The following is a 134159-nucleotide window of genomic DNA, read 5'->3' on the forward strand; positions in this document are numbered from 1 at the left end:
TTTTAAACTGAGACCCTTAGCAATGTGCCTCTAAATTAATAAGCGTTTGTGTAATATAATAATGCATAATGAAGATACATGGATAGTATTAACTCACCAGCTGCTGCTGTTGCTGTTTCTGTATGTAACAAACCTGAATTCTGACACTTTTTGTCGCTAATTTACGGTACTCCTACTGAACTCACAAATGCAAGAATTATAGTATAAAATGGCACTAACTGCCAAATCAAACCAGTACCATTTCAAATTTTATGAAACCGATGGAGTAGACCTGCTGCAAGCAGATCATTTAGAATTTATATCGTGCATGTAATGCGTGTTCTTTGTTATGAAACCATATCAGTTCTCAAATGCCACGTTACTGTACTTTATTTTGAATGCAATTCTTGTGAGAAATTTCCCAGCTTGGTAACCATACATTATAGACGTTTATCAATATCTTAGTTTCATGTATCCGTAAGAATGATAGACATTTATATTGCTTCATATTACTTGCCAACTGATACAGGATCGTTCAACAATCTGTTTTAAAGTGACAACAACAGTATGCAAGTGTTTTTTCTCGTTTCCCCCTGTTGGTTATGATGAAAATACTTTTGATATGAATGAATAAAGACTCGAATAAAATCGTTGGCTTGAATGGATGTGGGACTGATTGAGACATTGGGACTCACGTTATAAATTTTATAATCGCTTCGGTAGCATCTGATCACTCGTAAATATGAAAACGTGAATATCTATACGGTTCGAACTATTGGGAACCTTATAGTATTAGCGCCTAAGCCTGCTGAGGTACTTATCACATTTGCCTCCGTATATCTCTATCTGTGAACACTCAAGCTTTGTCAAAGTGTCTAAGTACTTGCACCAAAACACATAAGTATACTTGATTCACCAAACTCAAAAAATAAATAAAGCTCAAACTATGTGCAGGAGCTTAAACGCTACAAATGACCTTCAAATATCTCACATGGAGACACCACATTATAACGATCATGTACCTTGAAAGTATAGAACTTTGTTATGTTAACGTAATAAACATCTGTAATAAAAAATATGTAAAAAATAATTTTGTACTAAAATTCCTTTTCTTTTTATACCCATGGTGTGCTGAACAGAGAATATTTTAAATCGTTACTAGGAAGAGTATGTCCGATTGAAAAAAATGTATCCTTCGACTAGCGTTATGTGAAATGAGATCACGACATCAATTTATCAAACGAAGAAACTCGAATTTAATCGTTATGAGCAACTATCTTGATATTGTTATAGATTTGTATTAAAAAAATAACATAAATGAGTATTTAATAACTAGATTTTTTGTACCAAAGGGTCATCAGTATGACTCCACCTTTTCACTCAGTCACTGATATTTCGTATAATTTACCGTATTTCAAATTCTCTGATTGTACGGACATTTGGTATGGGCATTCCAAGTAGATACACAATCATTAAATGATTCAGGAACAGTTGTATCGACCATGGTATTTCTGTAAAAAGTGACAAAAACAAACAAACATTATGCAAGAATGTGTTTTGCTTTAAGTAAGGAGGAAAGGTTGATATTAAGGGAGAGACTAAGATTGGTATTGAGATTCGACGGAAAGAAAAATGAGATATTTCTCAGATCAACTGAGATATTTCACAAAAGTCTGAGGTAAGGTTTCCCCATGAAGTGGACAATGTTGGCTGTGAATATATTTTCTTTTTCTTCATAATGAAAGCTTGCATTTTACGAATAAAATAAATTGGAATTGGCTCGGAGATTACAGTACAATTTATTATCCACTTTTGTGAAATATTATAGTAGAAGTCTATATTTCTCTCTTTCCCGTAGATCTGTTACTGGTTTTCGTGATGAGAAATATACAGAATAAACAGTATGAAACACCGTTCACGATTTATTAATCAGTAATCAGTTTATTTACTTGTAATAATTATTTTTCGTCATATATATAATTCTATTAACTCCTTATTATTTATATAATAATATAGTATATTTATATTTAGTATGTATAATATATTATCTACATTTATACTCCCTATGAAAGGCATCTCCAAACAGACTTCAGATTTACTTCTTAAAATATCTTATTTATTCATAAAAATACAGGGGGGCGGTAGGGGCTTGTTACATGCCACTATTCGGGAGTTGTCTACTTTGCTGGGAACTAGCTTTTCAGTACAATTGACAATACGGTATTGTCTCTGCGAACAGTAGTCCAACTTTGGATTATACTTGAATCAGTATAAAGTGAGACAAAAAAAAAAAAAAGAGACGGGGGAAAGGGAGACTAGGAAAGTGTAAAATTACTTTCTAGTACAATCTCCAATTTCAGGAACTGTATAATAATGCAAATGCATAATTTATTATCATCCTCTTCCGATCGAAATGTAAATTATAGTACAATTAAATAGACTGCCGTATTTATTTTTAAGTCAATATTAAATATCTACAAGGCATTTTCGAAATAAGGATATTATGCGCGTATCATTCATGACTAAATTTTTGCTTTGTAAAACAAAAATTAAATTTCAGATTTTTGAAATAAAGGAAATAAAATCGAACCAAATCGCGTTACGTGAATGTGTGTTTCTGAAACGGAAATTTGTTTATTACCGTGGGAGTAAATTCTACTGTGATTTCGTGATATTTTAGTCCATTCGCGAACGTTTAGTAAAATCTTCGATCATTCTAACTTTTATAAAGATATAATGTTTGGGTGATACACGTTTGCAAACTCTTACTGAAGTTATTCAATTACAAACTAGAAGAAGCCAATTTCATATGCATGTGTGGGATCTCTGTCAACCATAGTCAAACAATGAGATTGTTTTACAAGATGCAAATTAGTAATTGGTAGCATTTAATTCTTGAAGAACCTTTGAATTATGATAAAAATCCCAAATTTTGTTACCGTAAACCTCTGCAGACGATGTTTCGAACACAACTATACTACCGTGTTGATATTTTACACAATGATTGAGCACAGTTTCAATCGCACGTTGGAAACTGAATCTTTTCCAGAAACCATGTGTTCGCAACATAATTTTGAAGAGTAAGCATAGTTCAAATGCATTTTCATTTTATAATACAGTGTAATATCATAAACAATTCTATTTTTTTTGTTTTTCTTTTTTTTTTTTTTTTTTTTTGTTTTGTAAACATCTCCCATCATACGTGTATAAATCAGACATAAATTTCTCCCATACAGTGATCGGAACAAAAAAAAAAAAAATACTCGGATAAAAGAATAAAATATTATTCAAACGGTGCTGGGATTTTCAAAATATTCGCCTCTTTACCAGACTTCAATAGCAACGTTAAGGCAGGAGATCGGATAAGTTGTTCACCTAGAACTGCATAATACAAAACCATAGTCAGTCTATCAAAGAGAAATTGTAAGTATATCAATCTTTTGTTCTTGACATCAAGTGTTCGTATCACCCTTATCAGAACACGAGTTCCCAGCATTGACAACGATCTCCACAGTATCCAATCTCGATGAAAAAAAAAGAAAATTAAAATAAGGAAGAAAGCTTCAATCATTAATGGTAAACGCAACAATGATGATTCGCTTTCTAAAAATAGGTAGAAATTGGTAACTTTGACTCACTCGTTGAAAAATTATTGCCAATAGGGCAATCATACATGTCTGTCGTTTTTGGGTTAACATTTGCTCATGTATACAAGTAGAACGCGTCTACTTTGGTTTAAATAATCAAGCTCGACTCTTTCTGAAGTATGGGTATTTTTTACAGTATAGTATAGCCAAAAATGATGATTTTTTACATTCATTTTCAAATATAACTTTCGTGTCTTTTTTTATATATATATACATATATATATATATATATATGTATATATATATATTTTTTTTTTTTTCATCTTTTATATTTAAAATTTATGAAAACAAATATATAATATGATATAATACAGATTCTCCGTTATAATTAGCAAGCATTAGATTTCAAGCTACAAATGGTATTATTCTGCTCATATAAACACTAATTCAATCTATTAAATGTAAGCAAATACGGAACTAGAACACAATGAAAATGTTTAATTGAGATGAATGTATTATATCTCACAAGACTGTAGGGAACGTAATTCAAAAAAATAAAAAATTTCGGTAACTCTAATGTACGTTACTTGTTGAAAATATTGATTAATTAAATGTACCAAAAACTCAGCGATTCGTTTAAAAGACTGAGTAAATCACATATAAAATTGCTGTTATACTGGTCAAGTAGCTTCTAAGACTAAGAGATTTCTAAATGCGATTAAATCATCTTCCGTTCCTGAGACAATTGTAATCAATTGCCTCACAATGTGTTTATAATTAAATTCGTTTATATGAGCAGGATCAGAAGAGTTGAAAATAAAATAATATATAATCCTAATATTCTCTTACTGATCTAGGATTCAAAACAAGATTTGAATTCTAATAATAATAGATGAACGTAGAAAATTATTGCTCTAACATCATTAATCAAACATGTAAGTATCAGTGTGATATAACAAAAGTATATATATAACTAAATTAATAATAACTCACAATTTGAATTTCAAATCTTTCGATTAATCATTATCTAATAATTTGCTACGGATTATAAAGCTACCCTTCAACGAATAGAGAATAATTTTGTTGCTTCGAATGGATTAAATACAGCAAGGGAGACTTAATTCTTATTCATTGAAAGTCATTCTGAAGCTCGAAACATTATATGCATTATCACAAATAAATTCACCATACAACTGTCTAGACATACTTTCATGTGCGATTTTTCACAGAATTACCGATAAGTATAATAACACGTCATTGCAATATGAACTCGTTACTTTTTTTTTGATAAAAGGTAATCGGAAGTACAAAAACAGACTAGTACTTTCAACATAGTTATTTAATTTAATTTTTCGTACAATATGTACAAAGTTGAACCCATAAACGAGAGGCATTCTCATCGACTCTCACTCACACTTAAATATTAAAGGTTGGGCATAATAATACTCTCGGTAGTATAATGCCCTAAGTCTTGCTGATCAAACGCTTTCTTTCCTGTAAGAAATACCTGTACTCCCTAATATGCATGAACGAATATATATTTCAGTACATATGTATACCTCATTGTCATCATTTCCTAAAGGAAGTAGAATTATTTTCTTCCAAAGAAATCACAAATTCAAGTATGATTTGTTAAAAATGTGTCAAATTATGGGAAAATCTTAAAGAACTATATATTTGACACATTGCACTGGTATATTTTAAAAATAAATTTTTTTGGTCGTCCGAAATCTCGTTATTCGTCGTCTCTAATAGAGAATAATTGTATTGTTAAAAATGTATTTGTAATAGCGTGTGTAAAGGGATAATAGCAAGATGGTACTATAGTTGTACATTTGTGCGTAAGCAACGAAAGAATGTACAACTCTTCCGGTGTGTATCCACAGTTAAAAAGTTATGCCAGAGTTAACTGAGAAATATATTTTATGAATTTTCACTTTTATTATTGTAATTGTCGTGGGAATAATTACTTGGTAACTAAACTGTGACTTTTCTTGGTCAAACATGGAATTAGTGTGATTCAGTTAATACCTACTATGCATGGAATTTATACGTTTTCACATCGATGACGAATTTCTGATGAACTAATAAATTTCAAACATTATACACGTGAAAGTGATAAAGCAAAGTGTGAAATGTAATCACCTGATACGAACTTGCACATATTCATAAATTAAAACTAATTTTACCTGTAAGAAATGTTCGCTAAATGCTGAAATGCTACAAAACTGATGTGAAATACTTATGATTTCAAATCAACTTCAAAGAATTGAAAATTCCTACTACTTTTATCAATTATCAATTTTTCTGATCATGCATGATAATAGAACCTCTCTATTGATTCGACAATTCATTATTTACTCATTCTAATAAATATAATTCGTTATCACAAAGAATTGTTCAAATTTGCTGTAGTAATTAATTGTTAGAGCCAAAGTTATATAAGAAACTGACAGCAGGAAAGCATGCGTCATAGACCCAAGACATTGCTATCACGTATTTGAATTTGGTAACTGCTTTACGCATCTAAAAGAGAAACAAAATAAAAAATCGTATGATATCAAGTGAACTGGAAACATGAATCATGCGTGCAAAAATTATTTGCTGCTTTTGATTTTTCTCTGTACTTAATTTTGGCGATACTGAGTGACCTAAATTGTCAGAGGACGTATCATTGAATTTTTCAAAATCATTTCATTTAAATATTATTCTAAATCTTTAGAGCACATTGAATTCATCCCGAAGGTTAAAAGCAACTTTGTAGTTTTATCATAATTGTGGTCAGACCCAGAGCTGGTAGTTTTCTGGTTGCAAACTTATTAATAATAATAATAATATATACATATACATGTATATTCCGATATCAGGGAATACAGGAGTTCTTACTGCATATTCATATTCACAAATAATATAAATGTTTACAATATAAAGTATCCATCAGTAGTTAAGTCTTATAATATGGACAAGTAGCCTTGAGTCAATAGACCTAAGATTCTGCGTTATTCATGTTCATCCTTTGAGGTGTATTTTTGGTCATAAGTTAAGTTTTGTTTTATGGAACAAGATTTCCGATGATTTTTCATTTGCGTGTTGTTCCGTCCTGACAAATTGTATTTTAATACAAGTCCTCCCGACAGCCCTGTTGCACCAAATTAATTACTTATTTTCTAAACGTGAACCGTATCAAATAACAATAATCTGTTTAGTCACAAGATTAACACGTACCAACAGACTTGTACTAAATAGAAAAATGGTAATTTTTTTTCTTTATGTACTATACAAATTTATTTGATGCAACATCGCCACAATGATTCATATTGTAATGTTTGCGGGTACTAGTTGGGTTTCAAATACCATTTGTAATGAAAAATTGGTAAATGTTCCGATCTGGTGTAGCAAAAATAAGTTGACGCGCAAACAGTACACTCTGAAACATATTGGGTGAAGTTTTCGACAGATATTGCGCAAACGGCAGTGGGAATAGTATATCTGAAGTAACATGTAAAAGTTCTTCATCATCAATCCAGGCACAATACAAACCACTTACGACCATGAATACGTCCGTGATTTATATTTATGATAATTTCTATGGAGGCAAGATCAAATAAATGAAGATTGTGTCGAAACAACATGCACGAAGTATGTGTTATAATAGTTATTTTTGTAATATGAACATTATTAACTAGCATCGCCCACTGGTACTTTTTGTTTAACATCTCGTACCTTAAATAGTTGAGCCAATTGTTATTGCTAGCTGTTTCTCTTGTGAAAAAAAAATTTTCATCATATTCATAAAGATGTACTGTATGTACGAATATTGTGTTTTGTACGTACATTCGTAAATTAAATGCGACTGTAAATTGTAGCGAATTGATTCTTTCTTAAAATAAAAATAAAATGATGAAAATAAAACGAGAACATTGCAAACCCATCTAGCAGTTTGCAGTCGTGTATTGCGTCATTGAAGCAATGCCGCATAGGTTTGTTTCGGTACATGAAATTTGTAATAACGATAAAAAAAGAGATCAGCAATTATATATGTATTTTTTTTTCAAGAGAAACATCTAGCACATTCACATTTTACTATACACGTAATATATGTAGTCAGAATTCAGATGCGTTCAACCTTTAGTAATACTATGACATTTACTGTGGTAACTTTAGTAAGAAATAATAAATATAATGATTTATTGACGATTTTAGTCAATATAACTGGTAACTGTAGGTGTTCTATGACGAGTGTCTGGTATAGGTACCAAAATTCACAAAGATAAAATAGTTTACTTAAAGCACACTATTGTTCTTTGCAAGGTATAACACAGTGCCTGTACTAGATTCTCGCGAAAAAATACCGAAACTTGTATTGAGTTGTTAGTTATTGGTTACGTTAGGTTCACTGCTATTTCAATCCAATTCATCCGTCATCGAGTGCGATTGACTTGAGAATAGTAATAAGTAGTGACAATAATATTGATGTTATACAAGCATTCCCGATCAGTTATTTCAAAGTTCAGATTACACATCAATGCATCACTTGCAATATCCTGTAGTGCCACGTCGAAAAGATATATAAAGGATCCTGATACCTCAATTATCTAGAACGCATTTTATATTTGGTGAATTAGAACCTCTAAATAAATTTCATGGTGTAAATTTTTACCATCACCAAAATGCTAATTGTTATAGATTCGCCATTTTGTAATAGTTTATTCGGTAAATGAATAATTATTTTAGATCTCACGGTCCTCAGTGCTTGGTAGGATAATTGATTGGCTTTCAAGACTCAGATATATATATAGGCGTAGAGTATGCTGAGGCATTGTGTTTTGAATACGTGTATGTAAATATACTTTGCAACATAGCACTTACAGTTATTACATTCTTTGCGCTTCTGCATTTATTCAAATGCGCTATTTCAATTTTATTCTGTGTAGCAAATCAAGTTGGAAAATATGGATGACCTGATTTCAGCCTTGCGGTTGAAAGTTGATTGAATATTTTTTTACAAAGTACAAAACTCACATGTTCATATGTAGAATATTTATTTTTCAGTCGCGTAATTTGTTTTTAGGTCTTCTCATTCAGTTTTTCTAATTGACTTTAGAGGTTTAAATATAAAAATGTAAAATTCTATTATGAACTTAGCATTATATGTGGTTATGAGGCAACGATTAAAATATTATTTTGACAATTATTCCTTCTTAGCTATTCAAGAATTTCGATCTGGTTGGTCATATGCCGCAATAAGGGTATCCATATTTGCAACATATTGTGATTAGAAAAAAAACGTGAAAAGGAAGAACAAGGCGTATGACTTTCCTTTTTTACACGCACTATGGGTAACTATTATGGGAACACTGTATAAGATTGAAACTATCACCTTCTGATTAAAATCAGAATATGCACAGCTCATAAACAAACTTCCAACAGAACTAGTGGATAAAGTTTGTGGACAAGAAATTCCAAAAATTGAATTTTCCGTTAGATGGATTGACATTTTTCCGATTTCCATGCGTAATTTTTCAAAAAATGCTTTTTGTCACAACAATTACGTTTTCTCCCAATGCAAGATTTCTATCATCTGGGCAATTCCATAATTTTTTTTTTTTTTAACAAGATTAAACAATGCATATGGTAGAAAATGTGCCAATAATAATTGGCATAATATTGGGCACTTTTTTACGAGTATCACGTATAAGTACCAAAGTATACCAAGAAATAGTTTACATTGCCAAATACTATTCTGATACAGCTTGATACCTATATCAGAGCCCGCATAAAATGCCTTTCCATGTAACAAGTCAAGTGAACCTAACATAAAAACTATCAACGATTTAACGGTGTATCGCAAAATGGTAACGAAAAATACTTGTTGGCCGCAAAGCAGTAGGGTTTAAGTGAAGAGTTTTTAGTATTAGAGATAGGGTGGATATTATTATTCTGAAAGACGAGACGTAAAGGAAGCAAAACAATGGCTTCGTTGCACTAATGGCAGTATAACACAGTAGATGCTAGATACAAAAGAATGTTTTATGTATATAATTACGATGATTGTATCGATATTATGAGTTGATAAAGTTAGAAAAGAGTCGAGTTGATCCATAGAAATGTAGTATATCACGTCAGATGTGGAGATTGAGGTTGAGATGTGGGTGTGACGTGACCAATGGTGAGCATTCGAGAGTCTTATTAATCGGATTATGCAATGTGAACACACATGACGTAGTTGCGCAGCTGCGTACAGAAATATAGTCTTCTAGTTTTGGTAAAAAAGTTCAGTTCCTTTGTTTGTTTTTTGTTTTTTAGTTTTAGTTTTGTACAACGCAACGAACACACACATTTATATTATATAGTTATTATATATACACAAACAAAGCTTTCATTTCGTAAGTCTATTTGTTTGTTTAGGTATTCATTTATTTACTATCTTTGAATTGCTGAGTTCAATAGGAAAGGAACGTAGAACATTTTGCTCTCGAGTAGTAGAGCTGCCGCTGATTGTACCTGTAATTATCAAATCATAACTTAGAAGTCGGAACGTGAATCAGGACTATCACAGCCTGCAGAAGGTGTTGAATCCTTCATGGGCTAAAAACTTTTCATTTCATTGGTACAATAAAAAACAAAAACAAAATCAATTTCTCTATTCCAATATCTAATACTGAATTCTCATAAATACACATTGACGAGTAGAGCAGGAAATTCGAAACTTACTTCGGGCAATCTGACGAGAAGATCATGGAAGCGACCTGGCTGCTGAGGTGCACTGTGTTCCACAAAACTGCGTAAGCAGCTCATATACCGCTCTTGGATCTGTTCCAATTCCAATGTACCATCTCGTGCTAAAAGTATGATTAAGCCAACAATTACTCGAAGAACATCATCAATTTACAATGAGTATAGGTAATGAGATGGCCGTTCATGATGTTGATACGATGACAAAAATCACGCATCTCGCTTGAAAGCATAAATTTTGGCACAACTGTAAGAGCACAAAATGTGAAACAAGTAAAGTATATATATATATATATATATATATGCTGCATGATGCACATAATGGTTATAGGTATAATGGCAAAGAAAAGAAGGCTTACATTTCGCGTCTCCATTTGCAGCAATTTAATAAAAGAGTGAAAGTTTAGAAATGGTTAACATCAAAAGCAATACTTGTAAAGTCTGATAATTATATACAAGAGCTGCGTTTTTTGGGTCGAAAACTTTTCAACAAATTCGTTATTTTGAATTCTCGAGCTTACCTTGAGATAACATGGTGATGACTTTTAGACACACATATTCCTCCATTCTTAATTTCACCTGTCGAAACATGAGCGTCACGTACGTAATTTTTTCTACCATCAGTCCCACGTCTTGTCGCAATTGGTCCATGGTTATTGGCCTTCCCATCATACTTGTGAGACACGTTTGCAGAGTACATAAGTTATTCGAAACCTGTCATAAATATACAGAAAATATTATACTTGCATTTCAATTAATTACCTTCAGACATTACGGTAGTTATGACAAATAGTTTGCTCTAATTGTAAGAGTAAAATAAAAATTGTATAAAGTTTCATTTTACGTGACAATACAGAGTTGGATGCAGCGATATTTTGGAGTAATTTCGGTTTACAATGAAAAGATTATAGTGATGAAGATTACCTCTTCCGTAAAATCTGCACTCGTGCCGTCGCTACCGACGCCAGTCCATTTCTGTTGCCCGTGAATCGCTTGATAAGCAGAGGTGGTGAGCACCAGCAATTCATGCCACTTGTGGGTGAGCAGCCTCGTATGCACTTCAACAGGCAGCTCAAGGTAAAAGGGTAACCTCTTGGTCCACTGCACCAATTTATACACTATACTGTCTCCTATCTGACACAACTTTTCACTTAAGTCTGACTTATGATCCAGTAGTTCATCCAAGTTCTGAAACAGACGTGAGACTTTAGCACATATTTGTAACAATGACGAAGATATTGTTGAAAATTACTGAGGAACTTACCCTTAACGTGGCAATGTCTTGGAACTCGTCACAGTCTATAAGGGTTTGAATCATTGCGAGCGTTGCGTCCAAAGGGAATGCCCTATCCCTTGAACTGCTCACTGCATTGTCTAACCTTTGTCGTAAATGTACAACCTGAAAAATCATATAAATTTACAGTTACGAATCGCGTATAATTATTGCGATTATAATTACAATGGTTCTTCGATTTGCGCAATAGATCTCGTGATGTCCCGTCACGTTGAACCATGTCCCCTATCCTCATTACGTTTTTAGTTTTTTCTTTCGCAATTTTTACATATGCCTAGATTATTATGGTGATCACCGCTTTATCCGCGTAAAATTATGAAAGTATGGCTCTTGATTAGAAACAATTGTTTTTAACGACATGTTCGTTTATAGATATCGATATTGGGTAGAATTACGTATTAGAAAGTTTACGAAGTGGGAACTTTTCATCCGCAACTGAATAACAAAATAGCGCTAACGTTTCTTGTTTAACAATTGCCTTATATGCGACACAAGGATAAGTTCAACTGCAACCAACTGTTTGATCAGTCCATTATAAGCGTTCCGATGACAAACGGATAATTGAGGTTTATGTAAGAAGGCTTTGATAGGGAAAGCTGAGTGCCGTGTCGATTCGAGAAGGTGAGTACTGAAATTGTAAGTGCGGATCGGCCGTGAGAGGCCAATAAGTCATAACTTGGCGGAGAAGGATGAGGTCAGTGTCCCCGCATGAACACTTTCACAAAGTTACGAAAGCATCGGACAACTGCCTGACTTTGGCACCAGCTGCCGTTGCGTTTCTATTGTCCAACAACGTATTTTATCTGAAAGAATTGCGCTGAAACCGTGACGCCTAGACCGTCAAATGCAATACGGTCAACGCTGATGCGCAAATTTGAAACTAAAAATTTCAACTATTCACATTTTTGATCGTCCGACAGCGAAATATTGTTAGTTATAAATTGACATGTCGTGTTGCAATGCAGTCGGAGCCTAAAAATGCTGGGTATGATAATTATTCAACGAGTTATACGTTAATATTCGCATTCATTTTCCTAGGAGAATTGGAAAACGGCTCGGTCAGAGATCTCTCGTAAGTTATATCGATTTCACTTTTGGCAATGGCCTTTGTGCTCGAATCAACGATGTGATGGTCAAACGTAGTGAGCACTTTTTTTTAACGACTGCAACTCGTACAGTCATAGAAAGTTTGAAGTTTGATTAGAGCATGGTGAAAGAATTCGTGAAAGGATTCCGCGAGTAGACCGAATTAATCACACGAAATAGAAGCGTCTATGATCACTGCATTTTCCGAAATAACAAGTGCCTCAAAAACTTGAATTCACCAGAACCAACCGCTTGAATTTCAGACTGAAAGGTGGTTCGTACGATCGGATAGTGAAATACGTAAAAATAATCGAAATTTCCTCAGCTCGAGAGCGTAGATTCATTTCTGGCGTGTTTATAATCGAACATATGCTAAAAACGTGGAAAAGTTTGTTATACTTGGCATTCCATTTACATGCCTACATGTATAAATAAGATATATATGTACTTGACACCTCGAGTTAGCGCGCAGATAAATATGCATTTTTGTCAAACATACGTGGATACTTCGACACTGCGAACGTGAGTGCGTACATGCATGGTGAATATCGATAGGAGTATGTATACGCGCAGCATGGATGTATCAGAGTTGGGATCGCGTACAAGCTTCTATCGCTTTCGTAACGTAAGAAACCTTGAGGTTTACGCAACGGAACGTAAGAAAGTGAAATTGCGCCGAGAGTTCATTCATTCCAAGCGAGTGAAACGAGGATACGGACAGTGTTGAAGCAGTCTATCTATAATACTCGATATTTATAACTTCGCGAACGTGTATAAAGAATATGCTGGCAATCACACTGAATTTATCCCAATAAAAAGCGACAATAACGTGGGTGACGGAGATAAAATACGATTGTAGAAGAATATAAAGCAGAGAACTCTCCAAAAATTCAAGACTTGTGAAACCCTGCAATAATCGTTCGAGGGAGAATATACGGTTGGTCTCTATGATCTTACCTCGGAAGGATTGGTGAGAGCAGTCTTAAGAATGGTACCATTGACGAGGTGACCGGCGTGCCCCTGATGACCTTGAACACTCTGATGCCCAGAGGCAGGCTGCTGAGAGCTATTCTGTGATTCTGGACCGGATGAGCCTTTGTGATGCTGCATAAGGGCCCCGGCCAACTGCGCGTGTTGCTGATTATGCTGCGCCGCTGCCGCGGCAGCCTGTATGTGTTTCTCCAGCATCGTCGGCGCCATTGTACCCTTGGTCGCATTCAAAGACCCGGAACCATTCATCCCGCCCGTACCGCCAAGACCAACGCCGACGTTCATCCCCTTGTTCGTCTTCTTGTGTTTCTTGTACTTCACCTGTATATCGATATTACAAATTACCCACATCGTTCGAATTTATTAATCGAAGCAGGTACACGACCACAGTGGAGTTCAAAAATCATCATCGTCGGTGTGATTTGTCGAAATACAATGATCGGCACACTTTGACAGTGATAATTCACTCAACTCGTCCAATGACCGCTAGCAAAATTATTACAAGCTGTTATTTCAACATTGGATATACTGACGACACTTCCAGTTCACTTGACTAAACCACACTTGAAATATTTCTAACATTTATTTTTTCAATCTTCCATGTATAGACGGAAATCGAATGTTGGAACGAATGACGAATGGATGGATGAATTTACCTTGTAGAGGTTGTAGACAGCTCCGGAGTTACGACCGCCCGGCATTCTGTCCTCGCGAACCGCTTGGAGTACCATACCCTGTTCGATGCACTTTTTGAACCGACAGTATTGACACCGATTCCGTTGGGCTTTCGTGATTTCACAAATGCCTTCGGCGACGCAGGTGTATACTCTCCGATTCTGAACGGTCCTCTTGAAGAAACCCTTGCATCTGTAAACACGCAACTTGTTCATAACTTCTTTCCTCGTTACGATATTATCGGTAAACGCAATGCTCTCCTTTTAATGATTCTCAATACCCGTTACCAACGATATTAATATCAGTTAACGATAACGAACGAGTTGATACAAGTTACCGAGCTCAAGTTCATGTAAACGTTAAACAGTGAGAATATGAAATACATTTTCAGAGCCGTCGTTGCCCCGGTTTATCCTACGGTGATTACCGCCATAAGTAGAACAAACTAATCATTATGACAGTAGCCTAATCATCGTTCCATTAAAAAGTAGATCAGCGTCGTTAATAGCAAGCATGAAGCTAATGCCCCTGCCGAAGAGTTGTTAATTTATAGTAAATATTCGAAGACTCTGAAAGGTAGGCTATACTTCACCACGATTAAAATATCATTTGTTATTGACAAATTTGAAAATTAACAAGGTAAGAAACGAGCTGAAATCGGTCAACTTCGTGTTTATAAGGTCAGAAAGAAACGATCAGCATACCACAACAGGCATTCGATAATCCTTAATTACCAGCCTATCATCGTGACGTCAAAAGCGTGAAACGACGAGTCGCATGAACCGAATCACAGAATTTAACAGAGACAAAGAACAAAACGTTGACTCACCCCTCGCACGTAATGATGCCGTAATGAAGTCCCGTCGCTTTGTCCTCGCAGATCATGCAGATCATCGGCTGTTCCTCCTCCTCGTGTTCCTGAGGCTGAAGAGACGGCGCCGATGGGGTTTGCGAGGGTGCCTCCGTCGTGACCATGTTACCATTTCTCGACCAAGGCTGGCTGGAACTCGCGGTAAGGTTGAGTGCTTGAATCTGCTGCGCCGCGGGGAGTTGAGAGAGATCGCCGGCCCAGAGCCGTTCCATGTTCAGCGGGGGTCCGAAGGCTTGCGACGTGCCCGGAGGTTTCCCCCTCGGTTCCGACCTGAGGTTCAGAAGGACGTGAGCCGCCGACTCCTCTGACGTGGAGCTCGAGGCCGTCGTCGCTGTCCAGGAGGCGGTAGGAGTTGGCGTAGGTTCCAACGGTGGCACGGACCAAATCATCGTCCTAACGCCGCCGACCTCGCCCATGATCACCGTTGGGGCCGGTCGCGGCGTCGCTGGGGCGACTCTTTGAGCAGGTGGTTTCATTCCTTCGTCTAAACAGGAGGAAAGGAATTTTTTCTCTTTAAACGACCACTTGTGCGTCTTGTTTCGGTAGAGAAGATGCGCCGGTCTTGGTCTCGCCTAAGTACAATTTGTGGCAACATTCGTTACGTCCGACCGAAGAATATGACGGCAAATGGTACGGAGGTGCTTTGACCAACGTATAGACACTGATGTTCAAACAATACATAGGTATTGAAAACTTCTGCTGAAAACTTGACCGGATTCGTGTTTTAGTCATGACTTGCATAATTAAAAAGATTTCATTTGAATCGAAAAGAATTGAATCGGAAAACTATTATTTTTCGTGTTCAACGAAACTTTGTTTCAATTAACTCGATACTCTTGAAACCATCGGATTAGGTTATTCCACAAGATTGGATGAGTTCAGCAAGTCGAGAAAATTGATTCTATGGAAATGTTTGCTCGTGGTTTAGAAACAACGTGTAATATCTACCTCGAGATGTGAATAAACGAATCTTTGCAAATTATATGATCTTGAATAAATAATGATACGATTAAGATGCACTTCATCTTGTCCCATGTCTTCTTGATACAATCACTGATTTCAGTTAAACAAATCCCCCCACTCCTCGGACCCATTATACCTTATTATTGTTAGTTGAGACAGACATAGTTACTAATTTTTCAAAGCATCCCGTTGTTGAGAAAATAAATTATTCAGGCCAAGTTATTTCACCGATTCCTCACCACGATGTGAGTAGAATTTTGTATACAGTAATATATTTATTGATTATCGTAAAAGCCGACGATGCTCGGAAGACAAACTATTTCAGGATACCTAAAAACTTTGAATTGTCTGGCAAAATCTCTGTACATCCGATCCAAATTATCCAGCGAAAAACATGTTTCCTCTTAAAAATCATTCTTCTACTTACTCGACGCACCGGTTGCGCTGGATAAGTTTTGTCCGAAGTTCACAGCACTGCTGATCACTCCGTTTAGCAGTCTTGTGTCGTAGCCCTGAACGCCACGGTTCTGGGTCCAAAATTGATGGTGGGCTAGTATATGGGGAGGGACCGTTGGCGCCCGTTGCCGGGGTCCAGGCTGCTGATTGGCACACAAACTCGAACCAGAACCGGAACTAGCACCAGAACCACAGCCACCGGTGGGTCCACCACCACCAGGATTGCCGGTACCAGGGCTCGGACTCTCGACCCGATTGACACTCGGCGAAGGGGTGCGGTGACTAGGGTGGCTCGATCCATCCCCGCGGCCTCCGCCGTCGAAGACCGAGTTGTCCGACTCTTCTTTGGGCTGCACCAGATAGTGGTTATTCGTACCCCGATCGGGGGTTTCGCCGCGGTGAATTTCCCGCGGGGTTGGGCTTGTGAACACGTTGGTGTGACTTTGGAGCGGCGATACGGGTGACGCTCTAGCTGCCGGAGTGCAAAACCGCTCCTCAGCACCCCTGGAGCTCGCCGCCTCGGGGAAGACGGAGTCGGGCGAGGCGCGGTCCGTCGTCACCTCCCTCGTGTCCGTACCCCTCAGGTCTCGTAGATCCCGAGTATCCCGGGGAGTCCCGGGACTCGGGCTGCTACGAATGCATTCCGTCTTCACTTTAACCACTGGACAGCCCGGCGAGCCTGGCATATTGTCTGGCGACGAAGTCGACGTGTCAGCTGCGCTTTCCCCTGGAACAGGAGAAACGATCTTAGATGGTGATTATTTTCTCGTTGCCGTGCAGCGTGCGCGATCAACGATTATGAGAAATTTTTACGATCGCCGAGAACAAATTTTAACTATGAAGCTCACGCCGTAAAGTTTCTAGATTTTTAAAGGAGTCCCGTGTTCCGAGTGATGTTTTTCCTTACAAGTCGCGTTTGATGATTAAACACTTTTCCAAACAATACTGTCTTCTCTTGTACTCGAAACACGAGAAATGCGACATTATACTACAGATCTACTAGGCCAACTAGGCATTCTCACATCGGATTAAACTTTGTGTGTTTCAGACACATAACCAAGTATTATAAACTATAAATACGCCTGAAACCCTCCAGCAATTCCCATCGGCATAATAACAGTTTCCAATTATCGCGATCATCGGCAGATTGACAATTAACAAGGCGAAGTCGCTCTGTGTTAAGGATGGCAGCGCTGTGTCTGTGGCGTAGGTCATGGGAGGAATGCGGTTAACAAGGTCGATTGTTCACTGTCCCTGAGCCCTGAGGCCAACTGTAATATTAGCTTATGACAATACAGTGATCGTGTCATGAATAAGCTTTATCTATCGCCAATGATACGGTCAGCTAATGTGATGTATGTGTCTCATACAGTATACAGTTCTCCAAGTTGTACGTACGTACGTGTATAAGGCTGAGTTATTAAACTGGTTATCCAACAGTTGCGTTCCTGATCTACGCAACGTGACGTCGCAAGTATATCAACGAAATAATTTGACATCAACAACGATACGCATACTGTTTTACGATACGTTTGCAAAATGATATCTTATCAATCGCTTCCGAGTATATACATTTATGAAATATCGCACTGCACGGACAGATAATTATTATTCTGTGAATCGCAAGCTTCGGATTTTACGATCCTCATCATCCCAACAAACGGCAAAAAATTTAACGCAATTCATAATCATACTTGTAAATCCTGTTTCTTCAAATTTTCGAATTGAGCATGTGTGTTTCTAGTGAGAATTTATTCGTCTCAATCCATGTATTCGTTTCTGTGCACACAAGTGCAACCTTTCGCTGCTTATTCGATTCAATTTTTCATTAAGAATAGGTTATTGCAATTTCAAATCCGATTTAACTCTATCTATCCGAATTCTTTTTAAAAAAGACGAATCACCTGAATCAATCCAAATCAAGGAAAACACAATTTTGTTTCTCGCCGAACGAATACTCTTCAGAAATTCTTCTTAACACGAAATTTCGGATTTCTTTATATTATGTGCAATTCGAATAAATTTCTCGAGTGAGTTATACAAGAGTTTATATCACAGTGAATTTTTCAAATGGAATAGAACGTAAAAACAAAAGGATAGTGACCGTTGCACTTGTCTGTAAAACCAGACAATAAAACCATCTACTCAACAAAATAAATCATGATATTATTGTTTTCAGCGTATAAATTTGTGAATAATTGTTATAAATGAACCATTTGAAAAATTTATACACGTACTCGTGTGTACTTAATTTGAAAAAATATTGAAATCGAGCCGTTTTTTAAGCTGTAATTATAGGAATATTTTCACATTGAGACATATAAGCAAAACTTCTTTCCATTCGTCTCTACACTCGGATCACTGTTTTTCAATTCTTACTTATACGAATTACCGGATAAAGAAACTGGATTGGATGAAATTCAAAAATCTCAATCTGATTAAAATATTTTCCGTTCGTTGGGATTTCAGCATAAATTCTAACGGTGTAGGAGTAAAAGCCGAAAAGAAATTGCGAAATATTTGAAAATCATAACTCAAAGCCGAGTTTACAGGCCATTTTTTCTCGCCAGCCATTGTTGGCTCGATACACGATCATTATTCGTTTATCTAGTTATCATCCATTCCTCTCGTCGCGGTTTCGGTACAGTTAGAGTTCACGATCAGCCAGAGAATCGGATTCGACGGTCCGTGCTTCCTGCGACTCTTTGTTCGGCCAGATGCGTGGACATTTACGATTTTTATTACAGAGTTGACGATAGTTTTTCACGAGGATCCCGTGAATCATCCATTCTTCATTGTCACATAACGTTAATTTGACCCCCACATACTATACATGCAGCTTTCGTAATGCCGTTTCTGCACCCGGGCAACGACATCAGAAGAAGTCGCACAACGCGGTCTTAAAGTTCCGCATGATGGCCTGCACGCAGGAAATTGCGTCGTATCTAAGCCACTGCATATGTGCAAGCCCAGATCCATGACGACAAATTTTCACCTGTTGCTTCAGCGTGTTTTTATCCGCGCGTTATTCCTAGCCTTTCATGCTGTTTTATCGCGATAAAAAACAATACCTTATCAGAAAAACACCTTTCGATGAGCAAACTATAGCATGATACAGCGGGGCCTGAGAAATTGTGGAAGGAAACTATCTTTCTGTTATTTTGCAAAAATCATGCACAGTAATTTATTTTACGACAGGTGCACGGTAAACGAGTAGAAACTTTTGTGTAACCGTGAATAGAGTAATTAGGCAAGGGAAAATTCGTTGTGTCGCTTTGTCGCGTGAAAGTTGCGAACAAAAGTACTATCATACGGTTTTTAACCGAATAACAACCGGCGGGTTCTACAACCTTTGATAGAATAAATGAAAATGCGGGAAACCAGAGCAGGTTCAACCGATCACAATAATATCAAACCGCGAATAAAAAAAAAAAATTACGCCAGTGATGAGAACACTTGTGACATAAATCTAGTTAGCGAAGGTGAAGAATAAATCTTACTTCAAAAATGTATAAAAAAGTAATTTCATATCATTGTAAGATAGAACTAAAATCAACCAGCAAACCGGTAATTTTTGTCTTCAATTTTCACAGCAAAATTGCGTGAAAAATATAAGTTTGCGATCGAAACTCAACGAGCTTGCTTAGCTGTTATACACATACACATTGCGATACGATATATGCAAGATAGAAGTAGACACAAAGCGTTACATGACACCAGGGTGCATTCGATGCGGTCGTATCTGCAAGGTAATTAATAGCATTCCGCGATTATTCGCGAGTCGCGTCGATGACGGAACGGACGAGTGTAAGCGGACTTGATGGTCCGCAGGTGTCTGACCAACGCGAGGCTAAACCCCTGAATTATCAGTAGTAAAGACCGTTTGCGACGCGTGCGGCATGAGTGGTAAAAGCCGGGAAGTCAGCCGCACTGCCTTGCATCCGTAGTGACGGAGGTAGAATCGATAGGAAAGAATTCGAAAATTTCTGACAGTTTAACCAGAGCCTAGTATATATACGATATACTATGCGATGGTATTTGTCGATCAAATTTGCACTTCAGATATTGATTGAAATTTTTGTTTTTGCATGGTCAATCCGTCTAATTGCGGTCTTTCTCAGAATGACCTGTAGACACATTGACAAGGGTATTGTAGAGATTTATTGGTGTCGGATTAATATAATGAGACTTCGAGTTAACCTCGATGTTTGTTGAAATCTGTAAGGTGCCCTACGAAGCAAAGGTATTCACGTTCTTTGCGAATTTACACGCCATGAATCATCAAATTTAGTTGACCAAAAAATGCACTCGGTTTTTCATTGTGTTGAATTGAACAAAGTGTCAAAGTTTCACCCGAATGAATATCGAGGCTAGATTTATTATAGCACTTAATAGGTGAAAAGTTTGACTGTTATTAAGTCGGGATTAATTATTCGCGTGGTGTCAGAACGTCCGAATCATTGCAGTGTGACGAGATCAACCCGAGACGTATTATGTATCCTTCACATCGCCGATTTCGCGGACGCGTGTATAAGAATGCCAAAAACACGAGTGAATTTTCACGGATCCTTGGTCCTCGGTGGATACGACATTTTAAACAATATTTATTTTATGCTCTCAGTGCTTACGAGCAATATGACCAAACATTTCTGAGAGACCATGAGACCATGTTAACAGCGTATTCTAGTTCCACCAGAGTGCAATTATCCGAACTCAAAGTTATTCAATTATACGAAACGCGACTAAAGTTTGCACTTGACAGTTCTGTAGTAGAGATTTCGCTCAAATCCAAAAATACGAAGAACTACTGAGATATTCAGATAATCGATGGCATCCGAGATGTTCGGAGTCCGGCATTCAACAGCATATATTGCTGCTTTTCCCGGAGTCACGATTTGATAGAACGTAATAGCCGCAGATAAGGTTTACGCATGAAAACCATAACTGTAGATGCATCCAGGAAGTGCCGAATTAACGCGATGCAACCACACGCTTCGTTGACCCAAAGAGTAGTTTATTCGAGTGGATTAATTCAGGGAATGGAAGATGGGAAGCAGAAGCTGGTAGTTTGACAGACTTGAGAGAATAAACATGAATAGCAAAATGAGGTTTTGCGTGATGTAATCAATTCGGAGCGAGATGTTGTTTTCATCTAAAGATAAATAATCCCAGGGGGAAATAAATAATTACAGAGTAAGCTCTTACCATCACTACTGCATCTGGAATCAACCTTTCTCCTTTTCAACTTGAGGTCTTGAAACAAGCTCATGTTGTCTAGCTCACACGGGCTGCTCGTAAGGGTCATAATTCCTGTAATCAGAAAACAAGAAATGACTCAGCAAAGTTTGTCTCGTGGAAAAATAGTTTTACAAATATCCCTTGAGCAAAAAAAAAAAAAAAAAAAAAAAGAAGACAGGAGAAAAGGATTAATTTTTCGTTATTAATTAAATTCGATCGAGTTGCGTACAGCGAAAATTTCCGAGCTTTACGGATAACTAGTCGATGAGATTTACTTGACATCCCTTAATCGAGTGTAAGTTCAAAAGAGTTTGCAAATTACGATTAAACTGCGAACCAGCTTTGAAGCCGACAATATATTGAAAGTGTGGGATGGAATAGATTCAACCACTGAATACCATGGCAACGTAATTATTCTCCTCGCAAAGAATAATCACGATACCTGCACACTGATTTACCCGGGTAACGAAGTAGAGCATCCCATGTGTCGACAACGCGCGTTTCTCTCGTACCGGCAAGTACGTCTATAATAAATTACGCCACCAGCTGGCAGGAGATGCGCTTTCTGTGTCGCTGGCTTTAACTCCTCCGGTGTTTCGAGTCGTTCTACGACGAGCAGTTGCAGTCGCAGCTGGTACCAGTTCGCACTCAAGCTACGCACATGTTCGTTATTTTAAAAAACAACCGATGCTTTCCTTCGCTGTTTACGGCATTGATGAAGATTGAATTCACAGCGCTTTATGTTCAATAGGATGATTACCAGTGCAGAATTGTTTCAGTTATTTACACGTTCAAAGCTTAGGTATACTAATCATCAGACTCGTACTATCAACAGAATGTGATGAAATGAAATTCGATGAAAGATAGAAAAGGATTGTCGATGTATCGCACAGGGGGATAGAAATTCCCACTCATAGAGTTGAAATATAGCCATAAGTTGGGTTGTAAGTATCGCGATCCGTATGTATATTAATACGTACGAAAACAGATATATCCACAGTTTCCGTGATAGCAAAAAAAGAAGGAATTGTTCAATGAAACAGTCGCATAAGAGGTACGTATATAAGTGCAAAGCAATAATTGTTGGCATCGAACTTCGAGATGCGTCAACAGGCGGTGAATGCCGCAGCGTGATAATAAACATTCGTTCAAGGCGATATAAACGTATTATGACGAAGACATCGTAGTGCAAGAGGAGGAAGAAAAAAACATACCTACTATTCGCACGTAGAATGCCGACGACGATGACGAAGGATGAAACGAGCAGAGCGAGTAGAAAAAAACGAGAGAAAGATTGCAAATGCGAGTAAAAGAGAACGAAGTGAAAAAAAAAAAAAAAAGTGCAAAATCCGTGCAAACTCTCGGCGAGCAACCTCGACCCGCAGAATTGGCTGCAACACCCCGGCGGAAAAAATGATTTTTTGTCGCCCCCTCCAGACCAGGGAACGTGGAGTACAAGAGTGTGGATCTAGCTTGACGCCGACGTGCCGGAGGCTAGCTGGCTAGGCGAGAGCTAGGCGAGAGCTAGGCGAGAGAGTGTGGGTGAAGCGAAAGAGCGCGCTCACGCTGCCGGCACACAAGGAAGGCAAAGAGGCAAAGAGGCAAACAGGCAGGCGCACGCGCGTTGTGCGCTGCTGCAACGGGGTCCTTGCTCCCCGTGCCGTATGTGGGTCACCAGGCGCACACACGACACGAGTTGTTGCGTAAGCCGTGCATGCACGCGCCATTGCTTGTCGTTGTGAGCCACCCAACCTAACCCAACGCTCGTTGACGTAACCCAACCTGCCCCCTGTGTACTGCCTCGTAGTCAGTCGGTTGGTTGGTTGGTTGGTTGGTTGGTTGGATGGATGGATGGATGGTGGTGAGAGCGACGTCAGCCCCGATGCGTCGTTGCGGCAGTTAAAACACTTCTCTTCATTTTCTAAATTCCATTTAGCGGCCTCGCAGGACGCCTGAAGGTTGCACTCGAACGGATATCCTTCGCAGGACTCGAGCTTTCGTCCCCGCTGCACGATATCCAGTCCGTAGCGTCGTTCTTCGCTTTTCAGGGAAATACAGAGATAGAATGAATGAGGGGCGAGTAGATCGGTCCGATTCGTCATGCCCTTAAGGGTGTCCCCTAGTCGGTTTCGACGCTGTTGGGTGTACCTCCAAATATCGAAGTCCACGTATCTCGAACGCGAAAAAGGGTTAAACAGATCCGTTCCATAAGTAATTTTGAACAAAAAAAAAAAAAAATACTCTGATGCATTTTTATTTGCCGCAGAAATTAAGAAATGGCGAAAATTCTGCGAATTTACTATTGCAATTTTGTAGAATTTGTGCCATTTCATAATTCCTGCGTAAAATGAAAATCAATTTTAGTGTTTTTGTTCAGAAATGCGTATAGAATGGGACTGACAAGCCCGTTTTTGCGTTTGAGATACATGGACTTCGATATTTTGATACATATACGTATATATACAACAACGTCGAAATCAATCAGGGCACATCCTTGAGGGTCCATAATTGTGAGCAACATAATCCTTCTGACTCGTGCTCTTGCAGATGAGAGAGTGAAACAGAATCGACGATATAAAAGTGCAAATCTCTGTTACCTGCACAACTTACGTATGCAAACCTCGAACGAGGTGTTTCGAACTAAAATTAGCCAGTATCGAGATGAAAGTGCAGGAACTGCAAGCTCATTCGAATTAGTTATAACGGACAGAATACACATCTCAAAATACAAGTCGCTAATTGTACTTGGTAAGTAGTATCCTTTCTCAATAGTGAACTCGATGCTCGAAATATCGATAATACCAACCTGATATATTTATACGGATTAGTCGATTTCGAGGTATTCAGATGCCGACCGACCAGGCGTGAGTTCGCGGTGGTAACTGGCCTCTGTATGGATCGATAGAAATACCGCGAGGTCCTGCACGTAGGTTAGCATCAGGCACTGGTATCAGGTTCTCCGGCCGTGTCATGAATAAAACGTCAATTGGTTAGAGACAAGAAGCCGAGCGGCTCGCGGAGCGACTTAACGGTGCCGAGCAACAGATAGTGAAAGTTTCTCTCCCACGCTAGACATCCTAACCGTCTTGTCCCCCACTGGTCCTACCAAGTTCGCTCTAGGCACGTCCGCACTCTAAACGGACAGATGTGTGTATATGAACACACAGGACTCACCGGACGCGACGGAAATCCTCGTCAGGACTTGATATTTCCGAATTCGAAATTTGCTGTAAGATCAGGATCCAAGAATGCGTCGGCGACAGCCACGTCACCGGCATCATGAACAACGCGGAACAAGAACTGTCCGTAATCATTTGCTCGAAATCAGTTCGTCATTTATCTATTTCAATCCGGTATTTCCTTTGTCTGTATATACGAATATGTACCTACGTGTTCATACGTATTCAGACCAAGGCCCACGCAATTACCCGTTCCTTGAGGTATCGTAGATTATTTCCCCGAGGATCTATTCCCGAGGTCACACGGCAAGGATGTTTCGTACTTCTACCCAACTGTCCGGCATTAGATATTGAGTTTGTTACGACTTACGCCCCCCTTTCGATTTGCCGTAAGAAAAGTGAACGAGGTTAGGCTGGGTTAGGGTTGGATTAGGTTAGGTTAGGTTAGGTTAGGTTAGGTGAGACGAGGCGAGGCCGGTGGTATAATAGAAACTTTCACTGCTGAGGTTCAACGTACCGACTCTCACCGACTGCCGTTCTCACTCTCGAATCGCTCCTCTGTCTCTCCATACATAAAGCAAGCTAGTTAGTTCCTCCTCAAGATGGTTTTGTACTTGAAAGTCTGGCTACAACAAGGCGAACGTTACGTTAGGACGCACGTGCTTCTACCACCGCAGTAGGACAATCATTTTTAGACTCTCACGTGTGCCTGCTCACAGCCTGCGAAGCAATACGACGGCGCTAACAATACGTAGAGATGCATGAGAAATGGTTGAGAGCAGGAAATGATAGGGATCAGATACCTTTTGCAGGATCAAAGATAACCGCGTAGTGTACAGAACTTGGGTTAGAGAGGGGAATTTCTCGAAGTAGAAAACGAAAGTTATGTACACACGTATAATACGTACGTGCACACATGTTCGAGTGTACAGACTTAACGAGTTAACTATTACGCTTGGCATGTGTGCGTAGGATTCGAAATTTGTAAAAAACAAAACAAGAAAAAAAATTTCCCAGTACCAACACATTCATGGTCAGGGTTCTTTTGCGGGGTTTATTTGCCTCTCGACGGACTGCAGCGAGTCAATCAGATAAAGTTGGTCGGCCAATAACGCGGCTCAACACTACGAACGTTCAAATATCAAGGCCGCTATTTGTCAGATATCTAAGAATTTCGAAACAAATCTTGAACACATAAGCATCGTTCGTGTATCGTATGTACACGCGTATGTCTCAACACCGGTTCGAAGCATTGGTACATACCTAATCGCCTTCTCCAGCTATTCCGTCGATCCGAGAATCGCAAATTTAGAAATTTAGAATCACGGAAGAATCGTCGACTTGGCTGAGTCGGGTTATTTGTTGCGAAAATCTGGCGTTATCCGTAATTGATATGGTGCAGGCCTAAGCCCATGGGAATACTATAGGGAATTGCAGAGTCGTCCGATATTCGCAACTGCATTCAATCCGTCAGGTGGCGGAAGCGTGTAGAAGTTGAAAATTACCCTTATAATCAAAACTTTGAACAATATACCTAACCGCACGTACGCACGTCTGCATAATGCGTCATGTAATGCATGTATACATATGCAGCGACAGATAATGTATACATGCACGATGTAGATACCCTAGAAGCATGTATACGTATGTATGGTATGTACTTGAGAGCTGAAGAAAGAATATATACGGCGGGTCGGTTTATCTATACCGGTAATTCGCAATTGTAATTTGCACCCAGCGAACCATGCAGGAGTGTTGAAATCGTGTCATGGTGTTAATGACCTGCGGTAAGTACTCCCCTCCGAACTTCGAAACCGTTGAGTGCTTGTTAAGGCAAAAAAGGATTCCGTTGCTCCGAGTAATTATTTAGAAAGTTAAAAAAAATTGAATACTTCCGTACCTAAATGTCTGCCTTGGAGGACGCTCATCTTTGCACACATTTTAAGACACCTTTATCCAAATAAATCCATTGGTTTTTTTTTCTTTCTTTAGTTCATTTTTTACTCCGTTTTTCTTGATTAAACGATATTTATTACCAGCACTCCGGTATTATAAGTTAAAAAGCGTTCTACGCGCCACTCTTCACCACATCATTATACATCGACACGTTTAAGACAGTCGTTTCTGTCCTATATTACAAAGACCTTCGAAACACGTTCGTCTAATGTTGAATAAAGTTTTCCAAATAAACATCAACCCGGCGATAAAATTATTCCACAATATCGCATTTACTTTGTCACTTTTCCTCATTTTCATATCCACACTGCGAGAATAAGGCGTATATAACTTAAACATATCCGGTCACTGAGTTCCGCGATGTGTACGTTGATTAGAAGGTACGAAACGAAATAACAAGTAGGTGACTTCTGCGGTAAGCGTGCGACAATTAATCACCGGGGAAAGTTCTTCGCGCGATAAATGCCGGAGCGTCTGGCCTCAGCAGGTGTGGCTTCCACTCTCGATAAAGTCTCGCACAAAACTCAAGCGACGACTTGGCACAGGCGAAGAGATCGCCAGCAAAGCGCTGCGACGTCACCTGTTCTGCAGACCGATAAACGGCTCAGGGTGATTCCGACGCCAACTACCCGCTGCTTGACGACCTCCGGTGATCTTGGTAGCAGTCGGCGATGAATACGCGTGCTAATTCGCTCAGCGTTCGAGCCCTGGAGGGCGCCAACCGGAGACTCCTCGTTCAGTTTTTGGCGTCCAGTCAGGTTGGGGCCACGCGGTGGGAACCGGGTGGTGGAAACGATGACCTCGATACCGTCGCTGGTCCTCCAATCCTGAGCTCAATGCCAAAAGGCCCGCGTCGCTTTCACTGGCGAACCGCAAGCGGCGCTCGCACCATTTATCGGTACCACTTGCAAAGACTGTGAGAGAGCCGATGACGGTACCGAAATCGCGATGGTCTGAAAGAGTCGCGGCACGTTTAAGGATCCCTTTCGAAAATTTCGAACCTGCTGTTGAACCGCGATAAAAAGAAATCCGCGTGAGTAAATCAGTTTTACTTCATACTAAGTCAGACAATGACATAGATATTCGTGATAACTTGATGATGATCCGACTTCGAAGCGTCTGGAATATCGTCGAATATTTCAACGATCATCGGACTTCCCAACGTTCCAAAAATAAAAACACATAATGCGGGGAAATTTCATCGCTCAATGTTCTTCTCGTCTTGGTCGCTGTCTTGTTGGTTATTATTCGAAGAAACCGCGGAGTTTTCGGCTGCTGTTGCAGCAGCGGTAGCCGCTTATTCTGTCTTAGGAATAGCATCCGCCCACCTAAAAACTGGACGACAGTTACGAGGCAGACTTACGAGAAGCGAGTTGGTTAACCTTGTTGGAGGGGAATCCACCGCCCCCTTCTCTGTCATACCTCTCGCGGTTTTTCGCGCGATATCGAGGATTATCTCGTACCGGAACACCGCCTGCAGATAGTAGGTATATATAAACTTCCGGCGATTCTGCACCGTTCTCGTTCTCGATTGACGCGGGGCCGCGGGTAACTGGATTTTCGAGTGTTTCACTTTTAACCGAAGAAAGTAACGAAAGTTTATTGCGGATGAAAGTTCCGAAAAAAGATGCGACTCCGGCTGTGTAGCGGGAGATTCGGACGTCGGAGAAGGAGGAGGAACCACAAAGAGAAGGGGAAATGGAGAGTGGAGAGTGGAGAGCGGAGTCGTTCAGCTCTGCTGATAATTCGTTTCGTCTCTCCGTAGATTAATCCAATAATTTTACAATGACTTTTCGACTTTACGTATCGACGGAAATTTACCAGTTTCCGAGAGCTGGATAGTTTTTTTTCTTTTTCTTGTTTTTCCTTCAATTTTTTTTCGCACTTTTGATCAAGGTCAACAACTCTTGAACCTGCGTTACTCGTTTAATATAATCGAACGAAATTTTATTATACGTTGAAATAAGAGAAAGATAGCGAGACTTGTTTACGCGGTCAGTTGCAAAGATGAATATACATATGTAGGTACTAGATAATCGTAAAAGCTTATTTTTCCCACATTGCGATCTTCAAAGAGTCATAATTTTTTGGATTTTTTTTTCTTCCACATTTCTGACACGTGCACTGTACGATTGTCTTCAGCCAGGATTGGTACTCGCATAACTGTCGCCCCGGAAGAATATGTGTATCAATATTTTCTCCGTGACTAAGCAACAGTCAACTGTTGCTCTTACAGGTATACATATACGAATATAGCAATTGGCTTGAGTCCAAAAATCCGATGACTCCTTGGTCTACGAGTGAAAATATATGATGCACATACTGTGCTATTGCTTTATTATACACATTGCGTATCCAAGAATGTTAGATATAGCTGCTACAGACTGTAAAATTTCAAGCGTACCGGAAATACAATTCACGATTCCTTGCAAATAGAGCCGCGCAAGAGGACCAACGCTTGGTGTTCTTGGCCATGTACGACGTACGTAGACACGCAAGATACCTACGGCATATATCAGCATATATGTATATAAATTTATACCACGGATGAGAACAGAGCCAGTATCGCGTCGTAGGCAGTGCAACGGCAACTGGCCATGGCACACTTACGAATGTCAATCACACCGTGCACACCGTGCACACTTCGCACACTTTACCATTTTCCTATGTGTTTGTTAGCTATGTACGCCGTAAATCTAGTCATAGCTGAACGTATCTCGCAGGGTTTAGCGAGAATACGATTGGGTTGACGAAGAGAGAAGATCCTGCATCCTGCATCTTGAATCTCCTGCAGTTATCACGCGACTTACGAATGTCCAAGCAGATTGGAAAAAGATGCAAGCGGTGTTTAACAGAATTGAATCCTCCGATTTACGATGTTACGCAATCCTGCAAAGGATGCGAAACTTGTCGTTGTCACGCGGTGAAATATACTCTCGCACCTTTTCGTCGAATAAGATTTTAATTTATCCAACCGAGGATCGGTGATTTCACCTTTGGTAAGTTCCATACACGCATTGCGCGTGAATATAAACCACGTATTTTTGCCTCTTTTTTTCCACCTTGTATAATTCGTACCCGATTTATCGTTTGAAAGTTTTTTTTATCCGCCTTCGTGTCGACATACCTCCCTGCAATAACGCTGTACGTTTGTATGTCGAAAAAATAAGTATCGAAATGCGTATATATCTGTACATGTATATACTTTCGCAATGTGTAATAAAAACCTCGCAAAGTACGCACGAATTGCTGCATCGGAAGCCCGCTCGTGGATTTTATAGTGTAAATAAAACGATGGTTGGGACGACGGGACCTGTGAGGAAAAGGTTCTTAAAAACGTCAAGAGCTCCTGCATTTGTAGAAGAAAACAAGACATAATTGTAGAAACTTCGATCCCGACTTCAGACCCAATACGAAAATACAAGCAATCGACAATTATATTCACCTTCGGGGCTTTAGGTCGTTTGCAGCGTATCACGGAAGTTGGTAAAAAAAAAATTGCGGTCAACCAACACTTGCAGGGATCAGATTCGAACAGCAACGTTGCGTGAACGACACTGTCAAAGCTGATGGCTAACATACACTGGCTATTCATAGAAGGTAACGGCAGCGTTGTTATCGCATATAACGCTGCGATGCACGGCATTGGACTTTGTGTGCGATGAACCTGTGCGCTGCGTCGACGAACGTATGTTGAAAAGCATTATAGCTTCATTGATCTCATACAATGAACCGGTTATTTAGACGTTCCTCGGTGAAAAAGTTACGGAAATCAGGACAAAAAAATTCGTCATTTACAGTTATCTTCGAGATAAGAGTTATCTCTAATGCTGTGCCGCAAGGCTACTAAACGAACGTCTCACGCAACAGCGCTGCACATCTGGAACGCAGTTACCTACTCACAATTGTTTGGCGGTAATTAAAGGCACAACAAGGCAACGGTCGAGAATAAGCTGGACGAAATCTCTCCACGAAAAGTTTCAAAATTCAGATGAAACCTGGCAATGCCGACAGTTTCGCAATTTTCCGCAATTAATAAGCCATTTTCTATACTACAAAGATATTCCCAAGTCCTACAGAAATCTTTGATAAAAACCGTAAAATATCAGCTCACAACTCTGCACGACAAATATTGAAAAAAAATTCCGTGATCCTCTAGTTCTTCCTCAATACATACAATTGACAACAAAAAACTTTATTATATATTCAGGAAGTTGTTAGACATGATACTTTTAACGTAGTGAGGCGTTGATTCATCAATAGATAGTTTTAACGACTTAAAAAATATAATCTTCTCGTAAAGAAAACCACAGGCTGGTGCACCAGTGTTTTGTACTTAAGTAAATCTACCATATTTTTATCAACAAATTACGTCAGCGGAAGAAAAAAAGCGCCAACTTTATTGGTAGGGAAAACGATAAGTCGTCTGAAATACTTACCTATCTGTTAGAAAAATTTATCGATATTCAAATTTTTATAGATTCAGTATATTTAATCTTTAGTGCTTGTCTGACAAGTTTGACATCACAAACTATGTTTTCGTCGACTTGGGTGGGTTATTATCGTTTGTCAGAGAGGCTCCAAGGAGATGAAGACGACAAAAAAAAAGAAGAAAAAAACAAACAAGGCACGTCAAAGTTGTTCATAAATTGTAGAATGAGCTGGCTTATCGGTTATCTTTGCTTTTTTATTTTCCAAATCCAACAGTTTCACAGCTCTTGTAATACTTTCGCACCTGCGGTATAATATACTGAATATATTTGTATGTATAAAGTGTTGCAGAAAGCCGCGTCGAACATTCGAGAAAAAAATTTGCAAATAAATTCATCAGTTTTACTAATATGAAACATTTGGTTCAATTCGCAGGTGGTGTGCGCAACATGAATCTCGATAAAGTTCAGCGAACGTCGTTATTCTAACGAGCGGTGACTAATATCTGTCAAGAGATTACTCTCGCCTCCGGCATAGGAATTTGGCTAGGTAGATGACGAAATTTAAGGCATTCACGTTAAACTTTGCGCGCCTTAAAACTCACGGTTGGAATTTGACGGTCACCTATTCTAAACAGTTTCCGCGACTCGCCACGTTAGCCATCAGCAAAACAGTTAGCATTTTTTTCGTATCATTCAAGGTTGGGTCCGTCAATAATTTTCAAATGTTAAGGTCCTTCTAGTCGATAGTTCACTAATTCTGATTAGAGGGAAAAAAATACATATGCATAGCCGTATAAAAATAAAAAATATACAATAAAAAAAACATCGGGCGACGCGTAGAAGAGTCGTAACGTGGACAAGCTCTGTTTATCACGTCGCATGTTAGTCACCATGGCTTCCTAATGTTGCATCAGAGTACACGTTGGTTATTAACTTGAAGGAAATTGACAAGCACTGCGATACAAAAATATGCGATTTATATGGTAATTAAATTTTTTATTCAAAACCAAAAAAAAAAGGGTCAATTTTTACCTAAGAATTCAAAGGCGTAGGCTTTGTTATCGTTAAATCTCACTGAAAATTCTAGCGAATACTGCGTTCAATCAACATGCGCAGAGAGAGAGAGAGAGAGAGACACAGGTATCTACGCTGCTATCGCGTATCGCAAACGTTAATTACAAGTTTCAAGGATTTCCCCACAGCTGCCATGTTATTATAATTGAGGTGGAAAATAAAATAAAATATTCCAGTATCTAATACGAGGCAACTGCACCAATCGTACCGAGGTTGAGTGCAAAATTGCGGTAGGTCGTGTATATATGTAAGTACAGGAGGTATACAGGATAATATTATTCTACACAAGATTAGAAACTGCAGCGGAATTACGGACAACAAGAAATATTTGCCGAAGCTTGAGCATGGACGAATATCCGGTCGATTCCTCATCGTATCCTCTCAAGATTTCACCTTGTGTCTCTACTTAGAAATACAATAAGTATCCTCCTGTAGCTCTTTCCCAAGATTTTCCATGTCTCTTGCTCATTTATCTCTTTTTCTTTTTATCCCTCCGTACTTGAGCTCTCCGTGTGTCTGCAATGACCGTCTGTCAGGGTCGGGTGAGATCACTCGGTGCAAGGATATTCATAACGTCGGTATTGAGTGTCCTTACGATGCCGTGATTTGTCCTGGTAAAATCACTGTCTCAATTATTCATCACCGCCTCCGTCATTCCGCTTTTTCACTCGCCGCGGAAGTAGATATGAGACAGAATTCGCCCCAAGCTCCGAAAGACGCGAGTGCATTCAAATAAAATATCCGTCAACATTGAAGGTTTTGCGTCAATATCAAGCGTACATATAAGCTAACAAACAATAATGATAACAATTAAAAATGAAAGTATATCAAGTTCTACGAGTAATTGCACTTCCACTTTACTCGTATTTTTTTTCTTCTTCTTCTCGCCTTTAACCAACGATCGTTAAATTATTCCGCCGATGAAATTACTGCCAAGAAGTAGGCGTATTATACGCTGCCTCTGAATTAGTTTCTTATCTTTTGCTCGCTCTTTGCGACATTGAATAACATTCCTTATACCATTATTGCATTAAGATTTTTTTCATATCTCGTCAGAGTTCGAAAAGTTCTACCGACCAACATCAGGCGTGTTCGATTATCGATTATTACATGCCACGGAATGCACACTCTTTTGTAAATCAAGACCGGGGACATTGGATTTTTCCGATCGAAGGTTACCGTTGCGATAAATTGCGTCCGGTAAGTTCTGGGCAACATGCATGCCTGCGGATGCATGAAGGTTTACCTACGCGATCTGAGAATCACTTGCGATTCGCGATACGACGTAACTGCAGACGTGCACTACGTCCTGCCCGCCGTCCGACGACGACTTTGCACGCGACCTACGCCAACCTCGTCATCGGCAACGTCGTGGACATGCGCAGTGCGAAGACCGAGTGCCGCAAGCCAAGCTTGTGGAACTCGAACGTCACGTGAGCATTTCGCGTAGGAAGGATTCGCTACTATTACAAGTTGATAAGAATTCAGCAGCGCACAAGTAAGTGGATTTGGTGAAAGTTTATCTCACGTCGAAAGCACCTTTCCTCGCAATTAAACTGTAAACTGCACGATCGAACGTAGGATTACTTACGTTGTAGGAAGCCAAGAATATTATACTCGATTCTGAAAGTGAATATTTCCATACTTTGGCAAAACCTGTATAATTGCTGAATTGTTAACATTGAAAATATTCCGCCTTCTCGCGTTCGTGCATCTACGGATTATACAGCCGTGTTTAAGTTTTACGAGTGAAAGTTACGGCTTCGATTTAATGAAATCGTATCACTGTTTATTCAAAATTATAACTTGTTCTCCCCCCGCCCCCCTCCCCACCCTCACACTGCACGTATTTGGAAACGGCTTCGCCACTATCCCTTGCTCCCCTTTGGCTCTAATTGTCTTACAGGCAAGGGAGAGATCGAACAGAGCCCGAAGTACGTGCGTTTAGGGGAAAAACGGGAAATCAATAACGTTGCGAGATTAAATAATGTCAACTAATACGAGCTAATAACCTATACAGTCACTTAAAAAAGCTGTATACAATTATAAAGACAAATTCGCAAGAGGGGGAGAAAAGCAAAACCTAATATTACGAAAAATTGATCGGGCATTAGCTGGGCAGCGTGAGAAATAAAAGCATCTCTTCCACAGGTGTAATGTATTGTGTAACGAAACATGTGTGCCCGTGAATTTTGACGGCAAATTGCCTTGCGGTGTCGCTAGGCGAATATTGGCATGCTTGTTGGCAAATGAATTCTTGCATTTTTCAAGGCCTAAAATATGGACGCGATGGCCATGCGAGAAGCCTCGCGACCTAGACCTTTCGAGGAGCGACCATGGCACGTGCTGATTCGTTTGCGTACATCCGCGCCACGACGACATATTTATTGCTATTATTTTTAAAAGTCATATAGTTTTTTTTTTTACTTCGCCCACATCACCGGCCTGGCAAATTTAAACAAAAGGACTAGTTTTATTTATTTCTCGTTTCATCTCCTCACTCATATAACCGCGAAAAATATTATACTCGTCGAAATTAACCGATGATGTTGATAGTCAGAAATGGGCATACGCCCGGGTGTAATAATTGGATGGAATCGATTTTACGCGAGGCTCTCACGCACGTATCTAGGATTCCGTTGAGCAGAATGTACAGGCATCAGAGCTGGCGATAGCCGGGAATTTGTTTTGCAGATTTGCATATTGAATTTAGTAATATTGTATGTATTTGATGGTATAGAATAGGCACTTACATTTCTCAAAACCGGACATCCAAGAAACAAAAATTGCTCCTTTCGGACAGATGAAGCGATCTCGAGATGCGACCAGGCACTGCGATATTCAACCGTGTATCCTTTACAGAAGCGATCAATACAGGGATATATAAAAATCTCGGAAGACGGTGAAAAAATCACGACTCAACAGTCTTTGAAGTCACGAGGCGAAGCAAAACTGATACGTTATAGGAACTGTACGGTGTAGGTATCTATACGTTATCGAGGAAGTCACTCTCGTCACTTGTGCAACAGGTGCCGCTCACTCTATCACTGCCGAAAAGGACTCGAGGGAAACAGAAGGCTACTATCTCCAGCGCCGGCGTTTCGTCCGTTTTCTCAGACACTTACTCGTATGCTCGTTCCTCATTTGTTATAAAATAGTTACTATTCGAGCAGCTCTCGGTAGCTCTTTTCTATTTTTTATTTCCTACACCTTTTAGTTTAGTCACTCTTCTTTTTCAGCCCCACAAAAAAACTATCACAAAATCGCCGGCTTTATACGCCCTTTCGATTTTCATCGTTACGTCTTCCGTGTTTCGCTGTTGCTTTAGTTTTCAATCCGATTCACAAGCAGCAAGCGATGCTAATTAAATCATCCAGAGTGAGGGGGCACAGTGCGAAACAGCTGTAGGAAATTATTTTTCCTTTCCTTGTATAGTCTTTTGCCTTGTTACGATCCTTTCAAGTGATGTCCTTAATGAAACGGCCTGGGAATCGAAATCAGGCTGCAAGCCTTTTGTTCTAACAGTACACGTTGTATCCTGTGTTATCCATCCTCGTCGCTCTCACGCAACTCCTGTAACGGTTCCTCGCGTGGCCCACTGATCGCGAGTCGACGAGCCGCTGGTCATCTTCTTCGTCCTCTTTCTCCTTCTCCTCCGTCTCCTTCTACCAAGCCTCGTGGCCGTTGGCTCACTTTCTACTTCTTCGAGAAGCCCGGTGTCAAAGCGAAGAGCGTCGTACGGAGCAACTTCCAGGAAATATCGTTTTCAAGTCATTTCACGTAAACATCACTTTCATTCGATCGTATGTGTGTGCGTGTGTATACAATACGCATGTATATACCCTCCGTGTTCTTTTAAAATTCTCAGCGCTATCCAGCGCAGATTTCGTCGGCGCTTATCCGATGCGCTTTGCGTTTTCACCGCAAAATCACAGCGTCGTTTGTCATCACACCGTACATCTTGATACCGCGCAGCACTCTTGCACCTTTCGCTCCGAAAGTGTCCTTTAGGATGGCAGGAGGGTGAGAAATGAATGAACGGCCTCCGCCTCTCGACTGCTATGCGAAGTCTCCAATGTCGTCGGAGCGCAAGGTAAATACCAAGATCACCGGTCGAGTGTCGTATAAATGAATGACGAACGGTGGGAATCTTCCGTGTTGAAACGATCGATACGTGAGGTTGTAATCAATCACCGATCCAAGTCGAATTCCTTGGATTTCCTCCTTTCCCGCCACCGACGCGAATCACGAATATCCTCGTCGAGCGAACGCAGCAGTGGACTTGTTTTAAAAAAAATCCCGGTTCAAATTGCAGTTCAAACATCCGCGGGTGAAAGAAAAAAGCGTGAAAGAAACGAAAGGGTTCGTGAAAACACTGGTAGAAATTAATTCCAAATGTTCTCTTCCGGCCGCCGCCCGGAAGTCGGAAACTGGGCGTTGAACCGGACCGAAAGCTTCTCGCGGTCGAATATCCCTCGGCGGTAATACGACTGCGTCCTGACCGATCTCGTCGAATTTCAAATCATTTTCGCACGGCCAAGTCGTGGAATATAGAAGCGCGCCGAGAGTTGGCTTGGTTAAAGTAGGGCGACGACTGGGGCAGCGGCCGCCAACAACGGCGCTCCGTCGTGAAGCAGCGCGGCGGTGGAAGTGGAACCCTCCTCGTAGACCCGCGGAGAGACCCAGTGGGGAAACCTATCCTCGTGTTTAGAGGTTATGTTCGTATTAGTTTGTCAATGTTTCCCAGGCGAGCCGCAGAACCACCGCGGGGTCGAGCGGTGCTGCGGAAATAATATTACGACTAGGAGTAGGTACAACGACGGCGATCGCGAGTGCAGCGATCCGGGAGCTACCCGTCACTTCGTCAGAGACAACCGTGCCGCAGAACTCTTACGCACTGTATCCTGCGAACCCAGAAAAATTGGCCGCAAAAATAAATGTATTCCAGGGTCGCCACACACCTGGAAAATCTGAAACTCTCAGAGGATGATTGATTTGGTTATGGAAAAGACTGAAAATATCAGTTTTCTGTCATGGGAATTGGAAATAGTTTTTCTGTTTTTTTTTGTTTTTTTTCGAGGTAACGAGTTTGTTTTTTTCGTCGAGAAAACAAATTGGGTTAAACTGATTTTTTTTTTTTTGTACGTGATATTTTTTCTCAAGTTCGAATTGAATTTGAAGTGAATATAGAGGTAATAAGTTGAACGATTTAGGTTTTACTAAAACTGGCAAAATATCAGGGCAAGCTAATTTTTAGATTCTGACAAACCTGGAAATTTTATGGAATTTTACTGGTATTCGGAGAAATGCCCATTTCTTAGACAGGGTTCGCGTTCATTTTCATTATTACAGCTATGGATCCTCAGTTGACGTTCTGTATCAAATTTGCATTGGCCATTGTAACTATAGAGTTTTAATCTGCGTGGTTTATACTACGTAGAACTGCCCAGGTTATTTTGAACTGACAAATCATGTTTTGTTATTCCTTCTGATGGTTGAATCATAAGATGTATCATCCTTGTAGTTGATTAGGATAACACAAAAACATCGCTAATGGTCGGTCTAAATACAGTTGTTTTCACCTGTATAACACCGAATGTTTATCGATTACAGATAATTTGTATACACGAGGTATAACCACTATTGAACTTGCAGGGTCAAATACGGCAACGACATTTTCACTTGTTGACACGAATTCCCGAATTATTGACACAGCTAGACACGAAAGTATATAATACAAGTTGAAACAACTGCATAACGTAAAAATACTTGATTACGTCATATAATTTTAAATAGTATTTGCTGTTACAGTTGTTGCAGCGAAATCTACTATATATGTGTTATTTAAAAAGAAAAATACTCTGTCATGCATTATATGTCGTGTAAAAATATTCTATTTGCATTATACTTAGTCAAAACCTTTGGTCATCGTTAAATTGACTTCACTTTTACTCCGCTCAGTCCCATGAAAATAAAGTAATTAATACTCTCTTTACAGTCCATCGTGCAGAAGGTCTTCCAGAGAGGATATTAAAAAGTGCTTATTTCTGCCTCCGCTATATCACGCGACAACGAACCAACTTTTACATCTTTCAGCCAGTGAATTTAGTGGCGATAGTCGAAAGTAAGAGTCGTTTTTTGCTTGAAATGTTATTAACAAGAAAAGCGCCTATACTTATATATTTTCGCTTTCTTTCTCAACGCTTTCCGCACGTTGATTCAGCGGTTGACAAACAGCCACAGAACCAATGATCCTTTGCTATAAATTGGAGCCAAAATTATTCTAGTTTAGCAGTAATTTCTATTGAAAATCTGCCACTTCCGATCACGTGATTCTCGAAATTGTCATATTTTGGGTATTTACTGTAGAGATCAGTTGGTACTTTTTTAAGTCGTGCATCATTATCGTATTTCCTCGATTTCATCCCCGAGCGTTAATTCAATAGAAAATTTCGTGCATCAGTTGCTATAATAAGGGAAAATATTTTGGCCACGTGAATGGGCATGAAGGCGCAGAATGACTTGTACAAGAATTGTTGAGTTGGCGAATGGCTGCTCGTTGCAGTTATCTCTTCTTCTAGGAGTGAATCGTGAGTAAAAATTGTCAGAATTAAGAATGTGCACAGCTGATCCTACACATAAAAATCCAAAGGTTAGACGACGAAAGTGACATAAGCGGATGTCTTCTGGTAGCAGCTATACGTCCTTTGCTTCGTTTATTCGTTTGCACATGTATATAACACAGTTTGCAAAAGCAAGTTGCAATTTCACCGCGTGTAAGATACGGAAATCGATCAGATACGTTGTGCCTGGTGTATTTGAAGTCTGATGCAGGGAGTAACTAGACTAGAAATTGCGGCTCGGTTAATTCGCGAGAACACTTCCTGGGCACAGAATAGCCGGCTACGGGTAGACGGAAAACAAATCTTGAGAAATATATCATTAAAAGAGAAAGTGGCGGAGTTGAAAACGTCAGACTCGTGCCTCCGCGGCCCCCGCGGTACCCGGCACACGATTACTGCAGATTCTTACGGTCTAGGCCAACCCGATGTTTGATAACTGTGAAACTTTCACCTTCCAAACTGAGTCAGGCGCGAAGATCATTTACGTACCGCGGATGCGGAGCTCTGTACCAATATCTCGCGTGTGAAAGTGTTTTGACGATCCGCTTCTGGCGAACCTTAGCCTCCAGCCGCCCCAGCTTTTCCTCCAAAATCAGGACGAGGAGTACACGGTGTATACCTACGGACAATAATTAATTCGCATAAGACGATACAACGGCTATTACCGCTGCAATTGGACGTTTGAGGTCAGGGGAACAGCGCGAAGTGTATCCTTGCAGCTCCAAGGACTTATCAGAGCCTTCGCTCAGGCTAGCTGCACCTAGTGTGCGGCTGTGGGAACAGCTATTTTTCACTCGTAGTTTCTTCTTTTTTCTAACCACCTTCCAGGGTGCCTGAATGACAACGGAAGATGGTTCAAGGATGACTGGCTACGTGAATATCTCCGACCCCGGGACATTTTGCCTGGAAGGTTTGAACGTGATTCTCAGCCCTGTGGGGGAAATTTTATACCGACTTTAAGAGCCTCAACAAAGTGTATATATTATTCGACTTTCTCGTAATCTACGCTTTTAGAGTAGAAATCGTAGACTTTGGTTCTTAAAAATTGAATTCAGTTTACACCCGGTATTCTCGTTCACCAGTTCTGCAGGCACGATTCCTCTGTATTGGTAAACCTCATAGAAATAAATTTTAACGCTAATTATTCGTTGCCACGGATAATCGAGCTTCTGCAGTGGCATTGATGAACTGAAATGTGAATATCCATGTAGCTCATGGTGCAGATTCGAACTAAAAAATGTATTTATTTGTCCTGTTTGAAAAATTATTTTTATAAGCTTATGCACATTGAGATTGAAAAGTAAGATCAACGAACCGCTTAACTCGGTCAACAATAAAGATCAAGAGTAGTAAAGATACAGATTTACTACAGCAAGTGTGAATAAGTTATACTATAATTCTTTTACCACGCATATTTCTATTTCTTCATTTTTCTAGTCCCGATAGTTGGATCATAATTTTGATGCGTATAATGTGTGTAACGTCGTAGGTATATGTTGGTCAGAAAATAATCATCAGCCATATACACTGAGAAAGGAAGCGTATATTCAACCAGTTTCACAAACGCTGTGTTATGAAGAGGCCTTATCTTATCTCTTGGCCTCCGTATGAAAGATAGAATTTTCGAGCTTTTGAGATCAATGGAAAATTTGGTCTTCCACACTTCCCGTGATGCAGATGCAGAAAATAGTTCAATTGATCGACTGTTTAGCTGCATATTTGCCAATTTCATATAATATCGATGAAAGGAGTTTGACGAGAAAGGGATCTACGAGCAAACCCGTGTCTCATTTTTTTCTATGGCTTAGTGTGAAAAAATTATTCCCGATTATCACGGCTTAAACAGAGAGAGATCCTGAACACCTCAGAGATCTGTAGATAATTGGAAGGAAAGTATTTTTGGCAGCATCCAGCTGACAAGATTCTGGCACTTGACACGGCAGTGAAAGTATTTTTCCAAGTTCTTTTAAAATCGGTACAGATTATTGTTCCATTATATTTTTCGTTTCGTCGTAAAGCGTCAAGAGAACTCTTTAAGGTATCGTGCGAGTTGAAAGGTAGATTTTTTTCACCATGACCTTAAGTACAGCGTGCCGTAGATCCTCGGCATTCTTTGGAATGGGACGAAATCCAAGGATTAGTAAGAAAAAAAGTAACGCAAGACTTTCGAATCCTTTTCATCCCAAACTGCAGGTGGATGTACGAAACACCAACCCTTCGAGTAACGTGGCTGTACTTCGGGGAACCCCGAACCCAGCAATCTGTAGCCTCCAATATGTTACACAAAGAATGTATTATGTTACTCTCTAACGAAAAGAAGCTGTTGATTTTTTTCTGTCGGTACTCAGTACAGGACGTGTACCTAAAATTTGTAATTTTACGATCCATTCGGACAAAGGAGAATGAATCCTCTGTAAAATGTCACGTAAACCACTACAAGCATTAGCACCAAAACGACTTCTATAGTGCTTAATCTCAAGGTGCAGGCACAAGGTTATTTTGAAACGTGTACTCATTGTCGGTGTAAAAGTATTTGGTAACAAATACGCAATTCGGGATGACGATTGTGACGAACAAAAAAGAAAAAAAAACAAAATCGTATATATGATATTCATGTTAAAGTACTGAAAAGTGGTTTTGCGCAGCACTTTAGTGCAGATTTGCTGAAAAAACCATCTACAACCGGTTTTTCGCGTATGAAGTTAGAACTATAGTAATGTTCGAGACACTTTTGCCTTTGCTGCGTGAGTTAATCGCACTTTGCAGGTTCCCCTGTTCAGTGGCATCCGCCGTTCACGTAGAACCATGCGTGTGTGTTATCCACGGGTACGAGGATACCCGGTACCCAAGTGCCGATCCCACACCTCGACAACATCTGTGGAGTAGTAAATATACACGAATACGAAGGCACATCGGCCGTATACTGAGAGAAGAATTACAGTTAGATTATGGAAATTCCGTTCAGCGCTGTTGCAGCTGAGCGAAGAAGCAAAAGAAGAAGGAGGAAAAGGAGAAGGAGAAGGAGAAGAAGACGACGGTGCATCGCATCGTGCAGATGCCATAGACTTTGTAACGGTGGCAGCCGGCAGGCGAAGACCAAACCAACCAACCAACCAACCAACCAACCAACCATGCGGAGGTACCGCAAGCCCTACTGACTCACAGAGTATATAGCGACTCTCGCGGTGCTCACGGAGTGACTTTCCCTTCTTCCCCCACGTTGCTGACTCCGTTCATTTCGCTCTTTCCCGCTCTTTCCCTCTCTTTTACTCTCTCCCTCTCACTCTCCCGTTCTTCTCCTCAACGCTCGTCACGAATTATGATTCGACGGGTATTTCGCGGCTGTTCGCAAGTACCGCAACCCTTCGCAACGACTGCATGACACTTAGATACTCGTTGTTAGGAGCTCGCGTGAGCGGAGGACGTCTTCCGGAAAGAATATCTGAATGCTTAGTTAATAATCTGCGAAGATATAACGAGGTAACAAAAAGGAAATACAACCTGTGAACTTTTGCACGGATAAAGCGAGAAATTTCATGCACTTCAGTACCGCGTGTGCGAATCCGACCCACAATCAACCGTGAGTAATACGTAGGTAGATACACCGCGTCTCTCTCGTTGACGATGAACCCGTACTTTCTTTTGCATCTCGCGAGACCTTTCCGTCGCGAGAATCTTAAGCTGACCTCAATTATGACCCGCTAACGCGGCGGGCCTTTCACGAAGTATTAAAGATCGTCGAAAAATTGATCGTATCATCGTGTTTGTTCCGCAAAAGTTTACACGTGTTTACACACGTATGCATACGTACTGGAATATATTGCGTTTGTCGGATCAATGGAGTTGTGAAGGAATTAACGAATGATTATTCTTTATATTTCGTTTGTTAATCAACGTTCAAATTCAGTATTTCCAATTCTCGAACAAGCCGAGAGCACTGTCGGCCGATTTTATGCTGCGTAGTTATCTTCGTTTACAGGCATTTCAATCGTTCTCCACAGTGTACCGCGCTATAACTCTGGACTATCTCTAAAAACCGCCTATATTACCGACGGTAGGTAACTAGAAATAAAGAAAAGCGGAACTGCGCGACCTCCCAATAGAAACCAGTGCGAAGTAGATACGGCAAATCTGTTTCATGCACACCGATTTGTATCATGTATGTTCACTTATTGCCTCGTTCACTACGGTTATTCACCAGCTCTCGTTTCACGTCGTCGCGGACATTTTTTACTTCCACCCAAGTTTCACTCGATACATTCAAGCTTTTCATATACATCTAAAACCATGCATGATCCGGAAGCTTATATTAATGACGCGGAAAATTTTCTGTACAGTACACTGTTCAAAATTTTCAATACAAGTTCCAAAAATTTTTTTTTTTTTTTTTTCCGCCGTACAGAGGTAATCGCAGCGTAACAAACGGAGCAAGCCACACGGTTCAGAAAGCCACAGGATTCTGATCCTGCCTGAGCTGCAGCACGTAGCTGCTCTGCTCTTTGACGATTGCAAGAAAACTCGTAACCAATCGAGAATCGGCACGAAGTGGCAACAGATTTTGTTGGTAAAAAGTGTCCCTCGCGCGTGACTGCCTCCGCCCGTATATACCTACGTATCCGTCGGTCGGTGGGCCCGTGCATGGGCCCCGGGTGCACATGCCGGGGCCCGCGCAGCGGCGAACGGGCGAACGGCCGCGGTTTCTGGGTCAAGATTCAAGTTCTTTGGTTCGAACCGGGAGCCGAAGTGACCCTCGTCGACTGCCAACTGTCAGCGGATTCGAAGAGGCCGGAAATCCATTGGTATCAACGTTGCAGCGTAATTTCGTGCCGTCTGACCGTCAGCCGTTGCTAGCGGTGCAAGCCGCAGGGCGCACTTTCACTTGGCGTACAAAGAGGCTACTGCGTAGCGATTTATGTGCCGATCCAGTTGCGCGGATGAATTACAATATCATCATCGGGAGAAAAATTGTGCAGGAAGTGTGTCAAAGATTGACTTCCGAGTAGAATAGCTTGCGCGCCGCGTCCCACATTTACATCGTCGCGTCGGCATCAAATGATAATGGCCACGGCAGTGATCGTGGTTGTGGTCGTGGACGTTGCTCGTTGTCTCGCGATGTATGCATGCGGCAGGGAAATGCAAGCACAAGTCGGAGAGTCTGCTCGACGATGACAACGAGGGGAACACGAGTGGTGATCCCAATCGGCCGTTCACTGCCATCCGCGTTGCCTGGTTGTTCCTCGTTCCACCGCCACGATCGCCGTGTAAGGATGTTGCTTGTTGCCTCGATGATATGACCTACCTCGCTCGGAGTTGACCCTTGTGTAGAGGGACGCAGTAGATTTCGCATAGACAAGGCTAATAAGTACAGAAGAGAAACCACGTTCATCTCGGCGTATTGAGAGCAGAAGAAGAAGAAGAAGAAGAAGAAGAAGAAGAAGTGGAAGCTGCACGTGCGAGTGCCGTTGCCAAGTCGCATCCGGTTAAACCCTTGGTATACCTGCAGAAGAACCGTCGGTTTTATGTTCTCATACAAACCGCGGTGCGGTAAAAAAGCAATTATAAATTTTATCTCAAAATTGTAATATTCATCTATACTGCAGCAACGAATATCGTAGACACGTAGACTATATTGTCAATCGGTAAGTCACATCGATGTTACGGAATTAAAATATGTTACTCCGAACTCAGAATATACGGCGTAGCTAACTATCGCGTGTGTTACATAAAAGAAAGTACGAGGTATCGTATATCAGTTTCACACCAATCAGTCTGTAAATAATGGGAGAAAATGAGAAGCGCTGCTGAAACAACTGGTGTAATAACAGATCAGAATTCAACCACACATTTTACCGCGTGCTTTCGCATTCGCTCAGTCTTGCTCAAATCAGTCAATATTGCAACAAAATGTGCAGCCGAATAACTCTACATTCTACATTTCTTCTTTATCAAATGTTCCAAGCCGTAAGAAATCATTGGACGTAAAATTGGGTCTGGTATATAAATTCTGAATTGTAAGTAAAATTTAAGACCTTCGCGTCTTACTTAAACTTAGGCCTTCCTACAGCTAGTGTGCATATGTGCACTGTGTCAACTAGTAGAAAGCTTTGCACGCGCGTAAGACTTCCTCTTTCGCCGCTTGACCTTTCTCCAGCCTTTTTGGACGGTGAATAATAATTATAATGTATCCATGAGCAAGAACCATCGCCCAGCAACTAGCATGTGACACGAGCTTGCATGCACGGACTAGCTCTACTCTGTGGTCGTGCCATGCCGGTGTGTATGAAGCAGCATAGCAGTTTTGACCGTGCAAATTCGAACTCGTTAGCTTCCGCTCTGCAATCACCTTTCCGGGATTCACCATCGCGCTAATTACCGTTTTAAGTGAAATAAGCTGTATGATTTTCAGAGTTAAGTAGAGAAGAGAGAAAGGGAGGTGAAGGAGGGTTTTAGGAGAATGAGAAACTGACATTTGGTCACGACCGTAGCCACGCGAAGTAGATTTAAATCGTCAGCTTTAGTGGGTCGACTAGAGATTTGATTGATTTACGGCAGCTTTATCTTTTGCTTGGCAGTTTCCTGGTTAATCTCGCTTATAATTATACGCCGGTTCCGGGCTAACGACCTCTGGCAGTTTGACTTGCGTTTTTCAAACAATGGGGAAAGTCTGCACTCTCCAACATCAGTCCCAGCGAATCCTTTCAATTTCGCTGCAGCATCATCACTCTAAGAATTATATCGTCTCTTTTTCACTCGCGTCAACACTTCAAACCTTCTGCTGATTCCTTCTTCATTTCATTTGCATTTCACTTTATTCAGTTTTTCAACACCAGCCAGCTCCTTTCACGGTGCCACAAAAAATACCTTCAGCCCAGGTTGACGCTCTTCACTATTTCGCAGATAATAGAACAATGGCGTCATGTCGTCGGTATTTAAGAGCTTTGACACTGTAACACGTGTGTAACGTAACATTCTCTGCAAAAACTTACAGAGATATCGCTGAGTTTTTTCAACCGTAGTTACAAACATTCATTGCTCTATTCAACCGTGAAAAAAAAATTTCACTCCTTATGAATATTCTGAATATATCATCGTATAGATTTACGGTTCCGGACTCAAGCGTTAGGCAAACCGTATAATACCATGCATGTTACCGAGCTGAGCTGAATCGAGTGCAGCCGGTTCTTCCGTTTACAAGTTCGTTGATAATGAAATTAAATTCGTCACCATTGGGAGACAATTTTTCCAGCTTTATACGGCCTGGTGATTTCTTACGCGAATAAAACGCGGATTGCGTAAATCTAGGAAGCAGCGATGCGTTCCCCTTTTGCATGCGCGTGCTGCTACAACCTCGCTTCGACAACGGTGCTCATTGCCTGTTTAATACGACGCAATTCTATCACGGTGACAGTGACATCAAATTTATGTCCCAGGAATATACTGTATATGCCTACACATTCGTGCAGGTACCCGAATTTTTTTCTTCTCTTTTTTCCAACCGATGGTTGAGAACTTTTGCTCAGTGCCCGAGGTCGGTAACTTTCTCTTCTCCCGTCTTCTCCAACTGTATAAGACACGGTCATAATGTAACACTACAGATATAATCCCAGGCTCTGCCCACGACGTCAGTCAAGAGCCGCATTTGCTTGTGCAGCATCTCGCTTGGGATAGAGATAAAAATTAATAAGAAATAGATATGAATCTAAGTCTGACGATATCCTGATAGCATGGGGTTAAGGACTATTGTCAGAACTGTTGTACACACTAGCTGCCATACCAAAGTTACCGACTATTTCTCAAGGACTGAGATCTTCAATCTGAGAATCTAAACACCAGCAAAAGCAGATATGGCGAAAAATGAAATATCAATCGATCAATAGTATAATTTTTTTTATATCAATGCTAAAATTATCAACTTCCAAAATTTTTTGGAGTGAAATTTAGTCCTGGAATTCAGTCAAAATGAATCACGAATTATGTCAAAAGATCGTTGTCCCCTGCGACGTTTTAGAACCCCGAACTTAGGTTAGGTATAGAGTTTTTTTTCGACTCATAAGGGTTTCGGAAATTTGAAAATAGTGATTTTCTATCCGATCATTATTTACCGCTACGTCATGATCTGACCGTAAAAAGTCAAGTCTCGGTGCGACTGTTAATGAGAAATTGATTGGTTGAAAAATATTGAATACCGAGTGATTGAAAAACTTTCTCACGGTACGCAAACGTCGAAGTGTATTATGAAGAAGAAATAGATATATAGATAACTTTATTCTTATCCACAGCAATATTGGACCACATCAGACATCTACAGGCAATCGCTATCAAAAGGTGATCAAGTCAGAGTGATACAAGGTACAAAATCGAGCAGGAAAAACAGAAAAAAAGGAGAGATGGAGAGAGAGAGAGGGAGAATTAGGAAGAAAATTGCAAAGGGTTTCCTATTACGGAAAGAAAATTATAAAATTCGTGATATCCGTTCGTCACTGTTCAACCTACGACTTATAAATAGGCGCGTAATTATTCACTTGTCTGTGCGCGTGCGCGCGTCGCGTTAGCGAGCTCTTCGTTTCTTCTATGCGTGACCTAATTGCATTCAGCCTTCCCCACTCGAGTTACACGCTCAAATAACTTCATTTTTAGGTTCTGTTAGCCGACACGTGTTTTGGATTATAATTTGTCCGTTGGCGAAGAACGAGAGTCGGTACGTTTATTGATCAGGGTTGCTAACAGCGAGCCGCATCCGCGTACACCGCGAAGCTAAATATCTCGCTTAACATTATTCCCGAAACGATTACGATATTACAGAATTTTAGTACTCGGAAGCTGTATTACTGAGTATATAATTACTACGTACAGCAGATTCCAAAACCAGTATACATTCGAGAAACGAATCGCCGTTTGGAGGATTTTCAATCGTTTTTCAGCTATTGGTAAAGGGTAGCATCTGGTATCCAATTTTAAACTCGGTCATGTCATATTCGAAGAAGCAGTCGATGACTCGCTGAGTAATGCTCGATTTAATCCGAAACTTATAACATAGTCAAACCTCCTGGCATATTTGGACTTCGGATATTTTTTCCCTCAAAGTATTTGAAGTTCACTCAATTCTTGTTCTCATCCTACAGAACTAAGAGGAACAATTGCGAAGAATTTAAATACGATGTAACGATATACCTGTTTTGAACTGCCAGTTGGCTTTTAAAACGGTAAACCCTCACCACAACGGTCAAAATACAGAATTATCATTGCAATGAATAAAAATTCACATCCTTTAAGATTACATCGGGTTGCTTAATTTAAAATTTTCCTTCGTCAGTTGTCTCATAGATGGCGTTAAGATTGCGTGCCACTGTGCATCAGGAGTGGGAGTTTTAAGTAGATTCGACTGTGGAACTGCAATATTTTCGGTCAACTGGACACACGGTTTTTTCTCGTTTTTGATGTAGGTACAAGCCATTATTCATCGTGCATAGATTGCGTGAAAGATTGAGCGAATAGATGTTAACCAAGCATAATGTTATTGTCACGAGAGTGGCAGGTAGGTGAAGAAATCACGCGACATTTCACTTTTCACACCGCGAGAATATCAATAATAAAAAAGGTTATGAAAATAAAAATTCCATCAATCATTGACACCCAATTTAAAAAAAATTGTTTATTGTACCCAGCGAAATTCTTTCAGTCCACCCGTTTGTGTCCGAGCTTGTTAAACCTCAGCGGCATAACTTCGGCAAGCCATTTTACGAATAGTCCTAAGCCATGCAAATCTGTTAGTAACAGGCCTCCGACTCATGACCAAACCGAAAGAACGAAAGCAAGGGTTCCGACATCATTCTCAAAATTTCAGAGAACTCTTATAGCCCTGCAACTTGAAGTCGTGTCAGTTCACAGTTACCAAACTTAATCCTCGTCGATTCGTTTTTTACGAAAAACTTTCAAGAGCTAGGGTACAAAACGTTCGTGGTTAGACCGGCTAACCCTTAATAAGGTATAAAGTAGGGTGCAGCTAGACGGCAAAGCATGGCATGTTGACGGTATTGTCGAGGTAAGTTGTCACGCGACTTCTGTTACGGAATTCCGGTCCAATCGAGAGGATGAGAGAGAAACATAGGCCTGGAGAACAAAGAGTCTGTGAAGAGTGCAAGCGAAGACACGAGGGCACCCCTATAAGACTCCTTGGTCGTGGAATCGATAATGTATAGGCGGAGGGGAGAAAAGGCGACGGCATCTTCGTGAACAGAAATGCTTAACGATTTCGGTTAGACTTTCTTTCCGCGACAATGCAATGCATATCGGCGGATTGGATACCAGATACTTGAATCCACAGGTTTGCTCCAGGGGATGATGATGATGATGAGTTACTATATGCCTAAAATTTATGTGGGAAGTTGCACTATTACAATTATGCCTTTGGAACTTTGTGCGAAGCGAGCAAATAAACGGAAATAATATCGATGTACTGGCGATACTCGATTCCAACGAGATTTTGACGACGACGTTACTCTTTCATCCGATACTGATTGTTCATCACAAAGTAGTTAGAATTAATGTATCATTATTACCGCGAACCAGTGGAATCGTCCATTGGTCAGCACCGACGTCGGCCAGTCCAAGGTTCGTACGGATCTGGCACAACTTGCGAAACTGCGTCTTTTGACGATGCGAAGTATCGACCATTTTATTTTATTTTTTCTTTGTAAAAGGCTTGTCTGCACAATAAAATATCGATGTAGAGTAAGACTATAAAGAGTGCCGCAGGTAAAGAGTCACGAAGTTCAAAAATCGTGTAAGTATGAAAAATTCCTCACCTAAATCTGCACGGATACTTATTGCAAGTATGCCATACCGTATAAGAATGTACACACGTTTTTTGTTGCTTACTTTTTTTTATTTACGTACAACAATCTTTGGAAGTTGATTTTATTCAAGGAACAATTAGCGGGGAAAATCCACCGTTAAATGTTAGGTACGTGCGAATCGTATATATTGAAATAAAATATGGTTTCACGTGCCTTTATACGCGTATATATACGTAACGCATATGACCAATTGAACATTTAAGCAAAACCGTGAATTGAAGTGCTTGATAATGCTAGGGTACCGCATTGTATTTCAGGGTGATTAATTGATCACGTCCACAATAAGCAGAGGATAATAAAAAATTTATCAATGGCCTCCGCTGCGCAAGGACTAGGTAAACAACAAAGATAAAACACACTGATCCCTTATATAATAAGATCAGCGATCAAACACGCACCTACGCATAAATATACACATTAACCTGGGCCGTGAACTTTAAATTTAGATGGGAATATCTGCAAATTATTAGTAAACGATCCGTCATTCAGATTTTAATTTCTTCCTAATTTTTACCTGCCACATCGCGTGTCGAGAGCCTCACGTTTGGACAGTTTGCAACCTCCAAGACTTCCTGTCCTTAAGGCATCAGGATTACATCGAGTTTACTCACTTTCAGCAGTCAGGGTTCTGGACCCAAATCTCTGCTATTTTCTGGCCATGCTATTTATGTAAAAAAAAAACTGTCGACTGCCGAGATAATTTATCAAAGTCGAACCTCAAGTAAAGTAGAACATCCCGAGAAGAAATTCGCAAATCGTCTTTTCTTTCTGCTCCTGCCAGTTACATTAAAAACTGTATAATTCATTCGGGAATCGCAAAAAACTATTACGAGAAATCTAAGATGGTATAAAATCGAAAATACGTCTTCAAATCTGCAGCTGTTCAAAGTTACCAACAAATGATAATTTATGCTCTGGGTAAAAATTCCCAAGAGTAGGTAAAAAGGTACCCATGATTATACTTCAATGTATCTTACACCGCATGTTCGTTAAAATTGATCCTCAAACATGAGCTGAAAAGCTCTCCCAATCATATAAATATCTTCTTTCAACATTAATCAAGTTAGTCAAATCACGATCTAATAAATCCTGAAAGTCTTGAGAGCGTCCAGAACAACATGAACCCAGAATTCGACGGAAGACGGGCTCTTAGAGAGGAGCCGCAACAAAACTGGATTCCCCACAAGGCTACGCCCTTGCTACTCGCCCTCGATGCACTCGAAGTTCGAACCTCAGAGAGGGAAGAAGAGGGGGGATCTCGGTAAAAGGAAGGGATATTCTGGTGGGGGAAACACGTCCCGTGACGTCACGTCGGGCTACGGGGGGTTAAGTAATCGCTGTGAACGCGATAGGGGTTGCAGCCACAGCGATGGTGGGGGCCTAGGAAAGCGGTGGTGGTGGGGATACGCCGAGCAATTCTGGTGGGGGTGGCCCTAGATACGGGGGTAACTTGGTCGCCGAAGGGGCCGGAGGGGCTGGAGGGGAGGGACCGGGGTCGACGACCGACCTAGACTCCGAATCAGGGGTGGGCAATGCAGGAAACACCCCGTAGCTCCGTCGGCCCCGAGAGCACGTAAGAACGCGATGCTAGAAGCGTACTACTCGAGCTGTATTGGAGTGAGGACGAGATGAACTTTTCCTAGGACTATGCAAGGTTTCAAAAATTTTGCATCATTTTTTACTTCGATAATGCATTTTTTTTTCTATTTGCGTCACGTGCGATAGATTCGGGTAAAACTGTTTGTTTGACTTTTTTCGTTTCATCTTTACTGTGTAAGTGCTTCAAGGAATAAAGATCGATGATATCGTTTTTTTGACGCGTTTAATCATTGATTTATTTTCAATGTCATTTAGCCAGATGCATCTGGTTTTAGGTTCTGAATTAAGGACATTTTCACTGATTGAATGAAATTTTAATGTCAAATCGACTGGGGAAGTTTTCTCGCATCCTAGCGGCCTCACATCGTTTTCTATTCCAAAACGGTGCTGCCCAGAATTCGTGAAAAAATTGAGAAATATGTACTATAGAACTGTTACAACGATTTTCTGTTGAATCGATTATATCGTGTAATTTTTTTCTGTCTATAATTTGTTAAAATTTTTTTGTTACACAAGACCAGTAAAATGTTCAGTTACCCACGTAGAGATGAGGAATTCGATAACGACTAGATTTAAAACCGGTAAAAAAAATCGAAAATCGGTCAAATTTAGACTTTTCGTAAACAGCGTCGATTTTTATACGATCTGATTGATCCAACGAGTCATTCAAAGCCAAAGAATGTAGTCACGTGGTTGATCAGAGTTTCTCTAGTCTACCGATTTAGCACATAAAGCTGCTTTAATTAATACCAACCCACTACGTTTTCGATTTCCTTACCGAGTAAGTAACTACGACGCAGGTGCAAGAGTTTTCACGAATTAATCATACACAAAAAGAGCCTATTTGCACAAGACTTGTTTAAATATCGTTAATTCGGAAGCGTGGGCGACTGTTGGCCTAAGCTTAGTTTTGTACATCGACAACGACTTCGCTATCAAATTAGGCCAGTCAATTATCGTTACGAGCTGTACGGAGGCGTAACACTGCACCTTACGTAATTCTAGTGCAGTAGGTAGCGCCAGAGGCGAACGATAATAGAACGATACCAACTAAAAGATTAGATCCGCTACTCCACGCGGCAGAGTTCAGAATAGCTCATGGAGTGCTCGTTTTTGCGATCGCTTTGTTCTGCGATTCGAAATTTCTCTACGCATTGCGCGAATTTATCGACGTGCAGTTTATATTCTAATAGAAAATAGTCTGTTCGGTCTATAACATGTTTAGCATCAACTAGCGTGATACGAGAATTTTTGAAAAATTCAAAGCAAAAATACTCGTCCATAAAAAAGTTAGATTGAGTTTGATAATTTCAAAGAAAGTTCCTTCCCACGTTAATACGTATGCTGCACCTACGATAATACGTGCATTATAGAAAATGGTAGAAAAACATTGTAAATCGCAAATATATCTCGTCCCAAGGATCGGACTACATAGAAAATCACTCCCATCATATACGGTCGACTTTATTTCAGGTGTATACTCAGGCCGGGGCAAGTACTAAGATGAAACGGAAATGCGGAAAGTGGCGGCGGAAAATATCGGCGAAAAACATTTGACTCTGGTCCTGGAGGCTGCAGGTGAAAGAGAAGAAAAAAGAAGGAAAGAAAAGAGAAGAGACGGAAGCAGAGGAGAGGCTCCTCGTCGCCATGGTTGGCACGTCGCCGGGCCGACGCTTCTGGCGTCACAACGTCACTGTCCGGTGGCGGCACGAAAAGGAGGAAGAGCAGCGTCACCGAAGCACCACGTGGCACGTATTGATCCTCGGGGTGTTCCGCGTCTCTCCCTCTCCCTCCCCCTCCCCCTCTCTCGCCCTCGCCCTCTCTTTCTTTCTCTCTCTCTCTCTCTCCCTCCCTCCGACGAGCGTCGTGGTTCTCTCTCGCCTCAGAGGGTAGCAGCCCACTGCCCCCGGCAAGCGGTCGTTCACCCCGGCAGCAAAGGCTGCACCAACACATCCTCGCGGGGATTCCGCGCGCGCAAACACAGGCGCCTCCTCTCCTGGAAAGGCGCAGAGCGGAGGGCCACCGGCTCTCTCGATATAGGACGTCGCCTCGTCGTCCGTATGGATGCTTGACGTTGTGTGGGTACATCGTTGGACGTGTACGACTGTTATATGTATACATATACCTGTATTTGTCGGCGCACATTTATACAAAATTCGGTGTGTATTCACCCTATTCAAGTAGGCGTCTAGGCACGGTGCCTGTACATACTAAAATGCATGCGGAAATACGTATTGGTTATATGTATGTGTACGAGTATAATATGTATATGCATATATATACGCCGAACGAGTATGCGGAGAGACTCGATTTCCAGATTTCACCCAAAAGTACGATGCCAAGATGATAATGCTACATCGGTAGTTAACTATGATAAATGGCAAATGTACAGGTTCAATCACCTTACGATTGTTTTCTGAACAACCATGTTTATACGGTAGTCGGGAATAAAGGTATAAGTGATGCAGATCAGATTTCAGGATTTCTGGTACTTGATCTACCTAGTCTGTCGATCATCAGGATGTTGATATAGTTATCCAAAAATAAACAAATCGTCATTTTTCAAATTAACGAAACGGCGTTATAAACCTCATTGAGATTAGAATTTAGTCTGACTTTATTGTGTCATTCTTCGAAAAAAAGTGCGCGTTGTCACGAGAAAGAGTAATAATACAGGTTTGGTCCTTTTGCAAACGAAAATAGAAAGATAGCAGAGAGAATGGGAAGATATAAAATAATAAAAAAATTTATCCATTTCTTGGAGGGTTTTTTTTATCGACCTAAGATGGGCTATGAGTGGAACGTACATTTTGTCCTTTCAATTTTGTTTCTACCCCAGCTGTAAATCGTGTTGTAATTTGCATGTATTCACACTTTCTATTCTATCGAATATAGATTTGAAATTCAGTCGGCGAAACAATCCAGCAAATTAATGCAAATATACACAATATCTACGCTTTCAGTTCCTTGAAGTCTTCCGACGGGTAATTGAATAACCATAAAATCAAGCGGCTCGTGCAGTAGATGCAATTATTATGGTTAGTGGAATGACAGCTTGAACCATTCGGTATCGAATTTCGATTTAACGAAATTCTCAGCATTTATCAAGTCCGATGTGATTCTGCGTTTCTTTGTTGCGAAACGAATGAGTTTTCAGTAACAATCTATAAAGTTTTATACTTGAACATAACACAGGTTGAATTTGAAACGCTGGAGAAGATGTAACCATACACGCAACATCGACTCGAGCGCAATTCAAAAATCTAATTCCAGAATTCGCCAATCAGTGATCTCATAATGACTTTAACTATTCAGTAACCTCACTCAATTTATCGCTGCTGTACAATTAAATCTCGATTCCTTCTATTAAATCGTAAATCTTTCGCTGTTCAACACAAGTAACGTGATATTATACATTAGAAGGTTATATTATTGATCAAAAGTATGTCAGGGGATCAGGAATCGACGATTGAGCATATCGATATTGATTTTATTCATCACCCAGAACCGGCGATTACATCCGACTGCCGAATAATGGCTACGAAAAGGCACACATGCATCCGTACGTTGCGTGAAGATGACAAAGTTGAATGAAAAAAGATTCGAATAACAATGATAAAATTACACAAAAAATAGAAAAAAAAAAAACGCCAACACTAATTCGGAGAAGCGAAGCGTTAAAGAAATAATCACATCTAGGCGACAGGCCGGTTACACACGATCACATTTCCTTCTTTTTTCTAACCCGAGGGACTGTGCTGCTCTAAAAAGATATCAAAACCGACATGAAATATTTGTACTTGCGCAACTAGCTTCGTATAGCTAACGATGAAACCGAAAATTGCTATATACGATTATAATGTGTCTATATGATCCGGCAAATGATTGGAGCTTGTAATATAAAGTAGCTGTCACGGTATGCGTGCATAAGACAAGACGCCTCGAGAGGATCATTCGTTGAATTAGAAAGTGAGTTTTTTTAAATGTGTTATCCTTACGATCGCCTCGCCCTCCGCAAAAGGTTAAGGTCATCTAGGTTTCGATCGCCTCGGTATAATATCATTGCCTCACTACCTTGTACACATTTACCTCTACGTGCGTGCGTGCGTGCGTGCAGGCGTTTGCTTTTAACAAACGCTCGTTCCTCGCGCCTAACGTGCGCAATATATTAAACATAATATGTACGTGTATGTATAGTCGGTCGTTGCGTTTGAGGCGCAAATTTTTCGGACCCGAAGGAATTAATTGCACAGCCTACACTCAACCGCGACCTTGTGAGCCTTGTGAGTCTAAGTGTACATAGTCTCGAAGAGGAATTGCTGGTTAAAAATCACCTTGATAAAGTCCTGGGATCCAGGGACCTCTCAGAGACTTCCGACACGCAGATCTTGGCACAGGCCAAGAAATTTTTTAAATATATTCTTCTACACTTAATCTGCATAGATTCTCGCGGTTATATGTATACGTACCGCGATTGATATTCAGCTTAATCCAAGAGATACGGATCGCTGTTGCTAGGATAATCGAAATAGAGGAAGAGAGAGAGGAGAGAGAGAGAGAGGGAGAGAAACTTGTTTCACAAGCCGAGACTCACGAGTCACTAAAAAAGTGACAAAACAAAGTGAAGAAAAAAAAGGCTAATAACAAAAAATAAAAATACTTGTCGTTTTCTCCTGACTAGAAACATCCAAACCATGCAGAACGCGATGTTATATTGCGTAATCGACGAACTTTATTTCGCCGCGAGGCATTCGTTGCAACATTGTAAAACACACAGGCGTTACCGCGTCATCTCGAACGTGGATCAAAGTTCAATATCGTATCTATTATTTCACGATAGCCAATTCGAAAGAGCCGTTACGTTATGCTGCTGATTTTTTTTTTATGGATACAAAGGTGATACAGCCCAGAGAAAAGGATGTCTTTTCAACCGTCGACGTGATCTTACCGAGTGTGTACCCTTGAGATGCCAATTTTACGATCAACCGAAAGGAGCATTGTAAATTTGCCTTTGAATTGACATTTCGACGGTTTGATGGAAAAAAATTAGTAGATAAAAAATTTATGAAACTAAAAATTTGTTCAACTGTGTCTGCAGTTCGACCAACTTCACCATCAATCCAGTACGAAATATAATAATTCAAAGCAAAATTTTTACGGAAGAATACCAGTCTTCTACGCTCACAATCCGATACGGATTTGAACCCGCATAATGAATTTAAAATCACGTTCAATTCATACGATCAATTCTTTCAACATTCATCCGGTGAATTACTTCGGGCAAGGTGACAGTGAAAAAAGTGAACTGCAAGGCGATCTTGTCATTATGAGCTATCAAATGTAGAATAAAAACCATGAAACGATCTCGGTGTTTCATCAAAGAAACTACTGCACTGTGTGCGTGAAGCAGGTTACAAGTGTTTGGTCGAAAAAAATCAATCCTTGGCAATTCAAAGGCGTCAGCTTATCGTTTTTCAAATCAAAAACCACAATTTTTTGTCATTTTTTCACACACACTAATCAATCATCCTCGTGCAAAGAGCAATTCGACTGAATCTGATAAGGGTGAAAATTTCAGTTACGGAACTCTCCATCGCGTGAGCTTAATTAATGATTTATTAAGTTCTACACGGTTACGGTGTAACTATATTCTGAACTTTGCACAGTCCGATTACAATTGTGAAGATATATAAAAAACATTTCATTATGATTCGTACATGCAGAAAATATTGTTCCAGCTTGTTCCAACTATAAATTTAACAGGAACACGGCACCGGTTGGTCACCAAATCAATCAACCCTTGAAGAGACTTTCCCTAAATTAGTAGAACGTGTTCAGCAAGTCACCCTCGACACCCTCCATTATATACGTATATATATATCATATATATATAATATGTATGCATATGTATATAGGTACACGCCGCGTATAACGCGGGTTAATGTTACACCTTCCCTCGTACAATTAGGCCACACCTAACGCAGCCTACATACAGTGCATTCACCCCTGCCGAGGTTATCGCTTCCTTTCGGAGTTTTCCGGAAGCTCGCACCGGCGCAAAACATGGGGTACACGTGCCAGCCACGTGGAGACAAATTGAGAGAGAGATTCGCGGCGGTGGTAGGGAGATGGTAACAGTTCTGGTGTAAAATAGTAAAACGAGGGTGATAAAAGAGAGAAATCGACGAAAGATAGAGGGGAAAAAATACCTCGATTTCGAGGGGGTGAGTATCGATCAAGGGCAAGGACAGGAGCATGCGTAGACGACGTAGTAGTACGACTATGGATGGCAGGAGGGCTAGGATGTACTTCTCTCTTTTATATACCCGCCTACCTTCATGGTATGTTAATATTCGAGTGACTTTACCGCACCTGGAGAAATTGTTGCAATTTTATTTTATTTTACCCTCTTCTCTACGCTCACGCGGACAAGAAGTGAGCGGTATGATTGCGTGCAAAACGGCATCAGTACTCAGAAAGTGTAATGTCATGGCCTTTCTAAGTTCAAACCATGAGAAAACATACAGGATTTTACCAGTCAGTCGATTACGGGGAAAAATGAATCGCGGAAACGTTACAGCGTCAGTTGTTCTTCGAATTCGCAAATAAATCAAATTTGCTTTGATCACAACAATGGACTCGATAAATGTAGCCGGAGTAGATTCTATCAGCTTTTAAAATATAATTACATTTCAATGAGAATGTTTGAATTTGTACTTTTCTTATACTGTACTAAATTGATTGACTATCGACGCACGGTAGATATTCGAAATGCAGAGTTAATTCAAGCTATTTGATATATTGTGACTTTCATCTCGAAGTTGGTATATGCATCAATATTCTTCGAGAGTATTTTTTCTGCAAGAGATAAAGGGAAAATCAGTGAAGTTCTAAATCACTATTTCTGCAAAAATTCACATAAATTCACTATACATAAAACAGCTGACCTGATATGCTAACTGTTGACACGATGATTAGCTGTTCAAATAGGTTGTTTTAGAACGCAATGACTGATCAAGAGTAGATGAAATATTTCGAAAACTCATCTACGTCCTTCAGCTAATTTTGTCTTGAAACAACGTCCACAATATTGACTTTCAACCGTTATAAAAGACTAATACCTATCATTTGATTCAACGAAGAATGTATTCTATCGGCTGGAGTCTATTCGAACGAAGAACACTTGCAATCGGACCATACCATCAAATACATAGCACAACTGTTCAAGTTGCCTTACAATTATCCATGCTTCGACAGTTTCAGCGGGTAACTTCAGCTCTTCATTGTGTCGAAATGATCCCCCAAAGTGAACGTCAAAGTATATTTAAGTAAACAATGATCCTCGTAAGAAATCGGCACACAGTGAATTTGAATCGTTTAGCAGTACATCTTACGAGGTTTCACGGTATATGCGTGTAATCGGGGTTCCGTGACGGTGTAATACATGCAAGACACAGACTTCCACAACGCAGCGGCGCTCTTTCACGGAGCTGTTCTAGTTTTTTGTTATTCCAAGCCAGCTGTCTGGTTTTGAAAGTAAGTTCAATTACGTAAAAGGCAATCGTGTGGGTCAATGGATCGTATTCGCTTCCATCCCAATTGCATGAATGTTCGCGAGTGATATTCGACGGTGACCGAAACGATTTCTAAGTTACGTTCAGGGTAAAATTTCGAAATAAAATCAAGGGCGGGGAGGAGGGGGGAAGAAAGATCTCCAGGATTCCGCAAGTACCGAAAGCTCACGAGGCAGCAGTGCTGTGTCGGTAAACCACCACAAGCCGGTCCGATAATTAGGTAGAGCGGTTCAAGTTTGGACAACCCTGCAACGAGTGTTGGTTGGTATCGAGCGGCAATGCCAAGGGCAAGGGCGTCCTCTCTCCCCCCATTCCGCTGGTCTCTCTTCGCGTACACTTCATATAAACCGCCTCCCCGCTCGACAGAACCCCTTGGCGCACGCACAGAGGCGTTTACCGGTTCCACGCACTTTCACGCGTGACGAACACACGCGCATGTGCTGCACGTAAACCAAATGCCCAGATCAACCCTCTCGGGCGGAACTCCAGGTAATTTCTGATCGCGTCTATCGTGCACATTGCATATGCTTCTAAAAGTAACCATCATACAGCTGTTTTCTGGCATTTCGAGGACTTATTATTAGATGCCGTGTTAGAGGTTAGGATGGATCTACGCATGCGTAGTGGAAACTTCTTCCCTGTAGATGGCGTTCGTTCAAACATTCGACCTCTTACACTCGGTGTCTAAAATACCTTGAATGTTACGGACGTTAATGAATAATGAACGATGTCGTGGACGAAAATGTGAGAAACGCGGGATCGGTTGGTAGTAAACTAGTTTGGTTACATTTTATGAGGGTTGATTTTTGTATCTATACTATCTAATTCTATGGGGGTGACAGTAAATGCGAAGACCAAGTGTCGGATTGGAATTGGATATAAAAGATACTAAATCCATTGAAAATTTTGTCTAAGAACACAATAACAAACACGTTGGGTCTCGTTGTGAGCCACGCATTTCCCCCACACTAATGAACTCAACATCAAAGACAGAAACGTTAGTCAGAAGAATGTCAGACGGATACAGTGACTGTCTATCTAGATCATCTAGATTCAAGGGACCAGCAGACGATGAAATTGAAACAAAGCTATCCCAGCCAATACAAAGAGGGAATAGAATTATCACCAGCCAGCGGGGTTAATTATCTTCTTCGGACCGTGAGTCTAGCGTCATCGGTTGGACGATGTTCACGTGTACCAAGTGCCCTTCCAACAAGTCTCAGCGAAACCACCGCACTCGGAAGATGCTTCTTCTCTCAATTATTACCGAGTCGTTCTATGGGCACCCAGGCGATTTACGTAACGGGTGAAACATCATTGTTAGTGGAAGCCTGACGCTGACGGTACGACGAGTAGGTACGTTCACCCCGATTGCACTGTAGCTGACATCGAAGCTTTCCCCGTGAGGAGGACAGGACGACTCTCAACCGTGACTCGATAATTCGATAAAAGAGTGAAAGGGAATTAGTAAAGTAGTCGGAATAGAAGCAAAGAAAGAGAGAAAGGAGGGAAAAAAAACTTCACGCCGATCGCTGCGGGGAATCCATTTCCACTCGTTTTTAACGCAATGCCCAGGTTCGAACGTAGGTACATGCATGCCTCGAGGGGAATGGCCATCGACGCAACGGGGCGAACCACTCTCCGGATGTTCGGAAAGTGACGCTATGACCGGAAATAACAGCAGAAGAGTAGAATTTCTCAACGGGGAGTCTTGTTACACGGTGAAATAAAGCTAGTCAAATTCTTAACTTCTGTTTCTATCTGCCTCTTTTTCGCTCTTACATTACGGGAAGTTAATTTCTGTTCCTGGTAATAAAATGGTTAATAATTTTCATGCAAAAAACGTAGTAAAAGGAAACCTCTACTCGTACATAGTGTTTATTATAACTCAAGAGTCGGAAACTAATGAGAAAATTGACTCTAGAATCAGGAAGTGAATTTGAGAGTCACTGTCCCAAGAGAAAGTCGCGACCGGCACGTTTCGCGCACTGCGGTAGGTATGTTGGTGTACGGATTACACTGCACCTTTATTTTTTGTTGGTAAGGCATGACAGGTACTAACAGAAATGGAAGACATGCGGCTACATAGAAACCCGTCTAGAAGACTCCGGTTATAGTTTATCGCTCAATTCAAACGGTGTGAATAACTCCTCTTGAGTGTTAATCAGCGTTAGCTACATTAGTATTGCATGCCTACATGACTTTAGTCAAACAAATAAACATACGAATGCACGTACAGATGTTACTTTCGCTGTAAAAAAATGAAGGGAAATTTTTACCTTTCTGCGTAACGATCGTTAAGCACGAAATAATGATTTCTAATAATAACGATAATAACAAATGCTCCAAACTGCTTCTGAATCTATGGGGAATACTGCATTTCTTGCGTAACGTCGATTAGCAGCATCATTAAGCAATTTTTCTCCCTTCTTGTCTCTATAAGAAACATACCGCATGCTTTCCGAGCAAGAAGAGTAACTCGACAAGCCAGTATTCTCACATCAAAGAGTCTGCCGTCTAGTTGAAGTAAATCTGACGTCATTCACGTTTTATAGACGTACCTACGTAGACGTACGCGGTTTATATTGTACCTAAGTACACGTATAAGTCATTCCAACTTTGTTTTCTTGTTCTTCTTGCCACTTACCAGAAAAGTAGCCTCCTTATCTATCGTCATAAATTTCGTTAAAAATTTAGGCTGACAATCAGCTAAGCAACACATAGCATGATGAAGGACGATTAGATACCACAAAGCATAGTTTTGTGCTCGACGTTTTCCAATTACACGGTCTCAACTACTACGAGGGCCAAGAACTTGAAAGGCGATGGAAGGGAAATTTTTCCATTAGAGATGGCCAGTCTCAGTTGTTACAATTTCCACGATGTGACGGCACAACTTCGCAAGTTATTAACTAACAATAAAAATAACTGTCCAATGGATGGAATTTTTGTGATTAGCATATCCGTGATAAACCATAGAAAGCCCCAGGTGCGTGCAGTAGATAAGCATTCCTACGAATTGTTTCACTCGCTCGTCGTCAACTGCAGAATAAAAGGAAGGCAGGTGTACCGGTGTACCGTGGGTGTGTCCTACAGGAGGACACGAGGTAAGTCAGTAATGACCTCGTATGCGTGTCACGCATTCAAGACTCACGCATGGCCGGTTGGTTGGTGAACGCATTGTCCGAAGCGAAAGTGACACAGTGGCTGTCACGTTTTATGCCTATTCTTCGACGTCGCTTATCCTATTCCATATATTGTTTTTACCGTTAACGTCAGTGATCCCAACATAACGCATGGATGGGTACGTCCAACCTACGAAAAGGGTTCTTTTCTTATACGCCAAAATCTACCGTTAACCCATGATGGTACTTACCGTTAAACGACACCGTTGAGAATATTATTATCACCTGCAGTTCTTATCGTTTAACAAAAGGACAATCCTGGTTACAGATGGAATTCTATTCATTCAAGCCAACTTTTTGTCAAGGTAAAGAGTACAATTTGATCTCAGATTGTCGCGTTAGAATGATGTGCAATTAGATTACGCGGGAGTCGAAAAACTGTGGAACATGGGAGTGGAGAGAAGAATCCAACGTTATATGTTTTACCAAGCAACACTCTCGTGTTGCGTGCTACGGATCGTGCCACTGCTGTGTTTCCATTTAATCCTTTTTTCGTTTCTTTTTCCCACCCTTGAAGTCAAGAACGAAGTATTACAAGTATAACCTGGAGAAACTAGGAACGATCAGATAAAGGTATAACAAAACGCGAAACAGCGTGCAAGAGAATAGTTCGCCACCCGCGAGGGCCTTTCACTTCACACAGTGTTTGACCTCCCGCAGCAGCCGTGCTCACTATTCTCTGTTGTGCATAAATAGGGTTAAAATATCGCATCGCGACGATGCATTTGACAAACATTGATACGAGAATTTTTCCAAACGAAATGGAATACCGCCACGTTCTGCGACGTTGGTATCACGTTTGTTATCCCTTCCACGCCAGGGCCAAGCGCAATCTTTTAATAACCCTGACAATCACGATGTGTTGCAACGCAGCCGGATCAGAGCCTGCAGAGCGGCTAGGCGAGCCAAACAAGCAACTAGGCAAGCGGGCAGGCCGAAGGGTCAAAAACATCGGGCTTCGTTTCTAGGCCATGCGGTGCTATCTATAACCCCGGATCACGAGTCCGCGTCATAGGACTGCGGTTCACTCAGCGTCTCTTTTTCACCCGCGCTCTCTGACTCGGCGCATAGATTCTGCGGCTCTCCTTAGACCAGGCGAGGTCTAGGCGTTAATATTTCCCTGGGGACTTGCAGCCGCGAGGCTAGCGCCGTGCATCTCGCGCGGGGTTGGTAACTTAAAATAGAAAATTGAAAACATTTCCCTCTTGCCGTACCCAGCAGCGGACGTGCTTCTTGTTTCGCGGCTTGGTGGCGTACCCGTAACCAAGAGCCACGCTCTCGGATCAAATTTTAATGATCTTTAACACAGTAGAAGATTTGCTTCGAAGTGGGCATAATATTTTCCGCCCTTTCACAGGCCCTGCTGAATACTCTCATGGGATAAGGTCCAGCTATCACATGCGGGTTGAAAAAAGTTTCTTTAGATAGGTACATCAAATTCAACGAAAATGTAAAGAGCCCGATGAGTGCTGGGTAAAAATTTTGCTGTGCAAGAAAGTGTGATATTAGAAAGCTTGAGAACCACGTGACGTAATCGTGGTCCCGGTCGACATGGTTGATGGTAAACTTGACAATGGACCGACGAATGCGCGGACTTGAACGCCTGAGGACCTTATACGTCAACGCGTGAGAAGCTTTTTAGACCCGGTTTAGAGCCTCCATCCTTTCCCGCGCCAGGGAAGTCAAGACAGGTCGAAAATTATGCGTTTCGCAATTTTTTACTGAAATCTTCGTAAGCCAGGCATAAGTTGGAGGTCCAGTTGCACAGAGAGGCTACGTTGAAACGACACGGATGCTGCCATCTGGATTCATCGGTGAACTCGAGAGTTCGCTTGGCCGCTAAACGCTGCGAAATAAGTGCCGGGGCCTAACGACCCACGACGACGACGACTACGACGACGACGACGACGAGTTGTAGCCCCGCTCTCTCTTTTGCAGAATTGTTCCCGCTCGAGTGTTGCCGCGAGGCGCTGATCAACGGATTGTGAAAGGGGTTTAAAAATCAGAACCGACAAGTTAGTCGGATGCGCGATATAACTGAGCACGTGCAATTCAAAAGAAATTTTATTTTAGCACTACCGATGGCTAGCAAATTCATTTTTTATACGGTAGTATCGATTTATTCCACCACCAGATTAAATATCTAGGATGATCTGGAATCTTCAGTTCGCAATTCAGGGATAGTATCACTGTCAAACAAGTCCTCGTTTATTGCCAGTTAAGGGCGGTTAAGGTGATCGTCTGAAGGTATATAGAACGCATCATGTATCAAAAGTTTCTGATTTTTTCCAAATGCGTCAAATGATGACGTTCTGATAATACAGCCAACGAACATTCACTTTTTTAATTTCTTTGTTTTTTTCTTGATGAGGTCCGATTTTCAAGTGAAACATCTTGTACGCACTGCTGAATAAAGATGACCGATCACGTTCCATATTCCGCTTGATTAATTCGACCCTGAATAAAAACAATGAAGAATATTCCCATCAAGTATTGAAGGTCTTTGATGATCGAAGCGATCCGATCCGTACCTCATAGCAACCGCTTTTGCTTCGATTGTGGCTGACGGCGAAGAGCGACGTTTTACAAAGCCTGGCTTTGACTTGATTATACTTGTGAAGATACCGGGCGAACCGCAATAACAAGACTGTGTTACGAGGAAGATTGCTTTATAGTTTTAAATATTCTCTTTCTTACTTGGTCCAAATGAATGAAAATCGGATATCCTTTGCAAAAAGATTCTCCGACGCATAATTACTCGTGCAACAATATGTATTTTTTTTCTTCACGTTACAAAAGAAAGTATCGTATTTGCAGTGTACTTCATCTGAATAAACAAAGTACAAGGGTTAAAATTTTTACCTCCAACCTTCGAAATACTGACGTGATACTCACGTTGCATGTCTGTTACACCTATCAATCTGGGAAAAGTAGCGTTTATCCGCAATGCAGTACGCGGTATTTTCTAGAGATGACGTAACACCCGGTTGCGAAACGCGAGTTAATTCTCTAAGGTAGCCGCAGTTAGATCTCATCTTTGAGACGAAAATTGAAGCAGTGTGATAGTAGTTACGCGAGGCACCGTTGCTTCTGGCTACTAACTTTCACTCGATGGAGTAGGCAGGCATGCCAAGAGTTGTGAGTCGGTACTTCCTGAATATACGCGGTTGGCCGAGCACCTCACCGTTACCTCCAAGAAGGTGAACGTTTAAGGTATACGGATAACGACGACGACAACCCACAATTGCCATAACGAGACGAAACACGAACGATTTTTGTAAGACCTTGTAAGACGACTCTGCCGCGAGCTTCTCACGATGGGATCTTTTCTATGGTTAATTAAGGTCACTTATTGGCAATTAGACGAACAAAAATAATCAGCGAAAAACAACTCAACAGTAGGAAGACTCTAGCGCGTATAGTTTTGCATAGGACACTTTCTAATCAAACAGCATTCTCCCTCGTCCTCTATACTTCTCACTCGCTCGCTAATCATTTTTAATTTTCATCTACAGACCCGCTATTTGTTCTGTCCTATTCCAAGCACTGTATTGTTTTACGTACATGTGACTTGGGAGAAACTGTACAGTACAAATTGAAGGAACAAGAGGCGAAAGCGACTTACAATTAGTTCTCGATCACGTTACGTTGAACAATTACAATGAAGAAAAATGACATCTTCCGCGTGGATCGTAAAGAGGGTCGCCTTCCTGGCAACCGATAAGATATCCACCCTCGTCGAACTGCCGTTTCGAACAAGATGCGGCGGATACAGGAAAGAGGGTGGAAAATAATCGAGCTGTGACGACTCGTTGCAGCCGTGGTTTCGTCCTGCAGCATAACCCAATTAAGTGATTAATCAATACATGGACTAAGTGTACGTGGATGTGATAGTGAATTCCCTTTCCGTATAGCGTCCGGCATGCATGCTGCGCGATTATCGTCCCACCATCGGATACTTTCCCACCTTACTCAACCTATTTGTAGGTATAACGAAGCAGCGGCAAAATCACACGTACATAGAAGCCAGCTCGCAGCTGTACGTGTTTGTGCGAACCTAGACCAAACTTAGCACATCTATCCGGCTCTCCTACCGCCGTTCCTTGGGTTAGTTGGCGATAGCTCTGCTCTCCTATACGTCCACTTTCACGATAGGTCTATGACGGGGGTACCGGCAGCACATGCTACGGCCGGGTGATCTCTCCTCGTGCTCCGCTCCTCTCCACTCTCTACTCTCTACTTCACTCTAGGAGTCTGTTCGCAGCGCGAGAGAGCGAACGCCAACAGCAGCAGCAGCAGCAGCAGCAGCAGCAGAAGTAGTAGTAGTAGTAGTAGTAGACTGCAGGGTTACCTGCGGTCGTTGTATCCAAAAACTTTGGCAATAAACTTACACTCTCGCAAAGCAAATGTAACCACCGGTTGGATAGTTTCACCGGTTACATAACTAATACAACATTGCCTATAAGCAGCCTGATCGTTTCACTCAAGAACTGTACTATAACCGAAGCCTGAAAAGCTGGATGCCAGAGTTACCGAACGCGGAACGTGAAATCTTAAATGCATGAGGAAGCATTCGACGAATTATATACATCATGTATGTTATCTCCTCATCTCACCGTGAATTTTTCATGGATATATCTGTATTTTTATTGCCGCATTTACAATGTATATGTATACCCGCGAGGGAGCCAGTATAATATCTGGGATACCTGCCGATTTGCCTGATAAAACCTTTACCGTATACCTAATATGAAAGAAAGGGGAAGAAGGAAGAAAAAAAGACAGCACTGTCGCGATTTTAATAAATAGGTTTATTTTGCGCATTTTCAAATATACCGATTTCTTATTCTCCATACGCGGAAGATCACACGAAAATTTACTGCTGTAATCTTATTAGATTCAAACTTAGAGACTTACAGAGCGCTTCCTGACTCACGTAAAACTCAACACCAGCATAAAAATAAATAAAGATATCACTCCACTTTGTTAGATTTGATGATACCTAGAAGGGAGATAGACATAAATTACAAGGTTTAGTTTTTTTACTTTTTTTATTTTAGAACTGGTTTGTTTCAAGGAGGTTTTTCAATATCGCGCCTGATTTAATCATAGCGGTTCACTGGTCTGTTAATGTATATAATTTGGGTACGAGTCACGACCAGTGAGACCTCGCCTCTCGTATATAGTTAAATGTGTCCAAAGTAAACTTGGATTTCGGAAGGTAATCGCTCGGATCGCGTCGTGTAACGAAAACCTTTGAAATTTAGTTAAAGCGTTCCTTAACGATGTCACTTTATAAGGTCAAATCAACGATATTACAACGATTAAGAAATTCGTTTCATTAACGGTGCCTTTCATGTTTAAAAAAGTTTCTTCTCATCAGTGACACAGCGCAATCCACCAGGAGTCCCGATGTACGAAAGTTTCTTAAGAAACATCAGTAACACAGAGCTCTGAGTATTCCCTCCAGAATTGAAAGTATTTCCGAAGTAAATCATTGCTCAACTCCAAGTATGAGAAAAATATTTTCAAAAAAATAAAAATAAAAACTTACACAGAATTCCAAACATGTCATGCAAATTGCGCAATTTCGCCACGTTTGACTAAGTTTTTGAAAGACAAGAGAGCGATCGCACGCGGCATGCTTGGAGCGACTATGCGCATGTGCCTCTTGGTTGTGTTGCAGAGTCTGATCGCAGCTAGAGCTAGAGAGAGTAGCGAACGCAGGCTGACAGGCCCCTGGGCCGAATAGCTAGTGTTGTGTGTAGGCACTTGGGAACAGATATGGGTGCGAACCACGGTGATGCAAGAGTTTGAAAAGTTCATGATACAAAGTCAGCTGGTTACGAAAAACGTACCGGGTGGCAGGGTAGGCCCCTGAATGTTAATGCCAATCCAGTAGGCGGTAAATGTGTATGTATAAATGTATATGTATGTATACATATATCTGAGCAGTGGGCAGTCACAGGCCTTGGAACAACGTGGTGGGTTTTTATCTTCATTATACACATGCTGCATTATGAGTCAAACTCAGCCTGGTATTCGCACACGTCATTCTCTCTATTTGTTCTACAAGATATTTTATCGTCATGTAAGTTTCGGGTGACGATCAATTAATATGGTTTTTTATGGTGCCACTGAAATTCACGTGCCAAATACCAAAGCTTGAGCTGGCAATCGGCCGCAAAAAAATGAGATTACACTTGCGACTCGAGAGATAAAGCTGGTGAGTTTAAGGTGTGATTAATCGGGTAGTCACAGAACCAGACGTAGAATTCATCGTTGAGCAAAGTTATTTGAATAACATACCGAGTCAATATTAAACAGCCTATCCAACGTCAATTCTTCATACTGTTTTTTATCGTGTCCTTTGAATAAACTAAACTTTTCTACAAAGTCTCTGTTTTCGAATACCATAGAAGTGGGAGAAACGCATGTGCGATAGCCGTACCCCTCCACCTTTGGCTTCACTACTGGAAGCAGAGGGTAAAATCTGACGCAACCAACCAACTCTGGCACGGTCCTCGCAGCAATTGCGTAGGTACGTGAATGTCAGCGATCGAGGCTGCACGGCTTCTTGCTCCGCAGGCTGAAGCAATTCTTGGGCCAGAGGGCGAGCAGCAGCTACTTCCACCGAAGACCTCAACCTAAAAATCATCTTGCCTGGAAACTATTTGCCCTTCGCGTATCTAGTTCAGTAAGGATTCAAGATTTTATCGGATCGCAATATATATATATATATTGCTACGAGCAGAATTAGGGTGCATAAATATCATAGGTTATACGACCAAGTATCACCTGGTATGAAATATCCATCAGAGATTGATAGGTATGAGCTCGGTATCCGCAGGGCAAGCTTAACGCAGTCGGATAATCGTTCGGTGACAATCAAATTCCGTTTCACATATTACAATATAGTTTCCTGTTATTCTCTTGAACAAGCCGGTCAGATGAATCAAACCGAGTTCGACACAATTCAGATCTTATCTTATACCGAATGCTGTCTAGCCTCACGAAGCTTTGTATCCCGTAATTCTGCGCCTCAAGAATCACGAGTGGTGTGTTAACCCTTGTTTAATACACAACCGCTAAGACTTGTCTTGCATCCAACCTCTGACGCCTGGTCTTGGATATTTTCCGATTTGCATTGGTCCGAAATAATAATGTCAGGACTATACGAACCGCGACAAAATCTTGGGTATTTATAAACTTAACCATGAATCTACTCGGGAGTAATTCAAGTTGCAGCCAGAATTAAAGCACGAGTTTTGATGTTACGAATTTTCTAGATCGAGGTCAGCTAAAATTTGAAGAAAATGTACGACCTTCGTTTGCTACGATCATATATCCTCGGTTGCAACTATTTTCAACTGCTCCCAGGTTTCCATTATTCGGTGCAAGGAATTACCACCCTGGATCGAACAGCACGCTTGCCATCGTAGTACTTTACATAAAAGGTATAAATTGTGAAAAGAAACGCCACCGCGTTGCATATGAGTAATAAAATTGACTAAATTACTACCGTCTGAAATACTCCAGTTTCGAAATTTCAATCTAACTTGGCTCCTGTAACAGTGACGACAACTTCGTGATTGATTATTCCGTAAAGCGGTCGACATAATATTTCGTTCCTATCCGCTAGCCAGAGTGTGTATGCGGAGTGAATAATGTTGTCGCAAATAGGCAATCATTGCCCAATAAGCACTAAAAGGTCGGTCCTTCGTATGATTTAGGTCTACTTCAAGGTATTCCGAATCAAGAGAATCGAGTAGTTGTGTGCACTCTACACCAACGAGTGGATTTGTGAAACTTTTTAGTGAATACTGTAGTAAATCAATCACCGACAATATCTGACCTAGGGATACCCTATAGGCAATGCCTTAACCCAACCTAGTACCGAAACCTTGAGCGAGCCAAAAGGTCATCTTCGTTTTAGGTTCGGCCGTGGCACTTCGAGAATATGAAAGAGGGACTTACAATTAGGGTCTTGAGTCTTGGGTCTTGGATCCGCGGCGTTGGGCCTCTCCACGGAAGTCAGCGAAGCCCCGGGCGGCTAACATAGTGTTTGCCCAGTGTCCGATGTGAATTCTAGGCACTAGCTGGCGCGGGTCAATGTATTCCGGGTTGTTTATTTAGGCCATGCGAGGTGAGCCGTCTGCGTGCACACGCAAACTGCATTCGTATGGCGTGGGCTATACGTACCGTTTATGCTCGTTTCACGTTTCGCATAGGTACGCACAATCGCAGAGTTTGCAGTCTGTAGTCTGTCTAACCCTCCATGGCTATGAGTGTCGGTCGCAGAGAGTCCTGATCAAATAAAAAGGATGTGGACCGATGAGCAAAAGTTATAATTCACCCCGTAATCGTCGAAAACGCACGTGCCTTGGATGTAAGTGATCTAAACATCTGTCTGAGCCCGTGGGAAGCCAGGATGTTAGGAATTTTATAAGGAACTGGTCAAACGTCGGTTTGAATATGATCAGAGACAAAAGGATCTGGGATCCAAGCAAACTGGCTGATATCATCCGTTGCTGCAAGTGCCTTTACTTTGAACATAGAATTTTCTATAGAAGGCGAAATCAAACGGATCCCAACATTGCGTCGTTGTAAACATTTTAAACATCTATTCATTCGCCGTAAGAAGAAAACGCTTTCAAAAGAAAAAAATTATCTTCAAACTCAGAACCGTGAGGTTACAGAAATATGGGAAATGAGCAGAATTGAGTTTTTTCCATTCAGAATGAAAAGCGAAATAATTTGGCGGACATCACAGAGTTACGAGAAATCATGTTCTTTTTTTTTTTGGTTATTCCTGATAGACATGTGACGTTATGAATAAAACACTAATGCCCGTCTACTGAATAAAATTATTTCTGGAAATAATTTCTGGTCTGGAATAAAATTATTTTAAAACCTTTTTTGTGTCCCGTTCGTGAAAATAATGATATCGATCGTAACATTGTGGCATTTTAATGCACTTTGCAAAGTGCTCCCCGAACTCTAGTCGGAACCCAAAAGTGACGAGAGTCACGCATCCGAAACTCTGAGGGAGGACACTTTACAGGCTAGCGAATGAAATATTTCAGGACTTTTGTTCATTTTTATTTTCGAGTATGTGCGACACGAAGTGTGCATTCGGCGCCGAATTCGACAAGGTCAATTGATGATTTCTTGAGCCTCGTTACGAGTAGCGCACGAGCCATATTAATAATTGACTTTCTTTTTCTTTTTCGTTTGAGCAAATAGTACCTTATTTAATCTTAAGTTTGAGTCAGTGGCGATATTTTGTTTCGCAATCGTGAAGAGTGAATTCAGTATTTTCTTTCTTTTTTTGTATTGATTCTATTACAGAATGCATTGTTTTTGTGTTATTTTGGTAAATTGCGTAGCGTTTCGAAAACATTTGTTAAAAGATAAATTTGTCCAGCTCTCATCGCGAGTTGCCAAATTATTGTGAAGTTAAGGTTTTGGTAAACTTCTTTGGGTGAGCCAAGGACATTAAAAATCCTGCGCCGCACGATGTATGGTAGGTATGAATAACGTCATGAGCTTTCGAGAAATAATTACCGCCATTTCCATGAAACGTTTTGTTTATCACATACAAAGTAATAATTAATTCGAAGTTGCAAGCCTTTCGCGCAACTCACACGCTATAGCAACGAAGATACTACATCGTCATTCGTTTATAACGCGAGTGCGGTAGCAGGCAACGGAGTCCATTGGTGGCTTCCACTCTATTGTTGAAAGCGAATTGCTTAGAATGGTAGACCTGCTATTATGATTTCAAAATGCATCCGCAATGCAGCTGTGCCATTGTTCGATGTTTAAAAAAATCATCGATCGTAGAATAACGCAAGTTGTCTGACTCATTCGATGAATTCTTATCCCAACAGTATCATGAAAATAACTGATGGGTCATTTAACTTCTCAACTGACAGTGTCAATTTTAATTGCCTCTGCTAATAATTTTTATGTATAAATCATGGACACACTCGATTTGAAATGCTCAATAGCTAAAACATGTCACAAAGCAAGTATCTGCGTGACCAAAATTCCAATCCTCTTTCTCGTTACTGGTAACTCACAATCAGCCTTTTTTCACAGCTCTGATCACAACAGCGAGCAAATATATAATAATAAACTAGCAAAACCAGAATAAACTACAGATTATAACTAAAACACAATAATTATTCAAAATAAGTATCATTTTAACTGTAGGTACATGGACAATTGGTACAACGTACAAATGGGATGACAAATATTTTTTTGCAAATCCTTTAAACCTCGAATGGATATTTTTTAATACTCCTGTGATGTGTTTGATTTTTCCGCTGACCTAAAAAGTTCAAACACAAAAAACAATAAGTTGTAAGGCACCACTAGCCTTACAGTTAATTATTCTGAAGAAAGATCTTTTTTTTGAATTTTATCGGCTAGGCTTCGAATCGTGGCTTGCGTATAATATACGAGTAGATGCAGTTCCTTTGCTCACTTGCCTATGTGAATGCTATCGGTTAATTTTTTCGCCTAGTCCCTGGATATCGCCATTTTTTCTGTCCTACATCGTTATCATGCGCAGACGCCGAGGACGTCGCTTGGCGCGAACTTCATTTTTCGCAACTCTGGTCTAGAGATCAGGTCTTTCACGTGTCATTGAAACCGTTCAAGATCTAGTGCAGAAAATGTCAATTTTTCCATCACGTATTGACAATTAAAGTATAGAGGAAATGAATGTTGACGATGGAAAGTTTCCTCTGACAAAATCAAAGTATCCATTATTATAGATATACTTATTCTCAATACACAACCACGACTCCATGTCACATCTGTTTCTATTTCGTAGACGATATTCAGCTTTCGATCTCGATGGGCATGAAGTTCATTACATTTCCCATGACACAAGAACTCTTGTAACAATTCCGTGCAGAACAAATTTTTGCTAATTTTCACTTTCATACAGACAATATTATTTAATTTTCTACAAATTTATCGTTGAATTTTTATTAATTTTTTTATTTATATTCTTCGAGCAGCTTGTACAATATCCTCGACGGTAAGAAATTCAAGGATCTTAGATAGATACCTCTTGACCTGAATATCAGTTTTTATCGAACAAATGCGACACAAACAAGGCAACGATACTATAAAGGCGCAACTATATCAAGCGTCTGTTATTCTCGGTGTCATTCAATTCGTATTTCGAATTTTTAAAACTCTCGCCACATCGCCAAGGTACAATAATAGATATTTTTTATCAAATAACTCTGTACTACCTAGCTAACCTTGCAATTTATTATTCCCTAATTGCAATGCAGTTATTCTTTCCAGCACCGTTACATTTTCAGCTCTGCACGATGAGCACAAAAAATATCTTCTTCGGTCCTCAAAATATCGAAAACCATCTATACATGTAAAAAAAAACCAAAAATCTATTAGGTAAAGAAGAATCAATACGCGTGGGTAAATCTTCACAAGAGTCGGAGGCATACGTGGAACATCGGTCAGTCTGTCACTCATAAATATGAATTGAGCTTTGGCATGGGAGTTGTCGAAGAAGAGAAGAGGGAGAGAGGGAAAGAGAGAGAGAGAGAGAGAGTGAGAGAGGTTTCGCGGGGAGCAAAAGCTAGAGAAGGAGTGAAGAGGGAGCGAGTCACCGAGGGGAGAGAGTATCGGTCATTACCTTCGTGGCGAAACTGGGTCAGTCGTCACATCGCGGCGCTCGATGCAACGTTCGCGCTAATTTCCGCGCCCGATGACTCTTCTCCCTCTTCTTCAGGCTCCTTCCCCTACCGCGCTGCACCATTACGGACATGCACATGTGTGCCGACGTAATATAAACGTAACCGCCGTGTAGGTACGTACCTACACCGTATGCACCACACATATACGGGGTAGAAAAATGAAAACACAAATTCACACGACTGACTGAGAAGATGTGGGTGTGATGTGCAAGGTACGGAGATACTGTATACCTATGTATGTATCGTTAGATACCCGTCGCAGCAGCAGAAGCGTTTATACGCGTTGCGCAAGACAATCGGGTATGACGTAACGAATTAGCGAGGAAATAAACGAATCGTAGAGCGAAACAGTTTCCTGCACGTTATTTACCGATCCGATTATCGGCTCTAGATCGACGCACATATCTACACACGTTTCCGTAATTAACTAGGAATTCGGAGAGGTTTGACGATATGTGCTACCCTTGATATAATTCACGGCGTCATGTCACTTGTAAAAACTATACCGTTACCGTATCTCCGATCTGTGAGTTACCTGAGAGGAACATATAGCCAGATAGTACCTAAGACAGCCGCAAGAATGCTGCGTGATTTAAGTATATTGAAATTAGTGCCAATGTTCACGATTGACACAGAAAACTATTTGGTTGACCTAGCTGAAGCTTTTGGCAGATGTTCCGCAGAGATTGACCATCGAAACGACCCTCGGGATTAAAATAATATAGACGGACATAGGAATATTATACTTGAACCTTTACAGTGAAAAGTAGTTACGGCACTCTTATTCTGAGCAAGTAATAAGTATAATGCTTTCAATATAAGTATAACTGACACAAATATACCAAAAAGTTGCAAAAATTTCGATATTTATCAATAAAGATAGTAAAAAGATACCGTAATTCGATTCAAACTCCTGAACGATCATTATACTGACGTCATACGACACTGGACTGTAAGAAGAGCCAATGAGCAGTAGCACTCATCTCGTTTCAGAAGTACTCGTATATAATTGTACAACTTATATTGCCTCTGGTTTCTATCTGTCGTATAAGTAGAATACGAAAATAATCCGTTGAGGAGTCTGCAGTTGACACATGAAAGAGAAATAGAGCTGTAAAAAAAATAAAAATAAATAAATAAATAAATAAACAAACACTACTCCCCATTCATACTCGCACTAAAATCAAGTGCAGCTCTTTCGATTCGTCAAATATCCAGTGACGCATATATATTACCGGTACACCTAGCTGTGATTAAATAAAAAAGAAAATTAAAGATTTCTAATTACGTGAATTCTGATGTCGAACACACACGTATGCATGACGAGTAAAATTAATGAAGTATCTATGTCTATATAGATATCAGTTCAAGGTATCCAATATCGAAACGGCGTTCGCGGCACGCGAATTAAGGTTATTTTGCGGTTGGTTGAAACGAAGGGAAATAGTTTGGAAACGAAAAAGGTTGAGGAACGCTGCTGCTCCGCAAGCTCTGCTCCTCCTCCCCCTCCACCACCTAAAAATCCCCCACCTCCGTGTTCCTCGAGTACCGCTACCGCGGTGCCTCCCCCCCCCCCCCTCCCCCACCTTGTCCCTCCACCCGCCGCCACCTAGACATCGACTGCCTCCGCGTAGCTCGCGGTTGTCGGCATTGCACTTCGAGCTTCGGCGCGACCTGCCCCAACGAACAACCCACCCCCACCCCCACCCCCGCCCGTCGCTGCCGCGAACCTAGCGGGTAGACAGTGCCAACCCCACGCCCAACTACCACCTTACGCCATCATCCAAGTAATCCTCTACTACCTACTATCCACTACCGTCACCTTGCTCGAGTATTTCTCGATGGAATCAAGGCTCGCCAATGTTCAGACCTTTTTGCAGGTGTATCTACACGGAAAGTGTCGCGATTTGTGCTAAATTTCGGCCAATTTTTACGATAGACAGTGCAGGGAAATTCCGGTTTTTATGCTTTCTACTCGGTGACGAGGAAGAATGTATCTACCTTTGAAACCTTTGAATTGATCCCGTTACAATGAAGTATCAGGGTGCGGAATATATTTATCGCTCTTCATCGCCGATAAGGCACATCATTAGTCTGTTTGAACTTGACTGGGTTTAAAAAATGCATGAGACAGGTTATACTTAGAATATTTCAGGGATAATTAAAATGTAGAGCAATAAAAATCGGCTTTCAATAATCGGAATAATTCGTTCAGTACACTAACCAATATGCTAAACGGAGACAGTTATTCAATTATAATCTTAAAAGTTCGTATAATAGACTGTTGCGAATGAATAATATTGATTCCAAATAACAGACTATAAACGTTTCAATAATACGGTATACAATCAAAACTGAATTCTCATTACCGTTGAAAGGCAGATTTATCGGCTAGCCGCTCGACTATCATTTGAAAGAAAATTTTGACGAGCTGTAGACGTAAGGTATGATGTAGTGGCGAAAACGTGAACCTGGTGTCAATGAGAACGTGACGAGGGAGTTTGACTACTAAATTTTCAATCATCACAATAAACTTTAACGCTACACCGTTGGCTGCACTTGTTCCGCGAATAGAGACGACAGCGTTGCAGACCGCGCGCGACTACCCACAATGCACGTTGACCCATATCGGGGCCGTTGCTATTTCAGATATCCTTTCCATAGAGGAAGGTCGTTGGAGTATGTGGAAAATGTTACATAAGCTATCAGGTTCTCGACGACGTTAGAGAACCGTTGGAAAATGGCTTTGAAAACTTGTACGTACTCCAGAAAGATACCTGGGCTTGGAAAAACGATCAGGACCCGGGTTACGTAAATCGTTTTCACCGCGTGTGAAAGCAAAAACCGATCTTTCTTCTTTCTCTCGTCTTTTCCTTTTCTCTTTTCATTTTTTCTCACGCCCGCCTCCACTTCCATCCACTTCCGTTTCCTGTACAGCAAGAGGGGGAAAAAAACAACAACTCGATAATCGGTATAACCACGTTTATTTACTACGTTTATACGAGTATGAAACAACTTTCACGCTTATACTATATAGAGACACATTTGCGTTGGGTGTAAAGAACACAAAAAATAGTAAAAGAAAAAGAACCATGAAAGAAAATAAAATAAACAAAGAACGCCGATTTTTCCACTCACAGAACGTGTCACAATATTATGTTCTTTAAAACCTCACCCTAGGTACGAATGCTACCTGCATCGTTTTATTACTATTATAGGCGACGATTAATCTGATTACTATCTCGTTTTACCCGTGCAAACTGCAATTAATGAAAATTATAGTCACCGATCGAGCGTTCCACCACCATCAATTTGTTGAAACCGGTTTGTGGCGCGCGCTGCTTAAGGCGGTCTCATATATACGATATATACCGATACAGTGCAGCACGTTGGCTATACGTTTCGTAATACGACGGAGTGTCGGCCCTGACTTATAAAACATCACTTGAATCTTGCCAACGCCTGACTCAATTTATTGTGATACTACTAGGTCGTTGTCTGGCCGTTCCGACTTTTTAATCTCGGCGAATATGAAGTGGCGCACTTTTATCTCAAGGATTATATGAAGCAACTATCTTATCTTTGAAAACAGATAACTATCAATATTTTCCGTACTTTGCGTAACACGGAAACACGTGAAATTCATTTTGTATGTCCCTTTCCTTTTCACTTTTTACTTTCTTTGCTTCATTTTATTCTCACCTCATGTACTTCCTATACTTTTAATGCAGGTACACGTTGGGTGTTTTTACCGACTGCATATTCAAACATTCGTCGTCACTCTTCAGGAACTCTCGGCCTAGATCATCGGCAAATGTCATTCTAATTCTAATTCTTCTCTCGTGGTACGTTATTTCGCATTTTTCTTCACATTGAACTTAGCCGGTTCGAGCGACGGGAAATAACTAATCAAACGATTAAGCGCTGCGCGTGTTGGGTCGGGTTAGGTTAGGTTAGTATTTACGTATCGAGCTTGTGCTTGCTGCACCGATAGACACACGAACGTCAGGAGAAAATTGCCGCTTATCGACCGGAGCGAACCTGATTACCGGGGCGATCTGGAAGAGCTATTAGTTTCATAAAACGACCATCGTTCATATTATGTAATATACATACAGGCAGATCCACAAGTTTAATTTACTCCTGCTCGAGGAGTTGATTTTCCTTACCCAAGACGAGGCAACGAAATGCAGTTGAGATGAAAAATTGTGTCACAAATTTACTGACCGAAAGGTGTCGTATGTTAGAAATTTTTAAATACCTAGTGAAGAAGCTGTACGGAGTTCACTGATACAGACAATCGCGTTGCACTCGTCAATTATAGTAGACATATCAGATGCGAAGAAATCTGGATTAAAAAGTTTCAAAGTGCCTGCGTAAATGGGTGAATGCAATATCCGAAGCTTTCTGGGCATTTCATAGAATTATATGAATTTTTTTCAGATTCAATGTGATTTCAATAGAAAAATACTCACTGACGTTGTGATATTAAAGGGAGGTAACTTTCAAACAGTAAACTAAACCAATGCCAAATTATGTTACCGTTATAAAAAAAAAATGCTCAATTATAATTATCGTAACTTAAGCTGCGCATATTCATAAACAATGTGAAGCGGGCTTTAGTCAAACCTCCAACATACCGATTGTCAAACGAATTTCCAAGCACGAGACCTCGACAGGTAGGTTTCAATTCGAGAAATCTATTTCGGTGCGGCTGTGCACTGCACTCTTGCACTCCTATAATACCCAAGGCACACGCATCATCAAGGCGGCGAAACTTACGTATATTCACGCGGAGATGCGTTACGTTGCATAACTATTCGGACGCAGCCCCGTGCGACAACGAGACATTCCGATCGGCGACACGTATACAGGGTGTCCCATTTGTCTCTGAAGCAAATCATCTTTTCCGTGCCTTTATTTTTAGGCTTTAAAATTAGTCATTACAGCCTCCCTTACAAAGGAGCTCGTATATTTTTATTTTTTTTTTTAAATCGTCAGGATGACAGAAATACAGAAAAGTTCCGATGCACGGAAAAATAAAGCCCTCCTCTAACAGGGCGCAACTATTGATCGATAAGACGCATGTGGGTCACCCTGTTTATTTCCAAGGACTGTTTTCGTTGGCTGGGTATTCGAGTAATTTTTCAACCTTCCTTCGTAGTTGGGTCCATTCAGCTGTATACGAAGGTTCTTTTACGCTTTTAAACTTTTAATCTTGACTCTAAAATTGGTTGTATTATAAAATATTGATTATTACAGGGGAAAAAATCCTCCGATGACTTCAAGGGAAGTTTGTTTTTTTTCTTTGAATCACCAAATATTTCGGAAATGAATATATTCGTTGTAAAAATCGGCCGCAACAACTCGCGGATGTATTTCTTTTTTATTTGGTTTAGACTAGCACGAAGTTTGCACCAAGTATGGATCGCGTATTTGTGACCGCAGCAACATTAAACATACAGTTTCGCAAATATTCCGATTTGCGGCTCGATATTCGATACAAGGATTTCGGAATACGTGAAATGTCTACAATGTAAACACATTACACAATATTCGGTGTAGAAATAACTGCAGAGCAAACATAAATGTGCCGATATATTACAGGAAGTACTGACAATTATTAGATGGCGTATCAACGTCGGTACCTACTTCAAATTCGTCTCAAGGTGTACTTACTAATTTCGCTTTGCACAAGCTGATTGTTTCGGAATTTCTAATTCCCATACCAAGGTGACGGCTCTTGACAAGTAAGTAGATAGGTACACACAATTAATATTATGCAGCGTTATACTCTTACACATTTTTCTGATCATAAACTCAATCCTCGATGGGTTGTCAAAGTGATGTACTCTAAAATTGAAGACTGAAGAAACGATGTATGATTAGACAAATACACGATACGAAAACTGTGACTTTTGCAATGTTAGTAAATGAACAACATCTTAATCGCTGACGGCAGGACTGTATTGACTTTATCCAAACACGGCATACGTCGTTAAGTGCGTATGCAATATAATCCGTAAAACATGGCTGATGTGTAACAATTTCACAAAACGGAAAAGATTCGAACGAGTCAGCTCAATACTCAAAGAAAAAAATCGTGTAATTCCAAGTATAAAGAATCTATACCTACAATAGTGAAGTAATGAAAACAATACATTTGAAGCATACTGATGAGTACGTACGAAAATTGTTTTTCAGCTGCTCCCTTCACCCTGCTTAATCCAGCGTTAAAAATACATATGAAATTTTCCAGTGAAATACAGTGAAGATTCAAGTTGGGCGATACGTGTAGTTCAAACTGCATCTCTGGGCAGCTCATGTGAGCCATGTGTTTAGTTTTATGTTTATACGACCGGTTTAATTAAGGGGCTCTGGCTAGAGATGCGTGTCGGAGAGTGTCGCAGGCTCCTTAAAAGAAGAAGAGGAAAAAAAGAGTATCTACTTAACTCGGTTCAAAAAAGAGTCAATATATCAATAATGAGTAAGGATTCCCGCTAAACTTGGCTTCTTATTCCAACACACCATATTTCACATCCCCAAACAAACCATATATTACACTTCTAATTTCTATGTCGAGTAATACCGAATTGATTTTTCATTCCACAGTGAATTTGAAAAAATACATAATGTAACGAGGTTCTGTTAACAACCCTTAAACAATCACAATCTTGTAGAGATACTGTTCCAAATCAACTATTTCATTGACTATCTTGATGAATACGGTTAGTTAGTTGATCAAAAATATTGTACATTTCACAAAGCGAGTTAACTTTTGTGAAAACATATTCAAATTAATAATGATTAATCAACTAATTCTGTCTTCATCACGAGCAATGAATCGAAGTTAATTTTAAGAATCTCTACAACAAGATGGATAGAACTGCGTAAACAGCGGCCGATTTAATCGCGATTAAAATCAATTGAACGATCAACATTTGGCAAAATAAAAAAAAAAAAAAAGAAACTGCGGTATAGCTAGATCATCACGTTTCCACTAAAGAATTTATTCGTAAAATATAATATAAAACCTGCAGGTGATAGCATGAAATGAAATGAATGTAAAAAAAAAAAAAAAAATGTCAGGAATGACAAACGAACGCGTCAAGAAAACGGTGTGACAGGAGCCCATGGGCAAAGTTGCATTCTGCATTCTGCATTCCGCATTCCGCATTCTGCATGCTCTAGGCGGTAGGCTCGTCGAAGGGCACTTTCGCTTCAAACTAGGCAGATACGGGTGGGTGAGTCGTCTACCCACAACTCCGTCGAGTACGACAGGGTATCTCCCACCCGCTGTAACGTTCCTCGTTCCTCCGTCGGCTCGTTGCAGCTCGACGTCGCGTCGCCCCCCGCCTCCTTTCACCCCACAGTGGCGTTCCTCCTCCCTCCAGACCCCCTCCATAAGTCGCCAACGTCCCCTAGCTCCTGGTTCCCCGAAGCCGGAGGTTGGAGGGTGTACGAGAAGCTCGAGGATCGCGCCTGCGCCTTCGGGTCATAAACAATCCTTGCCTGCGCACTGCGGTCCGACTTGCGGAAGGTCCGGGACAACCGCCACCGACGACGACGAGTGGAACGGGGATACCGGTCGGGGGTTGGGCGGCTCGATACGGCTCCGGGTTCAATGCTCACTGCGACTACCCTTGCTGCACTTCCCTGCCCGACTCTCTTTTTTACCTAGGTATATACATACCGGTGTGCACCATCCATACGTCATAGTGCACACAGACACAGACACGCGCGATCCGTGCAACCTACGTGAAACCGGCCTCAGCGGTATTTTTGCAGACGCATGGACGGGGCCTGAAGGGTGGTTATGTAAGAGCTGAGGGAGTGTCTTGCAATGTCTACAATGCACCCTGGGGTCAAAGACTTCCCTGAGGGGGAAATTTTTCAAGACGATTCAGGTCCGTGTGGATTTCATGATTACCGTTGACGGTACGTTAAAGCTGTGGAACGTTGACCCCGATGCTTACAGGAGCTCGAAAAACTAACAACGGTCTCCTGTGATAAAAGTGCTGGATGACGGTGATCAGTTTTCTAGTTCAGCTTCGACTGAAGGTACAGCAATTTTTCCCGATTTTTTTTTTTTTTTTTTTTTTTTTTCTTTTATACGAAAGTCCAAAATTTTTTCGGAGACTAATACTGCGAGTGTTGGTTTCGCTTAACATTCTTGTCGTTTTCTCACTAGGTATAATTTTTTGGTGAGATACGTGGTGCGAAAATTACAAGGAATCATTCTGATCCTTTTAATGGTTCAAAACAGAATTTGAGTTAACTTAAAGTGGTTATAATTTATTATTTCATGGCGAGAATTTATACTGGAAGTCCTATTGCACAACCGTATTTTGTAGACTTAGACAATGATTCCATTATATTATGCATATTTTTTTATTCCTGTACTGCTTAAATTCGTAAGACCAATCTCTACGAGATAAATGATCATTTTTTTTTTTTAAATTAATCTATTATGGTGAGTATGATGCAGTGAAACAATACGAGACAATTTTGTGAAACAAAAGAGCAACGGGAAAGGCAATTCCTAGACAAAAGAGGAGTTATCGACCTTCTGTCCATACGGGATAGTATACACCGAGTTAAATGAAGTTAGTCTTTAGTAGTGTACCGGTCAGAATCTATAGCTAAAAGCAGGAGAATAATCGAATATTGTGTATTTATGGTACTCACAGTAGTAGCGTACAGTTAGTTAGAGCGATGTTAATTTCTGGACGACGTAAAATCTGAGGTACATCACCTTGACTTGAAATTAACAAGCATACCTACTGCAGGGCAAATGTGTATTTATTTCAAATTCCAGCTTAACGCCTCGACTTACCTGAAACAAATAGAAAAAGATATCGTTGTCGGTTAATGAATATTGAGATTGGAAGCAAGAATTGTGGTTATAAAAGTCGGTTTTATCGCCCATTGGAATGAACCTACAGGAAGAGCGTAACGACGCGACTCGCAGGTAACTCCAGTGACGGTAACGAGACGCAGACTCTGCACAACACGCATAAAGGGCTTAACCCGAAGGCGAACACTTAATCCGAGTGCACAGCGGCAGTGGCAACGTGCACTTATCATTCGACTGGTAAGTGAGCCGCAGAAACTGTTATCAGACGACGGAGCTAACAATGAGCATTCACCTTCGTAACGCCGGGTGAAGGACCCCTCGAGCCACATCGTCGTATCACACCGAAGGGATAAGGGGGAAAAATAGGGCAAAGTATATAGGTTCCCTCCCTTCCCTCCCCGCCCCGCCGAGGGGGAAAGTGTCGGTTCATTTGCCGTCATTATGCGTGAGTAAACTGGCCGTTCTTCGAACGCGGAATGTACGTCGAACAGTCATCCAGAACACAGAATGGACAGAAAAGGGTTATAAAACATGTCGGATATTAGTACTGAGCTTGCTCGAGCAAGGACGCTTCCATTTGCAAAACGCAAGATTTGTTGCGCTCAGGTGTAGCTGCGCTATTGCCTATTTGCCAAATGCAATACCACTGATCTATATATATATATATATATATATATATGTTACTACTGCATGGATACAGACTGTCTGGACTTTCGAGGCGAAATTCAACTGAACATTCATGTTTCTCGAAAGGTTTGAACGATGTATGAATATGTACATATTCGAAATTTTGTTGGATGAGAAATGAAAGCAGCTACGTTTCAAGTGAAAGCGAAATGCATGTGAGAGGTAAGATATAACCCTGACGAAGAAAGTAAGTACCCGATACGAGGTCATGTAGTAACGCCTTGATAGAATTTGGAACTGATAAGGAAATTTTCAGATCCTTGAATCACTTTTTCTGATCCTTGGAAAGTTGAGTATATGATACTGGTAAGCTAATTTTGATGAGCAGTTTTATTAACCGAGTACATCAATCGCGATTAGCGGTTTGGGTGGGAAATTTTTTTAGGTAAATTGCAGGAGCCTTCCACCAATAATATTTTTAGAAGAACAGCAGACTGTTTTGATGTAGAAAAATATACACACTATTTGATCCTCTAGATATCGCGGCAATTATATGGTTCAACTCGACTTCATAACCTTAGTGATTCGAAAAATCACACTCACGTGACGCAATTTTAGTGACAAAAAATTTACTACGTATAATATGAATGAATTACAAATCCGCCTATTTTTGTAAGAATTTTTAAGTTTTCGGGCAAAGAACGATAGTACTCATTGGTAGAATTATACTTTTTTCGATTCATATTTTATATCAGGATTGATATTACGAACTGATTCTGAATTTTGTAAATGTGAAAAATAAGAAGACTTTAAACACAGAATGCAAGTTCTCGGGTTGCATATATTCTTCTCTATCAAGTATTTCGGAAGAAGAACGATTCAATTTTGTCCATAAAAAGGAAAATTATCCAGAAATGACAATTGTACCATAAATAAAATGTACGAATGAACGCAACATCGTCGAACTGTCAGGAGTATTAAATCCACGAACCTGTACCAACAGAAGTTTCCTTTTCGACGGTTGCATCATCCCGGTGTGGATTCAGAATTGAAGAAAATCCGGCCAGACCGAGTCATCCTCGATATCCGGAGGTTTAAATTAACAACAAACCAAAAATTGTTCAGCTCCAACAGACACGTTTTACGTATTCGAAGCACAAGAGATCAGTTGAAAAGCACCGAATTCGCGCAATCGGCACCGATTAAAAGTAGCTCGAACGTAAACAAACTGCGGTGCAGTGGCGGTGCACCGCCTTCGAGAGGTCGTTGACCGAGAATGACGGGCGAGAGAGACAGAATGAGAAGACGAGAAGCGGCCGGGAGGGAAGGAAGGAAGGAAGGAGAGAATGCATCGGCGAAGGGGTGGAGGGATGGCGCGATGGGGAGGAGGGGTGGAGGGATGGGGAGAACCAGGCGTGGAGGATGCAGTTGCATCGACCGGGAACTCAGCTGAGCGGCCAACCCTCCCGGACCAGCGCAATCCCCGAGCCAGTCAAGCCCCCCTGTGACTGCCTCCACCACCACCACCACTACCACCACCACCACCACCACCACCACCTTCTCCGTTGCCAACTTCTCCGACTGCAGCGTACCATCCCCACGTTGCCTCGGGGACGACTGCGCTGTGAACGTGACCCTCAAAATCAGGATACGTAGGTGTCTAGGTCCTGTCCCCCAGCCCGGAAGTCACCTCGCGAAGGTGAGGAGTCAAAAATCGACCGCGTAACGACGTGCGAAACTCGGAAGTATAGATTGAAAGATGGCGACGTAACGCATTGCGAGTTCTCGATTCGAAGTCTGCAGAGATAACAAGATGCTTGAACAGTGCGATTAATGGTACCTACTGTCAATGATGAGTTTCACAATAGCAGAGGATCAAGAAAATAAGTATAAGGCAGACTGTACACCAATTCATTGACTATTTGAACCTCTTTGTTTTCCTCTCTCTCTCTCTCTCCGTCGTCACCTCGCACTCACGTTGCTTGCCATCCCATTACCGTCGACGCCTGCACACAACAGACACGTAGACGCAGTACATACAGGTAATCTAATCCTCTGCAAGCCGAGTTCCGGTTACGAGCGAACAGCAATAACGATAACTTTCCAATTATTAACACAGTCGAGAAGACGGAGGTATAGACGTTATACTCGATCAATGACGGGCACACGTAACTGGTATGTACCAGTAGTTACGAGTGCAAATACAGTATGTAATTGGTAGACGTGGAACACATTCGAACGCGTATTTTCGTCGTCGTGTACAGTTGAAACTAAGGGATAGAATAGCGCAAGGGTATCTACGGGTTTTTTTAAATTCTGAACAACGATAATCTACTATTGAAAACTTACTGCATCGCAATTACTAAAGTGTGGAAAAACCATCGAATGCCGACCTTGTCCCAACAAGATTCAATCCTGTGCTGACATAGCAGGCTAACGAGAAACTGCAATTTATGTCGATTGACCACGAGAACCTTGAATTTTCTTGCTTTTTAAGAGAAGCGTTATGACGCAATGCAAATATATACCACAGCACGTACATATAAAATGTTTATTGTAAATGAGGCAGACTCCATCGGTCTCCGGTCATAAAGTGAAAATGACGTCGTTGCGGGTACTTGAAGAACACAGAGAACTGACCTCATGACGTGAAATCGTTATCGACACGCATACCAACATCCTTAGGAAAATAAGGAGGTGAACTCCGGAAGTGGGTGTGGACTGGCTTATTCACAACTGCAAGTCGGGCAGGAATGTTGATAAGGATGTCAAAGTCTCCGAAAGACTGCCCGAGACATAAGAATTCTCGCACAGCGGTCAGCTGAGGTTTAATAACCGCTGATGTGGAAGAATTTTTGTGGCTTTTCCTCTTACTGCCCAGAACAAAGAACGCATTGCTACGCACGCGTGTGCACGCACGTAGAGAAGAGGTGGCGCACGTAACGTACTGTCCACGCTGTAAATAATGCTTATACTACTTATTGTTCTTCGAAAATGTGGGAGACGCAGTTTTCCTTATCAGTAGACGAGTACCGAGAACAGATTGAGAGTGATGTCAGACCGCAAACCAAATGACTTTTATACTTTGCCGTTCGACATTGAGTTCTCAAGGTCATTGTTATCACTCGACTACCGAGAAATTGCTAAGGAACTTTGTTAAAGAACATGGTTTTTTTTCTATATAATAGCTACTTGTAACGTGTGATTAGATTTTTAGAAGTAATTTCAACACTCATTTTCAAAGTGTGAACAGATCATTTTTTCAACTTCAGCGTATCCCTATAAAACATCAGAATTTTGGAAACATCTCACTTTGAACGATCGTATCAACTTCCAATCTATCTTCACTCAATGTGTAATCTCTGCCAGGCTTCGAGGGCATAAAAGTGTATTAGCTTCCACTATAGACCCGCCCATCTTTACTTTATGCCGCAGCATACTAAAGGAATTTTTTAAAGCTTACAACCTCATGTCGACTATGGAGTCATAACATGATACTTGTCATACAATTCCGAACCTTAATACATAATACGCTTGTACTCATGTGCAGCGTGCATAAGACGCATTACATTATACGCAGATGCACATGGCTGACCTCTTTTCAACTACGCACGAGCAGAATCCTCCGCGAATAAAGAGCAGCGTAACGTAGGGTAGCAAGTATGCGCAAAATGTAGGTTAAGACTCTTCTTCCAGTGGTATTAAGGGCGTGGACGGCTTAACAGCTTGACTAATCACACAACTTATATTGCCGTGTTGAATGTTTTCCTGTAGATATGCATTTTTATAGACCGAAATTGGCAGTAAAAAATTACTTTCTTATTCAAAAAAGTGTTATTCGAATTAAACTAATGACCTATTCGAAATCTTACGGAAATTTCTCCTCTTGCTTGCAAGTTTTTGCCAATATCATCGATCACCTCAAATATCATTGAGTATTAGGAGTATACTTCTGGCTTTGAAGATTATAAACCGATAAAAGATGTGAAAATGTGACTCAATTTGAAACTCTCGATAACCTGCGAGCTTGGAAATTAAAGCCAAAGTTGTATCTATCGTAATGAGCTCGAATCGTATTATAATTTGACATCAATGTGCGAATTCATGCAATGATTAGCACTGTGCCTCCTCTAATTAGGCAAGGCTTATCGACAGGCGTCGTAAGACATGTCGCACCACGTATCTTACGAGAATCGTTCAGTGTCCCAGTTTTAAAGCGAATTCACCCGAACCTGGGGCAACAGTATCCATGACAACCCGCGATATATGTACCGATAGACCGCCGGCAGACGCAGACCCAATATAGTGTGAATATGGTAGGTCAGTGCTCTACGGTCGCTTAGCAACTATCCCCACCCGACTTCTGGCCAAGGTAAAATTGTAAAACATGAAATCGAGGCTAACAATAAGATTACCAATTCGACCGACAAAAATCGCGTCTACTGTTACCCGTTTACGCTATAATTAATATCCCATTCGATTTCCACTTTCCAGAGCGAAAATCTCAATTGGTTGTCAAAGATCAACCAACGCCTATTGTCGAGGGATTGTAATAACTTTTTATTTACTCGTGACAGCAATTTAAAAAAATTCTCAATGTTAAATTTTATCCTAACTGAATTTTATGAAACGGATTTATCCTGCTCTGTATTAATTAATTCATTCTTTGTCAAGTTTAAGACGAGACAATGTTCAATTTATGTCATATTAAATTCGGCTATACTATACCGCGTGCTTTAGTGTTCAGGCTGCTATCCTCAAGGCGTCGTGAATGCGGCAAATTTGCAATGCTTGATGTGAAATCAGCCAATGATTACGCTAGAAATAATAGATATTTTTTTTTTCTGTCATAACTTTAAGCCTCTTTACAACTCTGCTCTGCATGTTTGCTTCTTCTAACCCGTCCTTTATTATACGCCTCATACAGAACGTTTCCCGGACCCGGTATCCGCAGTTTCTCTTCCACGCCTGGATTCTCAAGAACTTCTCCACAAACTCTGACTTTCTACCCTTGTATACTTCCATTAATCAACGCTACACGTCTTTGTCACATGTTTAATAAACCAGCCATGTTGTTATGCGTTAAATTCGTCGTACATCAAACATTATTTCTCTCTCTTCAAACGCGAACCATCCCGATTTCAAGAAACTGCAGTGTGGGGGCTGCAGGCCCGTATCGATAAGCAAGCCCTTTTCCTTAAAAAACTTGCGACCTCCAATAAGTGATCGGAGATCGTCACGACGCGCAACAATACTAAACTGTTAAATCCAGCCTCGCTTCAGCATCAATACGACGATACGTAACGTGGAAACGGGAGTTTCTGAATTCAACTTCAACTCCACCTTTTCACGCCGTGGTTCCCTTATCCTGAAGGGTTTACCGCGGGTGCAGTGTTATCTGGGTATTCCCGTGTGGAGAGAAAAGGTAGAGGATTATCGGGTGCACAAAATGGTGCCGCGGATCGTAACAGAGGCGGCGTGTCGAGAGGTTGTAAGTTAGCTGGGTTGGGTGCTGTAAGTGTGCCCATCGCGTTTGTGCACACAGAATGCACCGAAGGGTCATTCACCTCGGGATGCATGACCGTGTGCCATACGCACGTCTACGTATGTATTCAAAGCTGCGTGATACATGAAATCCAGAGCAGTTACCGGTGCATCTCGAACTGATTCTCGCCTTGCGTCTGTTTCTCTTTACATCCTGTCGATATCTTTCCGTATCTCGGAACAGGGTTGCAAATCGATCTTGAGATTTCAGTGTACCGAGACGTTGCAGATGCCGCGACGACCGACGACGTTAATTGTTTATCGATGATAAACGATCGACGACACTGATGAACCTGTGAAGCAAACGACCGATAATTGTCAGACTTGTTTCCTCAGTTGCAGGCATCCATTTAGCACCATCACTCTGCATGCATTACCATCAAATCGTGTTACGTAGAATCATTGTCAGACGCTAAACGAATATATGCATTTCAACGATCGGATATTCGCTGGTAATTTATTCTGCGATAAAATTCATTGTACAGTTCTGTGAATAGAAGCAATGCTGATTTGCCAAACCTAAGAACCATTCTATAATTTGTATTCACTGAGTTTCGTCACGTCGTATTTAACCTTAACTTTGCATGATTTCATACTTTTGTTCAAATTTAGGGAACACCGGTTGACACTTTGACTCGACTGTTTGAAGTAGCCGACGTAAAAATCACGTTCCTCCATGAATGTTTAATTTGTATAAATGCGCAATCGAGCTAAGAACAAAGTTTTTACTAAGTAGAAAAAATCATAATTAATACAATAATATTGCGTCGTGATTTAGACAGAAATACGAACGTCGTTTAGGGAAGAAGATCGATCGATCGATCGGAACACAACTCATGCGATGGAAAAATGTGCTATTAGGCGTTGTACCATGTACATACATGTACGTGAACTCACTATAACGGGAGTGGATCGCACGACGTGCACTCTGGGGTGCCTATCGAGACAGAAAAGGATCGTTGACGTCGTGGCTGTAAGAAGGATCAGAGCTTTGGATAACTTCCAGGATCGCTGATTCTGGCACTGCGAAGCTCATAAAATCATTGTTACTTCTGGGCATGTTGGTTTACGCACTCTCCTAACAGCCATAATGCAGTATCGTGTCGCAGTTGACTGTTTCACTGATTTATTCAGTGTGATATTACACGTTGAAAATCCTCATCAGTCTCAGCCTCGAGATCTTTGGAATTCAGACAAACCGTCTGAACGAATTAAACTCGATTTTCCAACTATGTAACAATACTATAAATGATTTATCGTTTATCAACTCGATCGTCACATTTTCCACTCAAAGTTTTCAGCTCCCTCCGAATAGTGAAAACTGTAGGAAAAGTTTTTCAGTATTATAACTCATGTGTCCATTTCCAGAGAATAAAACTCCGCATCGCACATAATCTACATAATTGCACAAGGTAAATTTTGCTACGTTAACCGTTGCGGCATAAGTAATGACAGTGTATAGTTGGCGTGTATAGGTACTGAAAAGTGGGTGTAAAAATTCTCCCACAATGCTATCGGCGACGCTATCACGCACAGGTGCAATATAACGAGACAGGAGTGAACGAAACAACCACGCCCTGGCAATAATCTTTGTGTCCTTGAGTAACGACGACGAGCGATGTAGATATTCGGAGCCTCCTCTATTGACGAATGCTCACACGGCTCGCGTACGCTCGTATTAGCGACCCTGAAATTACGCCTGTGTCAGGGACGCAGTTGGGCTAAAAAAAACTTGGCCAACATTGCGTAACCGTGCTAAAATTAATAGATCCAGAGACATGTGTAAGACTCCGTCCCCACCTCGAGCCACTTCGGTGTTTGCCATAAAAAGCCAACGGCACCGGTAGGCAAATGTATGTATAAAATCCCTCCGATAAGATTAGACATTCAGACATACGCGCACTCGATCCTCCAGCTATTATGCATTTGTGTAAATGTGCAGTCTGAAAGTCTCGTGCACGTGCAGCATGATGATCGAGAAAAAAGATCTCCTCTTCATCGAGTCGAATCCGAACCGAGATACGAACCAACCTCATTTCCGCGACCCCTCTAATTTTATTGTGTTTATCGGCAACCTATAACTTTGCTTACACTCATACAGCGCAAAATGAAAAGCTCACTTGCTGACAATTGTCAGCGATTGAATATTTTATCAAGAATAAACGATGAGTAATAATTCGCAACAACTAAACGAATACCAATTACCAGATAATTTACTACCGACAACTACGCGTACAATCGCCAGACACTGAATAATTACTCGAACCAAACTTCCTTGTAATTCGAACAATATCATCAAAACCATTTTCATCATAATTTCCAAGTCATATTTCCTATAATGCGACAGGAAATCTTTCATTCCACAACGCTGCAGATATTCAGTTTTCTATACCGCCTATAATCCACAAGTAACACAAATACTTTATACATATATAAGTATCTATACAGTAAGTCCAAGTCTGCCCTTTAGTAACTCCAACGATTATTCATCGACATGTCAAAAGATCCCGTCCACATCAGGCTACACCTACTCAAGGTTCGACCTCCGGTCGATCGTCGTAGCATCTGTACCATCACCCTGCGATCGGATTGTAAGTAATTGTTGTATAAATGAGTCGTGCACGTGACTTAGGGCAAGCAGGCAGTCTGGCTGGCTGGCCGACCGAAAGCTCGCCGGTACTCCGACCGAGCCGACGGCCAGAGGACGCCTGTCCGTTTCGTGACTCCTGCGGAGCCGCGTGCGCGTCGGTGGTGCGTAAGCACGCGCCCGCGCCGGCGTGTTCGTATCTCGGGTATTTTGGTGCAGCGCTATACGCACCGCGTGGAGGTCAATGCCCGTCCTTACACCGGCCCAAGGAAGAAGAAGCCCACGGTGAAGGAGAGGGGAGGACGACGAGGGGGAGGCGGGGAACGAGGGGAAGGCGGGGAAGGTGGGGCGGCGTGCGAAGGGGAGGGGGGAGAGCCAACCGGCGACGGGGTGGCGAAGGAGCGGAAGCGCCCGAGCAGTACCGGAAAGAACCGAGAGGGGGCGCGCCCACCCTGTGGATGCGGTATAGCCGATCGGAAGCTGGCTGGCTACCCGCTGTGTAGTCCCTGCTGCCGGTGTTGCTGCTCTGCCCCCGAATAGCTCCTTCTCACGAATAGACCAATAATTGGTGTGTGGATGCACAGACCTCGCGTGGATTAATGTTCGCAGGTAGATGGATCACGAATGCGTGTCTGTGTGCCGCGTGAGACGAGGTAGAGCGTGCGCAGCGTGATGCACGCGCAAGCGCATTGTGCAAAGTGCAATCGTTGAAGATATTCAAATGATATATTTTTTTTTTTTTTCAAGGTGCGTTGTCTCGTATACAACGACGGTTTAGCCAGGTTTTTGGTCATCGTAGATCGTGGGGTTAGTTATAGTTGTCGAATTCGAGAATTCGTTACAGCAGTATATATTCGAAGGGTGGGAAAGAATTTTGACTGCCGCCTTATACTGCAACGCCATTGGTTTACCTATGCGCACATGTATCGATCCACGATTCGTTGTCAAGGGGATTTGTTATTATTATTCTTTTTTTTTTCGTTTTTTTTTTTATCAAGTTGAACGGCGATAATTTCCAAAATGCTGTAGATGAAATATTAACTATTAGTTCGCTTTAGCGCTTAGGGTAATGTAAATTATTGACGATGAAACATTATTTTCGCACGCATGCTTGACACATCTATATCTATATAGTGTAAATATATTTATAGTCCAACGATAAGCATCGGATATTTCTAGACTTCTTCGGTAGATGGCATTATACGACAGAAATTTAAATTTGATTTTGGCCATCAGTAATAGAAATCTTGATAATACGGATAGGATTTTTCCGAGAGGAAAGAGATTCTGGAAAAACTCGAAAAGGAGAACTCGGAAAAACGAAATGGAAGTGAGGAAAATATTGCACTTATTGACGAAACTGAGCTGAGCTGAGCGGAAATTCGGCGACACCTACATCAGCTTATACGTATACCGATACGAAATTTTTTAAATCGCTTATTGTTCGCCGTTCGGACATATGACGCGAGTTTTGTAAAAGGAAAGTAATTTCACGGACACCCTGTGGGTACGAATATCAAGCGGTCAGCGTTGTTTCATAATGAAATTTGCACATCGTAATTATTTTAATCCACTTCAATCCACAACAGCGTTAATATTAATTTCAATATTGGTTTACCACAATGATTATAATCACGCGGCAGTTTTGTTTTCACGGCGTTTACAAAAAAAAAATACCACACTTGGTTATAAATATGCAACCTATCAAGGTCAAGTACACAAAAGAAAGAAAAAAAACTGCATTTCAGATTATTTGTGCAAATTGCAGATTTCGAGTAATCAATCACCTTTCACACTTTGAACTCATATATCTCAGAATCGATATTTCCCTGTATGTTGACACTGTTATATTCGATCACCCGTGCAATGACATTCACAGCAGTAGGTGAATTTCAAAAGCTGCAAGAGATATATTTATTTTCAACACATTCAGAATTACAAATGCGCCAGAAACTTCGTCATGTCTATGTATAACGGACTAAAGGTGTCCAAGCCGCAGAGACAAGACATAAAACAGTGACAGAGTCCTCGGAGACTGCTGGCCAGAACGAAGTTGCGGTAATAACTAAAGTAAACGCAATACGGTCATCGACGTTCAAATAAAACGGCCAAGTAGGCCTCGACAGAAGTCTCGAGTATAAATATAGAATCAATTTGTAAAATTAAATCATATTCTTCCCTTCGCACGATTTCAACAACTTTTCTGATCATTGCTCGTACGTTATACTATTCGTAGAATTGGTGAAATCCGATTCTTTTCTCAGTATTTTGTGGTAAAAATCAGGCAAGATTTGAAAAATTCAGGGAACTTTAGCACCATCCGGAAAACGAATGTTGATAAATGAATAAAGAAATACTACTTTCGTATATAATAGTACACGGATTCAAAAAAAGCTACAGCGCTACAAACGCCCATTTTAGTCACGTGTTACAGACATCAAAAATCGAATTTTCACTGTATAGATGGTAAGAAAATCACGACGCCCCTCGTCAATCAACGTTCCCACCACGGTGTTAACCCTAATTAGTCACTTGGGGTAAATATGACGGCAAAAATTTCTCAAAATCCTCATAGAGTTCAAGAATAGACTTTCATAATTATTTTTGTTTGATATTAATTTTGTGAAAAAAAAAAAATTTCCCGTTACCTCAACTTTGTTGATGTTTTACAATATTTTAAAAATCAATTTTAGTTATAAAAACTGTAAGAGCTTTTTCTGCGTTCCTTAAACGACACCTAGAAATTTTTATTTTTTGTTTTTCAGATTTTTAAAACTCATCTTTGAAGCAAGATATCACTTTTTGGGGTAAATTTTACCCTGTGTGACCGTTACGCGATTCTACCGAAGAGTGACCAATTAGGGTTAAAAAAGGTTTCTAGTCTGCGGTCGCACGATCGCAAGCATCGGATGACGTAGGCTAGTAATAGGCAAAGTAAATATGTGCGACTAGCGCACGAGGCGGGGGGTAAAGAAACGGTGAAAGTTTATAGTTGAGGTCAATCCGCCGTAGGGACGTTGCGTTTCTGGCCTATGTTTCCCTCTGGAGAACCGGGAGTTATTATTGCGGCGACGCCCACCGACGCCCACAAACGCCCGTAAGCGACGTCTCTCTATAAACGGTAATGTTACCCCGGTTCATGAGCTTTTCTATTGCTGGGACCCGCGAGCGCGCTACACCGTCGACCGTTCACCATGCCGTCAGGAAACACCAAGGCGCAGGTCAGTAACTGGGTCATCTCGGCACGTTCTTGCTCCCACGAGGTGCATGCGTGACCATTCCCGCTGTAAGTACGACGCATGCGAATATTTCTGCACGTCAGGGGATCGTCGAAGAAACGTCGTGCAACCCGAAGTGTGCTTGTCGTGGCTGAGAATTACTCGAAGTCAGTTGATAGTTTACAAGCCGTTGATACACAGAAAATCATGATTATTTTTGTGAGTTTTATACAAGTACGTGATAATGCAAAACCAATTTGATGACTGGTCAAAAAAATTGTCAGACGACGAAGTTACAGTTACTTAAAAAGATGTAAAGTTTAGCTACGATTTCACTTTCATTCGAACGAATTCCTAGAAATAATCATTTCACTTACGATATTTAGCGTGATAGATTTAGAAAACAAATTTTCTCCTACAGATCATCACGGTTATGAGCAAAATCAAACGTTTTGGTTTTTTTTTTTTTTTTTTTTTACTGCAAGAAATGTGATCTTTCCTCAAACCGAATTCCGTTTGAAAGGATGCCTTGCAGATGAATAAATCCGTAACGATAATTGCAATGCAGACGACGTCAAAGTCGAGTCTGGTCGTCCACCATACAGGAAGCGAGGTATAAGGTAAGGTACCTTGAGTACCTCTTTCTCGCGAGTAGAATCGTTCGCCTCCATCTCTGCGGTCTCGTCGTCAACTAGACTAGACTTTCACTAGTGACCCAGAGTTGCCGTCTTCCTCCCCCGCGTCCCTTCTTTCCATTTGCTGTACACTGCAGGTTTATAAAAATTCGCCTCCGAGTGATCCGCGCTTACGGGCACTTTATTCTCCGACATCCGCGTTTCGCGTTTGCGGCTCCACGGACGTCGAAGAAGATCAGAAAAGGATGACTTCCGCGTCACGAGCTCTGTGATCCTAGGCTTGCCTGCCGCGGCACGATCGAGAGAGAAAGAGAGAGAGACGAGTCATTACTTCGACACTGCAGCATCCTGCGGCGTCGAGTCATAGATCTTCTTGTGGGATTTTCACGGCGGTTTTATACTTTCCGTTTCGCAATAGAATCGCAAATTTTTTTTTTAACTTCATTTTTTCAACCTTTCGCAGCACTTCAAACTTCGGAATTTCCTACCTCGCAACGATTGCCGGCTAGACGGTACTTCCTAATAAATTGCCAAAAAAACCTTTGTATGCAAATCAATTCAAAAGTGAATAGGTACTATTTTAATTATATACTTTGCAAGAGGTTCAAAACGATTGTAAATGAGCTTCTTGACAAATTCATTCGGTTTTCCATAACATCAATATAAAGTGTCCAGCTGCTTGATGAATTTATACGGATCGATAATGACTCGTACAGAATTAGGATAATTTCAAGATTTGCAAGAATTTACTCATGTCATGTATAGAGTTGGACACATTATCCGGTGAGGAATTGGAGCAATCAGTCTAACATGAATTTGATTGGCATAAATTATCGTTCTTCAACAATAACCAGATTCAACGAGTTATAAAGTCACGGTAATTGGAGAACTCGTGACACTCATTCGACCAAAGTATCAAAGACGAAATATATTTCGTGATTGTCCTTAAAAATATTGGCAATCGGTTCATCTTCTTGCAATAGGTACTTTTGGCTACGAGTTATCATTGCACGACTCTTACGGCGATTACTTACTGCAGCTTTTGTCTACATATGCATTAAGCTTTATTCAAAGCTAAGAAAAATACTCGAAATATATTTTTCATTCGCTTATACCCCACGAGCTTCTTTTCTTTCAGATTAAAACCTACATAACTAAAATATTAATTACAAACAGTATTAGAATTACTCGTACTTCCGGTAGTTACTTGGCAATCTCGTTATTCATCGTCTGCAATACAGGTAGACATATAATTCTCGATCTGTATCCTCCTTTACCCCGGAGGGACCTTATGGAAAATTTCTACGATTGTTTAAGCCGTTGTCACTTTCGGAGATGAAGGAAAATGGTCGCTAATTGAGTGCCCGACAGCCGAGGGTTGAACGAAGTAAATTAAGCATAGAGGGTTAAGTATAGTTATAAGGGTCGAAGAATAGAACTTGGCAAATTTCCTGGGAACATCCGAGTTCCGGTGCCCCGTGTCGCGATTCGCGCCCACGCCTAACTTATTTCCCTGCTGAACATATGTGAATGTACCTCTTTCCCTATTCGTATACATACAACGGGTTATAAGCGTGTTATATATATATATATGCATTACGCATACACCACGACGTACATTTACCGCAATACATGTGCGAAAATAACCATATATATATATGTATGAATATATGATATGTATATATATATATATATATATATATATATGAATTTGTCTGTGTGTATCTATAACAACTGTACCTAATGTTAAACGTCACACGTTATACGCGCAACTGGGTTACACACACACACGCATATATATATATATATATATATATATATATATATATATATATATATATGTATGGTTATTTTCGCACATACACGCGTCTCGCACATATTATTGCGTATATAGAGAGGCGTGTGTATGCAAGCCTTGCTACGACCCTACCGCGATCAGACGTATACGGCGCCTCCCGTCGTTCGCAAGCAACGACTCGACGCGGCATCGCAGGGTCAACGACTGGAGCACGAGGCACAGAGGCACGCTTCTCGTTGTAGCTGACGATGAGGCACGAACCGCGGCCTTCCCTCCCCACCCCTCCCTTTTCATGACGTGTTGCGGGAGTTATGAACCGATGAAAAAAAGTCATAGAAAAAAGGAAAAACAATGAATAGTTAAAAAGCGGGAGGCAGAGAGAAAGAGAGAGAGAGAGAGAGAGAGAGAGAGAGAGAGAGAGAGAGAGAGAGAGAGAGAGAGAGATCGTGTATTTTATTCCCTAGAACACTTTGGGACAAAATAGATACATAAGTAGCAAGTATAACCCAGGGTAAGAAATTAACCTAATGATAGTTATCATTGCTACTTAAAAATAAGATAAAAATACAAAGGTAAGAATATATACAAGAAAAAATAATAACGAAAGGAGAGAGAGAGAGAGAGAGAGAACAGAACTGAGAGTAAATGTGAGAGGAATTAAAAAAAAAAAACAATTTCATTCGTTGCGATGAGAACGGAGATAATATTAATGGAATAAATTCCGTCTGAGTATGTATCCAGTCGAGAATGATAGTATAATGTAGGTACAAGGTGTATGATGCGTTTCTGGATTGAGTATAACTTAGAGTTGCGGAATGTTTGGAACGTTTGGAACGACACGGCTGTGGAATGAGCGCGGGAAAACGCGTGTTACGGGGCACGTGAGCACCTTCCGGTGATACACGAAGTAGGTTAACCCCCTCTGTCTTACGGGAAATAAATAAGGATCGTGTAATAAATAAAGGTATGACACGCGAACTTCAAATTCATGCCATCTGGGAATAGTCTAATACATGAGTTAAAGGAAAATTCAATGAGTGAATTGGAAAATTTAGATTTTCGCTTTGTTACAAACGTACGTATGGTGTAAAGGTGGTATTGAAAGTAAAAAAATAATGACAAAAAAACTAATTCTGCGTCTTTCGTAGCACTATTCAATGCGCAGAAATACAGTCATAGCTGTAATCCATCGGAAATATTGAGGGAAAGTTGGATAGGGCGTAAAACTAAAGTGACTGGAACAGCATAAAACGAATAGTAGTTTCAATTCATTTTTCAATTGCAGCTACGTATAACTGGGATTAATCAACAGCCAAAGCCTGTCACTTTCGAAAAATTTCAAAAAGGTTCCAGCAAAAGTTCCCTTGTACTTTAAAACAAAGCACGCTGCAAATTGGAATCAATTTTGGTTGAATTGAATTTCAAATATTATCATCGAGTGTAAATAATTTTCACATTTTATAAAACCAAACCATGTCTTCCGTTTACGCGCATCGACTAAGAATTTGTCTCAATTCGCATCAGCTGACAAACGATCATTTCGCTCGACCGAATTAAGATAGAACACAAGATCTCGAAGTTCTTATATATTTGGTTGAACACATAAACCAGCCTCTGGACCCTCGGCTACGGGGATAAAATCCCCGTTCAAATGATTTCTTCTTTGGTGGCGGAAGGCAATGAAACGAGTGAAGGGCCAATGAGATAAAAACAAAGTAAGTAAAATAGAAAGGAAAGACGGGCAATAAACCAGAGGCGTGTTGTACGCGATTGCGAAATGGGATGTAAAAAATCATCAAAAGAAAATATCTCCACTCGTATTTAAATCCCGTGCAGCGCAATTTCTTCTAATTTACTCTTACGCTGAACTTACACTGCAAGCAAATTCCCGTAAAGATGTAATGACGACGACGATGATGATGATGACGATGGGTATAAAATTCAAAGACTGCACCGAAGTGCCGGCGAATGAATTTCCGTCGACAGAAAGGTATACGGTATTGGCGCGTTTTCAAGCCTGTTATTTTCATATTTTCTTTCGTTTCACGTGTTTCTTATTTTTTTTTTTTATTCTCGTACCTCCCCCCCTCATTCATAGATCGTGGAAGCATGTCCCTCGCGACGTTAACGCAAATCAAGAACCAAACCAATGTCGCCGGTGATGCATTTGATATTTTTATCCAGCAGTCATCGCTCCCATGGCGTATTTTTATCTGTTAAGTGGATATGTAGTCCAACACATACCTACGTGCGCTGCATCCCGAATGAGCGGGGCTGAATTATGCGGCACGTATATGTATGTGTGTGTAGCGCTCAGGGGAGTACAAAATCGCTTGCGTGGGCGTTGAGTATCGGGAGAGACAAAGTCACCCGATACCGCATTTAGAAGGACTTGATCTCTGCATCGCAGCATCGCCTCGCCACACTCTGCACTATATACAGATAAGAGTTTCATGCGAAATCATCTAATCAAATAATTGAAGGCAAAAATTTGTTAAAAATCAACACGTAAACGGGGTAAAAGTTGAACAGTAAAAACGAGAAACGATAGAAGCTCTCTGTAAATTGTACAATTATCTAAATTATCGCAGATTCCATTGAGCAGCGGATAGCGCAGCGGCGGCGGGTCAATTAGCGGAGAAGAGAACCACGAGAGATGTGATGTCTCGCAGGGTCTTACTTAACGCTGCACGCTGCGCCGACGAATGCGCTTCCGCCTTGCCGCTGCGTTCCCAACGCGAGTGCGAGAGTGCATGCAGGGCACAACAAAGCGTGTGCGAGTCGTAAAACATTCACCTACGAGACACGCGTGTGCGACATCTGCATATGGGCGTGTGTCTAATGTGTATATATAGCTTAGCCACACGCACGCTGCGACACAAGCGCAGAAGTCTGCACTCAGCGCACCCGGTGGTCAATGTCTCCCGAGGAATGAGTCACAGGTGGTCCAGAAAATACTTCACACCCGTGTTGAAGGAATGTTGATTTTTTTACCTTTTGCTCTATTATTGTAACCCTTCCCTTCGACGAGATCGTAGAGAATTTTCATCTCTCAATCGTAGTTACAATTTATCGCCGCGCTGCGTTATGAAAAAAGTAGTCAAAATTCTGAGGAGGTTCAAGTTAGTGTAACTATAGCGTGAATTTAGGAAAATTTTTTTTTTTCCCCCAACTTTAGGACTGTCTTAACTTTAGAAAACCGTAGATAAAAGGGACCGTTGTCGTATTTTGAAAAACTCTCAACTTTTTCAACATCATTCTATAATAATTTCAAAGTCATCGCGTTTTTCCCACCGCATGTTTCGTCACGTCAACGTTACTAATTCCAACACAATAAATTCTGTAGGCATTATATTGCAGAGAATATTAATTCAAACCGCGCAGAGACTTTGCATAAAAAATGCAAAAAATTCAAATACATATTTCAACGAAACTAGATCAAATACAAAAGATACAAGACGAGAAATTTGCACATCGTTGAATCGAATGCCCTACATCGCTTTATTCATTTCGTTTTACACAAAACTATTTATTTACGCGAGCATAATTATTCAACATCACGTATATTACGTAATAGCTCGAGTACCGATCAATCAATTCCTTCGTCAGCCTGCAACAGATTTTCAGAACTTCCTACATGCAACTTCGCATGATAAATAAAATAAATTTTATTCCCTCGAAATAAACGAATAAGAACCTTTCTGAGCCCAATTATTCCTTTAATTTTCCTTTCTTCACTCTGCACACCAATATAAAAAAAAAACAATTATCACAACGACATTGCCTTCACCTCCAGGTTTTCCACCCTCCCTCCCAGATCCCTCGGCTGATCCGGTGTACACCTTACACACCTTCAACCGCTCGTGCATCCGAATTCAACACCCCCTGACTTACCAGCTACGGGTCAGACGGTTATCGTAATCCTGTGTTCAATCGTTTTCCCATTCTGCATACAATGTATCTTGGGTGCATGCAGCACACATATATATAATCTACCCGTACCCACTTCGCACAAACTTCGTTCCGCATAAGTATGCACGTCCATATAATGCATATTAACACACGTTCACGGTGTAAATACGCATTTTTGCACTTCGTACCGAGTGCTAATACATATACATATATACTGGGTGTCTAAGTCTAGCGAACAACTTTCTCTGGGAGGACGATGATCCCCCCCCCCCCCCTTCCCCTCCACCGCCACCCTGCCGCTCCTCGTTACTACCTCTTTTCCCACTTTCAACTCTCGCGACTAAAACTGTAATCTACAAATTGTAAATGGTAAACCGCAAAGTAATTAGCACTGTGCAGTTGGCATAATCGTCACGTTTCTACCGTAGTTAGAGATACTGCAGGTTTGTATGTTTAATGTACTTTTATATAGGTACGATGATTTTATTACGCAAGTGTGTATATTCGTATGTAGGTACAATATATGTATACGTATTACATATTATACATATGCCACATAGCAAGATCGTGACGTTGATAACATCAGCAGAGCCATATAAAAAAAAAAAAAAATCCGATAATGTGATATGTGTAGTGTAAATTAAGTGTTATTTAGATGTCATAATCGAAACTCAGGTGCTGGATATATTTATTCGAAAGCTCCGTTTTCACATTCCTCTGATAGCTGCGTGTGACGTCAGCATGTATAGCAGAGCACAGGCAAAAACTTCCGAAGATATAAGTGTTTCAGATCGAGTGAATCAAGACGGGGATTATGTGCTTTTTAGGACCTAATTAGAGTCATATTGAAAGTCATCTTATTCGAATTTTTTCAACTTTTTTACATTGCCCTCCTACCTCCACCTTTTAATTGTTGCCAAAACTTCAGCTGATTTCGAAAAACCGTGTAATGGATTTTCTACAGACGATATCGATGCTGTTAGGTATTCGAATTTCGCAAAAGTAATCGGAGCTCACCGTCAGTCGTAGGATATTATACACATACATTTGACTAATACATGATTAATGATTCACATGTTATTTGAATCAGTAATCTCCAAATTAAAATGCCTGTATATTCTTTGTTGGCAATGTTGAGAAACTCATTCGATTACATGTGATGATAAGTTTTATCTCACTCTACGGTTTTCCGACTCTGCTTTGTCTTTTTTATATTTTTGTTAATCGTATTAAATCCGTTATCCAAACGACATTGTATTCCGGTGTTATTCTTTTATTCTCTGCAGCTTGACAGGATAAAGTGAATAAAAAGCTCTTACGAAATCTCACAGGTTTATCTGACGAGATATTGTCCATTTATCTTGTACTCTTCGAGAAGAAAACGATGAGAAAATAGCTCACCATTGCCACGACGTGTGAATACCCACGCGAGTGTCAGTGAACTGAAGTGCGAAATGAAAGGAAATCAAATCAGATAATTGACTAAACGTGAATTTAGCGTGTCATTGGTTCCCGTCACGAGCGCATAAGTGCTGATCACCGATACACCGACCGATCGTCCAGCCGTCTTCGATTATTGTGATGCTCAATTAAGAGTCAAAACTTGCGATTTTAAACCACTTCGAGAACAATTACTCATCGTTAGATGTATACGAGAATGGATAGGAAAAAAACCAGCTGATAATTTTTCGGGAGAAAATAATTTATAGAACAGCACGATTAAAATAAAATAAGATTAAACGAGTTTATTCACGCATCGAAATTTCTCTTCAAGTTAAAAATTACTCATTTACCAGGTGCCGAAATGGAAGTGAGGAAAAAATCTTGGATATTTTTAGTTTCATATACATATATATCTATTATACATAAATATATATAATATTGGTACATACATTAGTTGAGTGGAATCACTCGTTGGAAATACTCGATGATGCAGAGATCAGAGAGATTAGTGACCGACCGAAAAGCTTGGGACAATTTTTCACGCACTGATTTCGGTTGATACTCGTTCGAGGCTTTGATTCGTTATTTACGATCAGTTATACGACGAGGACGCGTTAAAAGAAATCTACATTATCAACCTCGATACGTTACCGCGATGCCCACAGTTAACTGACCGCAAAAAACCGTCTCGCACAAATTAACTGTCATGACGTCAGTTTCAGCATAGCGACCGAAGCCCCCCTACAAATATAAACAGGCGATTCATCTTTCTCGGAAGATATATGCCTCTTTGTACAGAAGAATCAGGAAACCGAGAAGGCTGACAAGATTTGCTCATACATACTTATATTAGGTATACTTTCGCAGGCAATAAAAATACCTGACTAATAAAAGGTGACAGATTCTTTGCTGACGTTGCTGCCAGTCGTCCGTTCAATTGATTGATACAAGATGATAAATCGATACAGGGTGTTCCGTTTTAATCAGTCCGCACTGCGATATATTCGAAGGTAATTAATAGTAACAAAAGAAAAAGAAATTGATATAATTATAGTACATGTCACCGATTTCAATTCTTCCTAGTTAAAATAATCTAACCAGTATTGATCAAGAATGATGATTCTTTTTTATTTGTAGCATTGGGCATGTCAGGTATCATATCATGATTATGTATACTTTTCAACGGTATTAATTATCTACGCACAATAAAACGTGTCTCTGCTTTGGCAATGAAAAGTCAGGATTAAGCCTGGGAGAATGTCTCAATTATATAGCGGTCTAAAAAAAAAAAAAAAAAAAAAAAAATCATCATGAAAAAATAAAACAATTTCCAATAGCTGAAAATAAAACTGTCAAAAAGATTGAATCTTTGCGACGTACAACTCTTCTTGTGTAAATACATCATGTGTAATACATGCAGTATACATACCGGGACCATCTCTAGAAACTATACAGCAACTGCGCATGCGCGAGTTTAAATCCGCCGTCCGTGCAGTCTGGCCACCCCGAATTTCAGCTGTCAACCTTTGTTTTTGTCGGCCATGTAGTTCATACGCTATTTTGAGGTTAGAGTGTCAAATAATCGAGGTAGTGACTCGCAAAGGCTTGGGAAGTATTTGTCATTGCGCCAGAAAGTTGATTCTTGAAAGAACGGTCGGAATTTAATGCTAATGCTCTTTTACAATTCGTCTTAATCGAGTGAAACAAGAAATCTGTTTAAATGTTTGGTGCTTGGAAGAAACAAAGCAGGTAAGTAGGGACAATTTATTCAATCATTTTCATTACTTCATACATTAAGAATAAAAATGACATTTTTTTCTATCAACAGACAATGCAGTAAGAATAATTGCATCTCTGCTATTCGCTGATATCTGCTCCCCCTATTCAATTCATGACACATGCAAACATTATCACTTCTTTTGTTGGTTGTTGGAAGAAGTTGTGGGTCTTACAGTTTCTTTTAATTTCATATCGCGTGCAACATATCTTTTAATCAACTTTGTCACTCTCTGGTAATTTCAGAAGGTAACATTAGATTTGATGATTCTTGATTGTTCAAGAAATTGGAATATCTTACCGTTAATAACACAACTGTGAATCTCTTTTTCTAGAATTTAGTTCAACAAAATTGTTGTTACGACTACAGAAAATTACCCAATAATTATTCGAGTTCATTTTGTGAATTTTCAGCAATGTTCGATTAAATAAATGAAAGGAACCTAATACTAAAATCAAAATATTTCATTTACTGGAATAATTTCTGAATTTCATGTTGGTGCAGTTCGAAACAAAGAAAATCTATTCCGAAGAGTAAAACTGAGGAACATTCTGTGACCCAATTTGAAAATAGACATTTTCAAAATGTACCTCAGTATCACAATTACCTTTCAGGATAACCATGTTTTAAAGAAATGTTCAGATCAATAATATGAAGATATTAACTTATCAAATTCAAGATTCTAGCCCTTGTTCCTTTGAAACAAATGAATACCTAATTTTGAACGAAGTTCATGAAAACATTTTCTCAAATAATCTCCTACTTGCTGTTATTTAAGAACAATAGACTCAAACCTAAATCCAATAAAGTATCTTCTTCATAGTGCTCGGAACATCATCCGGTAACATGAATATGCGGAAGGAATTCCTATGTCGCTGAAACCGTTATAAAATTCCTTGTTTTCAACTTGTGCCACTAGATAACTTTTGCGTTGCGAGTTCCATTTCCAATCTCAGGATGAGATTTTTTTGTTTCGGACAGTGTTAATATGGGATGCAGAAGTAATTGTAATAAATGTAGATTCACAAACTTTCAGTCTAAGTGAAGGACCATGGTAAGAGTGTAAAATTGAATCTGGTTTCAAGCTATCGAGAAGTTACCGGATAACTCCCTGATAGAGATTCATAATAAAAAAGTTAGCCAGCAAGTAAATCCTACTGTAGACCAAGTGATCATTTGTAACGTGTACTAGTAAGTGAATGCATTCTGTAGACGTTGCTGGAGTTGAACGAGACTGAAGCATGGATGATAGCTGCAACTAGCTAGTCAGATGATACCGTCAATTAATATTGGCTTCAAAGATATTTTCTACTGAAGTTATCCAACATTGTTAGATTGAGATTGGTTCAATTTACCTATCAAAACTCATTCGTAGAATCTGATTCAAGACTTGAAACACTATTCATCTGAATTGAATACCAAGAGAGTAAGAAATAAAATATCAAAACTAAAAAGAATAAAATTTGAAAAGAAATGCGAGCTAATAATACCGCTTGGATTACAATGGTGCACGGAATGATTCCTCGGCAAAATTAATTAGTAGCAACTGTTGAAAAACAAACTTATTACTATTGGCTCGATCAATCTAAAATGATCGAATATTTAGAAATCATGATCTGTGGCGTGTCGTGCTCTTTAGTTTTGTCTCAACTGATGTTCAGAAGGTGGCGACGACCTGAAGAAATTCCCTTGGGTATCTGTTGCCTGATGAAACAACGGAACAATCAGGGTCGATGGTTGGAATGGTGGCACCAATCGAGAAATCAGGGTCCTTGCCATCAACGTTTGGACCATTAGGTAAGGTATGATTTTCCTCCCATTAACCACACTTGAAACTTTGAGCCTACCAAAAAAGACGAATTTTATCATTAAATACACGTGAAAATATTGTCATATGCAAAGATCACAGAATCAGAAATTTACTTACACGCTTCGATGCCTGACAACTTTAGTCCCACTTCGATGATGGATTGTTTCCTATCTGAAAATATTAGAAGGTATCATGATCAGTTAGGAGCTTCTAATATTTTTGGACACAACTGATTTGTAAAAAATTGCATGAAAAATGAACGTTATTGTAACTCATTGCCATGTGACATCAACTGACTCCACGTTCGAAAATTACAATCACGAGTTACCGATCGTTGGATATCGTTTCAGGTGATGCGTTTGTAAGTTCCATTTATTGACTTTGAATTGTTAATTTTTCTTATAGTCCATATTTTCCCGAAATCAACAAAATTCATCGAATCGCGAATGTCACATCATGCTCGCGAGGTTATCAAAATTTGTTTATCCGAACCGCTGAACACGCGGTAATTAAACGTCGCCGTTCTCATCGCGGAACCATTTCCATGTTTTCCCACGTAATGATAAGGAAGGATATCGATTTCTTAAACTGAAAGTCAGAAACAGATCACCACGTGGTATTTAGCCAGACAATAGTACGTATCATAATTCTGTGCATACTGAAAAACACCCGCGAGGGCGCGAAAATCACGCAGCTACCACAATCTGATTGGATGAGACCAACGTCGCGACCGATATCAGCCAATCAAATCATCTATCTGTAAAGTTTCCCAACTTCTCCACCCGCGAATATAAACTCTCCCGCGCGCGTAAACTGGCCACTTTGCAAAAAGATTGCACGTGGTGAACCTCGTGTTTGATAAGTATCGTAATCCTTTTGTGAAGTTTTTTACAGGTTGAAAATGCCTAATTACAAGTTTTCTGTTCAAGAAAAAGTGGAGCTGGTGAAGCATCACCATCAAGGACTGACGTACCGGGAAAATAGAGATCATTTCGCGGCTGCCCACCCGGATCGACCGATACCGTCCATCGCGACAATCAGGAACATGGTCCTGAAGTTTGAGCAAACTGGGAGTGTCGACGAGAGGACGAAGAAAGTGGTCCAGCCAAACCGGCAACTAAGTTGGGATACCAAGCTGGACATCTGCTTGACCATCGAAGAGGATCCCTTCAAGCCAACCAGCCATGTTGCACAGGAGCTTGAGATTTCCAAGGCGTCGGTCAGAAGAGTGCTGCGTGAAGCTAAGTACAAATCGTACAAGTTTCAAGTACATCACGAACTCTTGGTTGGTGATGGCGATAATCGTCTTCGCTTCAGCCAAGAGATGATGGAACGTCTGAATGCAGATGAGGGCTTGTTGAGTCGCATTTGTTTCTCCGATGAAAGTACGGTGATACTTCTCGGAAAACCCAACAGGCAGAACACCAGAGCCTGGTGCCGAAGCAACCCTCGTCTGTTCATTCAGGCCGGCACGCAGTACCCGTTGAAGCTCAACGTCTGGCTCGGCGCCATTGGTAATCGGCTGATCGGGCCATTTTTCATCGATGGGAACCTCAACGGTGAAAAGTATCTTCGGTTACTTAGGGACCACATCGTACCAGCTCTTAGGCTGATTGAAGAAATCGTGAGTGTACCTTATCGTGTGAGGGGGGCCTTTTTATTAGCAGACTCCCTGTGATTTTGAAATAAATACTTGTTATGCTTACTAAAAGTAACGTGTCTTTTTCTGTATTTTAGGGCGAACCTGTTTGGTTTCAGCAGGATGGAGCCCCGGCTCACTTTACACGAGCCGTCCGGGATTACCTCGACCAAGAGTTCCCTGGACGTTGGATCGGTAGAGGAAGCCCGGAGGTGGAATGGCCAGCTCGTTCCCCTGATCTCGCCCCTCTGGACTATGGCTTGTGGGGCCATTTGAAAAATGTTCTCTATGCACAAGGTAGAATTGAAGGCCTTGCAGCACTGCAAGCCAGAATTTTGGACATTCTGCAGAACCTGTCGCCAGATGTTATATCGAACACAACAAATGCATTTTACGATCGGCTCGGTTACTGCGCTGCAGCTGCTGGAGGGCATTTTGAGCATTTATTGAAAGGGAACCAGTGGCCAGATGATCATGGGTGATCAGTAGGGAAGTTGAGATTGGTCTCCTTGAGTTGTAGGACGATTGTCCGGTAAGTTATCGTTTTGTTTACTTTTTCCTTCAATAATACGAGTTAGACTGTAAAATTGACTGCTGTTCTTTTTCTGTTTTTGGATGTCTGGTCAACCCTTCTTTGTTAACTGAACATCGACTGTGGTACATTGGAGTTGCGTAAACTTTGTCAACTATTCAACGGAGTCAGCGAGGATTTTTTTAGGGTATTGCATCAGGTACGTCTACTGTGACTTGCTACTTTTTGTACTCCTAAGCTTTGTGTTCAAGATACCCAATTTTTTTTTATTTCTCGTTACTGATTTTATTTATTTATTTCATGTTTATCGGTACGGATTACTGGCTTCGGGACCACTGCACTGTAACAAATCTACTCCGGAGGCACCTTCTACTGAGATTCAACGATCCATTTATTTTTATCACGGAAGTGAAGATTGGTCTCCTTGAGCTATGGGATGATTGTCCTGTACGTTATTGCGTTGTTTCCTAATTTTTCTTTAGTAACATGAGTTACACTGTGAAATTAACTGTTGTCCTTTTTATCTTTTCGTACTTGGATGTCTGGTGAACTCTTCTTTGTTAACGGAACATCGACTGTTGTACAATGGACTTGCATAAACTTTGTCAACTATTCAACGGAGTCTTTGAGGGTTTCTGAGGGTATTAGGACATTTGTCAAGTACGTTTGCTGTGATCGCTAACTTTTTGTGCTCCTAAACTTTGTGTTTACAATCAATAATTAATTTTTATTCCTTGTTACTGATTTAATTACTCATTTCATGTTCATCGGCACTGATAACTGGTTTCTGGAGTACTGCACTGTAAGAAATCTACTCCGGAGCTACCTTCTACTGGGTTTCAACAATGTACTTATTATTAATTTTATGTGAATAAAGAATCTTTTTGAGATAAACAATATTTTCACTTACCTGCCTCAGTTTGTCTAGACTCCCACTCGTTGATGACGTTTCACATTTTATTTCAGATTTCTTCAATAAATAACTAACCCAATTTCTGCAGCTTTTGATATTTGTTTCTCCATTCGAGCCTTTATTATGTCGATTGAATATCTTCGAATATCGACGACGGTATTGTTGAATGACACTATTCTTAGACAATTCTCGCGAAATAGGAATAAATATTAACATAACCTCAATCCGCTACTTTAGGCGCGAGAGATTCACAGCCTTGTCATATTTTTTGTATGTTGGTCCCCTTGGTTTGCTGACGAAAATTACGCCGCGGGGCAATTTCGCTGACCAATGAGATTGAATTATTTGGCGCATGCGCAGTTGCTGTTTAGTTTCTAGAGATGGTCTCGGTATAAAAATATATATCGAAGAGTCAAGCTGCGAAAAAACGATTTATCTCGCTTGCGAAAGTGGCAAGCAGATTATTATTATAATATATATATATATATGAATAATTTGCTTGCAAACTATCAAATACACACGATGCTATACGGTAAGAAACATATCATACATTTTATGATCTTCGTCCTCCTATGCGACATTGTCACCTGAATTTGTCGCAAGGGGGGGGGGGGGGGGGGGGGACGCAGGCGTCATTGGACAATGGCAGTGGTTGGGCCTTGGTAGAGCTCGGTGATCGTGAGTAGGACAGGTTAGGCGTAACGTGAAGCAAGTGAGAGTGCTTCGGTTCGCCTTACGGCGATATACTTGGTGAACGCGCAGGTGCAACGGCCTCTGCGCCGATCTGCAGGAGGTGAAAGTCGCCTACGGTGCAGGAGGTGGTTTAACAGAGAGGTTCGTTCTTTCGTCCCGGGCAAGCAGAGTTACACAACGTGTTGCGACTTACGACTTACGACTTACGACTGACTGACTGACTGACTGACTGTTCACGATATACGGGACGTGCGGACCGCTATCCTCCTCCTGCTTGTCTCCTCGCTGCTACTCCTGGTACCGCTAACCAAACCTCTACCATACACACTTTGGAATAGACTCACTTTCGATACCTCGAGACACTTGCTTTTACACCAGATTCAGTATTTCTATAAAAGAAGAGGATTCAAAGTCTCCAGAATTACCGCTCGACATGCACTCGCAAGGTCGCGATCAATGAATACGTCGGGAACTTACGGAGATCAGGGAGAATAAAATTATGGGCTCGGGTAGAAAAGTAGAACAGCTACGAGATAGGGGACTAAATGTTGGATTTTTAAAGAGGTGAAAATCTTATGCGCGGGATTGCGAAGCACAGAAAATGCAATCGACAGAGTGAATAATGATATATAGGTTAATCAAAACCTGTAATATATAATGTAATATAGAATTCTCATTATTCTAACCAGCACCCAACATGACTTCCAAGCTGCTATACCTTCTCACACTAATCTGCGGGCTCTCAATTTACGGCTGAAAATTTTACAGTGCAATTGTAATTGATTTGTGTTGTCACGTCGAGAGAATTAGATTTTTAATTTCTGAATTGCAAATTCATTCGATTGGCGCTTCTTGGACATCCTGATAGTAACGCAACTTCAGAACGTTTTATTCTCTTCGGATTTGGGAATGAGTGGCGTTCGAGATAAAATAAGGAATTCAGGCTCAATTATCGAATTGCTTTTTTTCAATACTGATTTACAATTATTTAAATTTTTATGAAATTTGCAAAATTCGGATGTTTCCCCAAATACAGGTATTCGAATTGGATGCTAGAAAAACGTAGAAAATCGAAAGGTGAAGTATAGCGTATGATAAACTTCTTCCAAGAAGATCTATTTATATTTTATAAGGAATTGAAAAAGAAAGAAACATTTTCGTTATATTTTTCCTTCACAACGATTTTCTACTTCAAGGAGGCAAGAATCTCGAGAAACGTAATAAAATCATGATGCAGTGAACTTGTTTCGAGAATCATTTCTAAATACCGCCTCTACGCAGTGATTCTAATTCAAATGTGTCATGAAAACGCGAAGCGTAGATTAAAGATTCCGTATAACAAGGCCACAATTTTCGTGGGTAAAAACAAGAATCGAGTTAGGTGAGCGAAACACCGTTAAATATAAATAGTTTTGAAACGTTCCAAGAATTCGATAAATGAATAAAATAAATAGCATCCAATCCTCAAAGACGGTGTTAAATATAAATGTATATATACATGTATAAAGTAACGCATAAACGAAGATGACAGTCGACTTTTTTTAAACTGCAAGGTAATTAAGACGGATAGACAAGACGTTCCGGGTATTAAATATTTGAATATTCATTGTATCTGAATCTAGTGATCCGATTCGACTATAAAGCAATGAATATAACAATTATTCGATAAATCACCCGATAAGTCGGCCATATTTTTCCGTCACCTCTGGTCCCGTAACGAAAGTCGATCGTGGCTCCCTCGCCGTCGTCACGCGGCACTTACGAAGTGGAGGGAAAAAAAGGAATTAAAAATAAAATAAAAAAAGGCCCCCCGAGATTTGACGGTAAGCCGGTCGGTCCCAAGGTCATCGGGATGACGGGTGACGCGTGAAATAATAAAATGGTCGTGATCTCCGGTATTTTACGTATTAAAAGACACTTCTGTCGCATTGTCGGTTCAATTTACTCCGCCCCGCCACCTCGACGACCTCACTTCGAATGGGCCCGATGAATTTGACCTTCTCGTTCCTGCGCGGCGCACCTTTCTATAATCGAGAGTGAAAGAAAGTAAGTAAGCGCGTGTCTGCGGTGAACGTAGCCAACCGGACGACTGTAGACCCGCAAGAGCAACAGAAACGTGGACGCGCTAACGAGAAAGCGAGTGAGCACAGTAGACATGCCATGCCGCAAGCTGAGAGTGAAGAGAGCAAAGTAACGGTCAATCGAAAGTCCTACCGCAACGCGAACGGTCAAAGCATAAAGGGATAAACGCACTTTCCGCAACGCGATTCGCACGGTCAATGACGATGAGGACATCTTTTCCCCTGCTAATTTTCTCTCCTTTTTTTTTCCCTCATTTTCATTTTTGCGAGAAAAATTTACGTCTTAATAGGGAAAATTATTTTCACGTCAAATGATTCCTTCGAATTTTGCACTTAATTATAATATAGAAATATATGAATATATTTTTAAGAAAGAGTTTTATACTTCAAATGAATCAAATGTAACATTGACTTTATTTTTTACTTTCCGATATCAAAGTGAGGTGATTCTTTTTTTTTTTCACCTATCCGGTTTCATTGCGCGTAAAACGCGCGTAAGCCGTGTCGAGCAATAAAGTGCCAAATGTGGCGGCTAATCGTGAGCCGTAACACAAGAGTGTATGCACATCTGCAGTAGACGAGTTTATGACGCTTTCAATTATTTATAGAATATGTTAAACAGTTTCAGGAAGTGGTGAGTTTGTTTGATTCGAGCTAAAGAATTTAGCTGATCCGTTACATTTGTGTTGTAATGTTACATGCAGCGAATCGCCGGAATTGACGTTATCAAGCAAAATCAGTCGCAGAGATTTTTTCCGAAGAAAAGCATGCAACATCTAGAATACGAAAAGTCGTAGACTTAACACGGAAAAATATCTGTGTGCGAATAAAGCGATGATGACAGAGTACGGCGGCGTAATCGGAAGTCAAAAATTATCCGGCATGCATAACGCATGAATCTTTTGCGCTGCTGAAAAATTCATACCACCACGTTAGTTCCGAGTATTAAAACTTATGTGCGGACTCTGGAAAGACAGATCGGGCCAACGAGAATATTGCTATGTGAAACGATATACGACTACGTATATGTATACCTATAGGTATACATGTAACTCAGTTCAGAGCAATTAAATATTCTGCATGTAAAATTATACAGTGTATAATATTAAGACAGCAAATCTATATTAAGTGTATAATATTTCATGCGACTCGAGGAAAAACTTGCACGAGTTTCCATACTCGACAAGCTGATACTTTTAGACGTGATCTGCGCAAACTTACGATGCTTGAGCGCTAAATCATCTTTTAACCGTGATCTTGGATAGAAGTTACGTTACGTCGAAAGATGACGAGAAACTCTTGCTGTTATGGATACGAAGACGACCGTGTACCGGGGAGATATCAAAACGAACTTATGGCTTGAGACGAGGGAAAAGAAGCATTGAAATGCGTAATTGCTAATGCTTCAGATAAGTCCGCGGAGGTCATTGACTATATAAATTGCCAACGATTGCGTCTTTCTCCACGCTTTCTCGATATTCCGAATTACGTGCTATTACGTACAATACAAGCTGCGGATCGTTTACTGCTTGCCTGACTCTAACATTTGCCTAAGCCTAGAAATGGCCTTTTGGGTATATATTTAGAATTTCATTATTACTTTTCTCTGCTTAGTCTGGACATTCTAAATGGCAACAAACGCGATTAAGTCGATCCGGATGCGCATAGTTTTATTCGCAGTGCTTAACCAATGAAGCGAATAACGATCGAATAATTATGCTGGGAATTTTCTGACAGTGAAATGTGACCTGGCCCGACTTGAAAATTTTTATCGCATAATTGGAAACGAAAAATGCATAATCCCGATGTTTGTAAAAACTTCGGTTCAGGCTACTGAATGGACCATTAAAGCCTTGACCGAATTCCTGCAAGAATAACCTGACGATAAGAAGCTAATATTAACATTCCAGACGTTTATTCAGTTTCATCGGTATAAACGTCTGGCGATAAAAATTCTATTCATTCAAAACTGCACCTTCAACGTGAGTTATCACACCATTCATACCGTCAAACTTAAACCAAGAGATTCAAGTAATCCCAAATGCGTCCTTTACCAAATTTACCGACTGCCCAAAATAATGATTGAATCTGCAGAAGTTCGTGGGTTATACATGAGGTTGAATTAACTCAAAACATCAACCCCAGCCTATCGATCGCCGCTCTGGCGGACTCGTCGGCAAATTAAGGTCAGAAGGTTCAAACGGAGGGGTATTTCCACAGCAGAAACGTGGGGTGATTTCAACGTTGGTTTTTTTTTCTTTCTTCAATCTTTCACACGTTGTTGCAAATCCCAAATATCTATCAGGTGTAATTCTTTATCTCCTCATTCCGTGCAAGTGTTACTTTATCATCATTATAAAAAATATGCTAATATAAACGATTTCGAAATCGTTAAAATCGTACAAGAGAATAATAATCGACTGCAATTATAGAAAAAGAATCTGGCAACTACTCTACAACCAGCCCGTATAACGAGTCCGGGTACCTATTTTATACTTCTACGAAAGGCGTGATGAGGTTTTTCCTGTTATATGCACGATCAGATCGCATCATATAACGGGTAAGAAAAATCAGCAAAGTAAACCTGTAAAAAACCGCAAGTGAGACGCGGCACGAAGGAGAAACCCATTCGAAAACGAAGTAACAGCCGGGTGGAATTTCGGCGTTGAAGCGCTTCGCGGATAGTATAGCCGGTATAGTAGCCGGTAGCAAGCCGGGAGAACGCGTCGCGGCGTCGGCGTCGGCGTCGCTCTGGGAGGGTCGTCAGGGCACAACCGGGGAACGCCGGTTAGCCGGTAGAGCCTGAAGCGATTGCGGGTGGCGGCGCGGCGAGGCTCGGGCGTCCCGGTGTCATTGCCTTGCGGCTCAGGGCGGGCAGTGACTCCATCACTGACCTAGTGCCGAGCGGAGCCGAGCGCCGACGGAGTTGCCCGAAGGCGCGGGCGTCGACCCGAACGCCTCGTCGGCCTCCACCGGCGCAACGCGCCAGCGGTCACCGACGCACACATTCATTCAGCGAGGCACCGATCTATCTATCGCACTACACGGGACAGCCGCCGATGGCTCATCGGGCCGCGCTCGCGCTCGTGCCGCGAAAAGAGGTTCGGTACTGATTTTTTTTTCTTCTCTCCATCTTTCTTTCTTTCTTTCTTTCTTTCTATCTTTTTTTCTTTTCTCAACACGAAGCAACGCAACGCAACGCGAAACAGTAATGGACCGTCGTAGACGTAGACAGCGCCTTGAGGAAGTTTGTCTTATTTTTTATTTCTTATTTTGACTATTGGCAAAATTGTTGGATAAAAAAGGGAATATACTATTGATTAGAGACGTGGTTTCGTAACTTCGAAAGTAGATTGCCACTACTTTTTTTCATGTTAATTTTTATACTTATCTCGTGATATGTATGTACTCGTTTACGATTACTGGAATTTTGTTTTCTTCCGAAAAATATTGCAACACAAGCGTATTTTTTAGCAACGAATGATTCATTGCTAACATAGACTGTTCTTGAAAATCGACCGAGCGTTAAATTGACTTTGCTGGTTAATGAATTTTTACCACGCGTGCGAAAATTGGGGACAACTTATGGTGCGATCGGGTTCAAGTTTTTTGCTTTTCTTTTCTTTTCTTTTCTCTTCTCTTCTTTTTAACCCGACAGAGCTACACATGACCTGTAGCCAGTCCAAATGAGATGCCGTTACTGTTGATACTTTCGCTTTTCCCAACAAAATAACAGCCTCTGGACATGGGATGAAGAGTAAGGAGAAAAGTGAAAGAAAGGCTTGTGCTCGTCGCTTCGCCGATCGTTAGATTACCTTCCGAACTTTGGCAATATTGGCTGGAATATGCGCTGCAAGATGTCGTGCCCCGCATGGTGCACTGCCTGTGCGTATGTCGCCTCGAAGGCTTGGTAAAGGGTTCGAACAACTAACGTCAACACTGGAAGCTACAACCGAAGCGTCAAAGGATTCAAACTTAGTTTAGAACCCCGCAGACTCCCGTGCATCCCGTCTATAACCGTACTGCAGATGTTAGCTGCTTCTACTTCCGGTATTGCGAACGCGACGCTCCGCGATCCTAACAACTGCAGCATGGTGAACCGATGACGAGGGTATCGAACCTTGACTTGCCATTTTTGGGTCTTGTTTTTTCAAAGAGGAGACGGAAGGAGCTCGCAATTTCTGATTATTTAATTATCTACTCGGTCTGCTGCATTTCTAAGATGTTGGACTGATATTCTTTACATCCAGGAATGATTATACTGTTGTGCAGAGGTGAGAGAAAACCGGAATATAATAAAAACCGTCGATTTACATGACCTCAAATTTATAGGCAATTGCACATGTTTTATAATCTCAGATCAAATTCATCAATTGCGAATAAAAATTTGCAGAGGCCAATTTACATTTCAACAATAATTAATAAATACTCAATCACTCCATTATACGAGATACACAATAATTTGTATCTCTACTTAACATTTTTCAGTAATTATAATTTCGTAGAATACATTTTTCCGCGAGGTATTTCGACTAGAGATCCCCGACGGTAAAAGTGGTGGCGGGTGTTTTTCCAGCGTAAAACGTTCACGGCTTCGCGGTCGCAAACGTCTTCCGTCCGGATGACGCGATATCCATTAGTGTTGGATATTTTTGTGAGATGGATCGAAGAACAACAACATACCTATGTACTAGTATACCCTGGGCCTGACTCGCTGATTGACAACGTTGACGTTACCGGTTACAATAATAACGCGCAAGTACAACGGCCGCGAATCCGAGCGTGGCGAACTCCGGAATTCCGCAATTGCGTATAAAGGTTCACGAGAAATGGGATCGAATAAAAAATCAAAAAATATTATTGCATTTCGAGGTATGCAGACGCCTCGTGCGAACGTCAAAAACCACAATCAATACACGATTCGCAGGCTTTCACAAACGATTCCTTTTTTCGCTGGCATAAAACCGTTAGCCGAATTACATACGGTATCCCTTGACCAAGGTCCACGCTACCTGCACTAAAAAACGAATCCACGTATTTCCCGCGTCACGGACAGCGATCATAACTTTGTACTTTCACTCTGTGTTGCTGCTGCTACCGCTGCATGTGTGTGACTGACTTTAGCAACCGCGTGCTCGCAATGCTCGCCATTCGACTCGATCCAGAGCATAAATCTCACTTTTTGTACCAACATGTGTACAAAGAACGGACGTACATACCGCGAGAATTGGCGCCAGGAAAACACCTGTGTTATACACAGTACGATGTATACGCAAATTTATCGTTTTCCAATCACACTATCAACACCTCTTGAATAACGTGGGCCGCAGAAAAAAACTCACTAATTCTCGAATGCGACGAAATCACAGTTAACCTGAAGTTCATCGAGAGTACAATTAATGCAGCTTCATGAGACACGTGCAATTTTGCTTTTCGCTGCGACATGACAACATTTTTTATTTAACAACGTGTAGACTTTATTCGTAAAGTTATATTTATGTAAAACCTAAATACTTAAACCACATTACGAATACAGTTTTTCATGAATAATCATGTGAGACAATGAAAACCGCATCGTCGTTCTTTTATACCGCGCAGAGAGATTTCAGCAACGGAAATTGAATCAGCGATGAATCGGAAGTTTTTCACGTTAAGAAACAAGAAAAAATAATTTGTAAAAAAAGGACGACAAAAAGTAAAATATCAGTCATCTGATAACTCCTATAATGTTGGAAAATCATTAAACGTTGTATTTGTGAATGATAAATAGCGTGTATATACCTTATATGCACAAGCGATACCTACGTATAATTTTCGCGATAAGTTTCTGTACACCATAAAAGTTTCCTTCAGAAACGTGATTAAATCGAAAGTTCTATCCGAGCAGTAGAGGCCCTTTGAGGTATATTCCTGGATGAAGAACCTAACGAACCGTGGAAGTGCAGGGAACCCGCGGAGAGATAAGAACGACAATCTCGTCGATACGATTAAATATTTGCAACTGATATCTCGCCGATTCTCAGATCGAAAGAGCCACCGTCGTCGTTGAAGATTTATAAGACACGTTATAAATGCTGATAGAGCGAAATATCGTGTAGGTTCTTGAGTCTATGCATAGTTAGAGCGATCAGTTTTTACGGTTGATGAGATAAAGACGAAAAGGCTTCGACAAGACGTCTGAAATTCCGCTGCTAAGTCTACGCCGGCATATTTCGTAACTTTATGCAGCTGCGCGGACGGTGTACCAATACAACGACAAAGTGGCTGACGGTGGTTGTGAAGTTAAGTTGCGCAACCGCGTTTCAATTCTCTTCGTAAAAGCGGGTCTACTGATATTATTTTTAGCATTCACTGGATATTTCGTTACGCATGTCAGTTACTCATACTCTACAATGTCACATGTGTGACGCGCGCCTACAGTTGTAGGTGCAGGGACGATGTTTGACACACCCGGTATATGTATGATATATATATATATAAATATACATATGTATATTATGCTCACTCGTTCAGCCAAGACTCTCCGTCGATCGATGTTCGGTTATGAAATTTTTAAAAGTATAATCGCGAACACCTGTAATTAGCAACGGGGGACAAAAAGTCTTCTGAATATTGAGAGCGAGAAAACATGAATCGATTTTTTCCTTTTATCGAACTTACGGAAAAGTCAAATTATATCGATCATCTGACCAGAAAGGTACCAAATATTTTTCAACCCACGAATTAAAACGATGCCAATCATTTTTATGTGACAAAATGTTGGATATTCTATCGATCTCAAAGTAATTTTAGTAAAATTCATGTTCATGTATATTTGAATATTAATCAGCAGTGATATAGTTAGTATATAACAATTATATTAGGATTATAAGAAATATGTAAAAATACATTAAGTTTACTAATGAAAGCACGTTGAGACTTACATTTTTGGTTCTTCGTTAAACTGACATCGATGAAAACACCGTCACGATAGAGAATAATAAATCTTCCTCGTTGCTGTAGATAACTCACAGATAAAAATTGAAGAAAAAGAATCTCCAAAAAATTCACAAAACTATCCTCTCGTTCGTTCAACTTTCGTCGTTCACATACTTCACAAAACAATAAAAGTATACATATGAAACACAGTATATTTCCTTGTATTAACTATTCGTAGTCTTCGGCGTGTGCAGATTACAGCGGGGCCGGGTTCGAAGAGGACGAGGAGGGCGAGGACGTATTCAGGTCGGACACGAACACGGAGAGATGAAGAATGATTTGAGGTAAGTGCGTCGAAGCCACGTGAAATTGAAAGAAAACTAAACGAGCCAGAATAAAAAAAAAAAGAAAAAAAATTTAGGTGAATCTAGAAACGTTATGAGCAAAAAAAAATCAGGGATCGATGCAATCGGTATGCAGCGTTCGAGTGATCTATGGGGGTGAAGGGGTGATCTTAGGACCAGCCGATAATGATGACGATGGTGGTAGTGGTGGTGGTGGTGGTGATAGTGATTCGACGACTAGGTAAGGGCTAAGAAAAAGGTGCAAAAAGGGAGTGACGAAGGGGCGAAAGGGATAGTGCAAGGTGGACTTGGTGGACTCGGTCCCGCGTGTAAGTTCCTCACGTCACAACGGTGCTCCGCAGTCGCGAGGAGGCAGAAGGATCGCCGCCAGCGTCGTCCGGATCGCGACAATAGTCATAGTTTCACTTTTAAACCGGTGCCAGACCGCGTTCCACTCTCTCGAGCCGGCTTGGAGGACCGTTCCCGGTCCCGTTAGACCTAGGCCGAGTCCCGCGGGTCCCGCTCACCGGCCAGCTTTCCGTTTTGAGCGTTCCGCGCGGCGTTACCGCATCGGTAACATAGTTATCCTCCTCCGCGGGGACACGTGCGATTTTCCCCGCGCGTTGTGGAGGAGAGATTGAGAGTGGTGTCAAGTCCGACTGCAAGTTTCGAGGAGCTCGATGGCCGAGACTCCTTATTCAAAATATTTTTATATCCCGTGTTCCTCCGATCTGATGATTACTGTACGACTGGATGCAAAATTGTTCGTGTGATTTATCGATTCGTCGATTAAATGGATAAATATTTATACAGATTTCTCTGATGATGGAATTGCAGGTGTATATTGTTTCCCTTTTCAACACATACACGCACGCACGTACGCAGATGTCCGACACTCGGGAATAAAATCACCTACCCTATTCTCGACCAGAGAGGACAAGGGACGGACGCCCTGCAAGCACGTCGATCTCCCGCCCTAACGGTAAAACAGGAAAACCGCGGACGGTATTCCGTCGATCTACGCGTGTGTATGCTAGATAAACCGAGGACCCTGAATTACGGTTGTCCGTCTCGTAGTCGTTCAATGTTCGATCTTGCCGATTGTTTGCAGAATAACACTCGATCGAATAGCCGGTGATTTATAGTGGTCAAATCACGTGCGGGTGTAATTTTTTTGAAATTCAAAACTTTACCGAGCACGGCGATAGGAAGAAACGATAGAAGCGATCGCGAAAAGTTGTAATATAAGAGAATGGCGAGGAAGAAAGTGGAGAAAAAAGATCGAGGCGTTGCAGCGGAAAATTGGCGTAACGACGCGTGAAACACGTATACGAGTGTTAACGTCTAGGCCTTGCGTAACAAGTAGCGTAAATGGAAAAACACGCTTGTGCCTCAACCGTGACGTTTCTGTGACGTGTAAAATCAACAAGGAGAGAAAAAAATAGACGAGAAGTAGAACATTTTTTTTCCACTCAGACAAGACATACGCCGTTCTGTCATTGACCGCGCTCCGTACAATATCCCGCGAAAACCGCACGCGACGTCCAGAGTTTCTATGTATTGTAATGCATTTTACATGCGAGTGTGCGGTAAAGTAAAAGTACTAATGCACCGTGGTAACGTGAAATTAATATTGTCAATTAAAACTAAAAAGCAAGAACGAGGTGCGAAAAAAAATAAACGCGACAAAATAATCGGCAGATAACGATTGTAATTCGTCTGTCATTGTAATATCTACGAGTGATGTACGCACACACACATGTGTATATATATATATATATATTACTGTATATACATATAATGTGTGTGTTTGTGCAGTTGCATGCGTGTGCAGATGTGCGATGTCTGATGTGTGCGTATGTGTGGGCTGTGCATGTGTCGAGTGTGAGCTTGCGCGTGTGCGTCGTATTTGACGTATCAGAAGGTGTCACCTAAGTGAATATTCACTCCCGTGTAAATTTCGACCGGCTTAATGACAATTTCGTCGACAATAATCTTCGTCGATCGTGTTCGTAAACAATATATATTATATTATATTATATTCGATGTACGAATGTGCGGAATGAATGCGACAAGGATTGCACAGGGTGGCGGCGGCGGGTCGAATCGCGAATTATGTGTGTACTTGAATTCAGCAGTTTAAAAATGTGTTTGTACGTAGGATCACCGCGATTGTAATGGGTGTATTTCGACCAGTAGAATCGTATCTAGGTCGATCACTTGACGACGACGAACAACTACGAAGACAGTTGTTCGAACCGAGCCGATTGATATATAATCTACGATGTTGCCCCGAAGGTTTATTTTGTTTTCCAGCGATCAAAATTTTTCACTTTTTCATCGTATACGTATATGCATTTTTACTATTGTCATTTATATTTTATACATATGTCTGTACAACGTGTGTATTTAAAAATTTTTTATATTCATAGTTCACGTTCTGTTCACAGGGTGGAATACCCTCCAAAGGATGAAAAAAAAAAAAGGAGAACTTATCACCGACAACCACACGGCTGAGGTGGCATCGAGGACGCACGACAGTGCTGAACGACACCAACGTAGCCAGTGCCGCGGAAGATCCCTGGCCAAACCACACTATTCAATCGTTACGAACTTTTTCGACACACTATGCATACATGATACATATGTTTGTACGTTCGTCGATACATGCATGGGTATAATTTATGATATACAATATACTATTGACACTGTCACTCCGCGGTTGTGTTATTTTCCTGATTTTTTTTCTTTTCTTTTTTTATCATTTACTTTTGTTTAAATTTTTTTTAAACCGTCCTCAGTCAAACGTCCCGGAACTTGATACACTTCCCGTCACATATACTTATCGGTTGTTGTATTTTTTTTTTATCTTCTTCCCTTTTCTTACTCTCCTTCATTATTTTTTATTTATTTATTGATTTAATTTTTTCATTTTTTTTTTTTTCTCTTCTCAATAAACACAGGTGGTGATCTCGGGACGGGAGGGTGGGGGGCGGGGGGTTCAGACGATTATAATAACAGTGATGACAAACGACAACAACAACAACAACAACAACGTTAATAATAATTAACAATAATGACAATAATGGGGAAACCCGGCCTTGTTTACGTATGTCTGTGTATGAATCCGCTCTTTTTTTCAATTAAACGAGGCAAGCCAAGCGGCAAAAGAGAGGCTCCTCTCTCCGTGTACTCTGTCGTAGTGAGTTTAAGAATCAAAACGACTAGCGGACGGGCGCACGGGCGCGCACGCGGTACGAACACGGAGAGCCGGCAGCTCAGCGCTCTAACAGCCAGCAGCGAGCTGCTCGGGTCAATGACCTCTCTCCTTGCCGGCGAGCTCTCCGCGTCCCCCCCTCCCCCCGCACCCCGCTGGCAGTGCCGCCCCTCCCTCCCAGCGCTTCGTTCCTCTTCCCCTAGCCCCTCCCGCGCGTCCCGCCGCGTGACACCCTCCCCTCCAACTAACCCTCCTCCTCCTCCTTCCCCACCCCACCCCCCCGACGATCGCTGAGCCGACGAACGATTCCGCGGCCGAGGACTTCCCCCACCGCGTCAGAACTAGCATCGTACGCGCGATCGTCGCTTGTTTACCCCCCCCCCCCCCCCCCCCCCGCCCTCCCCCTCTCGCCGCGCCGGACGTGAAACGGTTCGGGGCTTCGTCCCCCACTCGGCGGGGAGTATTTCACCCTGCATCATCCCTGCGCGCCGCGCCATCCCACCCCGCCGTACTGCTCGCTCGCTTGCCAGGACTCTTCCGGGGGTGGCGGGCAGAAGGCGAGGCGGAGGGGTGGGGGTGGTATGGGATGGGATGGGATGGGATGGCAACGCTCCAACGCGGGTTCACTGGTACAGTACCCTCTCGCGCGGTGCAACGACTCTTCCTGATTCCGCCACCCTTCTTACTCAGCCTCCCCCCCCCCCCGGCCGGCCCCCGGCACCATCTCTCTTACCTACCGTACGCCGCCGTTCGTCGTCTTCCGAGTTCCTCCGAGGACCTCCGTTTCCCTTCGATCCAACGACCACGTTAACCACCCCGAAAGGCCCTGTTGACGACAGCGCCAGCTTCGTTTGTCCGTGTGAAACACATCCCTTCGATGGAGGAAGAGGCGCGAGCGCAAGGGTGGAAGAGAGATGATAAGCTGAGAGACCGAGTGCAATCATTCGCAAAATTATATATATATATCGAGATACATAGGTTTGTAGGTATACGTGCATGGGCATCGAGGTTTCGTCTCCGTTTGTATGTCCAACATCCTCGCGGAAAATGTGTGGAAGATAACGTTGAAATCCTGTATCGATCAACGGTCATGTTAGGCACCCACGATCTTCTGTAGGCTACGCTGACTCTGAGCGATTCGGATTATGCTGTAAATATCCTGTAAGGCCTGACCGTCCCTGCTACCAGGCAATCTTCATCGCGGTACACGGATACCGAACTCAAGATTTATCGGCGAAACAGCTTCTATCGGTGTTATGACTGTACTGAATCCGCACCCGATTGTCTGCGAGTTTGTTATAACTATAGTGTGTATAAACTTGACATTTTTTACTCGTACAATCACCGAAATATTATACCTATCTATAGATTGTGACAATTTTTCATCTACTGATTCACTATCTGGAGTTGTAATGTCGGCACATTGAACGATCCCCTACTTGGCGTTCGTCTAATATACTGTAGAAAGAGCCCACACAGTTCGGTAATGATAATTTCAACTTTGTAATCGTATTCGATTCATATTCATAAGTGGAATAGAAAACGTGTCATTTGAATTTACGTGCAAAAACACAGGGACGCCGTTACTGTAGTTTGTTGCCACCCTGTGTAAAGCTACGTACATTATTCGATCACGTGAAGTTATTTCATCACCATCGTCGCGTCAGTCCCAGGATACTCCGTTTGTTCGAGAACGGAAAATGAAAAATACAAGTTTTGCTCGATCCCATTTCCGGTACTTGGCAAACGCGAACAAGAAACTGATTCGTTTGGCCTTTGCGTTCTGTAATCAGGACACTACATGTGTTGAATTATTCTCTACACTCTGTACTGTTCATGAGAGCGAAGGAACCAGAGGATCCTACTACATCTTATCTGTAATTCTCTCCCATTCCATTCTCTGCCCATGACGAAGTCACTCACATACGATTCCTTGAAACACCATATTACAAGTTTGTTTCTCGAGTAGTCGGACACATCGACAGGAGACAAACAGTTCAAAAATTGACTTTGAATCGCATGACAATTGCGATATAGACACCTACGAAATGTATAGTTTTAATGTCGAAGACAATTTTCACCTCTAAAGATCACATAAGATAAAAATAAGCAGCTCTATGAGTTTGTAACGTTGCTGATTGTAAGTACGAAAATTGCAATGCAAAGTTCTCGCGTGGTCTTTATTATATATATAGTGTTCTTACATGTGCAGACATAAGGCTATAAGTGTTCGTTCCTCAATTATCTGCACGATTGGCAGGATTGCTGATGATTATGAATGTGCCGATCGTTGTAAGTTTGACGTAGCCGTCGGACGAGGACGTGGTAATTTTACCGCCTCTCTCTATCCTCGCTGTAATGTTCTACATAAGCGCAATTCGAGCGCCATTGCAATCGTGGAGATGGTAGATACTTTGCGCGTTGCAGCGCAGCAGCGCAGCAGCATGTGCATACAATAATATATCTTCTTGCGTACGTTTAGCCAATTCCGCGCGCGTCTGTAGTTTCTGGACTCCACATGCGTGTATACACACCTATATCTAATCAAGAACCATATCAACAGCATATCTAGATTAGATTCGACTGAAACACAGTTGCTCGGCTGGTTAGCAGAAGCGCCTGACTCTCCCCGCGGCACTTTATAGACCGTTGAATGCGTACTGAAATACGTAACAGTTGACTCTGAAGCTAGACGAGCATCCACGCCGACTTGAACGTTGCAGTAACAATTGATAGACTTGTTATTTTACCGCAGTCGTTACGAATTAGTTTTGGTACACAATTATTGTTCATTTTTCCGCACTGACTGACAATGAGAGAAACGTTGTAGTTGGGACAACTATGCTTCAATCATCAGCTATTGTGAAATAAGAGACATCAGATTTTTAATTTGGTAATCTGGAGTCAATAGTTATACCATTTAATCTATAATCGCGTCATATTATCACATTAACTCGAAAATTACCGCTCTTACACATGCATTCTTCAAGACGACAGATGGCATTATACATATTAGTTGTGTATTATGTATTATGGAAAAAGCGACTGATGTCTCATTGTCAGCGATGTTTATCCTCACATCTTATCAACGTCTGAAACTTGGAATGTTATACAGAATTTGGTTTTAACGATGTATGTTCAATGTTATATACATATATATATATGCGTGTGTATGTACAGTAATTGGCTGAAAGAGGAAATGTGTTTTTATCGTCAAGCATAAGGCACTGACGCACTATCACACATACCTACATACCATATGAAACATCTAATGTACGTGCATACCAAGTATATACGTGCATACTTGTAGTCACAAGGTTGGCGGACAGTGAAAATCGCCACCTAGCGTCGAAGTATGGATGTATGAATCGGTTTGTTCATTAACATGAGAAGCAAATTTATACCAACATCGTAGGAATCATTAATCGACTGATTTAACCTCAGTGGTCGATTATATTCGATATTATTACTATCCATACTATATTAACCGTATACGCATACGTCGAAAACGATATCCTAGGTTCGACAGCAATTATTCACGCGCTTGTCTGTCATCTGACTTGTGACAATTACGTCAGAAAGTGAATATCATCTGCCGACAAGTTCAACAGAATTCTCGCACAAATACCGTAATGCATTGCAGGTACGTTACTTCTGAGATAACTTCTTTAAATAGTTACCGAATTATTCACTGGTATATCGCATCCTGGTCTTATACGCATCCTGGAATCACCCATCTGGGTTGCTAATTCAAAAGAAAGTACTTTCGAAATATTTCACAGTAGCCAGCTATTTCGCAAATCTCAAATATGGATAGATAAAGTCTTACCGAAATTCGCGCAGCTGCTACACATTACTGGTCATTCCTCGAGTGTAAAATCTGTGATTTGTAATCGACTAGCTTTCACCCGCGGCTTCGCTCCCATGATTCTATAATTGCAAGGGAGGATAACGGAGTTTTCGTCAATAGGGCACCAATCCTGGGCACAGTGCAGAGCATTATATTAGGATTACTATTCCACAGGAACTGTACATTTTTTCAGGACATAAAGTATTTTATATGCCATTTCAAGACCTAGGAAACCTTTGTGCCAAATTTCATCAATATACGTTCAGCCGTTTAAGGGTGAAGAGGGAAATGCGGAATTACGCTCAGATCTATCCCACAGGAACCGTGCATTTTTCGGGGATAAAAAGTAGCCCGCGTCTCACTTTCCGGCCCATAAAATATCTCTTTGCAAAAAATCACGTCAAACCGTTGCTCCGTTGCTGCCTCAAAGAAAGACAAAGCAACAAACACATTTTCGCTTTTATGATATCAGTAGGGATGGAAATTACGTGTTAGCACATACTAGTTCGTAACCCTATTTCAAGTAATTCTACAGGGTGATAAATGTTTTATACATGTATTGGCACGTCTAATTATTCGAACTCGACTATATAAATCTTCGTATTTCGTATCATGTGGCATTCAAAGAAAACGAGAAAGCGATGAACGCAAGGATCCTAAAACTTTGTTCAACTATTATTTGCACACTATATATGTTTATAAACAGTATGCACATGATTTATACGTGGATAAACTCTAACCGGTAGGGTTTAATCAGTTGCACGAACCTGTCCACGCGGCAATATAATTTTTAACCGATAAAGATAAAAATTCCACCGTCGGTGATAAAACCGTGTATTATTTTCTTCCGATAAAACGCGTTCTATATACCGCGGTGTGCGTTGTATAGTAGGTATAGTACGCAAGGCTTGTCGCCATTCCTAATCGCCCGAGTATCCAAAGAGTTCGAATCGGTAGATAGTAAAAGATACGGGTGCTGTTGACATGATCAACCCACTCTTACAAATGTCTCCTTCCTTTTGTGCGATCATGTTCAACAGCAATTCACAGATAACAAATACAAAGGTTAGAATACACATATGTGAGGATGGATAATTAATTGTGCTTCGAAGTACAAAGTTCTGCATTGCTAAAATGTTGTCCAGCTGTTAATTATTATTATCTATCATATGCATGTAGTTTTATTGTTTTATTTTCTTTTTATTTGCAATCTCATGAAACATCAGTGACACTAGAATGAGACAGTTCGAATGAAAAAGGCACGTGGTGCGACGAGAGATGCTCTAACATTCCAAGCTTGATCATCGAGTCTTTCAGCAGTTTCTTTCGGCACACACCCGCGAAGAATTATCAGCATTAGCTCGGACAGTCAGCCGGCTGGCAACTACGGGTGTTCGCGTGTCTCGCTCCTACCATACGACGCATCGCGAGAAAGAGCACGCGTGCAGGGGACACGCGCGTAACGACCGCGAGGTGTGGGTGAGCACAGTCCTTCATAGGACATTGACTTTGAGATATATGAAGTCACCGTCGACGTTTTGCCCCGCTATCTGCTTTCGGCTTATCGCCTCTATCCCCGGCCCTCTCGCCGACCCCCCCGACGACGTCTTTCTCTTCACTCCAAGTCGCCCGGTCTGCTTTGTAAAATCATCTTTTGGCGGGTCTCTATTTCGTCACAATCGTCACAATTTCACTACCGATCATCCGCCGACCAGAGATTAAGAGGATCTTGTTCTTATCCGTCTTCCGACTTTTCAGTAGATTCGTGTCATGACTACGAGAGATGAAAGATCATTTTAAAGATCCTGATTTTTTTTTACAGCGTAACAGCTGAAACCGCGTATCAAATCCTTTTTCAGTCAAGTACTTGTGAAGTTGCTCAGTTGCCAGTAAATAAAGTATGTTCCAGTAAACAAGCGTGGCTCATTCGGTCGAGGGAGAAGTAATTTCTCCAGCCGTTGGTAACATAAACGTTTTGTATGAAATAAAAAAACATTCACATGTCAGAGTGAATTTTTACTATATGCATACGTGAGTTCAGCTGATTCAACAATGATTTTGCCGGTAATCAAACGGAGCTATTAATTCGGTAAGGAGATATAAACCAGCCCCCTGAAAAGCCTGCTGTGACGAGTTTCAATCGATTCATACCAACAACTTTGAACCCATAACTCTCTAGTCTTCGAATAACTTGTAAAATCCGGTGTAACAAAGCTTGGAACTTGTACTATTTGACAAAATCTTGAATATTAAATCTATAATCTGTACCTGCAGGTGTCAACGGGAATGAAGATAGATGCGTGTATGCGGACTTGGTTTCTCAAGTGGTTTTGACTATAGATTGTGTCGGCATATTCAACGAGATTACTGCAGAGATCAGCATGACACTTCAAATATGTCTCAATCAGGAACTAATAGACACGATATATGCTTAGCGAAGTGATGATTTGGAAAGCTAAGTCATTACGCGCGCCAAAATAATTGAGTAAAAAATTTTTAGCCATGTTATTATTCAAATGCGTTTGGTGTAAGCATTCGCTTTAGCGTTCGTTAGGCGTAACGAATGAGTAATGTCCGAGGCGATAGAACATCGTACTCTAGGCTTTTGTAGACCCAGTTTACTGTTAGGTGTGTTAACCTGACAATTGATCGAAAGAAAAAAAAAAAAACACTTGTTTACACATGTATTCGTGTGTATATACATATGTGTATACGTGAGATCCTTCACAAATTATTATACTCCTCGTCTATAAGTCATAGGCAAAGTTGAGAAGCGATGCGATCATCGTTCGCCCGCTTTGCCAGAGCGATGCCTGTATTTGCAAAATCCAAAAGGATCGCGACGCACGTCTTGAACTGCGAATGATAGTCCCCGGCATCATATTGCGAGGACCGATGCTGCGCAGACCTTGCCGGTGTCACGTGCGAAAACCCACGCAAGGACCGCGAATTTCCGTCCAAGGTCACCCTCGTTACTTCATTCCTCATGGTCTCTTCGTCTCAAACGGCCATCCCGGACTCCAGGGTGAAGCGCATGCTCGCTGTTGTCCCAAAACGTCGGTGTTCTTTTGACATATAAATCTGCAGCAATAAATTGTGCAACCTCTGATAAATTTTTGGCAAACTTTGTTTCGTCGCTTCAAACTTTTCATGATGATGATATTTCGCACGGCTGCAGAGGTTGGATGAAAAGGACGGCTTCAGATGAGGACAATAATTGCACTAACGTAGTAATCAGTAGAATCAAAAACATTGGAGAAGCTTCGTTGTTTTAACTCGTCACGTACGTATCAACGGCATTCGTGCGTTTGCGAAGTGCCGTTACTTCGCAAACATTTCTAATGCCAGGTTAGGTATTCGAGTGTCTGATAAACTTATCTGACGAATGAATACATGCATATACATAGGTTAAACATGGACTTGCGTGCCTCGAATTAGCAGACAAATGTGAATATAATGTGAAAATATATTCGTGGTTAGCCTTAGTTTAAAATTTCTCTGTATTGTTTGAGTCGTAATCACTATTCTTTGTGAAATATTTTTGAACAAACTGTTCAAAACGCTGAGCTTGCTGGGCGAGGAAACGTTTAGAAATAAAATTGGTGATTGATGATAAGAACTCGTTACACACTCCCCGACCGAATCGCATTTCATATGAACGTGATTTACGAACAGTCTCTGTGAAGTAACAGTTGGCAGGGCCAAGGGTGACTGCTAGTCGCAAACAGACAATGACCCAGTTTCGGCATGTAACGCCGTGACGATAAGAATAACAGCTAGCTAGTATCAAGAATTATATTGCCCAGTGCGGCGTTAGAACTCCGTAGCTTCACCAGATCAGCGTATTATGCATTGGTTAAACAATTAAATAAATTGCGATATTATGCAGTAAATTAGACGTGCTTATCAGCTAAATAAATTCCTTAGAGCTTATAAATAGTGATGAATATTTAAAAATAATTTTCATATGCACTTCACAGTTAAATTGTAACAATATAAGGTTGATCTATCATTCATTAAACTGAACAATCTCATTCCAAAATCAAATCACGTGCACGTGATCGGCTAAAGACAATTGTCAACCTCCGAGTGAAATACGAATTAAACGTCATTTAACTCGACAAATATTGTGCGTATTTGTTACGCGGTTGATTACCACAAGGAAATATTTTTGAAGAAAATTTAACTGTTTGACAGACAAAATAATCTTCGGGCTTAAAAAAATAACTATCGGAATTCAATCAAGGATATCAAATGAGAGTAACTGCGGTGCTGGAAAATACTTAAATGAAAATGACACACTGTCTTGCATTACTTCCTGCGGTATTATAGAAGATTGAATGGACAACATTTCGATTTTAGTTGAAAGTCTTGTGTGTGTGTCAAGTTATCGAGTTATAATCGATGGCTAGATATTGTTTTAAACAAAATATTACTGAAATTTCTCATTCTGATCTAACATTTATATATTTATGAGGGAATGAAAATCAGAAATGTAGAAAATTGATATAATTATATATATGAGATAAATCTGATTATTAGCGAAGATTGACGTACTTCGCGTTAACTGCAGGGGACACAAAAAGTCAACTCGAGAAACCCCCAACTGTGATGGCATCCCAAATGCAACGTCAGAATACCTAAGCAGTCAATTTCAAGCGCATGTGACGCGAGTGCGTCTGAAGCATTGTGCGCATGCCGTGGGCGTGTGCGTGACTTTAAGATGAATTCGATATGCACAAAGCCACGTGGTCGTTAGCTATGTCAACAGACGTATCATCAATACCATTAAACAAGTCATTTCAACACATTTACTAATTTACAGTTGCGCCATAGCTATCATTAGTATAGCCGTAGCATTCTTCTAAAAAATTGTAAATGTGCCAATTGTAGAATTTGTAGTCATAAATGGTATAGGAAGAAATTTTATTGCCAATACATTGAGCTTATTCGATGATGAATTAGCACCAGATAAGGCCAAACTATCACCATAAAATCAGTTCTCGATTTCTAGATCGTCAACGTTGGTATAATTTACGTTGCAATTCCTAAATCGTAACACGTGATATCAATGGTCGTTACAGTATGTAGATAACCTGAAAAGTAAACTCGAATTTGGTACCATTATCTGTAGGGGCTCGATGCTAATTCTACTATCATTTGACGAGCCGGAAGCGTTGAAGACAAAGGATATACAATATACAAAGCTCTGTTTCAACGGAACTTGGACGCTCTATTCGACGAAAGAATACAAAAATAGCTCTGCCCGATAATGCAAGATAAAAGTCTCGGACGATATCACTAATTACCGTTATATGTACGGAAAATTCTATAAGTCATCCTACATGAAGTTGCGGGCTTCTTCACCGTTCCGTGTACACTTGCATGGCGATACGAGAACAATATTTACTTGTATTCATCAATCATATGTGTGCACGTCAATAGATCAGGATGCACTTCTTTGAAATTATCTGCCAGCTACTTCAACCCTATGAAAATACTTCTTAGAACGTTGAGTAGAAGTAAAACACGAATAAAATTAGAATTTATGCTGCCTAAAAACACCTCATTAGAGCTTGAAAGACGTTGGAAAACGTAAAAGTTCTCTTTGATTATTTTGGGATTCCATAGACTGACGACATTGCGATTATAATATCACGAAACTGAGAAATGTTTTTTGTGCCCCAAGATATCAACAAATTTTTCTACCATTTCCATAACTTTGTAACAAACAGAAGACTGGAAATTTTTCGACACTAAAATTGACTTCATGCAATATCTCATATGTAGATACCAGAGCCTTTCAGCTAATCGACCAGACACTGACAATGTGTGGTTGAATTGACGTCGCGCAAACTGAGGCCGATCAAAGCTTTCTCGATGTTCTCGAGCTACAATGTTATCTAGTGATAATATAAAACGGAAGTGACTAAGGAGAGTTCGACAGCAGCGCCGTCTCCTTCTCGTACGCCTCGAACTTCCTCTGACAATGACCCAACGCTCAGCAAAGCTGCTTGGCCGACTGGCCCACAAATGTTAACGCATGTTTTGGAGATGGTGCATCGACCCCTCCACGTGTTCAGAGAACGCATGTTACATGCGGGCGGGTAAGTGTCGGGTCACAAGGTACGCGTGTGTGTTTGCGCGTACATCTGCGTGGCATAGTGCATATAATACGCACAATATACAGTATACTGCAGGCTGGTATTGATTTTCGAACAAGCTTGTCACCACCGTCGCCGTGGGCCATCTTGATCGAATCGACAGATCAATTGACATAGGTATAAAAGAGACGGAGTTAATTAACCTTGATTCCAAAGCTAAAATTGGAAGGCGAACCTTTCTCAGAATGAATACTAACAATCGCCGAATATTATCGCGATGACATACATTATAATCGTTTTTAATGATGATGAACGAAACCCAACGATGCGATATTTCCTTCAACTGTGCGTTTATGTATTTGAAATGGTAAGTGATGGATAACGGGTCGTTACGGGAATTATTTACGTCGACGTAACTAGTAGGTAACAACCGAGTCCAAGAAGAAATTGTTAATCGGGCCAACTGTTTACAAGGGATGAGATAAATTTGAATTTGATTATCGATCTGAATATAGCTGTGAGTAGAGATCATGGGTTCGTTGAATAAAGTGGCGTCAACACAAATAAAAAATACATGCTCTTGACCAAAAATTTAATCTGTTAGTAACAGGTAGATAAAATTTTGCCGCTACCGACTATAGTAAAATACCAAATTTCAGGTATTTATAAAAACTGCATATCATATGATTTTAGGATAACTGTAAGACACGACAATACAAAGTATTTTCGAAACGATCGAGAAAACGGTAACCATCGGACTCTCGTTTATTTATCACGGATTTTCTACGCTATTAATGGTGATGGATAATTATGGTCATCTCTTACAAGTGATTCTTTTAAATTTTGATCAGTACAAATACAGGTGATGGCGCCATCTATAAAAAATCTCCGAACTGTGGTAAATTTTTCTAGATTTACACCCACACAAGCTCAACTTCCAGCCATAATTGATACTCTCGTTTTTCGTATCCCCGGGATACGAGCACTTCCTGAAACAACATTCTAATCGTTTCTGAAACTGGTGTACGATGGTGAACGTCTGTACGTCGGTAACCAGCTCGTACTTTACCGTCACGAAGACAGCGGGTAATGTAGAGCTCATTTCGACAACAAATCGTTACAGCAGTACAAAGACCAACAGCCCTGGGTTATTTTTCGTAACAGTTTGCCGGGCCTGGGTGGGTCCGGGGGTATTAGCAGTTGCACGTTTTATCAACCAAGCAACTGACCACGCCGGTAAACGAAGTTCTTCATAACCCACAACTATCGCGTGCAAAACGTTGGTAACATACCGTCGTCATCGTCAAATTGAAAAGTTGAGAAAATCCCGTACAAGAAATATGTACACTGAAATTATACAACGGAAAAATAAAAGTCAATCACACAGATGAACGAGTATCGTTTTTATTTACCTGAATATATCAAATCTCCTATAGGGAACTGTGGCGTCTCTAAGAAGTTCAATTTACTTTTTCACAGTTTTCCTATGAAGTCAACCTTGAGATGAATATTTTCAGCACTTAGCACTGAAACAGTTCAAAAAGTAATTAGTTCACACAGACATTT

General features: G+C 40.9%; 1 protein-coding gene across 4 annotated transcripts; it reads right to left on the reverse strand.

Moving 5' to 3' along the window:
• Positions 1 to 9853: 9853 nt before the first annotated feature.
• LOC124407009 (hormone receptor 4) lies at positions 9854 to 119251 on the reverse strand. 4 transcript variants are annotated; one of them, XM_046882779.1, is made up of 11 exons: positions 119084 to 119251; positions 21842 to 21946; positions 16608 to 17363; positions 15176 to 15701; positions 14328 to 14538; positions 13639 to 13992; positions 11566 to 11700; positions 11226 to 11489; positions 10823 to 11015; positions 10281 to 10408; positions 9854 to 10070 (listed from the first exon to the last, which is right to left on the reverse strand). In XM_046882779.1, exons 2-11 carry the CDS (start codon positions 21939 to 21941, stop codon positions 9990 to 9992), a joined length of 2748 nt encoding a protein of 915 aa, XP_046738735.1. In that variant the 5' UTR covers positions 21942 to 21946; positions 119084 to 119251; the 3' UTR covers positions 9854 to 9989. The 4 variants fall into 4 exon arrangements, with proteins under 4 accessions (XP_046738735.1, XP_046738734.1, XP_046738733.1 ...); XM_046882778.1 differs by lacking the exon at positions 119084 to 119251 and adding an exon at positions 35270 to 35797; XM_046882777.1 differs by lacking the exon at positions 119084 to 119251 and adding an exon at positions 26954 to 27689 and having other exon boundaries at positions 16617 to 17363.
• Between the last annotated feature and the right edge of the window lie 14908 nt (positions 119252 to 134159).

This window comes from Diprion similis, chromosome 6, assembly GCF_021155765.1.
Source record: "Diprion similis isolate iyDipSimi1 chromosome 6, iyDipSimi1.1, whole genome shotgun sequence".
In the NCBI taxonomy this organism is placed as follows: Eukaryota; Metazoa; Arthropoda; class Insecta; order Hymenoptera; family Diprionidae; genus Diprion; species Diprion similis.

Excerpts from the sequence above, each read along its gene's own strand:
- LOC124407009 (XM_046882776.1), bottom strand. The coding sequence starts at position 26,993 with ATGTGTGCAAAGATGAGCGTCCTCCAAGGCAGACATTTAG. Across the intron at positions 21,947-26,953 it reads CCTCCAAGGCAGACATTTAG|GAATTATGACCCTTACGAGC; the intron begins GTACGGAAGTAT and ends TTCTGATTACAG. Across the intron at positions 17,364-21,841 it reads TTCCAGATGCAGTAGTGATG|GGGAAAGCGCAGCTGACACG; the intron begins GTAAGAGCTTAC and ends CTCCTGTTCCAG.